Source organism: Marmota monax, unplaced genomic scaffold, assembly GCF_021218885.2.
Source record: "Marmota monax isolate L192 unplaced genomic scaffold, Marmota_monax_Labrador192_F-V1.1 WCK01_AAM20220418_F8-fsc00355, whole genome shotgun sequence".
Lineage (NCBI taxonomy): Eukaryota > Metazoa > Chordata > Mammalia > Rodentia > Sciuridae > Marmota > Marmota monax.
Genome location: NW_026694765.1, coordinates 116,887 through 258,148, shown reverse-complemented (window position 1 = coordinate 258,148; position 141,262 = coordinate 116,887). Strand labels below are relative to the sequence as shown.

At 34.9% G+C, this 141,262-nt stretch overlaps 5 protein-coding genes and 1 long non-coding RNA gene across 6 annotated transcripts in view; 2 read left to right on the top strand and 4 right to left on the bottom strand.

The window, feature by feature from the left end:
- The window catches only part of CUNH6orf141 (chromosome unknown C6orf141 homolog), a 9,091-nt gene extending 3,853 nt beyond the window's left edge, over nucleotides 1–5,238 (top strand). The window contains exon 2 of the mRNA XM_046425116.2: nucleotides 1–5,238. This exon is cut by the window's left edge and continues 123 nt beyond it. The gene's annotated coding sequence lies outside the window, so the exon portion shown is untranslated.
- Nucleotides 5,239–5,591: 353 nt separating this feature from the next.
- On the bottom strand, nucleotides 5,592–15,850 carry LOC124079525 (cytochrome P450 2K1-like). The gene is made up of 5 exons (XM_046425114.2): nucleotides 15,652–15,850; nucleotides 14,665–14,806; nucleotides 14,102–14,286; nucleotides 10,974–11,115; nucleotides 5,592–7,146 (listed from the first exon to the last, which is right to left on the bottom strand). Exons 1-5 carry the CDS (start codon nucleotides 15,814–15,816, stop codon nucleotides 6,959–6,961), a joined length of 822 nt encoding a protein of 273 aa, XP_046281070.2. The 5' UTR covers nucleotides 15,817–15,850; the 3' UTR covers nucleotides 5,592–6,958.
- Nucleotides 15,851–19,587: 3,737 nt separating this feature from the next.
- Nucleotides 19,588–24,847, bottom strand: LOC131423427 (cytochrome P450 2H2-like). Its single transcript, XM_058572816.1, has 3 exons — nucleotides 24,343–24,847; nucleotides 20,130–20,279; nucleotides 19,588–19,697 (listed from the first exon to the last, which is right to left on the bottom strand). Exons 1-3 carry the CDS (start codon nucleotides 24,467–24,469, stop codon nucleotides 19,588–19,590), a joined length of 387 nt encoding a protein of 128 aa, XP_058428799.1. The 5' UTR covers nucleotides 24,470–24,847.
- Nucleotides 24,848–25,594: 747 nt separating this feature from the next.
- LOC124079527 (uncharacterized) lies at nucleotides 25,595–44,054 on the top strand. Its single transcript, XR_006847388.2, has 4 exons — nucleotides 25,595–25,630; nucleotides 32,858–32,925; nucleotides 39,354–39,521; nucleotides 41,494–44,054. It is a non-coding gene; the product is annotated as an uncharacterized LOC124079527 (long non-coding RNA).
- Rhag (Rh associated glycoprotein) lies at nucleotides 41,720–68,766 on the bottom strand. The gene is made up of 10 exons (XM_046425115.2): nucleotides 68,573–68,766; nucleotides 54,985–55,168; nucleotides 53,703–53,853; nucleotides 51,535–51,682; nucleotides 51,110–51,276; nucleotides 48,398–48,535; nucleotides 47,394–47,515; nucleotides 43,670–43,743; nucleotides 43,387–43,460; nucleotides 41,720–42,445 (listed from the first exon to the last, which is right to left on the bottom strand). Exons 1-10 carry the CDS (start codon nucleotides 68,727–68,729, stop codon nucleotides 42,380–42,382), a joined length of 1,281 nt encoding a protein of 426 aa, XP_046281071.1. The 5' UTR covers nucleotides 68,730–68,766; the 3' UTR covers nucleotides 41,720–42,379.
- Nucleotides 68,767–121,094: 52,328 nt separating this feature from the next.
- LOC131423428 (cysteine-rich venom protein-like) lies at nucleotides 121,095–135,413 on the bottom strand. Its single transcript, XM_058572817.1, has 8 exons — nucleotides 135,382–135,413; nucleotides 133,748–133,806; nucleotides 128,334–128,453; nucleotides 126,378–126,468; nucleotides 124,583–124,728; nucleotides 123,606–123,700; nucleotides 122,782–122,870; nucleotides 121,095–121,522 (listed from the first exon to the last, which is right to left on the bottom strand). Exons 2-8 carry the CDS (start codon nucleotides 133,799–133,801, stop codon nucleotides 121,395–121,397), a joined length of 723 nt encoding a protein of 240 aa, XP_058428800.1. The 5' UTR covers nucleotides 133,802–133,806; nucleotides 135,382–135,413; the 3' UTR covers nucleotides 121,095–121,394.
- Between the last annotated feature and the right edge of the window lie 5,849 nt (nucleotides 135,414–141,262).

Below are 141,262 nucleotides of genomic sequence, written 5' to 3'. Positions count from 1 at the left end.
TCAGAATGGCTGGGTCTTAGCTCTTTGATCTTACCTCCACCTCAAAGAAAAATCTCCTCACTTAAAATTGTATTAGGTGGATGAATTGCATCAAAAACTTCCAGAAGCCACTTGGCCATTTGAGGGACTATAAGACAAATGTCACAGTCACATGATCACCATGGATCAGGCAAATGTCCACCTCTCAAAACCCTTATCTACAATCTTTGTCACTTTGGATAGTCATTACTGGACTGCAGCTTTTATTCTTGTTGGAGGACATCACCAGTGCTTGGTGCTTAAACTTGATGTTTAAGCTTAAGTTTTTTAAACTTAAAAAACAAGAAGGAAGAAAGAGCTTTCTATTAAAAGTTTACTCATGCCAAAAATTTGATGAGTACTATTTAATGAGGAAAAAGAAAAACAGAATAAAAAAGGCCTGGCACAATGGCACACGCCTGTAAACCCATTGGTTTAGGAGTCTGGGGCAGGATGATTGAGAGTTCAAAGCCAACCTCAGCAACTTAGAGATCCTAAGCAACTCAGTAAGATCCTGTCTCTAAATAAAATATAAAAACAAAAAGGGCTGGGGATGTGGCTAAGTGGTTAAGCACCCCTGGGTTCAATCAATCCCTGTTGCCAATCAGTAAATAAATAAGGAAAGAAAGAAAGAAAACAAAACAAAAACTGGGAGCAGTGGAGAAGGTCTGTAATCCCACCACCTGGAGGCTGTAGCAGAATGACGGTAAATTCGAGGCCAGACTCCCCCATTTAGCAAGGCCCTATCTAAAAATAAATAAAAAGAACTGGGGATGTAGCTCTGTGATAGAGTACCTCTGGATTTAATTTTAGGACTGAAAAAAAAAAACAAAAAGGAAAAGAAAACCAAAATTTTCCCATGATTCTAAAACTTTTGTAATATTTGGTATGTTTTCATTATGGTTTTATTTCAATCTATTTTTATTTGTATAGATATGTATGCTATTCTAGCATAAACTAAATAGTTTTACTTTTCTGGGTATGGTCTTCACATGAACTAACATACACAAGGTATGGTTTGTGAACCAACAACAATATGCAAAATCTCAGGCCCACTCCAGATCCACTGAGTCAGATTTAGTATTTTGAAAAGATCTCTGATGATTCAAGTTAAAATTTGACAAGATTTGACATATCCTTCATCCTTAGTTCTGAGTCTTAACTTTGTTACTTATCAAAACTAAGAAAACTTTATTATTTCTCTATTTCCTACTAATAATTAGCAGTGCCATGACAATAATAGTTTGTAGAATTATGGAAACATTTAAAGTTCATAGTAGAAGTGAAATATAGTATATAGGGACTTTTTAAATTGGCAAAAGGCTTTCTAAAAAGCATGTTATGTCTTTTTAAAGAGCCTTCTTATTCTAAAGTGTTCCTAATGAACCGTTGATTGATTACTGGGTTTTAAACTATTTCAGAAACGAAGTTCCTTCATTATCTAAGAATGTAAAATAATATGTTCTCCAAAACCCCCTAGGGGAGGAAGGGCAGGAAGTCTTAAAGACAGCTCAATTGCAACAGGTCTGCAGGCTGAGTCAGGACCTGTGAGCTACTCTTGATGCATTGTGAGGGGGTGGGGTAAAGGTGGAGACTGAATTTGAATCAACTAACAGGTAAGAAAACAAAGGGCTGTGACTCTTGAACACCCTGACATCTCCAAAACCACAGACAGGACTTCGCTCTTTAATTAGGGAGGGCAAATCTTTGTTAATTTACTTTTCTAGATGAAGATAAACAAACACAGTCCAGGTTACTTTGAGAGAGTTATGATCGGTTATTAGGTATTATGCAGTCAACAATTGCCAACAAAACATGAGACTTGATTGTATTCAAAGCAAGAGTTGAATTTAAAATCAAACTCCGATTTATAAATTTAAAATACAGTAACAATTATTTGAGGAGAGTACAGACTTCATAAAAACAGAACAGAAGCTGTGTGTCCTGAACTTGGTGTGGTATGGCTGGCTTGCCACCTATGCCTGTAGTCAGCAAGGAAGCAAACGCAGGGGTCACAGGACCCTAACCTTTCTTTTCTTAGAGCTTTAGAAAACTTGCTAATGTTTTTTTAAAAAATATATATCTATATATTTTTTTAGCTTTAGGTGGACACAGTATCTTTATTTTATTTTTATGTGGTGCTGAGGATCGAACCCAGTGCCTCATGCATGCCAGGCGAGCGTGCTACTACTTGAAGCATATCTCCAGCCCAAACTGGCCACTGTTAATGTTCTCTGCTGGCCCCAGCTGCCTGCCAGTTTTACAACTCAGGACTGTCTTTCTCTGGGGCTTAGGAGCCATCCTTTGAAATGTAATCATTAAGGAAGTTAGGGCCCCAAATCCCCAGTGTTTGTGGAAGAGAAAGAGTCCAACATTTATCTGTGAAGTGTCAATTAGCAAATACAGATGGCCTAACCACATTAGCCAACCTCCTACTTTCTCATTAATTTAACCCACTGCTTAAAAACTCTCCCATCATTTATTTCAAAGGAATTGAGTTCGGTTTCTCTTCCCTAACGGCATAGTCTTGAGTAAAGTCTCCCTTTGCTTACCTCTGTCCTGTGAAATTTTTTCTTCTACAATAGTGAAAAAAAGAAGCATTTTGAGTGTGGACTGATGGAATCCTATTGGCATGAGGAAGCTGGAGGCCAAATATCTAGAAGGGCAGATGGTAATGATATTGGGTTCAATCTCAGCTCCTTTTATGATTGATTTAGAGTTTTTTCTCAGACAAGTCTTGAGTTGGAAGGGTGCAAAACCACAGGAATGCTGACAGTCATTGACCAGGTTTTGCTCTTTTGGACTGATTCCTGCAAAGGCTGTCATTGGCTTCTTAGGCTAGTTGCCGAAAAAGTTGTAGGTTGGCATTTTGCAGTAAATAGTGTCAACCTCATAGGGTTTGTTTTCTAGGATTAAGTTAAATGAAAAATACTTTGAACAGTGCCTGGCATAAAATAAATACTCAAAATTAACCATTATTATTATTTATAATATTAATGTTGTTATTGTTTACTTCATTTTCCTCTAAACCAAACTTTAGTCTTTAATGACAAAGAGCAGAAGATTTATAACACAAGAATATCAAACTTAAGCCAGAATTTTTATTAAGTCTCTTTTCTTTATTTTTTCAAATGTTAACATGTCTGCTCTGGCCATTGTCCATTTATAGATTCAGCCTTTCTCTAACTTTGTGTGTATGTATGTGTGTGTTTGTGCATGTCTGAATGTACATTCACATGCACTAGATTTGGAACCCAGGGCCTTGCAAACGCATAGCACACTGTCTACTAAACAGCTACACTTTCATTTGCATTAATTTTAGAACAATCTTGAAGTTATCCTTAGAAACCAGAAGACTCAGTTACAGAATTCTGGGAGATTTAGTCACAGAATTCTTCTTTGACATGACCACGTTACACATAATTGCTTAGAAACATTCAGATCATCGCATTGCAAGTCATTTCTTTATGGAAGTGAAGTATGCCTTGATATCCTGTCTGTTAGCACCCAAAATACTGTCCAAAGGATTAGTGCCACCTTAGTGGACCTGATGTAAGGCCTGCATAGAGTCTACCTAGGCATGGAACATTATCCAGTGGCCACTGAAGTTATAGGGCAGTAAACCTAATCTTAAAACAGCATATCTTCCCTCTGGCTCAAAACTCTGAATGTTAAAGCTGCTTTGTATGCCCATTGGACAATCCTCAGGTATATGTTCTGCTTTATGACTTTGAACTTGTTTTGAGATTACTAGGCACCTATAAAAGTAGGTATGATTTAAAACCCTGAATTCAACTTACTTGGGAAAGGAGTAAGCAATATAGGGGGTATCAGAGAACTTCCCAGGGAGGGCTTCTGAATGCTGTCAACTTCTTTAAGGATTCTCCTACAACCTGTATCCTTGTCTCAGAAGCCCAGAGCATATCCATGGACTTCCCAGCCAGCCTCAGTGTTGACTCAGATCCTGGACCTTATAAGGATTCAGGATATAGTCTTACCATCCCAACAGACTGAAAAAATATACAAATTTATAATGAGATAATCTTGTAATAAAATCGGTCATAATTCTCCTCTTTGGGTGTTATGTTGGAGAGGAAGAAAGGGTATTCTGACTTATATTCAGTTGGATGCCAAGGTTTAGGCAATTGAAGGGGATGGAGATTCCCAAATAATAAACAGTAAGTACTGCATTGTCTTTAGACATTTTCAAACAATGATAAAGCCAGACTAAATATCTGCTTTTTATTATTACTATGTGTTTTATGATAACATACTTTTCTCCTGGTCAAAAAAAAAAAAAAAAAAACTATTGTTGATCTAAATTCTAAAAAACCTGCAATTGTTGTTTGAATTTTAATCACAAGGGTATAAGCTTCAAATCAGTATATTTTAATTTTCCTTTACTTTTTTTTTCTGTGTGAATGCTTGAAGAAGTCTTATTGTTGTCCCCCAGTACCTCTGTCTTACTGTCCATCTCTCTGCAACATAATTATACACACACAGACTCAGCTATCTGCGTTTAAGAGTAAATTCCTAAGAGTTTACAATCTTTCAAGCGGGCTTTGAATTCACTTTATGTCTCCAACCTTTCTCTATTTCTGCATTTCAAGAGTAGATTCAAAATAAACAACAACACAGCTATTGTATGACAGTCTATGTAACTATGGAATGCAAAATTTACAATACAGAAACAATTAAATATAATATTTTGTTTTATAAGTGCCAATTGAGTTCGCCAGTAAATTACTGATTTGATATATCTTTAACATAAAATTTATTCTTTTTTATTGTTAATTATTTTAAAATTAAAGTGTTAATTAAGTAAATAAAACATTACGTGAGTAGTAAAATTTAGTTGCTTCTTTTGCAGACGTTTCAGTTATATTAATGTTTACTTAGTCACTACTTCACAATTATGTACATTAAATGATGTTATATCAGATTCTCACCAAAGGTTCAAAGTTATTTGTTTTTCTTTATGATTGTGACTAAACATTATTTTCTCATCTGCTTCTGGTAACAGACACACCATGTGTGCCTCTGCCAATATTTAATCACAAAGTCATAAAAATGGAAGGCTGACAGGGCTGTAACTAAAACTTAGATTTTCTGATCTCTAATCAAAGCTGTTTCTATTATTCCCTATGGAAGAGAAAGAAGTTCATTAATTAATTTTAACTTTGGATTCAGAATTTATATAATTTTTAAATTAATTAATTAATCAATCTTTTTTTTTTTTTTTTTTTGCCACTAGGGACTAAACTCAGGGCCCTCTACCATGAAGTTTTGTCCCCAACTGTTATTTATTTATTTGTTTATTTATTTATTTATTTATTTATCTTGAGACAGGTTCTTGCTAAATTGTGTAGGTTGGTTTTGTACTTTCCATCCTCCAGCCTCGGCTTCCTGTCTCTGGGATTACAGGTGTGCACCACCACACCTGGCTAACTGAAATAATTTTGAACACAAATTATAAGTACAACTGAAAAAATGCAAGTGTATTCAGGCAAAAAATTAAGGTTAGTAGGTATAATTTCTTTATTATAAAAACATTTTATTTAGTTCATTGGAAAGTCAGGGCACCTAAGTATTACTCATTTGACTTACTAAAAAATGTTTTGTGGAAAATGATGGATTGGGGATGACTTATACGGCCTAACATTCCTCTCAACCTTACTCAACTGTAGGCAGTTTTCCTGCTGACTAGGCCCTGTTCTTGGAGTCTTTGAGAAATTTTTCATTAATTCTTTCCCTTTGAGATGTAAGATGGTCTGATCATAGAAATATTTGTAAAATCAGGAATAGCTCTGTGTGCTGAACACATCCCACTGATCAAACTCCCTCTTAACTTCTAGTACTTTTCCATTGCTGACCCTACTGCTAAATCGTCTTTCAACTCTTCAGTAGAGCTTAGCTAAGTTTTAGCCTATTATGATATCCTTTAAAAATGTCATCTTTGATTGTTTATCTTTCCCAGTATGGTTTTTTTATTAAAAAAAATTATTGGTATTGGAAATTGAACCCAGGGGAGCTTTGACACTGAGCTACATGCTCAGCCCTTTTTATTTTAAGAGTGGGTTTCACTAAATTGCCCAGATTGACCTCAAACTTTCGGTTCTCCAGCCTCAGCTTCCTAAGTGACCTAGCAGGTATGCACTGTGCCCTGCTTCCCAGTATGATTTTTAATTTGACAGAAATCAGATAGAAGCAGGGAATGCGTACTTGTGTTGTTGATGGGTAAGTACACTAGACTTTATAAAAGTTAAAAATATCTTGTGTTTCAGGGGAACCCACAATCTTTTCCTTCTCCTGCAGTCATGGCCTCTTGCCCATGATTCATTGGGACCTGAACAGTGAACATGAATGGGGCCTCTTCACATTCCAGTAATGCCAGGAGCAGCAAGCTGTCTGTACTCGTACAATTATCCATTACTAACTTCTGTTATTTTGTTGTTGTTGTTGTTGTTTATTTACAGAATGAAACCAAGCCTTATGTTTAGTGTGATCCTCAGTGGAACTGAATTTTCTTCATAGCAGTTTTGATAAAGTTATGGGTCTTCCGGGTCAAATTTTTATACATTCCCCTTCACACAAACACCAATTCTGACTTTTGATAGGCAATAACTAGAGTCACTTATGCCTTGGAGGATCAGGTCAGTGTCACCTTTAAAGGAAAAAACCCAAGAGCACTAAGTGGAGGTTGTTTTTTGTCAAATGTTCTGTTCATTTATTGTCTTGAACAATGGCATTAGGAAGGTTTCTTCTTCAGCAATTAGCATAGGCATCTTAATCTGATCTGACAAGATAAACCTATGTGAGGGTGTGGCAAATGGCTTAAGTAATTCTTAAGTGTTTGGCAGAATAACATGGCTGATAAAATGCAGGGAAGGGATGTCCATGCTAATGACCACAAGATAACACTAACTGAAGCTGAAAGAGCTTAGACCCTGAGCAGAGCACATATCTTATGAGGCATTGGTCTTGTCATGAAGCCAATATCCGGAGTGAGATCCAGGTCCAGATGGGAAACTCCATGGGGCGGCTGGAAAGTGAACTTCTGCATGAGGCTGGTGAAAAAAAGGAATAGCTCCATCCTGGCCAGCGACTCACCAACACACTTCCGGTTACCTGGAGAGATGGACATGTTGGAGGGTTACAAGACAGAAAAAAAACATCTGAAAAACAATCTAGACAGAGACAAGAACAGAACTGTGTAGAACTGTCATTTAACCTCTTCTGAGCCTCATCAGCCCTCTCTCCTCGTTTAAACCCTGGAGATACAAGGTTAAGTACAAATGCCAGATTTACCTTATAAGCTCCTTTAGAGAAAAAATGCTATTAAACATTAACATTTTGATCTGCAAATTTTTGTAAGGGTTTGGATATGAGGTGTCCCCCCACCAAACTCCTATGTTAATGCAGGAATGTTTGGAGTTGAAATGATTGGCTTGAGAGAACCATAACCTAATCATAATCAGTTCATGCTAGTTTGAATGGACTGACTGGGTGGTAATGGACTAACTGGGCTGTAGGAAGATGGGATATAGCTCAAGAAGGTAGGTCACTGGGGGCATGCCTTGGAAGGGATAATCTTCCCTGTGGCCCCTTACTCCCTTCTCTCTCTGCTTCCTGGCCACCATGAGCCCAGAAGTGCTTCTCAGACCTGCCTTTCTTCGATAATGTTCTGCCTTATCTTGGGCCCAGAGCCATGGAGTAGGCTGACCATGGACTGAACCTCTTAAACTCTGAGCCAGAAGAAACCTTTCCTCCATCAAGTTTTTCTTATTGGGTATTTTGGTCACAGCCATGAAAACCTGACAAACACAAATGTCATAGTGTCATGGAACACATTGTAATGGTACCTAATGAGGCTTGGAGGACCAAGGAGGGCTCATGCTTTGAATGAGAACTTTAGCAAAGTTAGCCAGACAAAGATGGAGGAAGATACGAAAGGGAATCTGATGCTTTTGAAGACTGGAAAAAAATTGACTTGGGCTAGAGAACAGAGTATGAGGTAGTTTATTTTGATTCTGATGCCAAAGGTATGAGTAGGGACTTGATTGTGATGATCTTGAAATCTGCTGATGATCTTGAAATCTGCTGATGATTTCAAGAAGAGAGACTTGGTTGCTATTATTCTAAAGCCTGAATTATTTGGAAAAAATGTCTAAAAACTGAAATAAAATTGGGACACAAATTTTTCTTGTTAGGTTTTTATGAGAATAAGTGGGATTTTAATGATGATATACATTTCATAACATATGTTGAGGATGGTATATCTTGTTCAGTGTAAGTTTAATGAGTTTTATGGTTGTCCTATACAACAAGAGCTGTATATTTGACTAAAATGTAGCATTATTAAAAGTTTCTGTTTACAATCCTTCAAAAGGTCCAAGTAGATCTCCTCATGTCTACTCTCAAGGTCTCTAAAGCCTACACCTGCTGCTTACTTTATGGCTCGTAAAATTTTGTAGGGTTGTTCAGTTATATTTTTTCTTTTTTTAATTGAATATAAATCACAAGTCCTATGAATCACAGAGGATTTCAAAGCTCCAGGAAAATATTAAAATGTAGATATTTTACCACAAAAGGAAAATATCCCATATTAGTGCTTTGGTTTATAGGGGATCTCTGGGATTTAGGCTTTACAGACAAACTTTGCCTGGTAACAAGCCAAGATTTTTCAAGGGTGAAAGACCATGAATATTATCTCTCTGCATCTATTAAGTAAAAGTTAACCATCCAACTCACAAACATATCATAAGATATAATTATTGAGCTTGCTCTGACACTACTATTGTTCTCAAGGGATTTTCTGTGTAGTGGGTAAATACAGAAAGTGAATAGGTAATGAAAAAACAGCATCATAAAGCATGGGGGAACCTGTGGAAAGAACATCTAATCTAGATTCTTGGGTTAGGTCTTCCCACCTGCTCCTAATGAATGCATGAATGAGTGGTGCTAACTGAATGAAAGATTAAAAACAACTTAGGGTGTCAATGATTTACCGCATGTTTAAGCATTATTGAGTTCCCTAATAAGAGCTTAGCTATCCAACATAATAAAGCATGTTTTATGATAGCTTATATAGACAAATAGGTGAAAAGATGGTATGGTTTTATGTATTTCAAGAAAAGTGCTATATACAAAACTGGGAGCCATCTTGGAAGGCAATTAAACATATTCTAATTAAATAAACCTTCCAGAGAAAAAGATTTACAACTTATTAAGGTACATAATAATTGGTAAGAAATGAATGGTAGAAGAGAGTGACTTCAACATAAGTAGAGGAATTTGGGTTTTGGGGAGATCTTACCATCTGAATGGAGGCAAAAAAGTGGTTTTATAATATTATTTTTTTCATATGGTGACTGTTTGATGATGATCATATTTTAAGAATATTTCCATTTGTTTATGATAAAAAATAATATTGTGTCAGATACAGTGGTGAACGCCTATAATACCTCAGATACTTGAAAGGCTGCTGCAGGAGGATCAGGTCAGTCTCAGCAATTTAGTGAGATCCTGTCTTCAAAAATAAAAAGGACTGGGGACATAACTCAGTAGTAAAGCGCCTCTGTGTTTAATCAACAGTAACAATAAAATAAATAAATAGTATTGCTACTTTTGGATTTTTTTTTTTGGTTAAAGCAGTAAATAAATGCTAATTCTTTAAGTAAATTGGGAAAAATCCTTTTAGAATAGGCCATATTACAAAAAAACTTCACTGCTAGCTTCTTGTCTTACAGTCTAAAGCAGCCTCCAGCCTCAGGTACATGAGAATCTAGAGAAGGCCCTGATTCAATGTTGATGGTAGCTCAAGAGAAGGAGTAAGTCATTCTTCACAGTGTAAGAAGGGTGTGGAGGTGAATATAATTCCTTCTTTCTAAATTTCAACAGCAGTAAGTTCAAGAGCTGATAAGAGAGTCTGAAAATAACTTTTATATGTGATACAATCATTCCTTTTCTATTTTCTTTGTAACATCAGGTTTAGAATTAGATGTAGTTAAAAGTACCTCCAGAGACCATCATTCATCTTTCCATAACTCTCCACAACTCTAAGTGAAAAGATGGTATGGTTTTATGTGTTTCAAGAAAAGAGAAACAAGGAAGTGTTCAGAGAAATTGAGCTTATAACACTGCAAACTATATGTAAAATGTTTTTCTTTCCTTTAACTCTTGGTCCAGATGTGCTATTGCCTTTGATTTGTCATCATTATATGCAACATTTTCTCCTATATCATTGTGTGTGTGTGTGTGTGTGTGTGTGTGTGTGTAAAAATCAGGAAAATGGATTGTGCTTCATATCTCCACACCACTTACTTTCCAGTGGGTGAAGAAAGCCTAGTACTGAGGTGGCTGCTGCTTGTGGCTTACTGAATGGTGTCTGGGGTGAACCTAAGATATGATTTATATGAGTAGAAAGACCAGGATTCACTAAGGACTCATGATGCAGTGTTGCCAAAACTCTGCTAGGAACATAGAAGAATTAATTCCAGGCTTTTGGGAATCCAGACAATTATGGGGGTAACTCCACTGAGTTCCTTGAATTTACACTAGTGGAAATTACACATTTACACTAGTGGAAATCTCCTCCCTCCCATACCCCAAAGAAATCCAAAGAGAAATGCTGGTATTTACCTGTTAATGCAAGGCTTTTCTGGTGGAATGAAGTGGGTTGCCCCTTGTTTCCCTGCTTAATTCTTTCCTCAAACTCCAGAAGTTATACCTGGTCCTAGTCACAAGGAATCTTCAAGGGTTCCCTAAGAAAATACCATTCTGATGCTTAAATACCCTGCAGCTAATTTAAAGTCAGGGAATGACAGAATATCTATTGTTTCCACTCTTCCATGTTTCTGGAATGTACTACCACATAGAAAAGCATGCAACCTTAGCATAGTCCTAAAACAAGGAGTGCAAATTTCAGACTACCATTTTTAAATAAGATGCCTTACCCACTGAAAAGGGCATGAATGCTTCTCTCTTGACAAACTTTCCCTTGGAGTTGAGGAAATGCTCAGGATTAAAAGTGTGTGGCTTTTCCCATTGTGTTGGATCCTGAAGTACTGAAGTCAGCAAAGTGATGACCTCTGTGCCCTAGAAATAAAAATGCTTTAATTGAAAGAAATTAAATTCCTTCCTGAAAAGTGACTCTCAAAAGGTGTATCAGGATCTCAGCTGGCAATTTCTCAGATGCAGTGTGCTCTGGAAGGAAATGGAAGAGGGAGAATTGGAGATGCTTCAGGCAGGGCCCATATGAAATGTTTATTTACTCACCAAAATTTTATTCACTACCTCCCTAAAAATGAAAGCTTTGGAAGAGAACTGGAAAGAAACTCTTATTTAGCATGTGGTTGCTATTTGATCACGCTGTGTGATGGGAATTATACAGTCCTCATTTAGGATTGTGAACCTTAGATGAAAGGATACATATATAAAAAAAAAAAAAAAAACAACTGAGTTCCTGGAAGGTTTGGGGTCTCAGTGATGGTTTGCTCTCTTATCCTCAGGGACTATGAGAGTGGATGCTAAATCAAACAAGCCCATCAAAACAGATTCTCAAAATTGAGCTTTCTGGCTTCCATAGCTTGGCACATGCTGTAAAACAACTTCCTACGAAAAAAAGGAAGCAATTTTAATTGTGACACAGGAAAGGATAATCTGAGAACTAAAATAAATAAAGTGAAATAATGATAAAAACAAAACCCTGGTCTGGTGATGTAGCTCAGTGGTACAATGTTTGCCTGTTACATAAGACCCTGGGCTCAGCTCCTCTCCCGACCCTGCCCCCAAGTCTTCCCCCAAGTTATGGATACTAATCACTACTTCATCTTGCCAGCTATATCAAAGGCTTTGTAATACCTATTTACTGTCTTCTGCTGTGTAATACCTACTTATCTTCTTCTAATTAGCTGTTTTATCATGTGATATCTGTATATTTGAATCACAAACAGCTAACAATTTCTTTAAAATATTTTTGTTTATAATTTTTCCTCCTCATCTTATTCATCCATCCATCCATTCATCCATTCATCTATCCATGCATTCATGTATGATTAGATATACTTGGGCATTGTACACTGACTTTCTCTTCCTATAATGGCTGTGTTATTTCCATTTCACCAAAGAGATGATTGAGACTTGTTGAGACTAAGTGACCTAACACCTGATGGCATGATAGGTCACTGTATAACTTCAAAACCCTTTTAAATACAATATTTTATCACTGAGATCTCTATATAACTGCAAAACCTTTTAAAATACAATATATTTTATATATATATATATAATATATTATACTGGGGATAAAATATATATATTTATATTCAATTTATATTGAATATATATATTTATATTCAATTATATATATATATATATTTGTACTGGGGATTGAACTCAGGGGTACTCAACCACTGAGCCACATCCTCAGCCCTATTTTGTATTTTATTAAGAGACAGTGTCTCACTGAGTTTCTTAGTGCCTCGCAGTTTCTGAGGCTGGCTTTGAAGTCACGATTCTCCTGTCTCAGTCTCCAAAGTCACTGGGATTACAGGCATGCACCAAGGTGCCTGGCTTAAATACAATATTTAATACAATATTTTATTTCTAGCCATCTACCTTGGCTTGCAGCAAATAAATAAGAAATAAGTTAATAAGTTCCCATCTCTATTAACTGAAACATAAACATGGCCTCTGTTTCCCGATGTGCAGACATCTATATGTATCCCTGACTTCCACTAGTAAGCTGAGGAAATATATATATATATATATATATATATATATATATATATATATACACACACACACACACACACACACACACATACACACACACACACATAGCCCTAGTTCTTTTCCTTGATACTTAATCTGTTCACTGCTTCTGGATACATCTCTACATGAATCAACAGGGTCACTCACTGGTTATAATTTTTTGTTCATATTTTGGGTCATGTTAACTTTTTTTTAAAAAAAAAACATTTGCTGTGGTTTGAATGTGGGTAATATCTCCCAAATGTTCACCTTCAGTGCTCGGTCCCCAAGGTGGTGCTATGGTGAAGTGGTGGAACATCTAGGAAGTGGAGCCTAGAGAGAGGTTGTTAGGTCTCTGGGGACATTCCCTCAAAGAGGATTTGGGGGACCCTGGTCTTTCTCTATTTCTGGCTTGAGGTGTAATTGCTTGCTCCAATAAGCACTGCTTTCAGTACCAGAGGTGCAAACCAATGGGACTGACTGATCTTGGACTTGAACTGCCAAAAGATAAACCATTTACCTTATAATTTAGTTTGTTGTCTCAGTGACTTTAGTGAGGTAAAAGGAGCTGACACCACATTGTGTTTGGTTTTCTATTTCATTGCTAATCTGGTTAATTCAGACCTACACTGTTTTTAATCTGTGCCAAGAAGTGAAGCTCCACAGATGAACATGTCTCCTGGTTCACAGGTGATTGAAGGATAGGAAATGATAATAATGTGGTCAGGGTTCACATACCCAATGACTCTGTGGATTCATGTAGAAATGGGCCCAGAAGCAGTGAACAGACTAGATATCAAGGAAAAGAGCTACGTGAATATACATATTTCCCCAGCTTACCATGGAAATTAGAGGGTTACATCTAGATGTTTTCACATTGGGAAGCAGAGGGCATATATGCATGGTTCTGTGTGAGGACAGAAGTGAAGCATGGAGGTGCTGCTGGAGAGAGGCCTGCATGGCAGAAGCACAGGGCTCTGAAGGTTATGGCTTACTTGGAATTCTGGCTGCCTTGCAGACAAACCTGTCATTCCTGAAACGGCTTAACTTCTCTGAGCCCTGTTTTTCTCAATTATAACCTAAAATATCTTATGAAGTTTCAGAGGATAATTGTCATCTATATTATTACACATACATGCATAGACCCATTTTGTTGAATGATGACAAAGGAAGGAGGCAGAGCCAGATGGAAAGGGGAAGAAAAGACACCAAGGAGTGAGGGAGGCAGGAAAGGCATGCTAGGATTGTCTTTGCCAGTTTATCTCAGCGCATTTGTGGTTGCAATCATCTGACACCTCTCTCCCTTCACCTTCCTTTCTCGAGCCCTTACCTTCGGGATATAGTAATTTTTAAATGTAACATTTGTGGTTGTCGCATGGGGTAAGCTTGTGGGCAGAATGTTAGCAAATCGCTGTACTTCATGAATGACAGCATCTGTGTACGGCATTTGAGTACGGTGTGCAATGCGGGGCTGGGCCAATCCCACAACTTTGGTGATCTCATCACAGACCTTTTCTGGATAAAATGAAATTACAGTGATTAATGTCTGGGCTGGGCATGGGTGTTGAAACACTCTTCCTTATTTTCTTTACTTGTGAAAGTCAAACCCAAGTGTTTTCCCAGTCTTGGCTCTTTTTCCTGCATTTCTCCCCACCTCCTCAGTCTCTATTCCTGGGGATCCTCTGAAAATTTTATATCATAGGGTCTTTAGATCATCTTAGGATGCTTAATAAGCAAAACCAACTTCCTCATACTGAAAGGAATCTGAAAATACAAACTAGCCTCAAGGGGACAAATTACATGTATCCAGCATGGCTATAGAATTCTGCATTGTCCTGTCCAAGACAATTTTGTTTTCTCTTTTTCAGGTGATGCTTAGTCTTGAAAACTTACTCTGAACCTCAGGGTATCGCATCATGAGCAGAATTCCCCAGCGCAGTGTGGAGACTGTGGTCTCTGTACCTGCTGCAAACAGATTACTAACAAGTGCCACCAAATTTTCATCACTGAAATAATCAGCAGATGCATCTTTCTCCTAAAAGTGTAAAAGGAATCATTAGCAATGAAATAATTTTGTAATGGGTGATTATAACAAATTACCAACTATGAATTCATAAAAACAATGCATTGCTTTCTTCCTTCAATTTAGAGGAATTTTCTTTATACAAATGTAGAGAATTTTAGGAGACAAAGTACATATATCACAGATGTTGATAATGGTAAATAATTCTAAAAATGAGAAAGAGTGTTTGCCATTGTAGGAAAGTTGCAGATAGTTCTTTATTGAGTGATTGGACTATTTCCAGAGCTGTTTCTTTTAAGAAATTTTTAAATAAAATCATCTTTCTTAGTCAATGTGGTGGCTCACACCCATAATCTCAGCAACTCAGGAGGCTGAGGCAGGAGGATTGCAAGTTTGAGGCCAGCTTCAGCAATTCAGTAAAACACTCAGCAACTTAGGGTGACCCTGTTTCAAAAATAAAGGACTGGGGATATAACTCAATGACAGAGTGCCACTGGGTTAAATCTCCAGTAATTACCCACCCCCCGCCACCGCACTCAAAAATTCTTGGGTTTGGCAATTAAAACACATTTCTCAAGATCATGGGGTGGTGTGGTGGGGGGGAGGAAGAATGACAATTCCAAAAACTAACATGTAAGAAATATATGTCTTTCTTTTCTTCAGAGAATGATATAAAAGTGTCAGAAAGTATTCAAGATTGTAAAATGGAATAAATGGCATTATTCTGAGAATATAAGTTTACCATTATTAAACTTTTATCTTTCTTCTTTGGATGGAGTGTTTCTCCTCCAGAAGCTATTAATTAAACTAAATAATAAATAAAAAGGTAAGGAAGCCTCTGAAGAAAACATCATTACCTCTTGCTGTCTGACCAAAAAAGCATCAATGAAACTTCTTGGATCATTTTTGTCGAATTTACGACGATGATGGAGGAAGGTCTTCCTTATAAAAGAAAATAATTCATCTCTATTCTTGAGTACTGTCTTATGACTTCTTAGGAGAAATCCCAAAACAGGAAACATATTAAAAAGCTAGAAGAATTTTTAAAAAAGTAAATTAAATATACCTATGAATTGGTTGTGGTAATGCAAATGGCAACATTATTTTTGAAAACATTATAGAAATAACACCTTGAATTTTGTCTCAACCAACAGTGACAGACTGAACTATAAAATGAAATTTCCACATTTATCAGAACTAAGTAATTTATAATGAATATCAATATAGCTTACAAGTCTCTGTGCCCAGAGTATTGGTATATCATTCCTATGGGAGTAGGTCTAGTTAGAGGTTGGGTGGGACATAAAAACGCTATTGGCTTTTTGGTCAGAGATATAAACCCAAGTGTTTTTCTCAAAAAATCCCATGTAATTCCAGGAAAACAATCAAACTCTTTTAGCTCTACATAAGGCAGTAAAGCTTCTCTGTGGGATCACAATAATTTTTACGTTTATAGCAGATTTAATGTCTGTAGGTCTTACAGAGTAGCACCATTTAATCTGTTATCCACTAACTCTTAAAAAATTCAGAAAGGACTTCACTGTTTGCTAAGTTTTATGTTTGTCAGTATGTTAATTTTGGTGGATATAAGGTCTATATACTTTGTCATATTCTCAAAGGGGTTTATGAGTCCCCACAAAAAACTTTCCTTATATAAGAGACAAAAGGTCCCATCTAAAATTAGAACAGTTGCTTGTTCTAAAAATCTGTATTTGAAGTAAATCTGGGTATATAATAACACAGCCTAAATTTTAGAGTGAAATAATAGGGTTGTCAGTGGTGTTATTCAAAATGATAACATTTTTTTTTTAAAGAGAGAGTGAGAGAGAATTTTTTAATATTTATTTTTTAGTTTTCGGTGGACACAACATCTTTATTTTATTTTTTATGTGGTGCTGAGGATTGAACCCAGCACCCCGCGCATGCCAGGCGAGTGCATTACCTCTTGAGCCACACCCCAGCCCGCAAAATGATAACTTTTGGACAAGCCTCTTTCCCCCCTGGATCCTAGAATGTAGAGGCTTTGTCACTCACAATGATAAGAAATTAGATTGTGGCACTATTGTGAATTTGTATGGATTAGAATAAGTATTAAGATTATATTCTGGGGGCTGGGATTGTGGCTCAGTGGTAGAGTGCTCATCTAGCACATGTGAGGTCCTGGGTTCAATCCTCATCACGGCATAAAAATAAATAAATAAAATTAAAGGTATTGCTAAAAAAAGATTATATTCTGCCTTTTGTGGTTTTTTTTTTTTTTGAGGGGGCTAGTTGGTAGTTCTCCTTTGTTAAAATTTATTCTTCAAATTGAGCATAACTGACTGTTTATTTACTCAATGCTTATTTCATTTTTCACATATAAGTACTGCTATACGTAAAATAAAAGTGGCTAAAATTAGAAGAAAGCATGCAATACTGGCCGAATTAACAATTCCTGCATCAAGGTATTTCATGCAGCATTTGGTGATAGGAGAATTATCATATGTATAAACAAACAAATTTGTCATATCACTGTACTCAGAACATTTCAGAAAATATCTACTTTTGAAATAACACTTCTCTAATGAATTCTTTTCATGGTCAATCAAATATTTCTCAGAGGAACTAAAAGTGAATGGGAAAGATACAGTTACCACAATTCTAGGACTTCCAGCAAGTTTCACATTTTCACCAATCAAGGTTAAGAGTCTCAGGAACTGGGGGTCTTGGTATTCAAACCGTTTTCCAAACAACACTGAGACAATGATGTTAGCAACAGAAGCGTTCATTAATGTTGTGATCTCAAATGGATTTCCTACAAGACAATTCATTAATCAGATTAGGAATATTCACAAAACCAGTGTTAGGCAAGTTCCTCACTGATTGGGACAGTCAATGAAGGAAAAAACATCATAGAGATTATTGGTGACCATAACTTCCAAGTCTTCCAATAAGACTTGAATGAGCTTTAACAAATGCCCAGAATTTGTCTAAACAGTGGCTACCTAGAAAACTATATGTAAAAGAAAATTTGCATTTGGCTCAATTGAAGAAAGAAAAATATGCCAGGTATGTTTAAATATTTGTCTGTCTCTGTGGGTGTGTACTGTGGGGTGTGTGTTAATGCAGTCTATCTAGGGAAAAAAATCATTCAACCTAAGGCTGCATTCAAGTTAAAAATAGAACATCTAGCCATGTTGGGGTGGTACACACCTCTAATTTCAGCAACTAGAAATTTGAGGTCAAACTTAGCAATTTAGCAAGGACCTGAAGCAACGTGGGGAGACCTTGTCTCAAAATATAAATTAAAAAGGGCTAGGAATGTAGCTCAGTGGCAAAGTGCCCCTGGGTTCAATCTGCAGTGCAAAAAAAAAAAGGAGAGAAAGAACATCTAGGTGAGTCTTGGGAGGCTGAGACACGAAATTGATTGCAAGTTCAAAGCCAGTCTCAGCAAAAAAGTAAGGTGAGACCTTTTCTTTAAATAAAGCACAAAATGAATTGGGGATGTGCCTCAGTGGTTAAGCACTCCTAGGTTCAATCTCTGACACCAAAAAAAAAAAAAAAAAAAAAGAACTTCATGGGGGCGGTTCCTTGTTTCCCTCCCTTCTGCTGCTGCATCCTGGTTTTCTCTGCATCGTTGAAAGTAGTTTAGTTATTAAACATTCACCAATAGATGGGCATTTATTTTGGGCTGAAGAGAATTCTAGTTCTAAAGTTTTACTCTTAAGTCAGCTACTATATTTAATGCAGAGACTGAAAGCCTAGGGAATCCAAATGAAAATGTCTTTTCCTTTACTTGAGAAATGGGAAGGTGGAAAGGGGAGTGAATGGGCCCTTTTTCGTTTACATTAAACAGCATGGCTGACACACCTAAACCAGGAGACAAGGTAACAAGAACTTCATAACTATGTTTGATCATAGCTTCATATGACACCGTAGCCTTCAGGTTGAAGACCCAGAGACATGGTGTGAACAATTCATTTTTATGCTTCAGTCTAATTAGGTGTGGACCATTATATAAGAATATGATTGGGTAAAAAACTGTATGATCTATTGCTAATAGATTTTGGGAAAACATCAGTTCAGATTCATCTTGACCCCTCTGTGGCTCATTCCTTCTTCTGGGTAGTGGGTAGAGCCCCTTCAGAAGTGAGGACCTTAGGAACTAGTATGGGACAGAGTAGGTCAGAGAATTTATTTATAGCTGACCAGTTCTATGACAGAAAGGTGGGGAAAGGTTAGAATATCATTACTAGGTTTTATGGTTTGCTTGAGCAAAACAAATTATTAAAGGAAGAGAAATTCTAGTTTCTATGACTTGCCTTCAGACAGAAGCAGAAAAGGGAGCAGGAGACAGGAGGACAGTTCAGAGAAAAACCTTGTTTCTGAGATCGTCACTTTGTGATGTTGTTTTCTGAGCCCTAAAAAGAGAATACCTTTTCTTCTTCCACACAAAATAAACACACTTGGAGGATGTATACACAAAACTCAGGGTAGTTAGTGTGTTTTAGGAGCTTAACACTGGGGAATCAATAGTCGCTTTTGTATGCATAATTTCCCCAAACTGCTAAGATAGTACTCTCTGACAAGTACTGCTAATTTAGCACATGGGTCCTTGAGCCCTCTGTTATCTACCTTTGATCATTTTTTTCATAAGTTCTTACATCAGTCAAATAATACCAACTTTCTCCTTTTAGTAAGGAATGAGTTCATTTTAATAAGGAAATGAGGAAAACTCTTGACACAAAAATGAGATTTTTTTGATTATTCTTCCCACATATTTACAAAAATTATGTGAAATCAATTCTAATTTATTATGTGAAGCGATCAGAAACAACTTCATTACTGAGAAGCTGTTCTGGATTAAAGGAGGCAGAAGAAACATGACATCTCAATGCAATTCCTGATCGAGGATTTTCCTTGGCTATAAAGGACATTGCTGGGATAATGACAAAATCTTTCTGAAGTCTGAAGATTAGATGATACTATCACATCATGTAAATTTCACGATTTTTGATGTTTACTGTGGTTAAGACAGTGTTACGGTTGAAAATTTAAAAATGAAGGGACAGCATGTCTGCAAAAACTCTCAGTCAAGAAAAAATATAATTTTATATTTTATGTATAAATAAATTTAAAATTATAATGTGCAGATACATGCACACAGAGCGAGAGGGCACAAGCAAATGTACAATGTTGACAATCTTCAAGAAGAGTTGAAGGTACTGGGAATGATTTGTATATTCTTTTAATTTTTCTAAGAGTCTGAAATTGTGTCAAAAATAAGAAATTAAAAGATAACTTTTGTTGACTTCTTTCTCGTTAAAAACAAAGAGATTTCATTTGTTCTACATACCTCTGTGAGCCTCTAAGTTCTGTATGAGATGCTGGCATTCCTCTATAATTATATCTTCTATGATCTGCTTGCCCATTCCAAAATTCCGTAAGGTGGTCAAGCTGAATCTTCTCATGATTTTCCAGGTTTCACCATGAGAGAAGGCAATTCCTTATAATGAAAAAAAAAAAATGTCTTCAGATTAAAGTTTTTTAATTTACTTTTTTTCGGTGGGTGGGGCACCAGGGTTGAACCCAGGGGCATTTTAACCACTGATCCACATTCTCAGCCCTTTTTGTTTTATATTTTATTTACAGACAGTGTCTCACTGAGTTGGTTGGGACCTCTCTAAGTTGCTGAGGCTGGCTTTGAGCTTCTGATCCTCCTGCATCAGCCTCCAGAGCTGCTGGGATTACAGGCATATATTACCATATCTGGCTTAAAATTGAAATCTTGAAGACAAATAAAAATTCAAAATAAAAGTCTTAATTATTCCTGTCAAAAATAATGGAAAAATGGATGTAGGATATAGCTCACTAGTAGAATGCTTGCCTAAGATAAGCCAGGTCTTGAGTTAAGTCCCTAGCATGTAAAGAGAGGAGAATAGAAAAGAAGAGAGGGCAGGGTGGTGGGAGGAGAAATGTCTAATTCCCTCTTTTTTTCTTAGAGTATTTACTGTATAAACCTTTTAACTACTTTCTCTGTACATAAAGTCTTTTTGAAAGCTAGATAGGCCATTTGTCAGCCTTGAGACCCAGGAATGTAAGAACCCAGGAGTCAACTCTTTGAAATGTAAACCTCAGGGGAGATTATGTCCTATCACTCAGTTTCTGGGTGAAGATAGGAGTCTAATTTCAGGGGGCACTTGCTCCACATTGCAAAACTGTCATAAATATTTGGGAAATTATTTTTTTTCCTTTGAAACTCAATTAATACAGATGGCCACTTGAATTACCAGGTGAATCAAGGATAAACTATGTGCAACAAATAATGCTGTTAAGTCTGCTTTCTTGAGGACTAGTTATTGTTTATCCTGAGAATGGGTATGTAATGAAGTTCCTTCTGCTGGACTATGCAAAAGGCTGAAGTTCCTTTCTATTTTTGTAGTTTCTTACCAGATTGTGATACACATTATTCCGGTTTAATGCTTGTTCAATAATAAAAGTGTTTTCTTTTCCTCAGCTTCATGGAAAGGATTTCTAGATTGGGAAAACATTTTGTTTTGTTTAAAATTATATTTCCTCAACATATTAAATAGGCAATTACTCAAATAAATTGAGTAACTAGTTTATACTTATATCACGCTGGATGTGGTTAAGGAGTTGATGAATAATCGTAAATAAAGTTTTTCCCCTTTTTTTCTTTGCCAGGGAGTAATAGAGTCTAGTACATACAACACCACCCAAGTAAAAATTTAGAAATAAATAATCACCAATGACTGTAATCAAGTTTCCACTTGATTATATAGTAATCAAGTAATTAAGTGTTATACCTAGTAATTATAGAGACACATATTTTAACACATAAATTATCAATAAATTTATTGATTGGATAAGCAAATTTGTATATAACTACACAAAATAATAATGATCAGTCAAGAAACGTTTTCTAAAGGATTTAGAGCATATGCTCATACTTCATAGAAAAATCAGGAAAAAGATGATTTCTAAGGTTGCCCACATCTTTCCAGTGGTGCTTTTTGGTGATAGTGGTATTTTTCATTCTGTTTCAATTCTTTACACCCAAACCTTCCTCCATTTGCATTTTTCCTCATATTATATAAAGGCAAAAGAGACTGGGGGAATTTCTATGTTTAATTGATAATCATAAATACAAACCTAGAATATACTAAGGCAGCCTGGGCATTGAAGATGGGGCAGTATCAGCCTTGCTAGTCTTAACATGAAATCTAAAATAAAGAATAGATATGTTCAGAGTTACTGTTGCCTCCTCCTTTCATGTTAGGTCTTCCTTTGGAAGGATACTAGTGAAGGATTAGATTCTCTTCTCACTAAATCCTCAGATTAATACAATGATATTCTGCCTGTGGTTCCTGTATTACATAAAACTCATTCATAAAATATGTGACTCTTCAGACTATCCCATTTTATATTTGAAATTTTACATTTCACATTTCAGAATACAGTATTTGACCCTTAAGGACTCACAGAAGTCAGTATATTTCAGAGAATAAAATATTTGTGTAATTGTAAATAATATCATTATTATTATTGTTGTTGTTATGTTGCTGTACTGGGGATCAAAACCAGGGCCTATCACATGCTATGCAAGCACTCTACCACAAAGTTATGTTTCTCAGCCCCTTAGCACATTAGTTTAGGACCATGAAAGATTGAAGTGCTATTAAATATATAAATATAAATTTTAAGTATAGGACACTCTGGCCCTAAATATATTTAAATTATACAACAAGTTGATGTAATAAATATCCCCAAATGGTCTAATGGGTATCAAACATAAAATTATCTTTTGGTTATGCAAAATTGGTCTATAACATGCTTATACTCATTTGAGTGATTTTAGATTGCGAGACACAGGAAGAGGAAATATAGTCATTATCTTTTGATTTTCTATGACCAGTTAAGACACTTAAAAAAACAAACAAACTGATTTTTGGCTGGGCATGATATCACATGCTTGTACCTCCAGCAACTCAGGAACCTGAGGCAGGAGAATTTAAAGTTTGAGCCCAAGCTAGGCTATTTAGCAAGACCCTGCCTCAAAATTAAAAAATAAGAATGGGGCTGGGGATGTAGCTCTGTGGCAGTGTGTCCCTCAAAAAAAAAATTCTTAAAATGAATTCTTGGCTCACTTGTTAGATTGCGAGAGATAAAAGTTAAGTCGAGCATGGTGGCACATGCCTATAATCCCATCAATTTGGGAGGCTGAGGCAGGAGGATAGCAAGTTCAAAGCCAGCCTCAGCAATTTCGGGAGTCCCTAAGCAATTCAGTGTGACTCTATCTCTAATAAATCATTAAAATGGGCTGGGAATGTGGCTCACTGGTTAATCACCCCTGGGTTCAATCCCTGGTACAAAAAAAAAAAAAAAAAATTCCTGTGTGATCATTACATTCATCAGCAAATTTGAGCTCTTGTGGAAAAAGATTAGCTGCAAGAAGTAAGAAATTGTACCAATTTTCTAAAAAAAAAAAAAAAAAAAATTATGATGATGACTCAGATGACTCCTGGAAATTCCAGACATGGGATCTTGAATGGAAAATACCTCCTCAATGCTGATTTCATGAAGTGTTAGTGGGGATTAGAAGGGAAAGAAATGTTCCAAGACTACTATGTGTGGAAAATTGAATAAAGTTAAATAGGATTTTGATGTTTCCTGAGGTTTTAATATGCTAATGGACACGTGAGAGACCAATTTACCTCAGGGAACATCCACTTACACCTTGCAAAACTACTGTTTTGTGAACAATATTACAGAAAACACTTTTTAGAAATGTTTTTGAAGCAATAAAATAACCTAGTGGTATTTATTAGGAGACAATATGAGTTTACTATAAATAATGTCAAAGTGAAATTATTTCCATTTTTAAAGAGTTATTAATTAGTAGCCAGGCACGGTGGACCACACCTGTAGTCCCAGCAACTCAGGAGGCTGAGGCAGGAGCATTGCAAGTTCGAGGCCAGCTCTGTCAACTAAACAAGGCCCTATCTCAAAAAATATAAAAAGGACTGGGGATGTAGCCCAGTGGTAAAGTACCCCTGGGTTCAATCTCTAGTACCAAAACAGTAATAATAGTAATAATAGCTATTAATTAGTGGAAAGCCACAAAAGCAGAGTATCTATGTTGCATCAGGGCATTTAGCAAAGACACAAGAATGATGCAACAATTTTATCCAGGTAAAAATAGGGCTCTGTATATTTATAACACTAAGTATGTTGTTTCAGGATCTATTTCTGCATTAGACCATTAATGATCTCTTTATATTGATGGCCTCTGCTTCCTTTTTGTTTTATTTTCCTGACATCTAACATCAGACTTTTCATTTAGTAGGTAATTATTTAACAGAAGTAGTTATCATGTAAAATAAGAATGAAGCCCACAAATTACTATTTTTTTTCATTAGAATCCTATTTGTGTAATATATATTGATGAAGCAAAATCAAACAATGGAAGGAATTATGTAAGAAAATAGAGGACAACTGATTTAATAATTTTAACCACAGGAATATATCTTAAATTTAGAGTTCATTACCTTTTCCATTAAAAATTCTTTCAAATATAGGCACTTGAGATCGTTCCCCAAATTGATTACCATAACCAACGAGAGCCTCTTTCACTGTCTCATAGCCAGAGAGGACCACCACCTTCTTGGGCCCCATTTGGATGCTGTAAATGGAGCCATATTTCTGGGAAAGCTTTGGTGTGAGAAAAAGAAAAATGATTAAAACATTGTAGTATGGTAAAAAGTGAACTGGATCTTGACCTTTGGGAAATTGGTGAAGTTCAAAAAACTAACCAGTTTTGTGATCAGATAAAGTCAGAATTTTAGATTGTTTTACTATGGATATTCCTGCAGTTATTTCACCATTCAGGGTCATTTTTATAATCATCGTTTGATTGTATACTCACTCTACTTTGTTTCAAATTTTGTACTAACGATGCTGATGCTCTGACATTATACTTTTGTTTGATATCAGAATATACCCAGCCAGGACTCTCAGGAGACAAAAATTTGCTTACTACCACACTTGACACCCGAAAACTATATTTACACCCTATTCCTATGGGGTGCTATGGTCTTAGTAGACCATGTTGTTACTCTCCATTTTCTTTGATAATTGGAAGTACTAAGAGCCAACATTTATTGCCTCCTGACTATATTCCAAGCACCATTATTTTCTTCAGTGTGCTTCATTGGTGAAGGCCTTCCTGTACTCACTGTCTGACAGGGTCACAGAGTAGGGGATTCTGTGGCAGGGCCAATCCATCTGGAAACCGGAACCACTGGGAATGTTAAGTGTTTTGTTTATGATACTCATGATATGAATAACAGGGCATACGTCAATCAGTAATAAAAGTACATATTGCCTGAGATTGCAGGAAAATTCCCAGAATGAGACTAAGGATATAATTGAGATATGCCATGAGGTGTGTTTCAATCTCTCTCAGGATACAAACAATAATCTTATTCCTCAAGCCTAAAAACAAGAAATATTTATCCCATGGTTAACAATTTATACTAACCCCCCAACCCCGTCCTGAAGCCACAACCTATACAACAGCCTAGCTATAGAAAAACAATTTCTGTGCCAACAGTACAAGGACCACTATTTGTAGCTTATGGTATCCCCATCAAGGACAAGAGGCTAATAAAAATACATTCCTCCCACCAACAGATCCTCCTTTGCCTTACACAGAAATTTATAATGAAAATGGTTAATATAAATGACAAATGGGTTGAGGTGTAAAGCCTGCCCTTTAGTTAAAGATTACAAAGACATAAGAATTGGTGTGCTTTGTCCAAGGATCAAGGAAACGCTGTAAGTAAGCAGTTAAATTGGTCCTATGAAAAAAAGAAATTACCTTGGAAATTAAAAATAAAATAATGTAAAATTAACATAGATATATTTTAGAGGCACTTCAGGGTAGTAGGCTTTTAAATAAGAGACTTTCACTACTTTAAGTGTGTTTTAATGGGATTTTAGTTTAGAAGTAAGAAAGCTTACCATTAATTATAAGTATGCTTTAAAGTTAAAGGTTAATGAAATAATTATAGGTGTGCTTTAAAGTTAGAAGTGAATAATAGGTCAGGAGACATGTAGTATAATTGCGTCGCCTAGCACCTAGTGTTTGACATGAAAACATAAAAGCTTAATCATGATTGATTAAGGTTACAGAAAAATATTTTGAACAATGTACTCAATATCTTAGGTAATCAATGTATCTCAGAAAAGGTTGTAACTCTTGGAAATTATATAAATCAAAGAAGTTTCGGGCTTTGAAGGTATCCATTAACTACCTGAAAAAACACCTGTAAAAAAGGTATAAAAATAAAGGTCCCTCTAGGGGAAGCAAGATTTCTTCTGGAGGCTGCTTGTAACTTGCAACCTGTGATCTCAACTCTTCTTCTTTTGTTGACGCCACTCCTCCTTAAGGACCCCTGGAATCCCCACTCCCCCCGCAACCCCCTGCTGGACCCCAGCACTTTATAAAACAGCAAAGTAGATTTTATCACCTGCATTGTATAGGCAAGGAATTGTAACTTTAAGAAATCACAGAGTAAATAGTGCTGCTCAGCTGTGGAGCTGGGGGCACATATTGTTGTAGTTTCTTGGCTATGGAACCTGTGGTATTAACCCAAGTAACATTGGCAGAGAATGAGATGACAACTTTAAATGCTCCTTTCCTCATAAAAATTGTCCTTAGAAAAAACATTAGATTCCTTCTGCCTCCTCTTTGAATTGACAGAAAAATGTGTAAAACCATTTCCCACCAGTGTCAGACAGAAAGGTCGGCCGATATCACTCTCACTTATATTTTGGGATGCCACAGTATACAAGGTCTCCATGTATTTTTTAAAAAAATAATAAACAAATAGCTGTACTTTGAGAAATGACAAATTAATTTTTGTAGAATATTTTGTGTCCTAGGAGTTAACCTCACTGACTCCAGAAGCCCTGGCTACATGACTATGATTCTTATAATCTTAAAATCAAGGGTAATCAAACCATTTTTTACATTTTTAAATACTTGAATATGACACTTCAAATTTGAAATTTCATTGTCCTTTTAGAACATAGTCACAAAACTAATCTGGTAAATCATTTTGCTGTGGTTCTTGTGTGTGCGTGTGTGAACAGAATGGTAATATTTAATTGCTTTATGAACCATTGAATTGTTGGACGATGAATTTTTTAATTGGCATGAGACAATTCCTACTTGTCAAAACAACTTACTTTAACCAATCCTTTGAAAAAGTCTCTCAAGTGTATGAACCTGCGCTAACTCCCCAGAGGGCCGTATTAAGCCAAAATAATGCCCCATTGAGTGAGATATCCTACAAAGTGTTTGCTATTTTCATGAACATAAATAAATGCTCATGTTCTTAATATCTGTTATTTTTGGACAAGTCATGTTTTGTGCTGTCATCTGAACTCTAGAGAAGCAGTGTAAGAGGGAACTTGGCGCCAAGTGCAAGTGCATTTTGGCCAAAGGGTGGCCTAAAAGAAGGTCATATGACCACAAGAAGCTCCAGAAAAGTGAGAGATTCTCTTTGACATGAGTGGAGGGTTGGAGATACAGGAAACACTCTGCTCTACAAGAGTGCTTAACAATGTCTGTGTAGGAAATTCCATTTTATCTTTAAACACCCAGGAAGACTCAGTGGCCAGCACAAGAAGAATTTTTTTTCAACCACAGAGTCCTGTGCCTCTCAAAGAAATGCCCTTTAGCTGGGCAAGTGGCACATGCCTGAAGGAGGCTAAGGGGGGGGGGGGTCTGAGGAGTCAGGAGGATTCAAGTTCAAAACCAGCTTCAGCAACTTAGAGAGGCCCTAAGCAACTTACTGAGACCCTATCTCAAAATAAAAATATAAAAATGACTGTGGGGATACGGCTCAGTGTTAAAGCACTGCTGAATTCAATCCCCAGTAACGGGGGGGGGGGGGGGGGAAAAAAAAAAAGAAATGCCCTCCAAGTTTGTTATCCTATTCCTGTAATTTGTGACATCAAAGCCATTTCCTGAAACTGTAAAAGTACTGCCAAAATAAATGAATATTTTCTCCCCTTCTAATAAATAACAAAAAGACAGTGTTTATATTTGACACTTGTGCATTGGATTCTTTTGAATGAAAGGGTTTGATGTGATCTTGATGGAATGTGTGCTGTTTTTTATGCCACAGTCTGAACTGTAATTATGGTCCCCAGTTCACTGTGGTAATTGGGAAGAATTTTTTAAAGAAAAATTTTCAATAAAGTACAGAAAAATGGTCAAGCAATGAAAAGACAATTAGAGAAGTTGGCACCGCAGTGCAAACTTCTAATCTCAGTGATTGAGGCTGAGGCAGGAAGACTGCAAGTTCCATGCTAGTCTCAGCAACTTAGGTAAAGTAAAAGATAAAACCAAAGTAAAACATTAAAGTAAAATCAAAAAAGAAAAAAATCATAAAAAATAAAAAGAACTTGGAGTGTAGCTTAATGATTAAGTGCCCCTAAGTTGAATCCCCAGTATCACAAAATTTAAAAGAAAACTTAAAAAAAAAGAAAAAGAAAAAATCCATTAGAATTTCGAAAGAAATTGCAGAAGGGCTCAGTGATGTAGGAAATTAATATAATTAAGATTAGTATTCTAGGGAGTGAAAATTGAAATGGGAATTTGATGTGATAATGACAGTCTCTTAGGAACCTTCGTATGTAAGGTGATGTAGCAGGAGTGAGGCAAAGAAAACAATTCTGAGAGGGAAATTTTATGAAAAAAAAAATTATAGAAGTTGGGAAAAGGGAAGAAAGGATATTTTACAGATGGAATTAATTCAGAGCAATGTAGAAGGTAAAAATGAAAGACTAAATCATAAATTAGGCTGGTGAATATGTAAGTGAAGGACAGGAATGGTGTGAGAATCAACAATTGAGGTTGGGGCACAGGGACTTAAAAGAAGGATTTATTGAAGGAAGGCTATGTTTTTCTGAAGAATGAACCTGTTTTGTGACCTTTGGATGTTGGAGAAAGAACCACACATATCTGTAAAATGAAGATGAAAACTTCACCCCCTTTTTCCTCTAGGATGATTGTGAGGATTAAGTGTAATTCTTACAGTGCTTTAATAAACAAAATGCAACACAAATATAGGTATTTTTATTATACCCACTGAGATAAAATAATGATTTTTCTTTCAGTAAATTCCCCTTAAGATTTTATACTGAAAAGTTATAGAATACAGCAGTTACATGCTGTTTGGAACTTAAAATTTATAACTAAATGCCAACTTCGAGTCTTTGTATTACCTACGTAGCTCCATAATCAATAGTTACAGAATCATAGTGGAAAATTAGAGAAATTGGTCTAGCACTTTGTCCAGCCCTGTAAATTTACAGATGAGAAAACAAAGACACTGGCTAATTCACACAGCAAATTAATGGCATATCCAGAACTAAATTTTGGGGGACACAATCTTGATTGTAATTTTTGTACAATGTTTTGAGTAGTTAAATTGAGACTCTAGAGTAAGACTATTACTACAAATTCTTTTGTAGCAGGTTATATGTGAAAATGCAAGTACAAGTTTAAAATATTTTAGTGTTAAAATACTGCTTTCAAAATAGAAGTATTTGTGCTAATTTTTAACATATGTTCAAATTTAAAGCAGATCTGTTAATTTCAAATACTACCTAAATTCCCTCCCAATACATATAGGAACTGTTGTTAATATGCATACTAATAAACATACTAGGGCAAGACTGATTTAGAAATTATAAATAAGAATCAAATTAACAATATATATTTTTTCTTTTTTACCTCTTGCATGGTTTGATATGGCCTCTTCAGATTGAGGATGTGCAGATTTCCAATAACTGGCCAAGGTTTGGGTCCTGGAGGAGAATGTTGCTTGGATGTTTTAGTCATAAATATTTTAATATTTAAAATAAAAATAAGAATTAGGCCAAGAATTGAAATTATGGCAAAAGAATCAAACCCACTCATGTTCAATTAGTTGAAATAATTATTTAAACAATAGAGATTTTGTCACAATTACAACCAGACAAAAACCAACAGCTTCCAAACAAATGAAAGTTTTGAAGATGTTGGTAATGTTTGCTCCACATTATGGTCTTTCATCTATTTTATAATAGAACTGAATTAAGCCCTACACTGTTTTGTTGCCTTTTTTGAACTCCTTCCGCCTTTCTCCTTTTTCACTTTTCAGTTCAATCTGCTTTATTAAATAAAATCTGGAAGGATTTTCTTTTCCTGTAAAACCAAGATTAGTCTTAAGTTTTCTGATAGATAGTACATGTTTAATCCTCAATATGAAACTATGGTTTTATAATACAATTGATTGTGTAGTTTGCTAAGGCGCACCACATTCTGTGTGTGGTTGGTTAAATAACAACAGCTCACCATCAAGAATTTCAAGTTCCTTTTTTTCTACATAATAGTTAGTTTATAAATAGATCTCATAGATAGTGACAATAAATATACTGGGAAAAGAGATTGAGATACAACTCCATTTGTCAAACCATCACTAAATTGCAACCATTATTTAACAAAAATCAACAAAAGCCTTTCTGAGAATCAATGAACAGTATGGGTCTTCACGAAGGACCACTGAGTAGCTTATTATCTGCCAATTGTATCACATATATTTATATTGGTAAATTTATAATATCCTCATGTATGTATATTCAGCTTGAGAGTCTCTTTCTGAAATGCTTGAGTGCAGAAGTGTTTTCAGATTTTAGATTCTTTGGATTTTGGAATATTTGCATATACTTATGAAGTATCTTGGGGAATGGGACCCAAGTCTAAACATAAAATTCATTTAGGTTTCATATGTTCCTTATGCACATAGGCTGAAGGTAATTGTGTTCAATATTTTTAATGCATCTGCATTTTGACTGTGACCCATCACATAAGATCCGGTGTGGAATTTTCCACTTGTGGCATCATGTCAGTGCTCAAAAAAATTCAGATTCTAGGGCATTTTGGATTTTGGACTTTCAGGTTGGGGGAGCTCAACTGTACATGCATTTTTTAAAAAAAAATTTTTTAAAAAAATTCTAATTAGTTATACATGACAGAAGAATGTATTTCACTTCATTGTACAAAAAGGAGCACAACTTTTCATTTCTCTGGTTGTACACAATGTAGAGTTGCACCATATGTATAGTCATACATTTACCTAGGGTAATGATGATCATCTTATTTCACAATCTTTCCCGCTCCCAACCCCCATCCTTTTCCCTCCTTCTTCCCCTTTGCCCAAAGTTCCTCCATTCTCCCTACACTGCCATCCCCCGTCCTCCCTAGTTATGGATCAAAATCCACTTATAAGAGAGAACATTTGGCCTTTGATTTTTTGGGATTAGCTAACTTCACTTAGCATGATATTCTCCAACTCCACCCATTTACCTGCAAATGCCATAATTTTATTCTCTTTTAATGCTGAGTAATATTCTATTGTGTATATATACCACACTTTCTTTATCCATTCATCTGTTGAAGGGCATCTAGGTTGGTTCCACAGTTTAGTTATTGTGAATTGAGCTTCTGTGAACATTGATGTGGCTGTGTCACTATAGTATGCTGATTTTAAGTCTTTGGGTATAAACTGAGGAGTGGGATAACTGGGTAAAATGGTGGTTTCATTCCAAGTTTTTTAAGGAATCTCCATACTGCTTTCCATAGTGGTTGTACCAATTTGCAGTGACACCAGCAATGTATGAGTATACCTTTCTCTCCACATCCTCAGCAACACTTATTATTGCTTGTATTCTTGATAATTGCCATTCTGACTGGAGTGAGATGAAATCTTAGAGTAGTTTTGATTTGTATTTCTCTAATTACTAGAGAGGTTGAACATTTTTTAAAATGTATTTGTTGATCAATTGTCTATCTTCTTCTGAGAAGTGTCTGTTTGGTTCCTTGGCCCATTTATGATTGGGTTTTTTATTTTTTTGGTGTTAAGTTTTTTGAGTACTTTATATATCCTGGAGATTAGTGCTCTATTTGATGTGCGGATAGTAAAGATGTTCTCCCATTCTGTGGGCACTCTGTTTACATTATTGATTATTTCCTTTGCTGAGAAGAAGCTTTTTAGTTTGAATACATTTCATTTATTAATTCTTGATTTTATTTCTTGCACTTTAGGAATCTGGTTAAATCCGACCTAATCCGACATGATAAAAATTTGGCCTGATTTCTCTTCTGTTAGGTATAGGGTCTCTGGTCTAATTCCTAAGTCCTTTATCCACTTTGGGTTGAGTTTTGTGCATGGTGAGAGAGAGTGGCTTAATTTCACTTTGCTCCTCAAGTTCCTTATAATGGTCAGCCTCTTCCACCCTCTTAAAGGAGTGGAAGAGAACTGATTTTAAACTTAGTGCTGTGCATAGATCCTGGCACAGTCTCACCAGATTACTTGACTTACTAAGTTTTAATTTCTTATGTTCACAATGAGAAAAATGATAATGATACTGTAGACAAAGGTTGGACTGATGAATACAGAGTTAACATGTACATTGCCCCTAGTGTGTATTAAAAGCTCAGTGCCTGGCGTTCCTCATTTATCTTTGGTCCACTGACAAACTCTCATCTATTATGTCTGAATTCTTTTCTGTAAAGGGAAGTTTTCTTTTTTTTTCCATCAAATTTGCCACTTTTTTGTGTACTTTTAATCATGTGTCTGAAAGACAGTTGCTCATTCTTCTCGACTTGCTCAAGAAAGAAAGGCAGTCTTCCCTTTTTGTGTCAGAATGACTGACCAGGAACTAGGTCAACAGATTGGACCAACTGATATATTGCCTTTTTAATAGCGTTTTTTCCTCAATTTTTTTCTAGTCATCATCATGTTATATATTTAATGTTTAGTTTATCATTTGTTTTCTGCAAGAAATCAGAAATTCTTGAAAGTGAGGACGACTTCTTTTTTTGCTTTACTGTGGAATTCCCAAAAACTTAGAACAGTGCCTGGCATTTAATAAATACTTATTCAATTAGTAGATAAATAAAAGAGTGAATGAATAACTGACATCTTTGAAACTTTATGTTTTCAGATAATCATTCCTGGTGACATAGGACTGGGAAGAACCAAGTGACCATAGATGTCAAATTCTGCCATTTTGTGAGTATGAAAATTGTAACTCAAAGAGGTCAGGGATTTGGTGAGGATCTGATAGCTCCATTTTTTAAAAGATTTTTTTTTTAAAGATGAATGCAATATATTTATTTTATTTATTTATTTTTATGTGGTGCTGAGAATTGAAACCAGTGCCTCACATGTGCAAGGCAAGCGTTGTACAGCTAAGCTGTAACCCCAGCCCCTCTGATAGCTACTTTTTAACAGAGGTGCAATTAAGTTCACTCCTCCTACAGTGCTCCTTGGACCACTTGTATTTACATAATACTAAAAGTTTTATAGTTTAAAGGCCCTGCTTGGGATGATCTTGGATTGGTTGAACATAATCTCAGATAAACTTCTCTAACAGACACTGATGATAATTTTCTTGAGCCAAGTCTTGAACATTTGAATAGTGTAAGAGAGGCAGCTACAGGGACAAAACAAAGAGCAGTGTTTCTTTGCATAGAAAATGACTCTTAGTCTCAAAGCCATCTTGTTAGTGACATTTACATTTAATAGTGTTACAGGGCAATAGGATCATTTTTTCAAGACAAAGAGCAGAGGAAGAAGCAAAGAGTTCAATCAGACAAATGGGAACGTGACAGGAGTTAAATTACTTGCAATCGATTCCTTCAAATTGTTATATAATAAGAGGTAATACTGTAATAACAGGTCCTAGTCATGCCATTATTATTCCAACATTACAAATGAAGAAGCTCAGACTTTAAGAAGTTAAGTAATATGGCCCAGATCACATAATTGGTAAGAACTCAAGTGTGCCTGACTCCAAAGCTTTTAATCTGTCATGTGTTGCTAGTTCCAGATGTTCGTGATTCACACATCTGGCTTTCATAACATAGCATCTAAAATTTGATTATAGCTGACTAACAGCCCCAAAATATAGTCATAAATGTTTCTTATGGATGTACTTCTTAATATTTAAGGATAATTGTTGATTATAGTCACCATTATTTTCTGACATATGAGTTAAGAAATTTAGGTCTTTTTATCTGCTGTTAATTATTGAGAGAGGAATAATGAAATCTTTGAGTTCTCTATCTGTCTTTGCATTTCTATATATTTTTACTTCATGATTTTGAGGTTTTGACATTAGAAGAGTATCTATTATTCTGTCCTTCTGAATAATTAACCATTTTATTATTTTGAGATTACATTTAATATTCCTGTTTTTTTATTTTTAATCTAATTTGCCTCTATTAATATAGCTTTCCCAACTTTTTGTGACTAATATAAACAGGGCACATATTTTCCCTACTAATTTACTTTTAACCTATTTTTGTCTTTATATAAAATGCTTCTTTGAAGGCAGCACATAGTTTGGTCTTGCAATTTTTTTTATCCCATCCAACAATCTCTGTCTTTTAATTCAAATGCTTAGACCATTTATATTTAATGTGACATGGTTAAGTCATTTGTTTCTTATTTAGCTCATCTGTTCTTTCCTTTCTCTCTCTTTCTTTCTCATTTCTACCTTCTTGAGTATCTCTTTTTGGCTTCTTAGCTATAACTCTGTTTTGTTATTTTAACAGTTGCCTTGGAGGTTTAGCACACAATATTAATTTATCATCTATCTTTTAGTGACATTATATGGGTTTTATATAGCAGAAGAACTTTAAAATAGCCTCCCTTCCTGGCCTTATGTTACCACAACTTGTTTATAAATCCTTTTTTTAAAGAATCGAATTATACTGTTAATAATAGCAACATCTGTTAGGAAGGACAGGGCATCTGGATAGTGTTTAAGGAAAGGGAAACTATCATTTGTTATTTAGAAAAAAATCAGTACTCTTAGACTTTTTTTTTTGCCAAATACTTGTCATTTATGTGAATTATTTTTACAATTTTAGAAAAAGTTAGAAATTTAAAAATCTTGTCATAGAGTTAAGAAAGCCAGAGAGAAAACTCATTAGTTTCCTCTGTAAATATCTGTAAATATATAAATATGTACCATTATTCATAGTAAATTAGGACTTTCCTTATATATCTGAGTGGGGATTATGTTGCAGGTCAGAGATGAGGTATTAATTCTGGACAAGTAATATATATGCTACCATGCCTGAAAATTGATGGGTATAGGTGGTCATTGCTCAAGGCAGATGATTGGGGTAATATGTGATATTATTGCTATGGTTACCATAATGATATTTACAGAGTTTATCATGTATTTACTGTATTATAACTATTGATGTGTATATACAGAATAAATAGAGTAAGTGCATGAGAACAGGTAATATTTTCACCATTCTTGGTAGAAAAACAAAAAATATATTACATAAGAACTGGGCATGTGTGGATGTGTGTCCAAATTCAGGCAGTCTGGCTCTAGAATTCACACTTTCTCATACTGAAGTACTATTGTCATAATCATACCATAATCGTACCATAATCATACAACCTTACCAGCCTCCATTTCATCTTAGCTCTTGGGTGCTAAGACTAGTCTTAGGTGCAGAGTTAGTTATATATTACGAGCAAAAACTGTCATTTGACCATGAGCTTTAGTGGCTGAAGATCCAACCCAACTAGCTGATTCTGCAAGACAAAATGAGTTCCCAGCCTATTCAAGGGTCTTATAACCAAGACACTGTTACAGAAAGTTCTGAGAGGGAAACATACAGTGAGAGACAACAGGATGAAAATACAGTAAACCTGGTAGCAGTAAGATGGAGAAAAGAAAGAGGCAGTGAGGAGAACCTGGAGCAATTCCCAAGTCAAAGAGGATACATGTTAATTTTCTAGGGCTGCTGTAAAAAAGTATGACAAAATGACAAAATGAGGAAATGAAACAACAGACATTTATTTTCTCACAATACTGCAGACAAGAAGGTCAAGATCAAGGTGTCCACAAAGTTGGTTTCTCTCCTTGACTTATAGATGGCTCTCTTTTCTATATGTCTCCACACAGGGTTTCCTTTGTATGTATCCATGTCCTAATCTCTTCTTATAAGAACACTAGTCCTATTATAATAGGGCCTATCCCAAGATTTCAGTTAATTTTAATTACCTGTCTAAAGTCTTATCTCTGAATATAAACATTGTGACACCCTGAGACAGTGGAAGTTAAGACTTCAGCTTATGAAATTTGGAAGACACAATTCAGACTATAACAGATGGTTATAGAAAATTTAGGCACAAACAAGTAGAGAGTAATGGGGGTGGGGGGAGTCATAGACTGGCCTGGACACAAACCACCAAGCTAAAAATTTCAGAGCAAAGTTGATGAATTATATGAAATGGCTCTAATTAGCTCTTTTCCTTTTCTTCATAAATAGGTATGTGAAAGTGATCTCAAATTTCTGTTTGAATTTCCTTATTTTCAAACAATGCAAGAACATTAATTATGCCATTCTGATTGTATAATATATATATATATATATATATATATATATATAATGTCCATATATCAGCTATATCACAAGCACTAGTACTTTTTAAAATTTAAATTATGTTAGTATAATAGTTAGATATTTGTAAAATTTAAATAGTATCTATTTTCTTCTTACATATTTAATATAGCTATGAAGTCAAAACAAATTTAAAAACTAGATTAAACAAAAAATCAGAAATATAAGCTGCTTGCCTTAATATAACTTAATGAAAGTTAGACTTTTGCTGAAAAATACAACTCCCTTTTGCAAACTTAAATTCTTGAATATCACCAAAAATCCTTCTCCCTTAATATTCACATATGATACTACAGTAATTAATTTCTGGACTTAAGGAGGGTCTGATATAGCACAATGATTAAAAGAGTTTGACCTTTGGCACCAAACAGATCTGAGTTTAAATTTAAGTTCTGCCTTTTATTAGTTTGCTTGTGGAAAGCTACTTAAATTCTCTGTGTCTCAGTATATAGTATTATTCATCTAGCATGTTTATTAAGGTTGAAATAAATATATGGAAATAATAGGATTCATTGATCAGATGTCTCTTTGTTAATGGTGGAGGGTGTTTTCTACCATTATAGAGAATCAGATTACCAAACTTCTAATTTTACAAAAGGACAATTTGACTCCCCAAATTTGATGTACTTTGGTGGGTTGTGGTAGAATTTATTATGTAAATAGTTAATTTTTTAATAAAATGTGCTATTATTATTAATCTGTGTGTCTCCCTCCCAAGATTGTTCCTCAAAACTAAAATATAATTAGAATTTGGATTATCCATTAATCTGTAAATAGAGAAATATGTACCATTATTCACAAAGAAGGCAACTTGGTCAATAAATTGGAATCCCAATTATATTTATTGAGTCTTAGAAATATAGAGAAAAGTAAACAGATTAGAAAGAGTTGGGTCTGTAGGATGAAAGATTGGCATAATTGGATAATAAATCAGGGAATATTTTAGCCCTGACCGGTCTATTGTCTGGAGAGTTTTCATGCTGGCTTGGGCTGAGGGTGGGCCAAAGTTCAGCAGCCTAGGGCAAGGAGAGAACATTAACTAATTTGGTTAAGATTAACCAGTGGGGAAAAGTAGCTCAGCTAATCATTTATGAAAGAATTTGAAACACCTGTGGTTGGCATTGTTATAGGTAAGCCAGGGGGCATCTGCGAATACAATTTAGGTCATGTTGGAAGGGTGTATTTTGCTGAAAGCCATTTTCTGGAACACAGCAGGGTTGGGTGGATTCTTTTCACCCCTCACTATTTTCACAAGGGGTCAGGTAAAATTCAACATTGTTAAATCTCTGCCATCTAAAGTCTGGCATTTTAATTGAAAAACTTATTTAAAATCAATGAGAAGGAGTTAGGGAATAAAGGTACACATGTATGCATTTATTTACCAACCTCGTTTCATAAAAACGAAGTGTGTTCCTTTGAGTCTACTGATTAAAATTTACTATCTTTTTTCTGGCATGAACTACATAAAATTGGCATTGGCTATAAGGTCCCATTCCAAGTTCTTAAAAGAAGATAAAGCAACTTGATAGTATGAGTGAAGATTCTTTCTGGAGTTGTGTGTTTACTTTCTAAACATCGCACTTTACCTTGAAAAGGACCTAAAGTTTGCTTGTGGAAGTGGACTTCAGAAAGATTGCAACTTGTGAGTTATTGTGAAGTGGTAGAAGGAGGGTTACTTGTAATCAGAAAGTTAGGCACCAGATAAAATGGATGTGGTCTTAATACATGAGATAAACTGACGGAGCTGGTTATAGGTTTGTGTGCATGTACATGCATAGGCACATTTGTGGACTGTCTTGTTCAGCAAGGTGCAGTTTTCTGTGTTCACTTTGTGTTTCTTGCAAATGAAATCATGCATATGTAACCATGAAATTTATGACATGATTAATATGTTCCTTAAGATATCAATTGTACTGGAACAAATTCACATTTTCAAAACAAGTATTATAACAACCCTCATTGTATATAGAAATATTTATGTCAATGAAGAAATTATAATAGATGCAAATCTATCTATTCAAACACACATTTACATTCCCTATCTCTTACAACAACAGAGAGGGCCAAAAAGAGGCAATGAGCACATCTACCTTGTAGAAAGGAAGCAGGACTCAAAGAAATGGCTGATGCCAGAGCTGGAGCAGGCAAAGCACAAGGTGAAGTACATGTCAAAAAGACATAGAAACCAGCTGGAATAGGCTTGCATGGGCCAAGTCTGGGACAATTTTCTCATCACAACAATCTTGTATTGTATTGTATATAATTTACTAAAATAAAAATCATGAGACTATAGTGATATAAATTAGTAAATGAATACATTTCAAGATTGAGGAGGAATAAGACATTGGCATAGGGATATAGAACACTTCACATTGCTTCCCACAAAATAATATTAATTACAAAGGTAGAAAGAAGACTTTTTAAAGAGAAAAAACATGCTACCTTAATCAGTGAGCTAAGTGAGCAATCATCAATAACACAACAAGTTCAAAAACTGCTCCAACTGATAGGATGTGGTCCAGCAATTACATTTCTTTTTGCAACACTGCTGGTAAATTCATATAAACTGAATCTAAGGAGGAAACATCAGACAAATCCAGACTGGAGACATTTTGCAAAATAACTGGCCTATAGTCTTCAAAAGGGTCAATGTTATGAAAAGTTAGAGAAAGATTGAGAACTTGATCATTTTTGTATTTACAGAGTCTGGAACAAAGAAGAACAAAAATTAAAAATATGTCCCTTTGCTTCTTTTTTTATTTAATTATTTATTCACTCACCTACTAAACAAGCATCTAATTTATGTGCTTTATTCCAAATGTAAAGGTTATGGAAAAAAATGAGTGTGTCAGTTCTTAAGAAATTTATTTTTTCACACTTAAATGCCATAAGAAACATTTTTAAATTGTAAAATACATGAAATCGTTATATTTTATTTAAGTGGGGAAGATGGGAGCTTGAATGTGTCTCTTTTGATCTCATTCCACAATTCTAATTGAACTATAGGATCTCTCCTGAGATAAGCAGCAACCATGCCTGGAAGATGTAAAAGTTTGGATTCTGTTGGCCATTTGTATGGATTCTGGGGAAACAAAAAACTATGTTGATAGAGAACTTTTCTCCTTTGTGTGGAGGAGAGTTTGGAGGCTGGAAGCTGTTGAAGGAGACCCACAGGTAAAGATCTGGGTATTATTAGTTCTCAGAGATTTGTGAATGCCAATGGGTTGTTGATTTATCTTCTCAATTGATGTTTCTGGGTTGTTAGTAAGTATTCCTGGTCCCCCAGGAGCTGCAGAAGGTCTTAAAAGAGACATTAAGTCACTTTCAGCCACAATTCTAGGAGAATGCTAAGCTTTGCTTGCTGAAAAGACTAGAAAACAGAAAGATTTTCTTGAGATGTCAATCCAGAGGAAGTGAATTTGCTGGGGATTGAACCTAGGAGCAAATGGAATGTGCCTTACCACTGAGCTAAGTCACCAACCTTTGAGCTGGGATCTCACTAAATTGGTTAGGCCTTGCTAAGTTACTGAGGCTAGCCTCAAACTTGCTATCTTCCTGCCTCAGCCTCCTGAGCCACTGAGATTAAAGGTGTGGGCCACTATACCTGGTTTACATTTTCAAGACTTTTGCCTCCCTCCCGCACCCATACTTCAGCGCAGGAACTTAACTTCTAGTGAATAGACAGAAGAAATGGACAATCTACCTAGTGGGTTCCAGCACTCAGAGTGAAAAGAATCAAGAGACCAGTAAGAGTTTGTTTTAAACGATAATGATTTCTAACAAAGTAGAACTTGTGGAGACTCCCTTTGACCCCATCAACAGAGCTTTCTTATCTTGTGCAATAAACAGCTTAAAGACTATGAAAACAAGGGCTGGAATAAGCCGGAAACTATCTCAGCTTTCACAAAACTTTCTGAAATTGCAGTTAATAATTATGGGCCAATCTTTCAGATTTAGACAAAGGAGCAAAGAAAAATGAAAGCTTCCTGAAACTGATCACCTAGGTAGAACTTGAGATTTTTAATCAAAGCAAACAGCTAACAAACTGGTATTACTTGACATCTTAATATTTGCAGGGAATAGATAAACAATAAATAAATTTAAGAGCAGGATTAGACTTTAAAAGTGAACAAAAATAAACCCCTCCCAATAAACAAAATTATGAAAGAAATTAAGGAAATTTAAGAACAGCACATATATACCTGTGCACATACACACAAAACTTTGTTGGATCTATAAAAATGGACAACAATTTTCAAATATGCAAACAAGCAAAAATGAATTAAAGCAGAAAATGAAGTGAACTAATGAAATAAAGTGAGAAAGATTTGGATAACAGATCCAACAGACTTTCCATGAGATTGATATAGTGCTAGCAGAACAAAAATGAATAGAGGAGAGGAATTTTATTAAGTAGTAAGATAATTTATCTAAGCAAAAGATTCAGCTCTTCAGATTAAAGTGATTCAGTAAATCCCAGGCAAGATAGAAAGAAAGAGGTGATATACTACTGTGAAAAAAGGCTGTTAACTCCAAATTTAAAAAATAAGGCTTTGTTGTTGGTAAAAACTGCATTGCAGGGAGGCAGATCTGAGTGTTCACAGCCCAGAACGTGATGGCCTTCATGACATAGTTCTTGAGCAAATAAAAATAATAGTTTTTTTTTTTTTTTCCTAGACCCAAGTATAGCCAAGACCCTCTGAGATCTGCCTTGTGATCAGCAGGGACTCAGGCAGTCTCAAAAGCCTTAGGCAGTCTCAAAAGCCTTGCGATTATTAGCAAGGGAGGGAATAGTGGACATACTTGTAAGACAGCACACTTAGAAGAGTTGTTAGAAGGAGGTCCTGGGTGAAAGAAGTCACCTGAATAGCCAGTGCAATATAAGTAAATGATAATATATTTTCCCTGAAATAAAATATTAAGCAATCTATTCCTAGCTGTAATTTTAAAGTCCTAGCAGTCAGAAACTAAAGTTCTGTTAATTATGGTGGCGCCCAATTCCTCATTGATACACATTCTGGCAAAATTTCAGGACTTCAGGGATACAAGATAAATCTTAAAACTTTCCAGACAGAAAAAAAAAAAAAGTTATGTGATTTTCCTGAAAGTTTTCTTTCTTCATTCCTTCTTTTCTTTTTTGTTTTAGATTGCTGGGAATCAAACCCCTGCCTCACATATACTGGGCATGTGCTGTATCACTGAGCCATATCCCAAGCCCTAAAACTGATTTTTTAAAAACTTATCATATAAGACAATTACTTGGTTTTTAAATACATTAGCAATACATTTAATTAAGTATGGATGAAATATGAGGGGGTGAGTGTGTGTGTTCGTGCATATTACTAAAATGAATTTTTAACCAACAAAAAAAGGAGATTTAAAGACTAATGCTTTATTTTATAATTTTTAATTCTTTGAAATTTTATACAAAATGGATGGTGATAATATAGCAGTTGAACTCTTTCTGAAAATACTAAATTTGCTAAAGGAATTAAAAATATTCAAGATATAATATTACTAATGTGATCTATTAAAATAACAAACACTACCCAAAACAATAATATCACTGCATATTTACAAGCACTTCTTTCATTTTTCTAATGTAGATTCCTTGTACTTATTGTTGTTTCATTGGCTTCCCTTTTAAAATCATAAGGATTGAAGGAATTATATCAATTGTATTTACATTAAAAGTCTGACATGACTAAGAAGCGTTGATTTCTATGTAACCTACTTCTTTGGGAAAAATTCAAGAACATACATCAATTGTCATTCTGAACCTACTTACTGGCAAAAGCATTCTAAGTTCTGGATAGAAAGCATTGACCATCTGTTTTATGAGCCATATCCCTTCAATTAAGCAAGCATTCTAAAATCAAGAGACAGCATCAGATATACAGACATTTTTACATTGGCTATTTGGGGATTAGCATCGATCCACTCTGGTCCATATTCTCTTCACATGCTGCCTTTTTCTTTATTTAACCTTGACTGTATGTGATAGAAAAGAAAGCTGGAGCACAGCAATGGTATTAGGCTTCAGGTTCCAGCAGGTTGTGGAGTTGGAAGTGTCTGTCATATTCTTTCTCTGGAGGGACCTTTAAAGAAAACAAGATTCTTTCACTGGGTCTGACAGACGTTGAGTATTGAAACAATGGTATTTTCTTAATTATTATCTGAAGTTAGAAAGATCTGGGAATAAGTTGGAGTTGAGGAAAAAATTTAAGAACAAAACTATTTATCTCATCCACTTTGATTACACTTCCTCCTTTCCCAAGCCTCTTCTCCCTGGAAGTCCTGCTGAAAAACGCAAACATCTATCTCACTTGAGTTTTACAAGAAACAGTAGAACAAAATGTCAATGGAGTAAATAGGCAGAAAGTGGAGAATAGGAAGAAGCTGATTTTGTTATTATAGAACCTGTTGATGTGTACTCACTCAAGGTCTTCAACTTTACACATTCCATTTGCTTCTGCCTACTTTTACCTTTGGAATAATGTCTCACACTCTTGCTCGGAACTTATTTCTTTTTATAAGTAGCTCTTTTTAATTGTTATCAGAGGAGTGACAAGACACTTGTCAACTAAATTTTGTCTTTTCTTCATAAGTTTCTGCTTTGGAAAAAACTCATAAATTCTGATTTTATCTGGTTGGATGTACAGTCTCTATTTTTGTCTAAACGGGGATATCATCCATTTTCATCTTATGGATGCCACACAGGCATGTATGCTTAAGATGAGCAAAACTTTTTACTAGTAGAGCTATCATTTACATTCTTTTTCTTTTAATTTTTATTTTTTGATACTGGGGATTGAACCCAGGGGCACTAACCACTGAGTTATATCCCCAGTCTTTTTTATTGTATTATTATTTTTTTTTTTAATTTTGAGACATGGTTTTACTAAGTTGCTGATGGTCTTGCTAAATTGCTGAGGCTGGTCTTGAATTTGCAATGCTCCTGCCTCAACCTCCTGAGTTGCTGGAATTAAGGTTGTGTACCACATTTCCCAACTACATTGTTTAGGATTCTGTACAGTACCTCCCAATAAACAGAATCATCATAGCAATTCTGGTCAGATGGCTGTTCCCAGAAAGGTATCTTTAGAATTAAACCTGTGAAGGTAAAGGGAAAATAAATCATATTGTGAGGCTGAAGAGGAAATAGTAATTAAAACACTGTTACAAAATCACCTCCTTAAACTGACATAATTATTTTACAGCCAGAAGCTTAGAATACTCTGAATTTACCATTTGACTTGCTTATTAACCAGCTATTATCCAGAGACCATAGGGTACAGGGAAGTACTGACTTTTTTACTCACCTGTAAGAATACCTCCAACAATTGCTGTTCCAATGGAAGAACCCAAGGCAGCTGCTTGCATGGCTATGGTAGACCTAAGAAGACAAACAAAAGAATTTTGTTTTTCCTGGATACCAGCCAAGGAATCTCACCTGCTGACAGTGGGGGATCCTGCCATCTTCAGGACAGAGTCCAGAATTACACGCCAGCAAACAGACCAATATTTTTCTTTTGTACCTTTAATTTCTTTGAGACTTTTGAGTAGTGGTAGAAAATTCTTAAATAAACTTAAGAATCATCTTTTGATGCATCTTCAGGAATGATAAGAAGGTCTTCCCTAGAAAGAGTTTAGCACTCTCAAAAATTGATCCCTGTTTTAATTTATTCAATAAATATTTATTAAGTACTAGCCCTGTGTCAGCTTCTCTTCTAGACAGCAATTAACATATAAAAAAGCAACTATTTCTTCATCACACTCTAAAGAAACTTATAACAGAATTAGAAAATCTATTAAAAGGCTAAAGAATGCTAATTTTAGCATATGTGAGAGAACTCATTGAAGATACTTAAATAAATATCTGTGATCTTATAAGTAGTTACCTCAAAATAAAATTAGTGAAAAAATACCTTATAATTTTGGGAACAGAGAATGTGATAAAAGGTGACTGAAATGCTTCAGGCTGTTAAATGAGTGACAAAGGAATTAGGAATGTGGGCGTCTCCTGGGCCTCTCTCATAGAAGGCAATTAATAGAGTTGTTGAAAGATGATATGAGTAATTGCAGGAAAACAAACAACTGGAAAATGAGAGTTTATTGGTGTTTCAGCTTCATGATCCAAGGAAAAGAAAACACTAAACTCATTTTTTTCCTCTTTATTTGAAAGTTTAAAAAATTTTCTTCTACATAAAAAATTGTACAAGTAACAATATATCAATCTAAATATTAGAAACCACAAATGAATAAAAAGGAAAAGAAGACATTTAATATTCCTCAAACCTTATCAGAATAAAAATATAACGAATTAAAAAAAATATATCAGTCCTGGTGCAGCGGCACATGCCTGTATTTTCAATGGCTTGGGAAGCTGAGGCAGGAGGATCACAAATTCAAAGCCAGCCTCAGGAACTTAGCAAGGCCCTAAAAAACTTAGTGAGATCCTGTATAAAAATAAAAAATTGGGGGATGGGGCTCAGTGGTTAAGTGCCCCTGGCTTCAATCTTCAGTGCCAAAAACAAATAAATTAAATAATAAAATAAAAATGTATATAGCACTGATTTTCCCATTAAATGTCTGAAATATCCTTTCATGTTATCAAATATAGAGCAGGATCATAATTTGAATTGCTACAGCATATTACTGCATATAGTTCCATAGGCTGATATTTAGTTTCCTCCCAGTGTTTCATATTTTCAAAATGTTGTAAGAACATATCCTCCTCTGAATGTGATCTCAAACTTGTCCAAATATTTTCATAAAATAAAATCTATTTTAAAAATGATATTATATTTTAAAAATGATATTATATATATTTATATTTAATGGATTTTTCCAAACAGATAAGTGTATAGTTTATATCTCCATTTCTCTTCTTTGACCACCTTTCAATATTATTATTCATGTATTCTCTATCAACTTGATTTGTGAAAAAACTGGTAACTTGTTTTAATTTGCATCTGTCTGATCACTAGTGAAGTTGAATATTTAATACATATTATTTATTTGATTTCCTTCTTTCTAATTTATGTGCTAATTTTACAGGAATTTGCTAAGATCATATACAGAGCTAAAAGGTATTTTTGATGAAAATTATTCTTTTATCAAATAGGTATGGAAAACAATTAATTAAACAAAATTAATAACATCATTGGAGTTAGGCTGCCATCATCTGCAAAAATGTCTCTTAAGAATCTTAACTTCCCTTTGTTCTTCACACACCAAAGCCTGATTTGAATTTTAATATTCCAAATGGACACTTGTGATTGTCTTGTCTCTCAGGAAAGTTTTTATTTTAAATGTGAATTTTAGCCAGGTACATGAGCCTTCAAGGCTTGCTCCTTTCAATTCCTTTGCCATTGTCCCCACTCCTCCATAAATAAATGAAGAAGATATTACTAAACCTGTATAAGCAAAGTCTAAACCCTTAACCACGAGACTAACCCAATGTTTGGCCACCCAGTGAGGCCCAGCTCTCAAAAGCCGGTAGACTTGTTTTATTACATCTGTGTTACAGGTCTGGGCATGATGATCAAGAATTCCCAATCAGAAGGCAGCTTCTAATGTTTTTACACCGTGTGTACACATTATAACACTTAGGAGTTGAGCTCATTGGCACATGCTTTTATCATGCTTGATTTGCAAGAAAATATTTTCATGTTCATTCTCAATAGCTTGTTAGGTATTGGAGAGAAATGAAGCGAAAGAGTGAATATTTTGGGGGTTGTCTTTCAAATTTCAGAAGGGATTAAAAAATAGCATGTAGATGAAAAGGGTCAACCATATGTGTAAATTTGGAAGCACAGTTTTTACTCAGAAAAAAATATGATTAAATTTTAAAACACTTATTGCTCGTCTCAATAGGGTTAAATTTTAATTTGCTAAAATCGAAGAAATTTTTTTTTCTTTTCCAATTATGCAACTCTAGTCAGTAGTTATCCTGAGACATTTCTAGATACATGTTCACTTTTTCTTCATGCTTCAACTGGCTTTTATATTTTTATTTTATTTTATTTATTTTTTGGTACTGGGGATTGAACCCAGGGGTGCTTAACCACTGAACCACATCCGCTGCCCTTTTTTATATTTTATATAGAGAAAAAGTCTCACTGAGTTGTTTAGGGTCATTCTAAGTTGCTGAGACTGGACTTGAATTTGTGACTCTCCTGCCTCAGCTTCCTGAGCCACTGGGATTACAGGCATGGGCTACCATACCTGGCAAAACTGGCTTTTAAAACTGAGAATTCTGCTTCTTTACTTACTTTCTGAGTGATCATATCAAATTATTCCAGTCTTGTTGCCTAAAAGTGGCAATGATAGCCTTTAGTATCACTTCCATTCTGGGCTTGACTGCTATTTTCCCTCTGGCCATTTAAATAAACATTTATGTCCCCTTTGGGGTGAATCTAAGTCTGTTAGAGCTAGAAGGGATTTTAGAGATGAAATAGTCCTGTCTTCTTATTTTATAGAGGAGGAAATGGGGAACCAGAGAGGTTGAGCAACATGTTAAAAGTCACATAACTTGTTGGTAGCAGTGTTGGGGCCACACATTGCCTTCCAGATTTGCTAGATCCAAAATTAGGCTAACTCATCCTTGGTTGTGTAAATTTCCTGGAAGTGACTGTTTCAACTCACCACATGTGCCTCTCCTCCATTTTGGTGGGACCCCCCCAAAAGAGTAAGCCTACTGCGATCCAATTGTGCTTATCATATTGCCTAATCTGTCTGATGACAGTTTTCTATGGTAGAGAAATTTAAATGAACATTATTAATTTTTTAAAAAGGGCATTAATAATTTGTTAAGTTGCATCTTTCAATACAATTTTGTTCTCTCATTTGTGTCTCTTTGAATGCGGTAGAAACAATACAGATTTGGGGCTGAAATACTAGAAAAACAAAAGCCAACCATTCAACCAAACCCAACCTAAACAAAATCCCCCAAACAACCTTGTTCTCCCATTAAAGGATATCTCAAAGAAGGAGAGAAAACAAGATAGTACCAGGAAGAGAACAAGCCATTCTTTGACTCACTTTTTAGATTTTCCCATGACTATGGCCACAATGCTTGCGAGGCCTCCTATCACGCCAGGTAAGCCGTGCAGGTTGTGCACCCCGCAGGTATCATGGATCCTCAATTTAGCAGCAAAACAAGGCTATAATTATAAAAGGAGAAAGGCTTATTATTTTGCTAGATATGTTACATATGAAATAACCATGCAGAAAAAAGATTTTATAAATTAATTTTTATTGTGTATCTTTAAAATGCACGGCATAATGTTATGGAATACATATGAACAGTAAAAAAGTTACTATTGTGAAGTGAATTAACATCTCTATAGTTATCCCCCTTTTTTTGTGGCATGAGAACTAAAAACCACTCATTTACCACGAATTTTGCATACAGTAGATTTTAAATTCTGTATCACTCGTGCTGTACATTAGATTTCTAAAGTTCTTTTTCCTACATATCTGCTACTTTCTCTGATCTACATCTTTCCCATTTCCTCCCCTGCCTCAGAAAAAGAAATCTTCTCTATAATTTGGTTCTCTATCCATGTCTGAAATCCACCAATGTCAAATAATTTGAGGATATTGGTGGCAAAACCACCATTTCCATCTTTAGTGGATGGGTTGAAATGGGAGTGATTTTAGATCCTACTCCTTCTCACTTTCTGATGACACCCTAAAGGAGTCTAGAATCCTTAGTTATACAAAATCAACAACAACAACAATAACAACAATAACACAGTGGAAATTCTGTGGAGGAAAATCACACACAAGCACCTGACATTAAATTCATACTAAATTATAAGTAACTGATGTCAGACTTTCTCCAGCTGCCACAGAGAGGTCAGGAAAGAGTAGAACCACTGGACACCTGAAATGTGGGTGGTATTTCTGAAAGGATGGCAAACACCCTCCAGGCAAGGAAAGGTACTTATGAAAGGAAACTTTGTGCCTTTTCTCTGCTGATGGGATAAGAGAAGATAACAACACAGATTCCAGATTTGGCTTAGAATATCTGCCATACTTACAGTCAGGAACTTGTATCCAAGCACGGAGACAACTCCTGCAATGCTTCCAATGATCATAGCCACATATGGGCTAATATCCATGTCTGCACAAGTGCCCACAGCAACTCCTCCTGCGAGGGTAGCATTCTGAATGTGCACCTGTGTGGAGAATCGTGAGTGAGCGTTATGAGGGAGGGTTCAGAAGGACTACAGAAATGTGGAGTTCAGTGCTCACAGACACAGTCTTCAGCTGCAAGGGATACTGATACATACATACATATATATGCGTGTGTATGTGTGTGTGTATATATATATACATATGTATATATATATTAATATTAATTGAGAGAATCATATGTGTAAAAGATTAAAACAGAAACCACAAAAATAACATGATTCATGTTAAAAATAAAAGAGGTAACTACAGACTTTTTCTTAAGTCTTCTACATTTGATCTTTCCAGGGTCCTTTGGTAGCAGAGGGGACCAGAGGTGGGAGGGATGTGAGAAAACCAAAATAATTTGTAGAGGGAGATAGGGTACATAGAGTGTAAAGCAAATATTCTAGCAGTGTTTTGCCTATTTATGCAGATTTTGGAAAACATCTGTGTTTATCTCAATCCAAAAGAGTACTGTGGCTGCAATGTGCCAATATTCAAACATTCAATATTCATTGTAGAAACATGGAAATGTACACATTACATTGGAAAGACAACAGCATTTGCAAGTAACACTGTACTGAGAACATTTGGGGATGCAGAGAGGGGAATCAGTTTCTCCTTATTAGGATTCCTCCTAAACCACAATCTAGTCATTTGCCTGAGGAAAAGAGATTATCCGGATATTTATTTATTTATTTATTTATTTATTTATTTGGTACTGGGAATTGATTTAGGAATGCCTAACCACAGAACCACATCCCCAGGCATTTTTATTTATTTATTTTACAATTTTGAGACAGGGCTCACTAAGTTGCTTAGGATTTCTCTTAGTTGCTGAGGATGTCCTTGAACTTGTGATACTCCTGCCTCAGCCTCTCAAGTTAGGGGTATTCTTTTGTTTGTTTGTTTTGGTGGTACTGGGGATTGAATGCTAGGATTTGTGCACACGAGGGCGCTCTGTCACTGATCTATATCCCCAAGATTATCTGTATGTTTTACAGTGAGCTGTAAATGTGTGATGTTTTTTCTTCTCATGGTTTCTAATTGCTTAGGGTTTGTAAAGAATTGAACTACATGACTTAATTCATGCTTTAAAAAATAAATTCTAATACCCTTTTCCTCCCCAGGCTAATGAGGAAGGAAGGTAGACCATCCATAGGCAGATAGGATAAGGGCCTTGGAGAAGGGAAAGAGGGAATGAGACCTTGACATCCTGAAAGTGACATTGGGTCTGGGGAACACCCTGTCACTGCTGCTGACAACTTCAATTGCAACAGCTCTTCCTTAGTTACTCCTACTCCCAACCCTAGCAATGGCCAGCTACACAATCTCTAAAGCACTACCTCTTTTGCCAACGAAACCTCACCCCCATCCTTATGTTAATAAAGGCTTGAAAAACTACACTCCTCAGATTTGTTGAGGAAGACAAAATAGAGAGAGTTGATCCTTTCTGAGTCCTCTATCCCACCAACCATAGGGACAGATGAAGCCCACAAAAACTCCTAGACAGTGGATGCCCATTATCATCTCTATCAGGATTCCTCCTGTTTTGGAGGGCTCTGCTTTCTATTATACTAATAAATCCTATTACTTTGCTTTAATCCTTGTGTCTGTGGATTTTATTCTTCAAATGCGTAAGACAAAGAACCCACCTGCCATCATGTTCCATGTTATACTACTTTTTCTTTAGCTTCACTAGCAAGAAGCTCAAAATACCAGATAGGGTGCATTTTAAACTATATATATATGGGAGAGAGAAGAGAGAGAGAGAGGGAAAGGAGGGAAAGAGAGAGAATTTTAAAAAATATTTGTTTTTCAGTTTTCAGCTGACACAACATATTTATTTTATGTGGTGCTGAGGATTGAACCCAGCGCCTCAAGCATGCCAGGCGAGCACATTACCACTTGAGTCACATCCCCAGCCCAACAGTATATTCTTTTGAACTAGTTCTATACACGTTAAAGTTGCAAAAATACTGTAGGCATTTTCCTTACATACCTCACTCATCTCCCTTGTGTTAACATCTTACATGACTATAGAAAAATGAAATTAGCACTGAGTTAATAATTAAAGATCCTATTTGATTTTCACTATTATTCGTACTAAGGTCCTTTTCTTTTCCAGAATCCTATTCAGGATCCCACAATGCATTTAGTAGTTATTTCTTTGAGAGGAATATTTAGTCAGGAATATCCAATAAACATATGCCATTGTTATTCTTTTTTTTTTTTTTTTTTTTCTCTTTGACAGGTCTTGTATTTAAAGAAGTTTTTTTTAAGAACTTTGGAACAGTTAGGTCTATTATGAAAGAAGTATACTTTAAAGCTTTGATTTTTATCAAGTACCTTTCCTATAGACTGTAAATCTCTTGAGAACACCTGAATTTGTCAGAGTACACATTTGATGAATGAATGAATAAACGTTATTACTTTTCTTTAAAACATTCTCCAAGGTGTGTGTGGTTTTGTGGTTTGTCCTGGTAGCTCAGCAGTAAGGCAGGAATGACTGACTTATTGGAGCAACTGCGAGCTTCACTGAGTGAAATTTGCACGGGGGTTGACAGGGCACTCACCATATTGAGCTTGCCTCCATGTGTGACAAGGCTGGATAAGGCAAAGGCTGTGAGCACACAGGCAGCAAGAGAGAAGTAAGTGTTGACGATGGCCCTATTCTGTTCCTCTCCAGGTTCTGCAATGGCTGAATTAAAGCTGGGCCAAAATATCCATAGAAAAATAGTCCCTGCAAATCATACGAGGGACTATTAGTTCTGAATGGGGAAGACCATACAAAGGAGGCAGTTTGCTGAGGTCACTGACATTGTTTCTAATTTTAGGCTTAGTTATCTAGATTTAGGAGAAAAGAGGAGCATTGAGGCAGCATAAACAGAGTCGTCTTCAAAGGAGGTTCCTTTTTAAGCATCTTTGCAACCATATTGAAGTAACTTTCCTGCATGCCTGACCAAAAAGACAAAAATCAGCCAAATTCATCCCCACTCACCAATCATTGCAAACATGTCTGAGTAGTACGTGGACTCTTCATTCCTATGCCCCTTTCTCAGGCCAGATCGATATAAGATGCCTGCTACAGCCAAGCCAAAGTAGGCCCCAAAGGCGTGGATGGTCATTGATGCCCCAATATCAGTGGCCTAAGGGGGAAAAATGGCATGCACATAAATAGAGGTGAAATCAAACTCACTACAGATGTCAACGAAAGGACTGTCACACTAGTTATATAATAAACTAATAGTAGGGGGAGAGAGACAGACTGACTTGAAAGAACATGTTTTAGTTTCCTCTTGAGACGTGACATCAGTGTGACCCAGTTTTCTGCATTTCCTGCCTCTAGAGCAAAGCAGAGTGCCACGCCGACTTGGTTGCTCCAGCATTTATTCAGTCAGGAGAAAAATACAAATTAAAGATTTTCAAATTGGGTTGAGGGGAAGTAAAAAGATTATTCTGGATGTGTCCATCTTTGACTGGACATGGATGGATCTCGTTCCCCTGAAGAGCCATACGTGGCTGGAATGATTCCAGGTGTCCTCATAGCACCTCTGACCTTTCTGTCAACCTCCAGCCTCCAGACAACACTGGGTCCCCTCCCAGTTGGGAAACCTTCCTAAGCTTCACCTGGTGGTTTCAGGAGAGTAGGAGGCCGCAATTAATCCTACTTGGACTTTACAAATATCACATGAGTCTGTGTCTCTCTTTAAAAGCCCACGTTACTTTGGGCAAAAGAAACTGTTCTGTTTCTCCTGCTGGAGCCACCAAACGTCTGCAGGGTCTTTGATTAATCTGATTTTCTTAACTTGGAGGCTTCATTTGTACCAGCCAAACCTTTCCCCTTGCTTTATCTTTATTTTTTAGGGTACCGGGGGTGTTGAACTCAGGGGCACTCAACCACTGAGTCACATCCCCAGCCCTATTTTGTATTTTATTTAGAGATAGGATCTCACTAAGTTGCTTAATGCTTCACCATTGCTGAGACTGGCTTTGAAATCGAGATCCTTCTGTCTCAGCCTCCTGAGCCACTGGGATAATAGGTGTGTGCCACTGAGCCCTGCTCCCTTTGCTTTAACTAGAGGTTTCCCTTGGATTCCTCAATACCAGTTTGAGGCTCTGTACTTACTGTTACCTTGGCTTATAGTACATTTCTCCCTACTAGTTACTTGAGAAACTCTCACCTCCCCTTCAGGTCCAGCTTAACTGTCACTTCCTCAGAGAAGCCCCTCCTTGACTCTACAATCTAAATTAAGTACTTTCTTATGTCCCCTCACCCTACTCCTTATTTCTTGTGCCTATGGCAGGTGGGATGGATGTGTAATTATTTGTTTGATTTTTGTCTCCTTCACTAGATTTTAAGTTCTATTAAGAGAGGAGCCTCAACTATTTTGTTTCTCAGTGAATCACCAATACCTGGGAAATTCAAATATTTAAAATTGCATGAAATGTTCAATAGATGTACAAACAAAATAAGAAAATAATCTGTTTCTAAACCTTGGGGAAATCAATGAAATTTTCATGGAGAGAAAGAAATTTGATCAAGACCTTAACAATAGCTTGTATAAGGCTTTTTATAGGCTATTCTCTTATGTTTGAAATATGAATAGGAGTTAATCATTTGATAAGCAACAAAGTGTAATAAAAAGAGTCACGGAGTTAGAAAACAGTGAGTTTCAATCCCAGAAAGGTGGGATTTAGCATCTGTGGTCATCATTTTATTTTATTTTTGGGTACTAGAGGTTGAACTCAGGAGCACTTGGCCACTGAGCCACATCCTAGGCCTATTTTGTATTTTATTTAGACAGGGTCTCACTAAGCGAGTTTAGTGCCTTGCTTTTGCAGAGGCTTTGAACTTGTGATCCTCCTTCCTCAGCCTCCTGAGCTCCTGGGATTACAGGCGTGTGCCCCTGTGCCTGGCTTGGTCATCAGTTTTATTGTGTGTAAATGGTCACAACAGCTATATTGCCTTACGCTGTTGTGAGGATGGGGTGAGATGGTGTATAGAAACCCTCGTTTACAACATCACTCAGTAAGCCATGGCTATCGTCACTGCTGTGCTATCACCTGTCATTGAGGTTTGCCCCAGCAATAGAGAGGCTACCCAATACTTGCAGAGGTCAGAGCTCTTGGCTAGAGCTAGCCAAGTATAAACACTTTAATCCTTACCTGAAATATCTCACCAACCAGATATTCATTGCCAGCAAAGGCAGCAATTTCTAAAATTGTCATGATGAGCATTTGGATGGGACTTGTTTTTCCTAGGACAGCTCCAAAAGAAATCAGAACAGTGGCTGTACTGAAGTCTGCATTTATTATGCTGAGGGAAAGAAAGAATCAATTGAAAAGTAGTCCATACAAAATGTATGTGAGTCCTAAGGTGGAGCTACAGCACCACCCTTGCTGGGCACAAGCCCCTCTCCATTCATCCTGCATTCCTCCCAGGACCACTCTTACTGCCACTTCCTCCCCCACCTCCTTTCGCCCATGTACTCTTCAGTTGCCCTCACTTTTCTTTGTTTTAACTCACTTTTTCCTTTATCTCATTTAGAGTACTTTAGTTTTGTTGATCTGAAAACAGAATTATTTCCTCGAGCAATTACTGATAGTCTCACAACAAGAATACATAATTGCATCTAAAAAAAATCTTCAAAAAAAAATCTAATGACAGATTTTTGTTACTCATAGCTGAGATGAAAGGGACAATTATTTTTATGAATGGGGATTTCTCATTTTAAACCAGAGATGTTATAGACATGAATGGATGACTCAGCTCAGTAGAGCAAGACACTGATTTGGACCCTCAGATTTCAATACTCTTCTGTTGCCTAAAGAGACAATTTGCCAGATAATTTAGAGACAGAGTGACAATGAACCAGAGAAACAACTGATCTGAAAACACAGTGGTTGAAAAATAAAGGATTGTCTTACTATTCTTTGGTTGCTAGAATGAAATACCATAAATTGGGTAACTTATAAGCAACAGAAATTCATTTCTCATAATTCTGGAGGCTTAGAAGAACAAGATCAAGATGCTGACAGATTCAGTGTCTGGTGAGGGCTTGCTTTCTGGTTCATAGATGTTACTTCCACCTGTGTCCTGACATTATGGAAAGGGAGAAGATTTTCTCTTGGGCTTCTTTTTTTAAAAAAATATATTTATTATACTTTTAGGTGTAGATGGACACAACACAATGCCCTTATTTTTATGTGGTGCTGAGGATCAAACCCGGGTCCCGCCTGTGCTAGGCGAGCGCTCTACTACTGAGCCACAATCCCAGCCCCTGGGCTTCTTTTTTAAAGGCATCTACCTTTATGGAAATTCTACCCTCCTGAACCAATCACCTCCCACAGAACCCACCTCCTACTATCACTTTAGGGGTTAAGATTTCATCAGATGAATTTGGTGGGGAGGAGGCAAAAACATTCAGACCATAGCCAAGATACTCACTTTTTGATTCCAATCTGAATTTTCTCTCCATGGCTGTGCAGGATCCCTTGTATAATAATGCCCCATTGGAGGCCCAGAGCAGCGACAAATAGGTTGATACCCACACCGCTGAAGCCATATTTTTTCAGAAAGGTCATGAGGAAGCCAAACCCAACAAATATCATTACATGCACATCTTGGAATACTGAAAAAGAACAGAGGACAGTCTTCATGAGGGGAGTACAAAGAACATGTTGTATCGTAGTACATAGCACTTATTAAATCAACCTTTACATAAAACCTTACAAGAGGAGAGCATCAACTGGGAGGCAAAAGGCTGGTTCCAAAGCCAACTTGGCTACTTACCAGCCACAAGACTTTGACAAGTTATGCACAATTTGAATTTTTTCTTAGAAAACTACAAACTATAATACCAATGTGATTTTCATTCTCTCCCTAAAGATTTTCCAAGATTTTTTTTTTTGTGTGTGTGAGATTTTGTACCCAAGAAAAGCTTTCCAAAGCACACTATAAATATTACACCCTCTAGAAAGACTTTCCCAATACTCCAGAAAAAATTAATATTTCTTCTTGTTATTTACACAGTTTCTTTCTACACCTCAGTTTTTTTGTTTGCCAAGTTGCATTAGCATTTATCTTGCATACATTATACTGTAATGGTTAACTAGTCCATGAGGTATTTATCTCCTACACTGGATTATAATCTTATTTAAAAATATTTTAATGGGTATATTATAATTATATATAATACCACCATTGTGTATAATTATAGTGAAACACTAAAAATATGGAAAAATAAAAAGTGGGATTTATTATACCTTATTTTTATGTTCACATAATAATAATTTGATCGATCTCATTTCCCAATACCTTCCCTTTCCCTCCCTTTCTCCCTCTTTTTTTCCCGATCCACTTGCTATACTTATCTTCCTTCTATTATAATTATTTTATTACTCCAATTAGTGCATTATAGTTATGTATGTAAATGAGATTCATTGTGGTATATTCATACACAGATAGCGTAATTTGTTAGATTTCGTTCCCCAGCATTTACCCATGTCCTTTCTTTCCTCTTCCCTCTTTCAGTTCCCTTCCTCTACTGATCTCTTTTGTATTTTTGTGAGATTCCTTTATGTTTTCTTTCTCTCTCTAGCTTCTGCACATGAGAGAAAACAATCAATCCTTGACTTTCTGAGGTTCACTTATTTCACTTAGTATGATGTTCTTAAAAAAAAATTTTTTTTTGGAGTACTAAAGTTTGAACACAGGAGCATTCTCTGCCACTAAACTAGAGCCCCAGCCCTTTTTAATTTTTATTATGAGACAGCATCTTGGTAAGTCTCCCAGGCTGACCTTGAACCTGTGTTCCTCCTGCATTACCCTCCTGAGTCGCTGGGATTACAGACGTGGGATTACATATGTGACTTAAACTGTGAGTTTCTTGGTTGAAGGGATTAGGACATATTTATCTTTTTCTCCTTGAATTTGGGAAGATACCTTGCATATAACAGAAGTAGTAATTAATGTCTGATGGATGAACGAATAAATAAGGAGTATCCATTTACCAAATGGGTATAATAGTACCAGCCCTGGAAGTGTTACCGGATCATTATTTGAGTCTATTTGGAAAATGTTGTTATAGACATTTATAAACCACTTTACAAAACCATGAGGCTGTAAACAAACATAAAAGCTCTGCCCTGTTAAAGAAAGAGCACTTGACTTAGTTTCTGGAAACATGGGCTTAGGCTCCCCTATTCTATCTCAGGATTATGTGACCTTGAGTAGTCACCTATTGTCTATGAGTTTCAGTGTTTCAGCTACAAACCTTATAACACAGGGCTACTCTAAGTGGTATAACCTATGTAGAAGTATTTGCATACAGTAAATATTATGCAAATGAAACACATGGTCAAATGTGATATAGTGAAACAGGCTATTCCCTCAAGGAAACTAGAGTTTAGTTGACTGAAACATGTGTTTGGATAGGTAAAATTGATATATATATATATATATATTTTTTTTTTGCCAGGCGCATAGCACATGTCTGTAATCCCAGCAGCTGTGGAGGATAAGGCAGGAGGATTGTGAATTCAATCAGTGAGATTGTGAAATCAATTCGGCGAGATCCTGTCTCTAAGTAAAATACAAAATAGGGCTGGGGGAGTGGCTCAGTGTTCAAGTGCCCCTGAGTTTAATCCCTGGTACCTTCTCCTCTGACCCAATCGATATTTTTGCACCAAACTTGCCACTGAAAATTGTTGACTATTGACAATTCCTTTAGTTCAGTATAGTAGGTGAACAAAAAATAATTAAATTGGAAGCAAATGTGAAACCAGAGGGAGAAAATTTTAGGTGTTGAATTAGTGTAATTATTGTACATGGAGGTGTAAGTGGAAATGATAGCAGGAAAGACATGTATAGAAAATATGTCCTAGAGGAAGCTGAGATAAGAAGTCAATCAGTTTCATAAAAGGTGGTTTCAGGATTGGAATTCGGGTCTGATTCCATGCATTTTTCCCTTAATCAAGCATGGTGGGAGTATTAAGATGACCAAGGTCTGCTTGGTCTCCCAAGGCATGTAGGGGTGTCCGTTTGGCTCCTCTTCTGCTCCATCACAGGCTCAGGAAGCAGTGTTTCTGAGGGTGGGAGACCAGGGTACCCCACTCAGGCTAGCCTTCTGTATTAGATAGACAATGAGATGTCCTCTCAGAATCAAAGCTCTTATACGTCCAATTTGCATCAGCTATTCAGAGTGCTGCCAGATGACAGCACTAAACTCTGAATTCTTTCTGGAAAATGCTCTTGTTTTGCTCATGGTCACAGCTCTTCCCCAGGGTGGTCTGTATCCCATGACTGATTCACACAAGCATTCCCTTGTCTCAGGAGAAGACCACCGGAAGATAGACAATCCCAGCCTCAGAGTCTCCTGTGGAAGAGCTGAGCCCTTCTCCTGCCCAAACCTTTCTCCCACAGGGCTGATCATTATGGCATTGACCCTCATCCCATACTTACCCAGGGAACCCCAAAGCTGGGATTGCACCTGAGCCACTGACGGTCATCTGTCAACTAAAACCAACCTGTGAAATATAGTTGACCATATATATTCATTTCTCTTTATATATAGCCGCCATTTAACTTTTACATGTAAATATGTGCTTTATATAATAGACTAAGTTGGAGGGCAATTTAGAGAATAAGCATGACTCTTATTAACCATGATTTTATTAAACTTTTCTGGGACTCCATTTCTCCTTTTCTACAGAAGATTTGGATTATATGATGTCTAAAGTGTCATCTAATATTTATTTAATTTGATTTTCATGTTAGGAACCTAAGGCCCAGAGAAGTTAGGTGAGTTACTTGTAAAAGACTGGAATAAAAATAAGGATCCTATAAAAATACAGATTTAGTTTTATGTTTCAAGGTTCTGCTACTACCCATTTACTTCGCTGTTACTGTCATTACACAAAGTTGCTTTCCTAAACATTCTTTTCTTATTTCTTAGAGTATTCTTGTTCTCTCTATAATCTACTGATTTTAAAGTTTGCAGTAACCAACTCATTTTAAAAATTGTTTTTATATAATTTTGTACTGTGTTACATCAGGAGAAGTTACTCTTCAGGTTTGTCCCCTTCTCCCTGTGATGGAAAACCCGACATTTTCCATAAGGGGAGGGAGTTTTCTGTATTAACTGTGCAAATGTTTTGTTTTTGTCCACCGGCCCCCATCTAATGCTTGTTACTGAATTACACCACAAGAGGGCACACAAACCTCATCTATTATTTGTATTATAATTTACTCCTGTTTTAAGAATTTGTGCGCCAACAAGGAAGAGACCACAAATTTAGTTTTGTTCTAGTTTCTGTAGAGGAAAGAAGGATTTAGTTAGGGATCTTCACATTGGTAAGATTTTCCAAAAAGTTTTGAAGATTTTCAAGACTTTTCTAAATTATTTATTCTTAACAGAGGACAGTTTTAGCACTTTGGATATACTTGGCAGAATCTGGAGATGTCTGTGGTTCTCACAATGTGAGGGGGTGGATGGGATGGGGAAGCTGAAGTCCTGAGGCTGGAGACTAGGGATGCTGCTACATATCCTATAATGCCCAGGACAGTCCCTCACAACAAGGAGCTATTAGGTTCAAAATGCTAGCAGTGCTGCTGTTGAGAAACCTTCATCTAAGTCATATCATGCTTTTATAAGGATTCAGAATGGTATACAACTTTGCTTTTCTTTAAACATTTTACACTGAAGGAGAAAAGTCTGCCTCAATGTACCTGAGATTCTCTGCCTGGTACATGGCAAGTTTCACAGTTTTGAATGAGGATAACAGGGGTATGGAACCAGGGGTCTAGTTTTCTCTTGCTCCCTTCTCACATTGCTTACTGCTTCCTGAGTCCACACCCCCTAGTGCTTTTATTCTAAATGTTTTCCTGAAAATCGCAAATAGAAAGTGGAGATACTGCAACATATAAAAGTGGAAAAATCTTAGTGGAGAATCCTACATTGTCCTTAGACTTCTCATGTCCCTGGTTGGGATGATTGTGTCTTCACATTTTAAGGAAGTATCACCCTCCTTAATTAAGTGCAACCCATGTTAGTGCTATAAAAAATAACAATTCAATTCTCTATTTGAATTTTAAATGCTGTATGTGACCTTGGATAATCAATGGATCTCCCCGAATCTTGGTTTCCTCATTTGTAAAATGAATCTTGCTTTATATGTCTCCAAGAGGGCTTGGAATTTATTTTATCTCCTCGAGTCTGCAGTGCTGGGGACAGAGTGCATTCTAAATACAGAATAAGCATGTAAAACTCAGGTGCATACAGTATACTTGGTAAAGTTTTATGTTTAGTATTGTTACATATTAAGTAGACTGTCACATTCAGGATCAGTCTTAAGGAAGGCCACAATAATTTAGCCATTTTAAAATAGTCAAACCTGGGCTGAGGATGTGGCTCAAGCGGTAGCGCTCGCCTGGCATGCGCGGGGCTCTGGGTTCGATCCTTAGCACCACATAAAAATAAAAAAATAAAGATGTTGTGTCCACCAAAAACTAAAAAATGAATATTAAAAAACTCTCTCTCTCTCTCTTAAAAAAAATAAAATAATCAAACCTTTTTTTGCCTGTGTAGAAAATTCACACACAACACACACACATACACACGCGCGTGCGATGCTTTAAGCTCACAGTGGTTTATTATGGGTATCCTTAGCAATTGATTAGAACAGTATAATTTGTTCAAAATAAGGAAAATGAAATCATTCATATTGTTTTATTGAGTAAATTCATTATCCCACAAAGAATATCTTCTTGCCCTTTGAAAGTCTATGGATGTTTGTGAAGTTCAGAAAATACTTTAAAAATCTACTGGGGACAATACATCTATAGACAGATGTTGCCTAAATTCCAACCTGGTAAACAACACTGCCCATATAATGTAGTGGAGTGGTTAAAGCACAAAGTTTAGAGGTAAACAACCAGGGTTGGAATTCAACTAGGCTTTTTCTTTTACTAACTATCTGACCTTGGGCAAATTGCTTAAACTCTTTAAACCCAAACTTCATCATAGGTGTTTCTTTGTAACATGTATACTAGTGGTTCTTCTGAGGACTAGAAAAAATGCAATTAAGTTTCATTATAATTAAGCTTCATTTTAATTACTGGTTTTATCATTAATTAAAATGTATGATCCTTTGCTACTACAAAGGATTTGGATTTAAGTTTGGACACCAAACCGGCCAGGACTCAACTATCATCATCATCATCACCACCACCACTCTCACCAGCACCATCCCTTTCATTGTATTAGTAAAGTTTAATTCACTTTGCTAATTTTTCTATTTTACTTCCACATATACCTTGCACTAGGATGCATGGCAAGCCCCAATAACTCCACATGCTTAAAACATAACATTGTTCTAATCCCCTACCACCCCAAAGAAACACAATGAAATGAAGCTCTCTTTTCCTTCTGCTTCAGATACATGTCTGCTGCACAAATTGTCTCTATCCACCCACACACAGCATCTTCACAACTGGAAGACTTCTAGGCACCTTTCTGCATATCCCTCTTCTTGCATTTAATTTGCTTATATGTCTGCTTTGTTGCTCTGTGTTCTCATTTATCATTTATTCAAACAAACCACAGAAGTAGCATATTCAGTGAGACATTTTCAGGAGAAAGTGAATGGAAGTCTGCAGGTAGGAATCATCAGATAGCTTGTGCAAAAATCCTGGCACTTGCAGCTTTTCAGGAAATGCCTTAGCTATCCCTGAATAAAGGGGTCACAGGTGAGGACCACTGGAAATTTCTCTAATTGAGACCATAAGGCTTTTATTCATAAAATGTGTTTGTAGGTCTTCTGGTGAAAATGTCAAAGCTTCTTTCCAATTAGAGGCTCATTGACTTTATTTTTTCTTATTTTAGTGGCTTGGGGGCTGGCAAAAGTAAGTTTGCTGTACATGCAGGATTTTGGCCTTGTGAGTCTCAGTCATTTGAGTCAGTAGGGTTGTATTCTGATGCTGCAGTCTGGCTGGGCACAAATCACGAGCCACTGAAGCAGGAACAAACTTTATTTCTGAACTCCACCAGCACACTCCACACACGCTCCCGGGAACTCCTCCCAAATGCCACGCGGCTCGTCCAGGAACCAGCAGCCGGAAATATCCCTCCTCTGGCACTTCCCCAACCAATGGGAACTCTCTGGGAATCCCCCCAAGAGCTCAACTGGAACTCAACAGGAACTCCGCGAGAACTCACTGGCATCACCTCTCAACTACTACTTCTGGCAAAAATGCCATGTGTCATCCTGACTTGACTGTGGCCCTCAACATTCTGAGGTCATCTTTTCCTTTGTAAAAAAAGTTTCTATTGGTATATTATAATTGTACACAATAGTGGGCTTCATGATGACATATGCATGCACATAATTTGATTAATTTTGTTCCTCAGTACTTTATTTTTTTCTCTTCTCTTTCTCCTCCCCATCTCCTTCCTTTATTCTACTATTCTCATATATATATGCATATATATATGTGTGTGTGTATATATATATATATATATATATATATATATATATATATATATATATATAATTTTGTAGTTATAGGTAGACACAATGTCTTTATTTTACTTAATGTGGTGTCAGTGCCTCACACATGCTAAGTGAGCACTCTACCTCTTAGCCAAAACCCCAGCCCTTCTATGTATTTTTTAGTTAGTGTGCTATAATTATACATAACAGTGGGATTCAATGTGATTATATTTGTACATGACATAACATAACTTGGTTGATTTCACTCCCAAGCATTTCCTCTTTCCCTTTCCTCCCTTCTTTTTGATCCCCTTCCTCTTTTCTGCTGTTTTATTTTCTAATGTAATGAGATCCTTTCCTCTTATTTCCTAAATTCCACACTTGAGAGGAAACAAGACCCTTGATTTTCTGAGTCTGGCTTATTTCGTATAATATATCATATATTCTTTATCCATTCATCTTTTAATGGACACCTAGGCTTGTTTTATAATTTGTCTATTGTGAACTGGGCTACTATAACTACTATAAACATGGGTATGTTTGTATTATATAGTATGCTAACATTAATTCTTTGGAAAAATACCAAGAAGTGGTATAACAGGGTCATATGGTACCATTCCTACTTTTTTGAGGAGCATTCATACTGATTTCTGTAGTGTCTGTACTAAGTTGCAGTTCTACAAATAATGTACAAGTTGAACTCTTGTTTATTATGAGAAGAGTGTCTTTATGTAATATCTTCCCTCCCCCCTCATATTTCAAATATTTAGAAAAGACAGTACAATGCACACTGAATGTTTCACCTATTCACCTACACTTTTTCAGTTATTAATATTTCCTATATTTGCTTTCTCTCTCCTTTCTGTACACACACACACACACACACACACACACACACACACACTTCTTCTTCTAAACCATTTAAAAGTAAGGTGATATTTTGTCCCAAACCACTTAAGCACTTCTCTCCTAAGTGAAAGTACATCATTCCAAAAAACCACAATATTACCACAACATCCAAAGAAATGCAAGACTAATTGATACAATATTATACAGATATATACAATATTCTTATAAATAATCATTTTGAATTAATTACTGCCCCTATAACGAAATTGCCCTTCTACTGAATATTTTGACTTGTTATCCATTTAAATTCTCTGTGTTGTGTCTGTGTGTCATGTATCTTTCGACTCCCATGTTCCTGATAGTTCTGAGATGTTGTTTGCCTTATTCACTGTGTTGATATTTCCACATGGTGAAAAACAATGGTGTGTAAAACTGCTTTGGCTTTGGCAGATATGAAAAGAGCTGCACCAAACTGAAATAGCAGTCATGCTAGTCTCCACCACACACTTGCAGGGAAAATAAAAGCAAGTTTTACTTAAGAATTTTCTTGATGAAGAAGTAAAAAAAAATCAACAATTGTATTCATTCTAATCCTCCCACAAATGTCTTCTTACTGTTTTGTGTGAATCAGCATAATGAAATGAAAATACACAGATAGCCCTTCTGAAATGCAATGGTATCACAGAAAAAAAAGTCCTTTTATGCTTATTTGAGTTGTTCACTGAATGAGCATTTTTTATTGGTTGTTTTAAGTTATACATAACATTAGGATTCATTTTGACATAAGTGTAAAAGCATGGAATATAATTTGCTCTAATTTAGTCCCTGATTCTTCCCCTTTCCCTCCCTTCTTCTCCCCCCTCCCACCCTGTTACCTTTCTTTTTTATTCTATGGATCTTTCAGGTATTTATTATTAGTTTTTTTTAAGTTAGTGTCTTTAGTGCCTTGTGGATATATATTCCATGACTGTGCAATTTACTGTGACATATTCATATATGTACATAGGAACATTAAAAGTAGAAAAAGGAAAAAGGAAAGTCAGGTCAGATCCATTTCACTGTTCTTTTCTTATCTTGTCCCTCTTCCCTCCCCTCAACCCTCAATCCCCTTCCTCTATGCCATTGATCTTGCTTCTATTTTGATGGAATCCCCCCTCCCCTTTTCCCTTTCTCTCTTGCTCTTTTCATTCTCATTTTGGACTAGTTTTCCCATATCAGGGAATACATTTGACCTTTGACATTCTGAGTCTGACTCAGGATGATAGTCTCCAGTTCCATCCATTTACTGGCAAATGCCATAATGTGATTTTTTTTAAATGACTGAGTAATACTCCACTGTGTATATATACACCATATTTTCTTTATCCATTCTTTTGTTGAAGGGCACCTAGGTTGGTTCCATAGCTTGACTATTGTGAATTGTGTTGCTGATTGAGAATCTTTTCTAAGGAATTCCATTGTTACTTGAAAGAAAGATTGACATATAAATTAAATAAGCCAAACTCAGAAAGATAAGAGTTGTGTGTTTTTCTCATATGTGGAAGCTAGAGAGGAAAAAGGAAATAAAGATGGGGGATCTCATGAGAATTGAAGGGAGATCTGTACAGTAGAGAAAAGGAACCAGGGGAAGGAGGAGAGGAGGAGAAGGAGAAATACTGGGGGCCAATACTGACCAAATTTCACTTTTATGTTATCTTTATTTATGAATATGTAACAACAAATTTCACTATTATGTATTATTATAATATACCAATAAAAATGTGGAAAAATGATTTCAGATTTGGGTATTTGTCAGATACTTTTTACAAAATGGATGAAATGAAATTGCCAATCATTTAAAATAATTGACAGTATTTGTTGCCATGAAATCTTCTGAGTTTTTAAAAAATTTGAATTTCAAAAAAATTTGTCACTACAAGCTTATCAAGTTTCTGTTATTTACTTCTTAATACTTTTCTGGTGAGATTGTTGGTGGTATTAACAAATACTTTTTTTTGACATTTTGTAATGCAATGTGTTAACACATGGAAGATCTGTATAACTCAGTGAGTCAATAGGTTTCAAATCAACAATGAACAATATTACAAAATTACACATAGGTACATGATCCACTGAAAGTGAATGAATATACCAAGGGATTTTAGCGTAACAAGAGTATGAATAGATCACTGACATGGTTTTAATGTCCCTTACATACTAATGACCCAACATTTGTGCAGTTTCTAATAGGATGTAAAGGATCTTCAAAGGGCCTTCTCTTTCAGGTCTAGTTTTCTCTGATTTGTTTATGTGTTAGTAAAGATTAACTCAGGCTTCAGTTCTTGTCAAATTCTTTGACTCAACAGAATGATCAACACTTTTGCAGGTACACAGAAGCCAAAGGACATAGCTAGCTTCTCAAGTGAGTATCTCAGAGGTCATTCATAACATGAAGCATGATATTCAGATTATATCACACTTCCACAGTTGTGCATAGGAATGTGTGCAAATCAAGGGTCACATAACACTGTTTCTTTTCTTCTATTCAAAGAAGCATAGCAGAATATAAGTTGGCAGGGTTAGGGAGAACAAATTGGTATCCACTTTAAAGCAAGTAAAATATAAGTAATTATACATATTTGCAAAAAAAAAAAAAAAAAAACCAACCCAAACTTTCACCAACCTGCAACTGAGAACTATTGTAATACATTGGATTTCTTAAGACATAAAAGGAGCTTTCTCACTATGCTTGAATCCCTGCACTTGGAACACTTGCATGGCACTAGGTAGTCACCTGAAATGTTTGCTGATTTGAATTGAACATTGTTTTCTAATAATGAATATTAACAATTTGTTCTCCAATGACTTATGCTGTTACATAAACTTTGTATAATTGTTTCAAATGTAGGAAAAATATATGTTGAACCACAATCATGTAGTTTCTCAGACTATTCTACAAGATATGTTAAACAAGGTTAGTGCATGTAGCTGAGCTAAAATATTAGAATGATCTAGGATTTTAGGTCTTGGGAGTCACTCTTACAGCAGAGTGATGTGTATAGATGAGAAAATGAGCAGCATTTTGAATGGATGAAGGCTGCCTTGTGAAAATTTTACTTTGTGGCATCTTACTACCATCTAAATGTGTACATCTACATATATAAATGTGCATGCAAATTCATTTTTTCTCATATGAGTATCATTCCAGATGCACAGGAGACAATTTAATTAATTGCATTCAAGAATATTAGGACTTAGATCTCTCATATTACCCTGGATGAGAAAGGTTGAAAAGACATCCCTGTCCTGCTGCATTAGTTTTCCTAATCCTGTTTCATTTATAGCCAAGGCATTTTATGACCCTTCAATTGTGTGTGCATGCGTGCATGCGCGTACACACACACACGCACACACACACACACCTTTGCCCCATGGGAACTATATTTCATAACAGTATGGGTTTTGCCCATTTTGCCTGTTTTAGTCACTGCCTAGGACCTAAAGCCTTAAAAATTCTTGACAAGAAGTAAGAACTTAATAACTATTTTCTTAACAAATTATAAAATGAAGGAATTTATATATTCCCTACAAGTAATAGAGTTGTGACTGTTAGAATATATGTGTAAAACAACTGTTTTAAGATATAATTGATATATAAACATTATTATAAACATTACATATATTTAAAGTGTACCTTGTACATTTTGATGTGTATGTACATTGTGAAATGATCATCATAATAAAGCTAATCAACATGTCCATGACATCTACATAGTTACCACTGCAAGTATGTGTAAGTGTATATAGTCAGAAGATTACAGATTTATTCTCCTAGTAAATTATAAGCTTGCAATATAGTATCCATTATCATAAACATGCTGAACGACAGATCTTGAGATCTTTAGTAACTTCCCTTTAATTTGGTAACTTTTTTTTAATCATTGGTCTTTTTAAAATTAATATATTACAGTGAAATGCATTACAATTCATATTACACATATAGAGCACAATTTTTCATATCTCTGGTTGTATACAAAGTATATTCACACCAATTCCTGTCTTCATACATGTACTTTGGATAATAATGACAATCACATTCCACCATCATTTATAACCCCATACTGGCTCCTTTTCCCTCCCACCCCTCTGCCCTATCTAGAGTTCATCTATTCCTCCCATGCTCCCTTTCCCTATCCCACAATGAATCAGCCTCCTTATATCAGAGAAAATATTTGGCATTTGTTTTTTTGGGATTGTCTAGCTTCACTTAGCATTATCTTTTATTTCAAATTCTGAATTAAAATGTCACTTAGGAGATTAGACTTGGGACTTAGAAAGTTTAGTTTGTGTGACAAAAATTATTAAGGTTTCAATATAATTTTATTTGAATAACAATCTTAGATCATATTTTTGGCATTTTGCTTATTATATTTTATTTCATGTTTTTGCTATCTGTTCTAGCCAGTGGGATTTTACAATTAAGGTACTGTATTTCTTTTCTCTTTTAATAAATTTGCTAGAGCACATATTTGATACTTAATATATTTATCTAATGAATAAATGAATGAATAAATAAAATATACCTAAGCATACAGAGTTGAGCATGATTCTGATTTTTTTCTATTGCTCTTTAACCTGAAAATTATAAAGTTTATTTAGTCAAGAGCCCTCTTAGTTATCTACACAGTGTAAGGGGAACTAGATTTACAGTCTGAGTCTCTGACCTATGGTCCTAACATACTCTTAACTTTCAATTTTGTATTTTTTCTAAGTCACTCTAGGTCCTGATTTCTACACGGGACTCCCCATGTTATTAATTCCTTCAGAAAACATAGGAATGAAAACACAGGTATTGTTTTTAAACAGCTTAAACACACTATAAATTATAATAAGCTTTGCTACCAATTTAAATAATTAAAATTTAAATTACTTGAACCTTATTTAAAAAATAAACCATCTGTGTAATAATGACTATAATTTCCCTTTCTGGTCAGCAAGCTAATGAGTATGTATGGCTCATAATAAGCACTGAGTGAAGTGTAGCTACCATTGTTAACTGTTTCATAGCCTGCCCCTTCATGCTTGAAACCCAATTTCTCCTCAGTCACTATTACCAGAGAAGGATTCTGCTTTTATCATGTGTCAGGTGTTCACAATTTCCTTTTCATCTCAAAGGAACAAAATGCCTTTCTTTCAAATATTATAAAACCTTGTGTATCCCCTTCAATTGAATTTCAGAAATTTCCTCTGTCATCTTAAATACCCTTTCTCACACCTTAGGACTCTACCTGGGGCCCAGAATCCCTTTCTTATCACTCCATTTTGTTTCCATTCTCTCTCCTACAAAGTTATCTTCAACTCTTTGTGGTCATAGTGAGGGGGTTTAATATTTTTATTATTTATGGAAAGAGTAGCCAATTCAAGGGACAAAGACAGTCATCTGGCAGTGGTAAGCAACACAAAAATTGACCAATTATTTTAATTTTCAGCTTCTTGTTCTGACACTTGAATAGACACAGATTCTAACAAACATCATAATCATGGAGAGAAGAAGATCAAGTGCCCCAGGAGATAGGCACAATACTCTCAGCACTTGCAACTGTCCCATATTCTACAAGGAGCTCAAGAGCTTACAGTATTATAGTATTCAAAGATTTCACATTCTGAGAACTCAAAGAACCCCAAAACAAATAATATGAAGTAAATTGCCTACTCACGAGGATATAACTGGAAGAATCTCTCCGATTCTGTTATCTGGGTGGTATTGGGTTGGTATATCATACCATGATCCGTCTCATACTCTGCAAATAATCCAAATAAAACAATCATAGCCACCTCCAGGCCTAAGGCCATGAGAGGAAAACTGAACCTCATGTTTGTGGCAAAGGACAGAGACACACTGAGGCTTTCATAGACTGCAAGAGGTTGATAAGAAAAGAGGGCTGAGCTCTGTGTGAAATTAGGCTGCATGTTCAAGGCACCCTGATGACATCACAAGAAAGAAAAAGGGCAATGCTGATTAAAATGCCCCGTGCATTAGAAAATTATGCTCTGTAATCTAATTATTATTTTGAATGTTGGTTTGAAGAACATACATTATAGATTGGAAGAAGTCAGGACTATTCTATGTTAATGTAGATTGGGACACATCAAAAGGTCTACTGTTATGTTCTTATGTGAATATATTACCTTGAATTTCACCTTATGTATAGCTATAAAGCACCACCTTAAAAAAACTATAAATAAATAAAAGGAGATTCAGTAAGTAAAGGAAGGTGAACAGGGGGAGGGAGTAAGAGAGGGAAAGAGAACTAAAATGGAGCAAATTACATTTCATGCATGTTTAATCATGTCAAAATTAACTTGAATATTGTGTATAACTATATGGCACTAATAAAAATGGTCTATTGCACAAATGCCTAGAATTCTATTTAACCTAATGCAATAGAACTTTCCTAAGTGCTTATAACATACCAGACACTACACATGGATGTATAAGAGACTCAAATTTAAGCAAAATATAGAACAGAACCATGAAGAAGAAATTTGAAATTAGGAAGGCAGAAATATAAGGAAATGGTGGTAGAAAAACAAATAATAAAAGGTCTACTGTTATGTACATATGTGAATAAATTACTGTGAATGGTGGTTATAAAAGTACTAGAGAACATAAATATAGCAGATGGTAATCTTACCTGTAACATATGTAAGATAATGTAAAAGTACTAGAGAGCATAAATTATTATAGAGACTAACAACTTTAATACACTTTGCTTTGGGCCAAAACTACTAACATGTGAGGTGATATTGATATGGAAAATAAAAAAGTAATGAATCTTTGGTAGCAGGAACAGCACAGGTCTTCGAAGAACATGGCATGCTTGAGGAATATCAATGAGTTAAACAAAGCTGGAGCACAGGTGAGAAGTGGAGGAATGAATATAAAGCTGTACTCTCAGCTGGGCTCAATTGTTAAGGGTCTTATATTCAATTTGCAGGATGCCAGTTGTTGAATAGTATCTCACTGGCAATGGGGAATAGATAGCACTGTAAAAAGCAGTTTTGTTTATTTAACACAATATTTTTTGACTTCTTACTCTGATTTACACAAATGTATTTACAAATAAACAAATATATACACACATACACGAATGCATTGGGATATACATTTTAGTCTTAAAAAAGGAGAGAAGGAATATGAGCAAGTACATAGTGGATCTATTATCCTGATGGTGTAAATAAGATCATAAGCAATTCAAAACTACTAAATGGATGGAGAGATTCCAGTCTCTAATCTGAAATTGCCCTCATAGCATAATAGGCTGTGTTTGAGAACTTAGAGCTAGCAGTGAAATAAAATTCCTTTCACTAATGCCTATTTCCAAAAGATTCTATACAAAATATGTAGAAGAGAGATACAAATGACTGGTAGGCTAGATACTACAACATAATAAATGTTTATTAAAAAAAAATAAAACAAATGTGTGTTTGTGTGTCTTTCTGGTACATTTTCCCACAATGGAACAGAAGATATTAGGATTAAATGATCCCTAAAATTTCATAAATGTACAATCCAAAGACTTGAAAAAAATGGCTGTTTCCATTGTTCTTTATAATAGGCACAGCACGGGTGGACTCAAAACCCTAACTCTGAAACTTCCATGGATATTGATACTTGATTTCTTCTTTTGTAGTGGTCTAAAGAGTCTTCATGAGAACACCAGCAAGTCATATATTTTACGTATTTATATTAATAAACTATACAAGTATTTGTGAAAACCAAGTAAAAAATAATACAGAGCAAGAACATTCTAAACAAAATCAATGTGGTTCAAATAAATTGAAGTGGTAAAGTAACACAAGATCAATTACATCACAGTTTCTATGTGACACTTTCATCATCTCAGTAATCACTCAGCACACGGAGGACAGAAGTTTCTATCTGGTCAGGTGATAGGGTTGTTGAGGGATTTGACAACCCTATTGGAGTTCAGGTTTGTTGCCTTTATTCCGAATGTAGACTTTCATATGTTTTATCATGTATGACCTGGAAAAGAGTTGTTTAATTTAGATCCTTGTGCATGATTTTTCTCTCTAATTGAAACACTCTTTCCACAAGTTCTGTTCTCCTAACCCACACAAATATCACTCTGTATTAGCTTGCCATCACAATAATGAAATACCAGAGACAATTAACTTATAAGAAAGAAAGTTTATTTTGGTTCACAGTTTGGGAGGCTTTAGTCAAAGACTGAGCAGATCTATTGCCTTGGTCTCTAGTGAGTATGTGGATTGGAGTGGGGAGTAAGTATATGGTGGAATAAACTGGTGGTCATTCTATGGAGAAGAAAAAAGGAGAAAAAACTACCTTGCTGGACTGTTCAAAGGATTATTATAGTTAGCACATGTAAAGAGCTTGGTAAGTATCAGGTGCCTGTGAATGTTAAAAATGCTATTAAATGCTTACTCGGAAGACTTATTAATGCCTAAGCTCATCAAGCTGAGGTATACTGATAAAATGTGGTAAGGAATGAGACCAAGTTCTAGAAAGGAAAAAAAAAAGTAAAGATCTGTCATGTTTTCCAGGAAGCCCTTCAGTTCCCACCTTATCTTTGAAAAGCAGCTTGCTCATGGCCACACCTAGTTTCGGTGACTTCTCTTTCATTTCAGCTGCATACTCCTAAGAGGCCAACTGCCTGGTAATTAATCTCTGGAAACCAGATGCAAATTTCTGCAGCCTGCCCTCCTTCAATGCCACCTTCTGATTCTCTAGCTCCTCCTTCTTACCTCCTTCCATCTTGGCATTTAAAGACTGTGAGTTTGACTTTTGTCAATTGAATTTTTTTTTTTTAAAATCAGGAATTTAAAAAATCATGGGAGAGTTATGCAAAATGATTCACTGACATCAGGTGACATGGTGGGATGTGTATCCTGACCTTTGGGTTTCTAATCTTTGATTTTGTGAGCTTCCTGGTTTCTTTCTCATTTTTTTTTTTTTTTTTTTGCTTTCGAGAGGATTTGGTTCCTGCAGATTGTAACTAAGGAACTTATTTTGGTGAGTCAGTGTGTTCTCTATATCCTCCTTTAACTCACTATTCACTGAAAATATTTATTGAGAACTTTCTGTGGACTAACAGAAAGAAGCAATATGTAATATTATTGAACAAAATCAAGAGGTGCTCAGGAAAAACACCTTCATATAGGGAGACTGGGCTTATGGGATCTGCCACTGAATTTATGGTGTTTATGAAAGTCAGAATCATGAGTCTGTTTTTTAGAAATAACTAGGTGCAGTAAGAAATCAAATGCGTGCTGGAAAGCTGGTGGGCAAGGCAAAACTTCTGCCAAAGGCTGTATTTCAGGAACCTGGCTAGCAAACACACCTGGCCAAGCAGTCTGCCATGTTTAGTCTGACCTAATGGCAGCGATGCCCTTCACTCTGATTGGGGAGTTTGGAGTTACAATCCACGTGATTGGCTAATGTTTAGAATTAGGTCAGGCAAAAGGGAAGGGCTACAATTGGATCCAATTAAGGCTGAATACTGTATTCTGAAAATGGACCACCAGACTTGGTATTTCTCACACTATTTATCTACAGACACATCTGTGAAAAAGAGTCACTTTAAACGAGAAATTAAGTGTCTATTGTTTCATGTTTTAAAAAAGATTTTTTGAATGCAGTAAGCTTGTATTCTGGAACCACTGTACATGTAGGAAAAGCAAATCAGCAGGCATTCTCTAGTGCGATCTCTACTTAGGTTTGCATTTATATGGAGACTCTTCATCAAGTGGGCACTGGATTATTTTTATGGCCAGAGCTATTTTTTATTTACAGTAGTGTCTTCTTGACACAATGCATCAACCTCAGATCTTTCCTCTCACAAATACATTTCCAACTACCAAAAACAAACGAAAAACCCCAAGAAAAACCTGAGGGTAAATCTGCTTACTTGACATTGTTTGTTCTTAGCTCCCAGCATTAAAGATTAGTTCACTTAGGACTTACCCTGACATGGAATAATGGACACATTTATTAGGATATTTTGTGGCCTTAAATTAACTGTTCAAGGCTTCTTGGTTCTTTGCCGGCTCTTTATTTTGCTTTTCTTTCACTTCAGAGAATCCATAAACTCTGCTCCTATGGAGACAACACCACTCTGTGACCAACACCTAAACAGTCCTACTTCTGAGAGCATCTGCTACCACTTTCTAGATTTGGATCCTAAACTACTTTCATGAATTACCTAGCTAGTTCAATAAAATGTCCTTTTAAGCAGTATTTCCTGATGCTGAATGTACATTATAAACAGTATCTAAAGGATATTGTGGCTTGTGATGGCCACTTTAGGTAGTTTTCTTGTTCATTTAGGGATTCCTTGTATTTTTAATATAAACCACATTTCATCCATATTTAAATTTTGAAAGAAAGCCAATATACTCAATTATCAGCTCTGGTTCTCATAATGTCTAGGACTGGTTCTGATCACAGGGTGAAAATTATATGAGTGATTAATTTGTTATCATTTCTGTGTGGTAGGATTATCAATACATGTAAATTTGACTCATATTTTTATGTAAATCTTTAAAATTTTATATGCATTATTTTTTTTCAGTAAAAGAGATTTTAAATGTTTAAAAACATCTATGGGCTATACAGACCAATAGAAATATAAAGGATTTTGTCAATTTTAGTTCAAAAGGACTTTTTATTTCTCACTGGTGGTAAAAACCAAAGGCCTTAGAATTTAAAAATTGAAGAAAATAAACAGACAAAAAACAATAACTAAAGACATTGATGTTCATTTATAGTTCAGGGATACTCTAAACTTCTGAATAATTCCTTGGCTTGAAGTATACCTTTTTCATTGTCCATTTCCAGTTCTGTAACACAGTGTACCAGTTATACATATAAGTAAACATATCAATCTATTCTTTAGTATTTAGTTTTGTAGGTACTTAAAATATTATATTTTGTGAACTAAGAGAAGACAAATTTTTATGTTGATGAACACATGTATAATAGGCTTTTTTAGTTTCAATTTTCAATGTGATGGGTTTATCATTAATAAAAGATGAATAAGAGCATCTTAGAAAATATATTTATATTATCTTATTTACTATCATTGCTTAGCATCTGGATGGCCATCTTAAGTGACAGCTTCCATTTAAAGAAAAACCTCTCTTTCATGCCCAAGGACATTTCTGAGAAAGGCTTACCACTCCTTCATACCAACCCTACCCTTAACCAACAGTATTAGGACCCACCTGGCTCTAATCCCTGAGCCTGCCCCATAAAAGTCCCTAACCCCAAGCCTGTCTTCTCTCTAGGTCTATGGAGAGATATGCCTTTATTTGTCAGCTCTGACAAATAAACTCTGGTGTGTATCTCTGCTTGGTCTCGTCTTTCATTTCTCACTCACCCATTTCTCTGTATCTCGCTTTCCTTTTTTTCAGTCATCTACACAAATGCAATATTGGCAAAATGCAATGCTTTTTTTGAGGGAAGGGAGTAAATTTGGAAAAGAAATAGAAAGGGTCATGTGAAAAGCAGAAATGTTCCTGATCAATTTATATCAGGTATAAATCAAACATCACAGATTTGATAAATAAAGAAGAGACTGTTCTAGCTTGAATATACCATGAATTAATATTTTAAAAGTCCATTTGGTAGATCTGTAACTAGAAAGGGTTATACAAAATGAGTTGATCCTTTCTCAATCAAGAAAGAGCTCTAGTTATCTTTAATTTAAACTGAGCCTAAGTAACTAAATATATTTTTTTCCTAAACAACAAACAAACAAAAAATTAACATTGTGAAGGCATTCATTTTGAAGTAAATGTCAGCTATTATTTATTTGGTATGACTAGTAATTTTTAATAGTTAGAGGCAAGTGGATACGTAAATTCCTATCCTTAAGTCAAATGAAACTCAGACAAATCTGAGAAGTTAGCAAGATACTTTTTACTTGCAATGTTCGCAAGGGAGTCTAGCCTTCAGAATGAGGCCCTGTAGACAAAGGATATGATATTATATAAGGGCAAAAAGCAAACAAAAAGTACCAAGTTAGCTGTTTGTTGATTATTCTTATTGGTAGAAAAACTACATAAAATGACCAATGTTTATTTAAACATTAAAAGAGGGGTGTGTGTTTGAAAAATTATTTTTGATAATTATTTCTAAAAGCCAATGAAATCAATATAAAATCATAAATGAGAAAATAAATTCAATTTTGTAGCCTATGCCTAATATTACTGATGTTAAATATTATATAAATTTTGGTTAACAACTTAAAGCATAATTTTCCCAAAAGATGCTTCCATTCCATTATAGTTGTGCCTGAAGATGCTTTCATTTCAGCATAATTGTAAATCTAAATCTTGGAATACACGGAAAAGTGTATTTTATAATTACACAAACCATTCTGACTAAAAAATGATTATTACTTTATACACAAATGCCAAGGACCAAATATATACTATTTCATTGTGTTTACACTATCATATGTCCTTACAAGTGGTTTGCAATTCTTTGTCACTGCATTGATCTTGCAAAATATCATGGTTGTCGCCTTTATTGTGACAGCTCCACGGGTTAGCTGAAACAAAGCAGAATGAAAAGTTATTATTCATTAATAACAGATAAATTGTCCTTGTTTCAGCAAGAGTTCAAGGAGAGGCAACAGGTTGAAAATTGATCTAAAAGGCAGTTTAAACTGTATGTTTAACACACACGTGTGTTACATAGGCTGGCATATCGACATAGATGAAATTAATGTTCACTAAGTCATCTGACATTCGAGCAACAAACATAGTCAATAATATTTTAGGTTATTTATTATTTTTAATAAAAAGAGGCAAGTGATATATGTTTAAATATGTTGCTATCACAATTAGTAATAAACATCTTTCAGAGCATGCCCTGAAGTGATTCTAAAAACATATCAAGCATCTACAACGTCTACACAATATCTAAAATTGATGTTAACTGCAGAAATAATTAAAAATATTTACCATGCTTCTTTTGTATGCTAAGAAGTACTCTAAGTGTCTACTGTGTATAAATTAACTAATCATATCAACATCCCTACGCTGAGTACCTGTGTACAGTTTACTATTATGATGTCACTGTGAACACTGCAGTGGGCAGTAAAATTAGATGCCTAAGATCACACAGCTAGACAGGTGAAGTCAGGGCTCAAAGTGGTTGGTTTATAACTGGCACTCTAGAGTTCCACTAATGCTGAGATATCATGGAATCTTTTAAATTCTTCATATAATTGTTACGTATCATTAGTTTCTGTTATGCATATTCAATTGAAAAGTTGAATTTTGTGGAAAAAAATCAAATTCTTTGAAAAATAAAATTTTGTGTATGGCTCATGCTATATGGACTATTTGATTAATCAGAATACTCTTTAGTGATGCTGGAGCAGTCAAAGTCACCTCCCTCTATGATTTCTTCTATATTATTGTATGGTATTCACAGATGGGTAGAGGATCATCCCTACTTCTGGGAAAACAAGACACCAGAGCTCCAGTGCTGTACTGACAAGCCATCAGGCACTGTGCTACACATTTCACCCTAATTTATCTGCAAGCCCTCACCTCTAAAGAGAGGAGACTGGTTTTGTTGATGTATTAGGTCCTTTTATGCACCAAGGTTTTTGATTACTATAGAATGAACTTCATTATATTGTATGGAATCCAATGTATAGGTCAGTTGCAAAAAACAGATTATAGTACAATTAAATTCTTCATGTAATTATAAGATGTTCAATATACATGCCACTTACACCATTTATGTACCATATAGTATACTTCAATTCATAATATTCTCATGTTCATTCAACTATACAAATTATTTTTTTTCTCTTTGCTAAGCTAGCATAATATATGTGTTGCTATCTTTATTCTTCCTATCCTAGTGACAGCTATAAAGCTTCAGTGGATGTTTTTTTTACTGCAGTATGCTTCTTTTTAAAATTAAAAAATTGAACTAATTTATACTTCTGATGGTTGTTAATACTTCTGGGCAGAATTATTTGTATAAATTGAAAACTCATAGAAATAATAACACACAAGAACTTTTTTGTAGGCTTTCAAACATGCCATTACACAAGTGGGGCAAGACTGGGGACCATGATGTATACTAAGTAAGTACTCACAGAATTAGAATTAGGAGTGGATTCAAGGGTTCAACATATGGAAGCAAAGTGAAAAAAAAAAAAAGAAGAGTGTGGAGTGCATCTTCTCCCTAATCCTAGTTTTATGCTTTATAAAGTGAACATTAATATTAGTTATCTCATAATAGATTGAATGAATTTTAAAGATAATGCTGCTTGCTCATTAAAGGATGATACAAATATTCAGAATGAGATGATGTAACAAGCCATGAGTGTTAGCATGGAGTCATCTTCACCTAAGTCCTATATAACCAGCCTAACAGATGTCTTCTCATTCAGAAGACTCATAAGGGAGGAGGTACCCCATTAAGACCTTCTGGAATTCTATATGCAAGTGAGAAGCTAGTCAGATGTGACCAAGTCTACTAAGGAATGCAGATTATGGTAAAATCAATGCCACTTCATTTTGGTCACATTATAAAATCTCTCTGGAATTAAACTACAATTTATTGTATTTGGTTACATAATACTTACTGAAGATTTAATAGCATATTTAGGAAGAAGTTAGCAAGGATTAGTTCACCTGATTTTATTGTATTAAGGATGAGCATACGGCCCTGAGGGGATGGAATACTGGACAAAAGGATGGTGAAGAAGTCAGGAGTGTGGAGAAATCAGACAGATTGACAGAGAAGATAACCATATAAAGATGAGAGCAGTCCTCTAGGCCTGTGATCTTGGCAAATAGGCACCAACAAGTAGGAAAACATGACTAATATAGATATTAATGTTGACTAATGGGAGGTAACAAAGGTATGTGTGTGTGTGTGTGTGTGTGAGTGTGAGCACGCACGTGCTCGCACATTCTCCTGTGCTGGGGATTGGCCCAGGGCCTCATGCATGCTAAATACGTGCTCTACCACTGAACTATGCCTCTTGCCCCAGCCTTTCCTTTTGTTAAATGAAAGTATTTTAACCTTAAAAAGTATACCAAGAGTCTGCTGCAGATGCTGGTGCCATGCCTGGAGGTCTCTTCTCTGGGAAAGACCTTGGGCCTTGGTTACCTTCTCCCTACCTCTGAGGTCACTGACCCTGAACCGGAAGTCTCCTGTCAATCAACCACTACTGCACTGCTACCGCCATTGCTGCTGCCTTTGATTCCGCTACTGCCAGCCTGAGGTCATCTGGAGGCCTTCTTTCTGGGTGCTGCTGCCACAGAAGAAACCGCTGCCCTAAATTCAACTGAAGCCGACACTGCTGCTGATCCTGGAGATTGCCTGGTGTCGCTGTCCCCACAGGTGCCTATGCAGCCGCTGCAACTGCTGACTTGCTGCTTGCTGCCAACAATCACCACCACTACTGCTGCTACCGTGGCCTAGAGGACTGCTTTGGGAGAGATTCCAGGTTTGGTTGCTTGTGGCTGCACCCATTTTGGGACACCAGCCAGGGCCTGGGGTCTGGATGCCAGTAGGTTTACCATCACAGAAGCCTCTGACTGGGAACTCCAGTTGGGACCTGTGGTCCAATGTGGGGGTGACTGTGGGTTTGGAGGAGCCTGAGGTTTTCCAGCTGAGAGTGCTGATGGCCCTTGTCTTGCTGCTGTATCTCGGGGTTGCTCCTTTGCATGAGTGTATCCCTAGTGGTTTTTCTGCAAGTAGGAGCAGCATTGAGATGTTGAGACTGCAACATGGCCAAGCCTGAGGTATCTGAAGCCCAGATTGGTGGGATAGAGACTGGGTTTGTGAGGGCTGATCTGGGTTTGGTGATCCTGAGTGACATTAGAGACAGGGCTGAGAAACTGACAGAGACAGTTTGACTTTCCAGCAAGATTTATTTTATTTTATTATATTTTCTGATTCACTAATCTCCCTACCATATTTGGAATACGATGTTTTTTATGCATCAGTATGTGAAGGACAATGATATATGAATGGTGTTTTGCATTTTTATTGTATTATTATGTGAAATATGAGAAAACAGTAGATGCCTTAGTGGGAGCTATCAGATTTAAGGGTATATATTGTGTATACTGGGTGCTGTTGATATTGGTCTCACCAGTAGAGGAGAAGCACTAGAAACCTTAAGGGACACTATAGGTCTACAGGGTAGAATTTATCCTGCCTTAGATCCATAGTTTCAGATGGAAAAACAATAACAACATGAAAAAACAAGGAAATAAAATGTTCCAAACAAACCAATATGCTTCAACAACAGAAGCTACTGATAACACAGTAGAAGAAATGTCCAAGGAGTTCAGACTGTATACAGTTAAATTGATATGTGAAGGAAAGGATAGTAAAAGAAGTAAAATCAAAGAAAAATATAGGAAATGAAAAACCACTTCAATAAAGAGTTAGAGATCACGAAAAACAAACAAACAAACAAAACAGGAAGAAATTCTTGAAATGAAGGAATCAGTAAAGCAAATTATAAATTCAATAGAAAGTATCACCAACAGACTAAACCACTTGGAAGCAAAACATCAGACAATGAAGACAAAATATATAGTCTTTAAAGTAGAAATGAGCATGTGGAGAAGATGGTAAGAAACCATGAAAAGGACATCCAAGAATTATGGGATAACATAAAAAGACCAAATTTAAGAGTTATCAGAACAAATGAAGGAGCAGAGGTACAAACAAAAGGAATGCACAGTATTTTCAATGATATGATAGCAGAAAATTTCCCAAATGTAAAGAATGAAATGGAATTTGAAATACAAGAGTCTTGCAGGACTCCAAATATACAAAATTACAGCAGACCCACACAAAGATACATTATAATGAGAATGAATAACACACAGAATAAAGATAAAATCTTAAAGGCTGTGAGAGAAAAAAATCAAATTACGTATAGGGGGAAATCAATTCAATCTCAACTGATTTCTCAACCCAGACCCCCAAAGCTAAGAGGTCCAGGAATAATGTATTTCAAGTTCTGAAAGAAAATGGATGCCAAACAAGAATTTTATATCCAGAAAAATTAAGTTTCAGATTTGAAGATGAAATTAAAAAATTAAGTTTCAGATTTGAAGATGAAATTAAAACATTCCATTATAAGCAGAAATTAAAAGAATTCACAATTAGAAAGCCTACACTACAGAGTGGGAAAAAAAGTGAAAACCAGTAAAGGGAGGATCTACACTAAAGGGACATTCAACCAAATGAGAAACTAAGACAAATCAAAAACCAGAAATAAATCAAAATGACAGGGAATACAAGTCATATCTCAATAATAACCTTGAATGTTATCGGCTTAAACTCATCAATCAAAAGACAGACTGGCAGATTGAATTTAAAAGCAAGATCCAATAATATGCTGTCTTTAAGAGACTCACCCATAGCAAAGACATCCACAGGTTGAAGGTGAAAAGATGGGAAAAAAACTTATCACTCATATGGATTGCATAAATAAGTAGGGGTTTCTATTCTCATTTCAGATAAAGTAGATTTAAAATAAAGTTAATCAGAAGAGATAAAGTAGGACATTTCATACTTTTTAAGGGAAGTTTATACAAGCAGGACATAAGAATTATAAATATTTATTCCAAATAATGGAGCATCTATGTACATCAAATAAACCCTTCTCAATTTCAAGAGTCAAATAGACCACAATACAATAATACTGGGTGACTTTAACACACCTCTCTCACTACTGGACAGATCTTCTAAACAAAAACGAAATAAGGATACAAATACAATCAATAATTTAGACTTAACAGATATATATAAAATATTTCATCCATCCATGAGCAAGGATACTTTCTTCTTAGGAGTACATGGCTTGTTTTCTAAAGTAGACCATATCTTATGCTGTAAAGCAACTCTTAGTACATACCAAAAACAAACAAACAAAACAAGACAAAACAAAACAAAAAATCCAGAGATAATACCCTGCATTCTATCAGACCACAATGGAATGAAATTAGAAATCAACGATAAAATAAAAAATAGGAGCTACTGTAACAAGTGGAGATTAAATAATAAACAGTTGGATTATTAATGGATAGTAGAAGAAATCAAGGATGAAATAAAATAAATTCTTAGAGGTAAATGAGAACACTGATACAACATATCAAAATCTCTGGGATGCTATGAAAGCAGTTCTAAGAGGAAAGTTTGTTTCATTGAGTGCATTCATTAAAAGAATAAAAAGTCAACAAATAAATGGCATAACATTACACCTCAAAGCTTTAGAAAAAGAAGACGAAATCAACATCAAAGAAGTAGAAGACAAGAAATAATTAAAATCAGAGCTGAAATAAGTGAAATTGAAACAAATAAACAAAAAATAATTGAAAAAAATTGTCAAAACAAAAAGTTGGTTCTTTGAAAAAATAAATACAATAAATAAATCCCTAGTCATGCTAATGGAGAGAAAAAGAGAGAAAACTCAAATTACTAAAATACAAGATGAAGAAGGAAATATCACAACAGACATGTCTGAAATACAGAAGATAATTAGAAGCTATTTTGAAAATCTACACTCTAATAAAATAGGAAGTATCAAAGACATCAACAAATTTCTAGAGATATATGACCCACCCAAACTGAATGAGGAGGTCATGCATAATTTAAACAGATCAATTTCAAGTATTAAAATAGAAAATGCTATCAAAATCATACTAACCAAGAAAAGCCCAGGACCAGATGGATTCTTAGCTGAGTTTTATAAGACTTTCAAAGAAGAATTAACACCAATACTCCTCAAAGTATTCCATGAAATAGAATAGGAGAGAATCCTTCCAAATTCATTCTATGAGCCTAAAAACATTCTGATTCCAAAACCAGACAAAGACACACCAAGGAAAGAAAACTTCAGACTAATATTCCTGATGAACATAGATGTAAAAATTCTCAATAAAATTCTGGAAAATCACATACAAAAACATATTAAAAAAAAGTGCACCATGATCAAGTGGGATTCATCCTAGGGATGCAGGGTTGGTTCAACATATGGAAATCAATAAATGTAATTCATCATATTAATAGACTTAAAAACAAGAATCACATGATTATTTCAATAGGTGCAGAAAAACATTTGACAAAGTACAGCACACCTTCATGTTGAAAACACTAGAGAAACTAGGAATAGTAGGAACATACCTCAACATTGTAAAAGCTATATATGTTAAACCCAAGGCCAGCATCATTCTAAATTAAAAAAAAAAAATTGAAAGAATTCCCACTAAAAACTTGAACAAGACAAGGATGTCCTCTTTTATCATCTCTATTCAACATCATCCTTGAAACTCTAGCCAGAGCAATTAGACAAAAGAAAAAAAATTAAAGGGTAAAGAAGAACTCAAATATTACTATAAAATGAACACCCATAAATCAAATGAATTCCTGTACACATGCAATGAATCCACTGAAAGATAAATTAGGAAAACTACTCCATTCACAATAGCCTCAAACAAACAAACAAAAAACAAAACAAAATAAAACAAAACAAAAAACCTGGGAATCAATCTAACAAAAGAGGTGAGAGACCTCCACAATGAAAACTACAGAACACTAAGGAAAGAAATTGAGGAAAACCTCAGAAGATGGAAAGATCTCTAATGCTTCTAGATAGGAAGAATTAATATTGTCAAAATAGCCATACTTCCAAAAGTGTTATACATATTTAATGCAATTTCTATTAAAATCTCAATGACATTCTTCATAGAAATAGAAAAAGCAATCATGAAATTTATTTGGAAAAATGAGAGACACAGAATAGCTAAAGCAATCTTTAGCAAGAAAAGTAAAGCAGAGGCATCACAATACTACAGAGCTATAGTAACAAAACCAGCATGGTATTGGCACCAAAATAGCCTTATAGACCATTGTTACAGAATAGAGGACACAGAGACAAACCCACATAAATACAGTTATCTCATACTAGACAAGGGTGCCAGAATCACTCACTGGAGAAAAGATAGCCTATTCAACAAATGGTGCTGGTAAAACTGGAAATCCATATGTAGCAAAATGAATTTAAACCTCTATCAACCTCCACAAAAATAAACTCAAAGTGGATCAAAGACTTAGGCACTAAAACAGAGACCCTCTGCCTAATAGGAGAAAAAAATAGACCCAAATCTTCACCATGTTGATCTAGGACCTGACTTCCTTAAAACGACTTCTAAAGTGCAAGAAGTAAAATCAAGAATCAGTAATTGTGATGGATTCAAATTAAAAAGCTTTTTCTCAGCAAATGAAACAATTAATAACGTGAGGAGAGAGCCTACAGATTGGGAGAAAATCTTTACCACGTGCACCTCTGATAAAGCATTAATCTCTAGGATATATAAAGAACCAAAAAACTTAATACCAAAAAACCAAATAACCTAATCAGTAAGTCAGCTGAGGAACTGAACAGACATTTCACAGATAAGAAATACAACTGGTCAACAAATATATAAAAATGTGTTCAACATCTCTATCAATTAGAGAAATGCAAATTAAAACTACTCTAAGATTTCATCTCACTCCTGTCAGAATGGCAATCATCAAGAATACAGGCAACAATAAATGTTGGCGAGATGTGGTGACAAAGGTACACTCATAATACGTTGTTGGTGGGACTGCAAGTTGGTGCAACCACTATGGAAAGCAGTATGGAGATTCCTCAGAAAACTGGGAGTGGAACCACCATTTGACCCAGCTATCCCACTCCTTGGTTTATACTCAAAGGACCTAAAATCAGCATAGTATAATGATACAAACACATCAATGTTCAATTCACAGTAGGTAGACTATAGAACCAACCTAAGTGTCCTTCAATAGAGGAATGAATAAAAGAAATATGGTAAATATACTCAATGGAAAATTACTCAGCTTTAAAGAAGAATGAAATTATGTCATTTGCCAGTAAAGGGATGGAGTTAGAGAATAACATGCTAAGCAAATTAAGCCAACCCCACAAAAACCAAAGGCTGAATGTTTTCTCTAACATGTGGATGCTAATTCACAATAAGGCAGGGGACACTAGGGAAGAATAACATTACCTTAGATTAGGTAGAAGGAAGTGATGGGAGGGGATGTGGGGATAGGAAAGATAATATAATGAAACAGACATTCTTACTGTATGTATATATGCGACTACATGACCAATATGATTCTACAACATGTATACTCAGTACAGGGACATAGCCACATCAAAATTTATAGCAGCACAACTCACAATAGCTAAACTATAGATGCCCTTAATAGATGAATGGATAAAAAAGTGGCATATATATATGCAATGAAATATTACTTAGCAAGAGAACAATATCATGGGATTTGTAGGTAAATGGATGGAGTTAGAGAAGATAATGCTAGAAGTTAGCCAATCCTGAAAAGCCAAATGCCAAATGTTTTCTCTGATATAAGGAGGCTGATTCATAGTAGGATTGGGAGGGGGAGCATGGGAGGAATAGAGAAACTCTAGATAGGGTAGAGAGGTGGGGGGCATGGGGTTAGAAATGATGGTGGAATGTGATGGACCTTATTATCCAAAGTACGTGTATGAAGACACGAATTGGTGTGAATATATTTTGTATACAACTAGAGATACGAAAAATTGTGCTCTATATGTGTAATAAGAATTGTAATGCATTCTGCTGTCACATATAAATAAAAAAAATTAATTAAAACTTTCTCTAAAGGAAAAGTTCAGGCCATTAATATTCACTTCAATAGCTGAATCTCTTTTTTTCTGATGTAGGAGATCCAAATTAGGCTATTAATTCTAATTAAACAAGTTTTTTAAAATTTAAAAAAGTATACTCAGAAAAATGAGAAATTATATCCCATCTATGTATAATATAACCAAGTTCATAAATGCATTCTATTGTCATGTATAACAAATTAAAATAAATAAAAAATTAAAAACATATATATGTATACATATGTATATGGGTGTGTGTGTATATATATATATATATATATATATATATATATGAAATAACTGCTCACCTACATTATCACAGCATTTTAGATGAGGGTAAAACAAATCAAACCCATAAACAACAATTAAAAAAATCGTTAAAAATTTCTAGATGATGTGAAGTTACACAATCCATTGAGAAAATTTTTCTAATTCTCCTGATATTTTGTTGGTAAGATTTAAATATTTATTCAACATAGTGATCTGTTTATTTCTGTTCTATTAATTTACTTATCCATATAGACATCTAGGGGGCATGATGCCCTTGAAATTATCAGTATGTGTGTGTATGTGTGTGAATATGCACATATACATATGTATATATAACACATGTATAGATAATAACACATATTGATAAGCATACCTCATCTCTATCTTCCAGTTTTCTTGATAGTATTTATTTGTTTATATTTATTTATACTGGAGATTAAATCTAGGAGTGCACTACCACTGAGCTATATCCTCAGTCCTTTTTATTTTTTTTTTTATTTTGAGACAGGATCTTGCTAAATTGCCCATGCTGGCCTTGAACTTGCTGTTCCTCTGCCTCAGCCTCCCGAGTAGCTAGGATTACAGCTATGCACCACTGCATCCAGTTTAATTGTGTTTAGTTATATGTAATATGTAGGGAACGAAAGGTGACTTTTCATCCCAAACTTACAGCACAAACCATGGCTGTCATCAGTCAGGAAAGGACCACTCTCAGAGTCTTCATCATAGAGTACAGAGATAGAATCTGGCTTGTTTCCTCTGTGCAGTAATAAAATAAATAAATTAAAATAACAATTTTCATAGATATTAAATGATCTTATAATACAAAAGTATCATGGAGATTCATGGAGATTAAATTCTTACATTAAAATAAACATTTTATATTAACCTTGATTCCAGTTTTTCATGGGATTTAAGATCTGAGCAGTAATAAGAAAAGAAATACATAGCATTCGAAAAAAGTTCTGATTGAAGGGTAGAAGAGTTTTAAACATATGCCCTCATAGAACCCTTACAGTTGGTACAAAAATATTCCCAAATTAACTATACTCATGTGAAACTAAAAGCCTAGAGAACTCCAATTCTTATTCCTTATGTACCTCTCCTGCAAAAGTGGGCAACTTGTCCTAGGCTTTCTCAAAATTCTCTTCTTGAATTCATTTGTTTCTCTGCATCTTTCATGTTTAAAGAATAGATGAGAAACAGGGAAGTCGGAGGACTATAAAACTGAGGCCAGTGCTTCATGAACTGTGTGTAACACCAATGAGAGCTGAGAGGATTTTAGGTGGCACATGAATGATGTGAATGTGGTTATGTAGCCTTGGATCATATAGACAAAGAAATTATGTTTTTTTAAATTAATTTATTTATTTTTATTTTTCTTTTTTCTTAGGTTTTCTTTCTTTTTTTTTGTTCTTTTAAAATATACATTACAGTAGTGTAGTTTGACTTATTATACATACATGGCATATAACTTATTCTAATTATAATACCATTTTTGTGGTTGCACATGATGTGGAATTTCACTGGTTATGTATTCATATATGAATACAGGTGAGTTATGTCTGATTCATTCTACTGTCTTTCCTATTCCCATCTACCACGCCCTTCTGTTCATTCCCCTTTGTCTAATCCATGAATTTCTATTCTTTTCACCTCCACCTTGTTGTGTGTTAGCATCTTCATATCAGAAGAGAACATTCAACTTTTGGTTTTTGGGATTGGCTTATTTCACTTAGCATGATAGTCTCCAGATATTTTCAAGTACTTAACAAAGTTTTAAGACTATATTCATGTTGTACTACAGTTTTTCTTTTACACTTTTTACAACTGTCTGGTCTCTCTGTGTGTGTGTGTGTGTGTGTGTGTATTACTGAGGATTGAACCCATGTGTTGTGCATTTGAGACAAGCGCTCTACCAACTGAGCTATGTCCCCAGCCACTGGGCTGTCTTTTTAAAAGTGAACAAATGTCTCCTGGCAAGAATTAGCAATATACTACTTTCATTAAATTTAATATTTTAATTTGTTTTGTATTCTTAAAGTATTTATTATTCTGACTTTCCTTTATGGTATTAGCATAGAATTTTGTTTTAAGTAAATATATTTTTAAAATAGTGTAAGTGGCTATAAAAGTAATAGTTTTATCTAATGAAAAGTATTGATAAAGATTTGAAACTGGCACAATAATGATTAAATTGGTAAATATGGAAAAACAGTAGTTTCTTGAGGACTACCATTTCTGGATTCTCTGACTAATGTGAGCATTGCTTGATAAACTCCTCGAAAGTACCAATTTCACATTGAGGAATTGGCAATTAATATAAAATTATTTCATGAGGTAATGAAATTTTATTCTTGTCTCTAGCTCCTTTTCTCTTTTATAGGTTTCATATTTTCAATGTCTTTCTGCTGTTCCAAGGTTTTATTCTTCCTTTGATTATGCAACATTTTAATTCTAAACTTGTACTTTTGTTCAAAAATACTTTTATATGTTTAAGGGTCCATGGCAAAATAATTATCCAGTTTATGTTTTACTATCCCTATACCTCGGCCTTACCTGCCCTTGATTTTAGTTTTTTTGCTGATGCTTTTTTTTTTCTTTTTTTGGTACTGGGATTGTATCCATGGCCTTGTGAATGCTAGGCAAATGCTATGCCATTGAGCAATAGCCCCTGCCCTTGCTACGGTTTTAATCAGCATCATTACAATGCTCATGAGGCAAGACATTCCTTTGATCTACTTTAAACATAGAATCAGAAAGAGTTTTCAAAAGGCTTCTTAGGTTTCATGACTTCTCTCTGTTAGTGGTTGTGGTTATTTTGTATACATTCATTCAAGGTTATGGGGAATATTTCAAAGATAGATGTGATATTGGCATGAACACTGAAATAAATCAGACTTTGGAAGGTATTCCAGACCCAAGGAACTGTTCTATAATTATTTGCTCTTTTGTAGACCCTGTGATTTGGTGTTTTGATGATTCTAATAATATCAAGGACTCCAAAAGGCTGGGTTGTTCCAGAATTTCTTGGGGTCCTACCAGGTCCTAACTTAGGAGAAAGTGAGTGGAACCCAGCCCTTGACAAGGAATGAGTCTGAAAGGAAGCTCTTTTTTATTTCTAGAATATATTGACACGTATTCTTTAGAAGAGAACCTATTTACAGAGCCTATTTACTAATTAAAATTAGTAGTTTAAAGATTGTATCCTAGAAGTTAGAATTCCATAATTATGAAATTTTAATTTTGCTTCTGTGTAGGGCTTGGATTTTGATTCAGAATCCTTTCTCATCTTCCTCTTGCTCTTCTGTTTCAAAATTTGCCTTTACATCATGAAATAAAATCTCCTCACCTGCCATAGCAAAGAGTGCAAATGAAGAAGAATCAATCATTGCCTTTGTAGTAAAGAGATATGAAGAGTTGATATGAAATAAATCATAAGTACAATGAGTAGTAATGACAGGCATGGAAGTATTCATCACTTGGGCTGTGAGCAATACCATATCCAATCTCATGACTGCCATATGGTATCACCTAAAGATAAATGCATTAGGTTATACATATTGGCTACATTGTCTTGAAGCCTTCCTCTATTTTGACCTCACTAAATTTTCACCATTATATTTTCTTTGTTTCTTGTGAGTGCATCCCTGCCTGCAGAAAGCCTAATGGTTAATATCCTTCCTATCACTTTCCTCTCTGCAAGATTTTCCTTCTGTTTTGCTTTTCTCCTACTCTCTCATTTCTGCTGGACAGTTTAAGATAGGAAGCTATCAAAAATTAAATGGAGGAAATTGCTAGAACTGACATTATAGCTTCTTGCTCCTTTCCTTCCATTTTCTTCCTTGGTCTTTACATACAAAACTCCCAGTGCAGTAAGAAAAGGGCCATATTCCTTGATTGGTAACATTAATTCAGTTTCATTCTCATAGAGTTGCCTGTACAAGCACATCACATCATTTGTTATGCAAATAGGCACTGTTTAGGGGCACTTGTAAAATGTCAGTAAAAATATCTTCTCTTTCTTCCCCCTCCATTTTTTTTTCATTTGCCATTCTTCCAATCCAGATATTTGTATATTGACATTTTACATTTTTTTGTATTTAAGATTTTGAAAGCAACTTCTATGAAGCAAGCATTGTTTGGCAATTTGATACTTAATAACTTTGATCAAATTATTTTTATTAATCTAGCAATAGAATTCCTTACCCTCACTTTCATGAATAAGATTGCAGTTGTAGGAAGAGGTTAAAAATGTACCAAAATTTAGGTATTCAATCAGCAAAAAGTTCTATAGTGAAGAGGCATAGGAGGGAAATCTGTAGGTTACAGAGGTGATAATTGGGATAGTGGGCTCATAAAAGAGATAATTGTGCAAAAAGTATAATCCTATATTTAAATCTCTCTGCTGTATACTGTTTCTGTGACCTTAATGAAATTACTTAAGTTTCTGTGAACCTCAGTTTCCTTATCTAGAATGCAGGAATTCTAATTTCCACACAGGGTAATATGCTAGAACATACACAGTACATGGCATATACAGCAGAGGCTCAGGAAGTGTGTGCCTAGCAAAACATTTCAATATATGGGGTAAAGAGATGATATAGACGGAAAGGCTGTCAACTAGATGGAGAAGTTTACAAGGTTTATACAAGCAAGACAAATGTAACCTTTTTCTCAGTGTCTAATTATAGTCATTACTGATGTCTAGAACTATTATGTTATCAAAAGTGATAAGCTTCCTTCAGAATGAAGTAATGATGATTACAGATGTTGTTCCTAGACATTCCAAAGATCTTTTAGATGTAAAGACAAAACTTGTTCAAAGGAGTGATATTCTCTAGTGTGTGAATATATGTGTGCATTCGTGTGTGTTGAAGAGAAAGCAAAGATGATTTTGTTGTTAAGGCTGGAGAATTCAATGGTGACTGAACTCCTGAATTCCTCCCTTCATACCTGGGCGCAAGACTGGAATAAGCCTTCTGCTGAAATGGCTTCAATATCATAAAGGAACATAGCATCCTGTATGATCCAATCAAAGATGACAGATCCCCAGGAGATAGCATCAGGTGATTGAAATATGTTTTCAATGTATGGTTCATCTGAATAAAAGATGAGGTCCATTTAGTTCTTAAGCAATTATTCTACTGATAATGATGTGGACAGTCGTTCCCTGGCCTTGCTATGAGTTGTTGTCTGTCTTTCATTTCACATTCCCACATTTTACACTAATAGGAAAATAATTCTTTCCAATTATTAAAATAATTCCCAAGGGCTAATTAGAATTCTTAAGTAGGTTGTTTTCATTTTTGGATCACAAAGCATTATAATAAAATGGATACATTGATGGAATTTATCCCTTTGAAGGCAATTTGCAGTAAATAATGGGAATTATATATCTATATCTATATCTATATCTATCTATCTATATAAAATAAAGGGCTATATATAATAAAGGGCTGCAAGAACTTTTAGGTTTGAAAATTGAGAACATTCTTGTTTAAAATCAAGAAAAAAATTGAGGCATACACATGGATTTTTTTTTTTCAGAAAAGATAGTCTTTGGGAAAGCATAAATAAATTAGAAAATATCCAACCGTAGAAAAGTTGTAGATAAATATCCAATGCTTGACCCAGATTGTATGAGAAATCTCCCTATCTTTTTCATTTTTCCTTCCTTTTTAATTTACATGCCATACTCCCATAAGAAGAACTATTGTGTTTCTTTTATCCAAAAAATTGTAAACATTAATATTAAGATAGTAATAGAGGTGAGAATGCAGAAAGAGATGTGAATGAGCAATAAGGAGGCAGACACAAGTTCACACTCTTATGTGGCAATGAAAATAACATAAGGTTGATTTAGTAGGAACTTTTTGTCTATTTGTAGATGGAGGAGGAGAAATTTGCAAAAGGGGAAATGTTGAAGGTAGGACAGTCTGGAGTGCTTATTGATGGCATAAGGTTCAAATGTGATCAAGCATAAAGATGGAGAAAAATGTTTTGGAAGGTGTAACAACAACTGAGTATTACTTTAAAGAATGTGAAGCTTTTGAAAAAAAGGGGGAAAAAACACTTCAAATCCCATGGTTATTATTGCTTTTTCCTTTTTGAATAGATGGTGATTTAATTCTTTGAAAGCTGATTCTTACAAGGGAGTGAACCCCAGAGGAAAGGCAAAGTGGCTTGAGGAAAACACTATAATGTCCACAGAGAAACAGACAGTGTCTGCCACTGTTCTGAAAATGACTCTCAGTGATGGAACCAGCCTCTCTGGGTATCAGCCTACTTCTGGATGTGTGCAGAAATGACAGGGAGCCACTGATTCCCTTCCAGGAGGGTTTTTTCCCCCTCAAGGCATGGCTAATGATCTGGGAAAGTTTTATGTCTTACCATCCACTTCTCTTTCATTTAGCAAACAGTTTTCCATCTTATCTGTATCTGCTGTGCTTTGAACAGTGGTAACATCTTCACAACTCCATTCCTCAGTAAAATACAGAAATGGTTTTCATTACACATTATTTACCAAAAAAGTACACTATTGACAAATGACTCCATCCTTTTCATATCTCAAGAATTAAATAAACTAATTTTTTATTCTTCACATGCCAGCCATGTTTTATTCTCTGGTGTACTGTCTTGCCCCTGCTCCCCCTTAAAGTTCTGGATTCATAAAATTCTGCTACTTACTTTTTAAACTTTCCAAGATCTGGATCTTGTTTACCTTATCAAGTCTTTCCATGCAACTATCTCTTAGGCATGTTCTCCACAGTCAAGTTGAGCTAGAGTCTCTTCTTTTTCTCAGTGACTTTTGGTTTTGATCCACCTTTTTGCTAAAAGCTAAATCCCATCCACTCATCATTAGCTACTGCAATTTTCATCTCCTGGAATGGCTTTCCTAACTCTTTCATCTCCCCTTTCCTGCTGTAGCCCCCTTTTCAGTATCCTTCAATTTTAATATTTAATCATTATCCCTTGTATTGTTGACTATTTTATGTATATATTCAATGCCGTAACTCTGTTTAAAGCCTTTAAGTAGCAGAATAAGTAAATGTTTTGGATCTATTCTGGTCACCCGGGACTAGAGAGTAAGTATGGTGTTCCAAAGAATGCTAAAACATTTTTATGTTTCTGGTGCTGTTGAAACCACTGGGCTCACACTGATTCGGTGAGGTGGGGCAATTTGTAGGATGAGGCTAGGCCAGAGACTCCTAACCTCTTTTAGGGCATAAGGACTTTGGAGAATCTGATGAAAGATACATATCTTTTCATGAGAAAATATGAAGCATTTCTATCTGCAATATTTTACATGTACTATCAAAAAATCATGAACTTACACATTAATCTTTCTATGGACTCCAGCATAAAAGCCTGTGGGACAGATCAGAAAGTAAAAAATTCTTGCCTTTATAATCATTAGGCATAGAGTGAAATTTTTCTATGTATTGTGAGTCTATATAGATATTATCGTGCTTTGATTCAGCACTGTCTCCAGATTCTCTCTTTTTTCTTGGCGATGTTGGAGATCAAACCCAGGGCCTTGCACATGCTAGGCAAGCACTCTGACATTGAGTTGCATCCCAGCCCATCTGGATACTCTTTAATATCAAAGGTTTTATTTATTTATTTATTTAAATATTGACTGTAGAAGCAACTTCTCTGATTAGGGCCATTCCCAGTCATAAATGCCACAGAACACTGCTCATCCATATAAGGTAACTTTTGTATTTTTTAAAAAAGTTTTTACTCAAGATGAAATGACAACCAGTAACATGTGAGATTAAACTGTAAGAATAGTGTGACATTTTGTTGAGTGCTTTTAACTCTGTTGTCTAATAAATACTTTCCCTGTATTCTCTTGCTTAATCTGCCCAACCACTTAATAAGATAGGCACTACTTTACTATTTTTTTTAAAGTAAGGAAACTAATGCCAAAAAACCCCAAGAAACTTGCCCTATAACACATAGTTAGTGAATGTTGGAATTAGAATTTGAACTCATCCGATTCATCTCTGTGCCTCCTCTCCTGAGCATGAGGCTGCTTGCATTATCCTCCACACTCAGAGAACTTGTGTTTGCACAGGAAGTGGGCAGTTCATTGTGCACGATCTCTTGACAATTTTTATTCTGGAACTAAATATTTAGGAATTTGGCATAACCAGTGTATCTTGGGCACTATGAAGTACAATTCTATTTGTATGGTTGGAAATCACTTTTTTCCTAATCCATCTCTAGTGACAATCATTTATAGCCCTTTATTTAATATTTACAAAACAGTGCTGTTATTTTTATTTCCAAACTGGCCTCTGCCAGAGTGAGAATAGGAAAAAGATCAGAACTTGACTCCTGAAAGCATGTCAGTGCCCTTTAATGCTAAGAACACCTCTACTTAACAAACGTATTATATTTTTCCTTTCTCTCATACAAAACTGTGCAGGAAATATTACCAACTTTTAGTTAAAAGAGAAAAACATGCAATAGATAATTGAGAGCCCTAAGATTGAGCCAGGACACCTGCCTTTAAACAACTTTTATATTCACCAAATTTTATTCGATATTACTGTTTTTGGAAGCTCTGAAGAATACAGAATATTTCCAAACTTTGATACAGAAATCAAGAGTTAAATGGCTATTCTTGAATGTGTTACAGATTTTGGGATATTCAATGGTTTGCATTTTATGAATCCAGCTCCGGGTTATAAATTATAGTCATTGTGTCTTCTAAGACATAATCCTTGAGGGTCAAAGGTATTCAGTAAATTTTTAGAGAATACATGATATATATATATATATATATATATATATATATATATATATATACACACTACTATGTTTGATACAACAAGAATAATATGAGTAATTTGCTGTCTCATAGTAGGCCCACATCAAATTCAAAAACCGCCACAACAAAAGGGAATAAGTTAGGTGTCATTAGAAAATTTAAAGTTTTAAAAGGAGAATTCAGAGAGCAATCACGTTAACCATCCTGCTGCCTGCCCCCCCCAAATCAGCTGAGATATGTTATGAGAGCATTCATGTAAAAGAGAACATTTTAGATTGGCTTCCAAAGACCAGTAAGATTTCCTTCAAGCAAGATGAGGTGAGGTAGAAAAAAGTGGGATATTTCAAAAGGACAGAATGGTGTATGGAAGTCTTAAGAGTTTTTTAGGTAAGTAAAGTTATAGAATGTAGCTGAAGTTTGTGGGGAATCTCATGCAGTAGTTAACAACAAGCTGAAAACAATTCTTTTTGGTTTGAGGAGAAGCTGTGGTGAAATATTTTAACGCTTTTCCTTGTGTGTGTTGATCTTACCCTTTTCAGCACATTACTTACTGACAGTATCACTGATGACCTTGATTCATTGTGAAGATCAAGGATTATATTTTGTATCACTTCATTTTCAGGGATTAAGTCAGACAATGAAGCATCAACCTAAGCAAGAGATATATAAGGATGAACACAAGTGCTCCAGTCTTGTGATGTAGTACTGTGCTCTGAGCTCACTCATGAGGCTTCTACAGTGATCTCTCAAAGATATGCACTTTCTTTTGTTCTTTCTCTTCTGGACTTATTGAGATATAGTTGACAATAGAAATTGTATACATTTGAGGTGTATAATTTGATGGTTTTTGTTTGTGTTTTTATTGTAAAACAATTATCACAAATTAACTAAGATATCCATCACATCACATAATAATGGTGCTTTCCTCTTTCCTTCTTCTTTTCTTTCTCTTTCTCTCTCTCTCTCTCTCTGAAACAAACACCTATGATCTACCCTCTTGACAAATGTCCAGCATACAATGCAATATTGTTGATGACAGTCCCATGTTAAAATTAGTTTCTAGGACTGTTTCCCTTTGTTTATTGAAACTTTGTAATCTTCAACCAGAACCTCCCAATTCACCCTCCTCTGGAAACCATCATTTTGCTGCTCCTATGAGTTTGATTATTTTAGATTTCACAGATAAGTGAAATAGTTTTTTTTTTTTAGGTCTGGCTTATTTCACTTAGATAATGTCCTCCAAGTTTGTCCATGTTATCATAAAAGGCAGGGTTTCCTACTTTAAGGTTTAATAATATTACACTGTGTATGTATAACATTTTTAAATTGATATCTTTAAATTATCAAGCTAACCAAATAGGAATGTGCTTGGTAAAGTTGAAATATAAACGAAAAAATAATATTATTCATTTCAGTAAGAATTTCTGAATACCTGATTTAAAATCTAGTACTACTTTGTATTCTATTTATTAATTTGCTGTGTAATTTTCCTTGTCGCTTTTAAGTACAAACACTATATCCACAATAGATAAATAAATAATAACTATGCATAAACAGCAAAAAAGATCAGTAAAGGAGACGGAGGAGGGAGAAGGAAGGAGAAGAAAAAAATAAGTATAAATATGTACATTTTTATTCTACTTTCACTCCTTATGGTCTTTTTCTTGTTTTCCTTCACAGATTAATAAAAGATTCATCAGGATTAGGATAGGGCAGAACATTTGCAGGGACTTCTTATGGTTCAGGGAACTATGTGCAGAGACAGTTTCAGTCTGCTTTTCTGTGCCATGTTTATGGCTCCTACCTGTTGCATGGAGTGATGAAGAACAGAGTCCAGACATAATAGCAAATGGAGCAGATACATCCTTAAAAGAGTAAAAATCTGTTTCATTAAATGTACATCTTCAAGAGTAATGCTGAACTGTCATCTTCCAGGAACAAGCTCTGACAATATCCTTCCTTCAGGCAATGCCATTAGTCACTCACTTTAAACTTTTAACCCCCTACAATCAACTCACCTTATTATTCTTTACTGAGGAGTAGGTTGACTTATTATTTTTAATGCCATCCTGGTATTCATAGCTTAACTGTGGGTTTTTTTTTTTTTTAGCATTTGATTCACATGATCTTAATAAACTCTGACCTGACTTGCACCTTGTAGAGTGCAGTGTTTCTCAAAACATGATCTATAGAGAACCTACATCAGCCACATCCAGGATGCTAGCTAAAATTCAGATTCCTAGATCCCACATAATCAGAGTCCTTGAAGGTGACAGTTGAAGCCCTGAATTTTAAGCAAATCCCTCATGAATCTCTACATCTTCTGAAATCTGATAGCTCTAGACCAGTACCTTCAGATTTCAGCATGCTTACCTCCCTTCATGTATCTCTCTCAATCGTAAAGCCAATTATATTAACATGGAATTTGCAGTGACTAATCTACATTCCACATGGGTTATGTTTTGGATTAATAGGAGAACTGAATCTTACCATTTTTCTCACAGGTTTTGTTTTCCTTATTTAATTTATTTTCCAAGTTAATGCATTTTTTCTTGAACATATTTCTTGGAACTAGGCATGTGCTAAGGATTAGTGACATAAAAATAAACAACTACAGTTTACTTGGGAATGTTTTTAAAATAAATCCTATTCCCTTTTCCAGCAAACAATGCTGTTGTTTTCTGTGTTTCTAAAAGAATATGGGAAATAACTTGAGTGACTACTTTTTCTGTTATCCTATTTGGAAGCCTAAATGTGAAATTTCTTGATTATATACAATGAATTTATATGTATAGCAGCAGCTTTCAAACCATAGTTTCAGAACCCCTTAATTAATGAAGAACACAAGAAACTTAAGTTTATGTGGGTTACAGCTATGACTACTGAACCATATTCGAACTTAAAACTATTCTATTAACTATTTACATCTCTGAAATTTATAAAATTCATATTGTTCTAAGAACAGATTGAAGAGAATGGTGATACCATATATATGATATCAGCTATTATATTCTAATCTATTTTTTAAATTCTTTTTTAACCTCCCATATAAACTTCTTTTTAATTTTATTTTTGCAATGTGTGTGTGTGTGTGTGTGTGTGTGTTGGGTTTGGTAACCAGCACACAATGATATCAGTATTCATGGATTGGAAGACAATATTATTAAGATGTCAAGAAGACCAAGGTGAACTATAGAATTCATGCAATCTCTTTCAAAATACAAAAGATGATTTATTTTTGTAGAATTAGAAAAATTCATCCTAAAATTTTTGTAAAATACCAAGGGACTCCAAATAGTGAAAACAATGTAAAAGAAAGAAAAGAGTTGGAGAGCTTATATTTTCTGATCTCAAAACTTACTACAAAGTTACAGCAAACAACACAGTATGATATGGACAAAAGAAAACATATGTAGATCAATGTCAAAGAAAAGAGAGCGCAGAATAAACTCATTTATGGTCAAAAGATTTTCAACAAGAGTAACAATACCATATGATAGAATAGGGCAATCTATTCAATGAATGGTTTTGAAAAAACAGGATTTTTATATATGAAAGAATGAAGTTGAGCCCTTACATATAAAATTAATTTAAAACATACCATCATGTGCCAAACTTAAAAAAAAAAAACACAGAGTTAAAACTACAAAAGTCTTAAGGAAAACATAGAGGACACTGAATTTAGCTATGATGTCTTAGATGATATCACAAACAGGCAACAAAAGAAAAAGTAGTTAAATTGGGTTTTATCAAAATTAAAAACTTTTGTCTGTCAAAAGACACTATCAACTGAGGGAATAACTACCCCCATCATGGAAGAAAGATATTTGCAACTCATGTATGTAATACAGAATTAATACCTAAAATAAATAAAGAATATCTATAAATCAACAAAAAACCCCAAACTCACTCTCTCTCTCTCTCTCTCTCTCTCTCTCTATATATATATATATATATATATATATATATATATACACACACACACACACACACACACACATTTATATCAGAAAAACACATTTTCACCAGAAAAAAATCTAAACAGAAATAAGTGAGTTGAGATAATGGGCAAAATATTTGAATTTCTTCCCAAGAAAACTACTTAAGATTGTATCCTCTAGTGAAGCAGGAGGCATCACAATACCAGACCATAAACTGTACTTCAGAGCAATTAAAAAAAAAACACAGTGTGGTATTGGTACCAAAATAGATATGTAGACCAGTGGAACAGAATAGAAGACACAGAGACAAACTGACATAAATATGGTTATCTCATACTAGCAAAAGGTGCCAAAAATATACATTGGAGAAAAGATAGCCTCTTCAACAAATGGTGCAGGGAAAACTGGAAATCCATATGTAGCAAAATGAAATTAAACCACTATTTCTCACCATGTACAAAACTCAAATCAAAGTGGATCAAGTACTGAGTCATTAGAACAGAGACCTTGAGCCTAATAGAAGAAAAAGTATGCCTAAATCTTCATTATGTCAGCTAACAACCTGATTTCCTTAATAAGACTCCTAAAGCACAAGAAGTAAAATCAAGAATCAATAAATGGGATGGGATCAAACTAAAAAGCTTCTTCACAGCAAAGGAAACAATAACATGAAGAGAGAGGCTACAGAATGGGAGAAAATATTTACCACTTGCACCTCAGATAAAGCACTAATCTCCAGGATATATAAAGAACTCAAAAAAAAAACCCCACCAAAAAAGCAAATAAAACAATCAATAAACAGGTGCATTAACTGAATAGACACTTCACAGAAGAAGAAATATAATCGATCAACAAATATATGAAAAAATGTTCAACACCTATGGCAATTAGAGAAATGCAAATCAGAACTATACTGTGATTTCATCTCACCCCAGTCAAAATGGCAATTATAGAATACAAGCAACAATAAGTGTTGGTGAGGATTTGGAGAAAAAGGTCCACTCATCATTGCTGGTAGGACTGCAAATTGATGCAAGCACTCTGGAAAGCAGTATGAAGATTCCTTAGAAAACTTGGAATTGGAATCACCATTTGACCCAGCTATCCCACTCCTTGGTTTATACACAAAGGACTTAAAATCAACATACTACAGAGACACAGCCTCATCAATGTTAATAGCAGCTCCATTCACAATAGCTAAACTGTGGTACCAACTAGATACCCTTCAACAGATGAGTGGATAAAGAAAATGTGGTATATTTGCACAATGGAATATTATCAGCCTTAAAGAAGAATGAAATTATGGCATTTTTCAGGTAAGCTGCTGGAGCTGGAGAATATCATGCTAAGAGAAATAAGCCAATCCCCCCAGACCAAAGGCTGAATGCTTTCTTTTATATGCTGATACTGATCTATAATGGGGAGTGAGTAGGGAAGAACAAGGAACTTTGGATTGGGTAGAGGGGACTGAAGGGAGGGGAGGGGTGTGGGGTGGGAAGGATGGTGGAATGAGACAGACATTATTACCCTATGTACATGTATTATTACAGGATTAGTGTGACTTTGCATCACATACAGAGGAATGAGAAATAGTGCTCCATTTGTATAAAATGTGTCAGAATGCATTCTGCTGTCCTGTATAACTAATTAGAACAAATATAAAAATAAAATTAAAAAGAGAAAATGCAAAATTATAAAAAAGAACCATATTGATAATCAAGAAAAGCATATAGACCTTTTCTCACATTCATAAAGTAAAACATAAAAGTATAAAGAAAGCCAGTATTATTTCAAAAAATAATACTGATTTGCTCCATATAAACTTAGCACTTCTGAAGATTATATCTTTTGATCACAAATATAGGTTTAAATACTTCTGTAACTCAGCATTTTGCTAATGCCTCATTTAGCACATTTTCCTCCTAATAGGAGTGCTATTTTTAGGCTTCAAAATAAAGCATCTCATCTCCCGTGACCTTCTAGACTTAATTCTTTTTCACCATTACTCTCTTCCTCTACCTCTCAGAGCTTCCTCTAGCAGCACCTTCACTTCACAAGCCAAGGTAAAGGCATGGGAGTAGGCTGTCAGTCTCACTCACTTGTTTTTGTTTAGAATTTTTCTGGTAAATAAAAATAAATAAAATTTTTAAATGAAAAACTGTCTCACATTAGGAAAAACTATCACTGGTATTGGAGCAAGGGATTATAAAACTAAAAAAAAAATTGAATTTTGCAACAAGATTGCTTCTACAATTACATTAAAAACAATTCCACTAACGATTTAAAATTTGCTGATTTTAAGAATTCTTTTGGGATAATTTTATCATTTGCCACTCAACTGTGTCACATCATTATGACAACTCATTTACAAACATGTTTCTATTCCAATAAAAGTATCTACTTTGGCTATTTTCTGCCTGTGTTTTTCATCTTCCTATCAGCTTCTCCCTCCCCCTTTCCCTCCCTCCCTCACTCCCTTCCTTCCTTCATTCTTCTTTCCTTTTCTGCAACTGGCTGTCTTAAAAAATATTAGGAAATAGTTTACATAGTCAAAATTACATTTAACTCAATAGAATACTATGTTTTGGGCCATTTTAATGTTGAAATTTTGGAGTAGATTATCATTATTAAAAGTTGTTTTATTAGCATAATTACTAGATTATGCATTTTACTCTACATATATAAAAATATTCACTAAGCTGTTTAGAGAGAAGTGATATTGCCACAGTACTGAAAACACTTATGAAATTAGTTAAAAAATCTTTCCATTTCATTGTTAAGTCTGTACAAGTTCCATGAAAGTAAATTTGCCATTACAATTAGTAATGAAACATTATAATTAATCCTTTAAAATATATAAGCCTCTGTAAATATTTTTGTTTTGCTGTTGTCTTTAAAAAGTCATCCCCCCCTTCCCAAGACTGTTGGGTTAACAGAACTATATTTGGCTGTAATAATTTAAATTTTGATATATACTCTGAAGTAGTATTTTAACTATGTATGAATTTTAATAGTCTATTAATGACCTTAATGTTATCCTTTAAGATGTATCTTTAAATAAATGATCTTCCTAGGAGAAAAAGAAATGTAATTTAAAATTTAATACACAAGTTAAGCAAATATATGTATGTTCATTCTTATACTTTCATGTGTTAACAGCAGAATTATTAAATAATAATTTGAAGACCTATTCGACTAATATCAACCTTTCTTTAACTCCAGTATTAGCCTCTGTCATCTATAGAAATGCTACTCATGTTACCTTTATGTCTGATATAAAATTCCTTTGAATCTTCTGGACAGTTATCATGAGTTGCTCATTTTCTGTTTCTGAAACTGTATTTATATAGCACACAGGGATTCCTTGTTTGAAACTACATATAAAATAAAAGCAGCATCAAAAGTAATATTGAATCCTTTCTAAAATATTTATTAGTTTTTAAAATTATAGATGATTGCATTGGCTCAACTCTGTTTGCATCCTTTTTATTTCTTTTTTTTTTAAATTTTTTATTTTATTTATTTTTTTTAAGAGAGAGTGAGAGAGATAGAGGTAGAGAGAGAGAGAATTTTTCAATATTTATTTTTTAGTATTTGGCGGACACAACATCTTTGTTTGTATGTGGTGCTGAGGATCGAACCCGGGCCACACGCATGCCAGGCGAGCGCGCTACCGCTTGAGCCACATCCCAGCCCCAATCCTTTTTATTTCTATGTGCAGAACCTTCTCTTCCCCTACTATTTACTGTGATTCTGACATAGGAGCAAAGGGTCTAGTGACATCTTGTATTGTTCCTGCCTGTTTGGTGAGGGGGTAGGGAGGTGGTTGATGATAGAAACCTCACAGATGTGGCTCTGCTCATCCTGGAACAGGAGAGAGTCTGATTTTTTCCCTGATTGCTTCCATTTTAGATGGTTTTGGGGGTTAGGTTTAGCTTTAATTATAAATAATTGGGAAGAATCACCTGGCAAAGGGAGACAGTTAAGAACATCCAAGTAAGAGAGAATAATCCTTGCCCTTGCTGGACCATCCAGTAAAAAAAAATCCTTGCCCTACAGGTTTAACTTTTTTCTTTTCTGGAATCTCTGAGGATGGTGTGCAATGCTTTGTGATGAGGCTACTGGACTCTAGTTAGAGAATGATGTTCAGATGAAGCTGTGGTCTCTTTTGTGGTTGTTTTTCCTGTGACACAGAATATATGTTCAACCTAGGTGTCTTATCAATGTGGGTTATTGTATTACTGGAATGATTATTAGAACAAATATTAAAAGTTTATGTCCTGTATAAGAAGGTGAATGTGACATTTTTGTACACATACACACAAAGGGTTAAACTCCATAGGGGTAGAGTCAATGTTAATTTTATTACTGTCCCTGCCTGCCTGTCATTCAAGGTAACCCAGTTCTCTAATTTGTATCTTGGTTTTCCCTCCTGAGAAATCATGTTGTTTGTATGAAGGGAAAAGACCTCTGGAATTAAAACTCTTCTGAAATATTAATTTTGGAATTGACTAGTTTTGAAAAACTTGGTCAATTAAAAAATGAATTTTAATTCATTTTTTAGAAATTGAAAGTACTTGCATTGTAAAAATAAAATGGGAAAGATTTTACAGGGTTTGGCTTAAAAGTAGGTTGTCAGCCAATGTTAGTTTTCATTATTTTTTTCTACTATACATTTATAGTGGTCTCAAGAAAATACTTGAAGCAGTTTGTAATATATTTATTATTCTACTTTGAAAAACCAAAATTACAATTAGATCAATATGACCATAGATGGTGGAAACTGAGATGTAGTTACATTAATTAATTCATTCATGAATGTGAGGACTCCTTTTACTTGAAACAAACAAGTGAACCAAAAATTGGCCAATATAGCACTTTTAGTTATATTAATGTTAAAACAAAGCACAAACAAAATCATGTGAAAGGATGATTAAGCTGAAAAAATAATTGAATAACTGATTGTTTATTGATAGAACTTCAGTATTTGGGACCTAAAAATCCTAGTTTTACACACTATTTTGATTATAAGGATCCCACTTTAAATACTGAAAATAATCGGGGCTGTGGCTGTGGCTCAGCAGTGGAGCAGTCACCTAGCATGTGTGAGGTGCTAAGTTTGATCTTCAGTACCACATAAAAATAAATAAATAAAATAAAGATATTGTATCCGACTACAACTAGAAAATCCTTAAAAAATATTGAAAATATTCATCAGCCCATATATAGTATTACAGTTTGGGTTTGTTGATTAAGAATATACATAGTCACAAAAAACTTAGTGAGAGTTTCATTCCAGTTTTCTGCAACTCTTTTAATTATATCATCTTAAGAGTATATGCACAAGTCCTATACCCCTGTCCATATTATCTGAGGCTGGAGCTCATTATTGAGCATTTCTGCTGGGAGCCATTAGCCAAGTAGGTATGACAATTTCCTTGCCAGCGTACCCCATGTTGCAGTGACATTGAATGTACGTGACCTTGCTCAAGGACCAAGGCAGATTAGGGTGTTCCCGGTTTTAAGATAATCGTGTTTAGGGCGTTCCCAGTTTAGGTTCCAGGTTTAAGGTTTAAGATTATTCCTGCTGGGAATAGGGTGTATCCTGCTGCCTGTGTTCCCCTTGAGTTCTCACGGGATTCAGACAGTATATTTTGGAGATAGAAGCCCAGTGGAGGTGGATTTGGGCAGAGAACGTGGATTTCCCCAGAACGTGATTGTAGACGGCTGGTGTGAGTTCGGGAATAAAGAGTTGCTGTTTGAATCTACAAGCTGTGTGGTGGCTCGTGATTGTGTGCCCAGCCAGACTGCGGCATTTGTGCCCAGCCAGACTGCGGCACATTTCTAGTCCTACAATTTAAAGGCAAAATCAGGAGACAACAGTTTTCATTAGTTTCATTTCATTTTTGTGTGAACATCAACCTATTTTTTCCACAATGCATAGAAAGTCATGGAGGAATATTTGAGATTTGAAGTGCAATAAATCAATTTCTTTATTCATTCTGTCAAAAAACTTCTCAGTGAGCCCCAGCTGTGGTTCTGGACATACAATAGTAAATATAAGAGAAGTGCCAGCCTCCTGGCTGCTTATAGATTTGTGGGTGAGAAAGATAAACAATAAATTTTTTTTTATAATATAACCTTAACAATAATCGTGGGATAAGGGTAAGAGGTGAGATAGTGAGAGCTATGTGATTGATTATCTGTGAGTATGTGTGAGATAATTTCTCTGAGAAGATGATTAGCTTCTGAACAAGGTCCTAAATGAAATGAAGCTGCCTGGAGACATGTACATATCTGGGAGAACGTCCTCTTGGTAGTTGGAGTAGCATGTCCTGCAACAGTAAAGGAACTGTCATGTTATAAAAGTACAGTAAAGTCAATCTAAGCGATGACAGCTTGCCAAGGAGGGGTAGCAGGAGCAGAGAGTCAGAGGTAGGTGGATTTCATCATCTGGGCCTTGTGGGCCACATTGTTCATCAGACAGTTTCAAATGGAAAACTAAGCTTTTTGTTGTCTAATGGTTTTCTAGAAGTTTAGTAAAGAATAACAGCCTTCTAATGCCTGAATTTACATCTGTATCCCGGAAGCTATACTTTATTCTTTTTTTCTTTTTTTGTCACGTATCTGGCTGTATCTCAGAATTTCTTATCTCTGCAAGGGTGGTAAGCAGGGGGCAATGGCTTTCTGTTTTATAGAACTATTTCTTAACCAGTATAGAGTCTTTTATTCTACAATGGAAAGAAAATCATTAAATGGGAATGTTGAATGATGGTTGGTTTTTAAAGAATTATAGGAGGAAGAAACAGAAAGGCAGATTTGGTTTTGATTATGAGTTTTGAATAGTTTAAATTTCACAAAAAGCCTGAAATATTTTCCATGTTGAATAAGAATAACTTCTTGCTTGCCATTTTAATATTTTCCTTTCTCTTCTACACACTCTCCTTCTATCACTTCATCTACTTCTTAGGTTTCAATGTGAAAACTATGTTTGCAGTTATATTATTTACTTTGAGGCCCAGAGTCTTGTGTTCAATAAATTATTGCATTTTCTGCAGACATTAAACTTTGGAGTGTCTAAAATTAGACTCACCACTTTCTGACTCAAAAACAACGTCTACTCCCATGTTTCCAGTTACAGTGGCATCCTCTTCCACTTTTTCTCCTAGCCTAGAGATTTGAGTCATCTTTGCTTTGTCTTTCTCTTCTTCCTTAAGCCTAAGGTCACAGCACGTTAACCTACCACAGGATTTTTCAAATCACACCTGGCATTCTTATTTACTATGGTCTTTTACATTATCTCCTGTGATGGCTCCTCTTGTTCTCCCTAAATCTGTTCATCTTCCATTCCATTTCTAGGTGTGTTTATAAAAGTACAGTATGCAAAAGACTTTCACTTGCTCCCCATTGGCTATGATGACAGCCCCAGATTTTTTTGCAGTCGTTTACACTTGGTCTCTGGTATCATACTCTAAGGTCGAGTCACACAAATTTGTCGTTAGTCTTTGAACATTTACCTATGATTTCCCTCCAGTGGTAATGTTCCTCCTCACCATGGAACATGCACATTTGTCTTAAAGCATGGGTTCAATTAAACTTTGTATAGTGTTTAGGATTTCTCTCCAATTGCTTTTGTGTGAGCCCATTTTCCTCTTTGTACCATAGCTATTGAGTTTCCCAAACACACCAGGTAGTTTGGTTCTTCTCTTTTGTACATTTATCCCTCCTGTCTGCAAGATACTTTATCAACCTAGCAAATTTGAGTCCATTCTTGAACACCTAACACAAGCATTTCTTTAAAGAAGTCTTTGCCATTCAGGCAAGGGAATTTAATTGCACTAACTTTTTCACTTTTGGATATTGAACCCTGGGACTTTCTTTCCCATGCTGAGCAGGTGCTGTACTACTCAAAAATAACATTGGTCTTAAAACTTACACATTTCCTGACAAAAAAACGTATTGGACAAACTTGTGAGTATTTGTTTTTGATTATGATTATGATTTGATTTGTTTTTGATTACATAGATTTTCCTGTATGTGTTTCTGGAATGTAAGAACTGTGTCTGATTCATTTTTGTGTTCCTCAGCACCTAGCAAAGGGACATAGTATCTCCCTCAGAAAACATTGACAGAGTGATCAAATTATTTATGAATGAATGGAGGAAAACATAATGTTTCTTTTATGCATGTCATCATTCAAAAGCCCACTTACAGAGCCTGTGCGAATTGAGGTATTCTGTGTGCGTAGAAGAACGTGGGGCAAAAAGCAAGTATGCCCTAAGTATCAGAGTTATTGAATTTGAACATAAACCTTAAAACTCTATTGTCAATAACAGTGTCATTAAGTAATTAAGGAAAAACTGAAGTGAAAAAGAAGGTAAAAATAAGCCAAATATACACTTTAAAAAATCCTAGCAGAGTATAATGTTCTCTCTTGAGCATATAGTCCCAGTACTATTCACTGGGGAACTACTACCCCTGTTCAACTAATAATCCAATTACTCTAAGTTATTTTTGTTCAGTTAGTGGATAATTTTTACAAGCTTTTAAAAACATTCTTTGATTCTTGCTATCATGAAACTTTATTGTTTCAATCTTCAGAACATTGAAAAAAATGATCATTTATGAGATGGTTTGGATTGCTATAAAGTTGTTTAGTTGTGGTCTTAGATCATTGTGATCAAATACCAATTAAAGCAAAAGAGAATGGTAAATGAGGAAGAGAAGAAAGAGGGCTTTGGATTTAGGTTACAAACCAGAAGCTGTTGAAAGTGGAATTGCATGATACAAATTATTTTAAATTATGACTTCCATGAGAATGAATCAGGTCATAGGAAAAAGAACAAAAGTTGAGAGAACAGGTAAAGGTTTTTTTCAGGGTCCATTATTAAAAAATGGTGGTTTGAACAAATTTTTTTTAAAAAAAAATTTCTTCTTTTCCTTTCTTGGTGCATTATAGTTGTACATATTGATGGTATTGATTATTACATATTTGTATAGGCACCCAATATAACAATATAATTTGTCCAGTATCACTTCCTAGCACTTCCTCCTTCGTTCTCCTCTTGTCACCCCTTAGTTTCTTTCCTCTACTGATCTTCTTTTGATTTTTAGGAGATTCACTCAAACTTTGATTTAGTTTTTTTCCTCCTTAGCTTCCACATATAGACAAAACACAAGACCCTTGACCTTCTGAGTTTGACTTCTTTTGCTTAAAATGATGGTCTTTAGTTCCATCCATTTTCCTGCAACTGATATACTTTCATTTTTCTTTATGGCTGAATAAAACTTCATTATGTACACATACTGCATTTTCTTTTCTTTTATTGGCTCTTTTTAGTTACACATGACAGTAGAATCCTTTTTGATATAATCACACAAGCACGGAATATATCTTATTCTAATTCAGGCCCCAGTACCTCTTCTTCCCCTTCCCTTTCCCTACCCCCTGCTCCCTTCCCTCTATTGATCTTTCTGCCATTTCCCAATAGTTTTTTTTAAATTAATTTCTTATATATGTATATGATAATAAGATTCACCATGGTGTATTCTTGTATGTACATAAGTTTCTTTATACATTCATCCATTGATGAACACCTAGACTGGTTCCATAGTTTGGCTATTGTGAATTGTGTCGTTATAAACATTGACATGAATGTATCACTGTAGTAAGATGACTTTAATTCTTCAGGGTAAATACCAAGAAGTGGTATAGCTGGGTCATAGGGTGATTTTATGCCTTGTCTTTTAAGGAAACTCCATACTGATTTCCATAGTATTGCACTAATTTACTGTCCCACCGACAGTGTAAAACTGCTCCTTTTCCTCCATATCCTCTCCAGCATTTATTATTATTTTTATTCTTGGTTATGATTTGCATTTCCCCAATTGCTAATGATGTTGAATATTTTCTATGTATTTGTTGGCCATTTGTATCTTCTTTTGAGAAATGGCTGTTTATTGATTGGGTTTATAGCAGTGAAAATGGAAAAAAAATTGAGCTTTTGGGAAACATGTCTAAACCATAACACCAACCTATATGAGCTCTTCTCTGTCTTTTCATTTGCCTATTAGTTCACTCTTCAGTTGAAGATTGTCTCATGTGTGAGACAATGTAAGAATGTTCAGCGGTGAGATCATTGGGTTAGGGGAGGCTTAACCTAATCGGTGGATTAATGCACTGATATGGATTAATGGGTGGTAACAGTATGCAGGTAGAGTGTGGCTGTTGGATGTATGTCACTGGGAGTTTGCCTTTGAGCTTTAATTTTCCTGAGGGTAAGAGCAGCTCCCACTCCCTCTCCCATACTTTTTAGTTGTAGATGGACACAATACCTTTATTTATTTATCTTTATGTGGTGCTGAGGATAGAACCCAGGGTCTTACACATGCTAGGTGAGCACTCTACCACAGAACCACAACCCTAGCCCCTCTCTGCTTCTTGATTGCCATTTCCTGAGCTGCTTTTCTCTGCCACATCCTTCTGCAGTGGTGTTTTGCCTCACTTGGGCCCAGAGCAATGGAGTGGGCTCTCTGTGGTCTGATACCTCTGAAACTGTGAGCACCAAATAAACTTTTCCTCCTCTAAAATTGTTCTTGTCAGATCTTTTGACCACAGCAATGGACAAGCTGATTAAAAGAGTTTGGAAACTTATGTTCCTCGTTCCACTGCAAAGGTGTTAACTGCATTATGGTCTACTGCATGGTATTTCCCCTGTGGATTCTATTTAAGATTGTTAGTTCAGATTATTTGGAAAACAAAGCTTGAGAAGAGAACTTAAGTGCTAAATTTATTGAAGAATGCAATTCCAGGGAAGCAGGAGTGAGGGAGAAAGGAGAGCGGGATAAAGGAGGAGGGAGAGCACACATGGAAGTGTACATCACTAAGCTAGTAACAGCTTTCACAAGTGCAGTTGACAGATCTTGGCTGAAATCTGCAAAAAGTTTACATGAATCCACATATCTCAGAAAAGTGCATCTAAGGGAAAGATGATGAAAGTTGTATACGCCAGCTTCCTTCTTTCTTCTTCTATGATTTAAATCTTACCCTAGTATTATTTGAATTTTAACAGCCAGACTTTCTGTAGTTTAAGACAAAGGATTGAGCATTGGTAAAATCTGAGTTGTGGTACAGTAATATTTGAGCATGGATGACCTTTCCTTATGACCATTACGTTACAACCTGTAGATGATAGTGCTCTTCTTTTTGTACTTTCCATTGAAGATAAATCCCTAAATGTCAGTGAATCTTTACAATTTGTGGATGATGAAAATAAAAATGATAGAATAGCAATAACAACAGCAATCATATGCCAGTCTCTTTACTTAAGCTATTATTAACTTTTACAACCATGCTTTATGAACAGTATTATTATTGTTGTCCATCTCTTTTTAAAGTTAAAGCTTATAGAAATTAATTTGTCCCAAATCCCATAGCTTATAAACTAAAGTATAAGGTTTCAAGCCCTATCTGGTTTTATGATTCATACTCTTGGCACAGTCTTCTATTACTTTAAGTACATCATTTGATCCTGATTCTTACAGTTTATTTTTAAATTTCCATCTTTTATTTATTATTAATTTGTTATATATAAATGGTAGTATTTATGAAACTGTTATGAGATGACTTAAATAATTTTAAAGGGTCATATGATATATTTAGTGTATATGTGTATGTTTATAAAAATATATAATAAATATGTTTATATGTGTGTGTGTGTGGTAAAATTTGTTGATATATCTAAAAATAGAAAAGAATACATTCTGTAATCCTAGGACATCTACTGAACATAAAGGTAGAAATGGTATCCAAACACATCCTTTACAAACAGCTGGTGGATATCCTGTAAACTCAGTAGAAGTAAGAAGAAAATAAGCAAAACTGAAATTTATTTTCACAACTCAGGACGGGAAATGGTTACAACTTGGGTAATGCAGCTGAGATGTAAACTTTGATATTTTTAAAAACAAACTGTCCTTTACATGTGTGTATCATAGCATGTTTGAAAAATTTTCATTGTGCCCAGGTAAATATTATCTTCAGCCATGTATACAGAAAGTGCAAATGGCTTCCAGATGGAGATTATCTAAATCAACATTTGTGTTCCTATCTGAGAACTTTAGGAGTCCATCTTGATGGTTCAAAAATATAGTATTTTACTACATACATTAGATACTTGTTTCGATATCTGGATTGATTCATTATACATAGCGATTGAAGTAATGATTCATGTGTATCACAGTTTCAAAATGTTTATACAGTTCATTTTAAATCATTTATATATGTCAATAAAATAGTCACAGGAATGGCTATATATTTCATTATATATATGATATATATATCATTTAATATAATTTAATTTTATATATATATGAATAAAGTACTGTTAGTACTTTTATGTATATATATATATATATATATATATATATATATATATCATTTAACTTTGATTAAATGCACATTTTTTCTTCCATGCGTGAGTTTCTTCACTGAGAAGTAGTAGCTTGGGAGTGAAGAAGAGCCTGTCCTGCAGTGATGTGAGGGCAGTAATCTTGGTTGTGATGGTGGTGTGTCCTTGACAGAGTAAGTCTGAGATGTTTGAGATGAAGAACCTTTGTATGTACTCACGGCAGCAGTCTCTTCTGTTTGATTATTAGTAGGTCACTGAAAATATTTTTGCTATATTTTTACTATTTAATCTAATTGTATTTCTCTTCTTTTGCATTATAGCAAGGTATTGTTACATTTATGAAATGTCCAAGGATATTGCTTAAATATTTGAGTACTAGGTTTTCTGAAAGATATGAGAGTTAAATTAATATTAATATAAGAAAAATGGAAAAAACCTAGGTCTGATTCTGAGACAGTCAGATGCATTAAAGGTGCTTGAAAAACATATTTAGTAATGTTTCAAAAATATATTTGCCTCTCGTGTCCTTCTTTACCCATACATTTCACAGTTACCTTCTTTTGCTTAGACAAGGAGCTAGGTGGTAATGTCAACTAATAATTTTTGCCTAGTCTACATTAACATTGGAAATCATTGAAGCTATACAGAATGTACAATATATATGACTTTTTGTATACAGTATATTCATATAAATGATTCATCTTTCATTTTTTTCAATATTTAATTGAGAAAATAAATCCCTCAGTTTCTTCAAGGATGTGGGAAATGCACCATAGTACAAACGCCTGGCCCTCTGAATGAATTTAATTTCAAAGTTAGGAAAAACATTACTGTCACCAGCAGTATTTAAACGTTCTCACACTTGGGAAAATTGCAGTATAGTTTAATTTTCATGTGTTATTTTTCTTGATACTAGTAAAACTCAGCCCCCAGGACAGCTAAAGTAAAATAGGGATTAAAAATAATCAAAATTGCTAACCCCTGTTATTTTGGTTTCTATGAATGATCCATATTAAAATGACAAATAGGAACATTTGAATTAGGAGGGATCTTAAAGTTTAATACTTCAACTCTTATTTTTGTGAAAGTTGAAACTATAGTTGTTTTACTTAATTTTGGCCAGTCCCTTGTTTTCAGAAACATAATTTCATTCAACCCTTTGAATAACCATCTGAGGTGTTAATTAGTGTCTCCAATTAACTATGAGGAATAGGGTCAGGTTGTTCAAGGCCATATAACTAGTAAATAAGAAATTAAGATTCAAATCAAATATTTTCATCCCTAAGTCCAGTACTATCTCATTAAGGTGAGATAGTACCTTGCCATCCTCAGACATTTTCTGGATATGTTTTCTTGAAAACCATGATTTAGGTATTAGAATTTCTCAATTTGTATTTAATATCAATTATAATCTAAAAAATGACGCATCTGCTGGATCATCTTATATCTACCATAAAATTAATCCTTACTTAATATTTTAACACCTTTATTCACCTTTGAGTTTATGATACAATGCTACTCAACAGTCCAACTTAAGTTTTCATATGTTAATGACAAAAGCAGTGAGTTTGATTATAAAATTATGAATTTTGAATATAGAGTTGGTCCAAAAACACTAATGTGCCAAATTTTGTTTTTCTAAGATTAATTTAAATTTTATTTTGTTGTGGTATAATTGTGTATTTATTTTATCTATGACCAGTACTATATTCTCATGTTTCTCTCTGAGTGTGTGTATGTGTGTGTGTGTGATGCTGGGAACTGAAAACAGGGCCTTGACATGGTAGGCAAACACTCTACAAACTGAACTATATCCATAGCCCTATTTGTATGTTTCTTAAAAGAAAATGGTATGCATATAAGCAATCCTATTTTTACCATAACCCCCCTGCACTGTTAGTACTTTTATGTTTCTGGCATTAGTACAACTTTCCAGAGCATCTTCATGCAATCATGAATAAAGAAAAAAGCTACCACACTGTACTGTATTTTTTCCCCACTGAATTATATATCATGGGGATCTTTCTAAATATAAAAACTTTATTCATCATTTTTTAAGGTAAATGGTGTCCCATAATAAGAGTCTGCCAAAATATATTTAATGAGTCTCCTATTAATAAATATTTCATTGTTTATAATTTTGTGATATTAAAAACAATGCTTCAGTAAAGATATTTGAACATACATATGTGTGTGTATACGTGTGTGTATATATGTGTGTGTATACGTGTGTGTGTATATATATGTGTGTGTGTGTGTGTGTGTATATATATATATATATATATATATATATATATATATATATATATATTTTTTTTTTTTTTTTTTTTTTGTACCGAGGATTGAACTCAGGGGTACACAAACACTGAACCACATCCCCATAATTAGAGAAGGATCTTACTGAGTTGCTTAGTGCCTAACTTTTGCTGAGTATGGCTTTGAACTCAAGATCCTCCTTCCTCTTGAGCTGCTGGGATTACAGGCGTGTGCCACTGCACCCATCTGAACATACATAATTTTGTATGTTTAAACATGCATGTATTTATGGAAAGGTGTAAGCTTCAGAAATGGAATTGCTAGGTTAAAGAGTAAGTGAATTGTAATTTTAATAGCTAACAACAAGTTTCTTTCTACAGGATTATATCAATTTTGAATTTCTCTCAGCAATCTCACAAGATGTTTCCCCAGAGCTTTTTCACATTCTCCAACTAAAATGAAGAGGAGAAAAACAACAACAACAGATTACCTGGGAAAAGTCACTGTGTTCAGCACTAAAATTAGAGGAAAATTTCTTCTGTGAATTCATATGAAAAAGACATTGAGTAATTGAGGACAAAAGCTTCTTAACCACATCCTCACAATTAATATTATTAAACATTTAGTGGAAAGTTTCTCAGTGAAGTTAGTGGAATAATGTATAAGAACAACTTGTCCAAAGCAATTTAATAGAGAAAAGAATGTGGGCCCATGTACAATTTTCTTTCATGGCCTTGTTTAACCAAAATAAAACTTAGCATTAGTCAGCGCAATTATTATTATTATTTTTCAATTCTCAGATCCTTATAAAAAGATGATCAAAACAATGTGTTCTCGGATATAAATCCACCAACACACAGAAACACAAAATTTCATTCACAATTATAAAGGCTTAGACTCCCAAAGCCTCTAGCATAGATTGATTAGAGGGCAGTACACATACTTCTTTTTATCCCACCCAGATATTATATCTTCAAAACAAGATTTGGAGCATTGTTCAAAAACTGAGTAGTGTACTTAAAAGTACTTTGACAGGGTTGGAGGTATATCTCAGAGGTAGAGTCCATGTTAAGCCTGCAGTGGGCCCTGGGTTCCATCCTCAGCACCAAAGAAAACAGAAAAGGGGGAAAAAGATTCTGACAGAGATATGGGCATGAGGTTATTCTGTGTTTACTTGTAAGAAAAGAAATATGCATTTTATTAATCATATGAATTGGGGAAAATATCAACACATGCTAACATTTTTTTTGGTCCCCAATTTTCATATGCCTGTGTCTAACTTTGGCTGCATAGAAATCCACTCCATGGCTATATATGAGCTTATATAATAATCTATTGTTGGATATTTGGTGTGTTCCAAGATTAGTGATTCTTATAAATAAATATTTACATGCATTTCTTGAAGCAGATTCCTCCAGAACAAATTTCTAGAAGTGAAGTTATGAGATGAGTTGGTAAAGGAAGAAGCAACATCAAATGCTGAGTAAGGAGAGTGTAAGTAAGACAATGGGAATTGAACACCACAAGAAGGAGATTGCTGACTTTTATAAGAAAAATTGTAGAGGAGTAAAGGAGATAAAAGTTTCAATGGGTAGGTTGAAGAGAACATGGAGAAGAGGAAGAGAAGGAATTAATGGGTAAACAATTTGGAGCTTTCTCATGAAGGGATAAAAAACTTTGCTGTGAGTTTTGTGTAAGCAAGAGGAATTGTGTTGCAAAACATGATGGTTAGCCTTGGATTGACCAAGGAGTTTTTTCCATTGAATAGGAATGAAGTAAGATAGGTATATAGTATACCTGTCTGATCCACACCGTTTGTTCATTAGAATAAGAAAGAACATTAATACTATGAAAAAAAAATCTCATATTATTTTTTGTTCTACCAAACATTGTTAATGGAAAATTTCCACCTTTGCACATTAAAGATTTTTATTGGTTATAGTGGTCCTCTCTTTAGATAGGGGATGTATGGCAATATTATATTTCTAAAAAGAAGGATATAACAGAAATTTCATGTGACTCATAAATCTTAAAACTTTTACATAATAACCTTTATAGAAAAAGTTTGATGATTCCTATTGTAGATGTACTCTAATGTCCTTAATCAATTCTTTTGTTGATTTAAATTTAAGTATTTGGATTATTTCATTTTTTTTTTTTTTTTGCTTTTGACAATTCCACACTCTATTGCAATCACCATGCTGAGACATCTTCCATACATAAGAAAATATATCTACTGAACAATTTCCTAGAGCTCATGTTGCCAAAGAATATGTGCATTAAAATATCAATTTGTTGTCTTCACATCTATATTAATTTATATCCCCATAAAAAAGAGTGACTATTTTTTATCAGTTCTCGATATTTTAAAGCTTTAATTCCACATCTATAAGATATATAGAAAATGGCAACTTCTTTTTCTCTGTATTTGTAATTAGCTTTAAAAGTGGGCCTGCATTTCATATTTATTGATAATTTAGTTATTTTAAAAATTGTGTTATAACATCTTTTGTGCATATTTTTGTTGCATTTTCTTGCTTATGTTGCTTTGCAATGTCTGCATTTTGCCAAATTTATCTCTTTGATAATCACATAATTTTATTTCGTTTCCCTTATCTTTTATTTGTATCTTTTTAAAATTGCTGGATTATATGATTAGGATTTATGTAGCTAAACTTATTATTCAGCTCCTGTAAGATTCTTGATTGTACTTTAGAATAAAAAAAAGTTTTATAATTTAATGGGTTTCTTATTTAATTAGAAGAGGAATAAGAGGTTGAGGGAAAAGGAGTTAAACAAATTTTAAATTTCTACAGGAGAAAATAAGAATTTTTTTCTTATTATGTATATGCATAAGGTATGTTAAATCCCAAAACTCGACTAAACTTTACAATAACCCAGTGAACACTAATGGTGGAAAAGTTCAAAAGTGGAGGATTCATGATATAGAACCCAAGGAAATCTCAGGAAATGGTAACACCAAGTATTTCTGAAATTGAAAGTGTGGATAGGATTTTTCAAAAGAAGAATTGGTTGAAAATGTATATTGGGAGCATTTAGAATTATATCCCTGATTTTCTGAGCATCCAGAAAACTATCTTTTCCTCCTCCCAACAGAAAACTGAAGGTTTATCTTTGGACTGGTTAAACCAAGCCTTATCCAGGACAGGTCAAGCATGGCTGAAAAAAAAGGCATCAAACTGAAAACAGGAGACCTAAGTGAACATTTGCACTTCTCTTTATCTTCCTCCAGTTCCCAGAATTCTGAAATGTGATTTGTACTTTAAGTTTTTTTTTTTTTTAAAGATTTTTCTCTGCATAAACTGAACAGCAAAAAACAACATATCTATATAAATTATCAGATAACATTTGTCTTATTATATACCTGAGATTTTTGCAAAACCACCCTGGTATTTTGCTTTCCTGCCAAGCAGCTGTGTCTGTGCATGCCAAGTTTCTGCCCTACATTTTAGTGTTCCACTCTCATACAGGAAAAAACAATCATAGTCACCATGAATTTGATGAAATTTAACACCATTTGAAATCAAAACAAAAAGAAAGGAAACTCAGAGGACATAGGGACAAGGCAAAATACTGAAAACAAATTTAAAACTGATTTAAAACTCATTTCTGAGTTTTTCTTCTATCATTTGAGAGATGAGGCAACATATAATGAGAAGATTAAGGTGCTAAAAAAAACATGGAGAGCAGGTGTGGTGGCGCATGTCTGTAATTCTGGCGGTTCTGGAGGCTGAGGCAGGGGGATCATGAGTTCAAAGCCAGCTTCAGCAAAAATGGGGTGCTAAGCAACTCAGTGAGAACCTTTCTCTAAATAAAATACAAAAAAAAAAAAAAAGGCTGGGGATGTGGCTCAGTGGTTGAGTGCCCCTGAGTTCAATTTCCAGAACCACTTCCCCCTGCAAAAAAAAAGAATATGGAGAGAACCAAAAGCTTTTAGAAATTTAAAAATTGTTAGCAGGCATTTAAAAAATCTGTTGGAGGTTTAGAAGATGAAGGTGAAGTAAGCTTTCTATAAGCATTTCTATAAGCAGAACACTCACAAAGAAATGTAAGATGAGAGACAAAATAAAAACAAACAACAAGAGGATCAATCAAGGAGTCCAACATCTGAATATTCAGAAAAAAAACAAGGAAAATAAAAGGAAGGGAAATTTCAAAGAAACGGTTTAAACTATTTCCCAGAGCTAACAGGTTTGAGGTCCAGAAGCCCTATTGAACAGTGGCTCAGTGATTGAAAACCCAGCACTGTCAGGCATCTTGGCATTTGAGAAACTACCATTTTTCTGTGAAAAGTAAAAGTTTTAATATGTTTAAAAAGAAGTAAAAGATTATCTCACCAAATTAAGGTAAAGAAGATTTCTTAAAACATAAAAGGCAAAATGGTTTTTAAAAAGGAATAAAGGTCAATAAATTTATTACATCAAAATTTTAAATTATGTATAATAAAAGATGAAAACATTTAAAAGAATAAAATAAAAAAATTTAAAAGCCTTAGAACTGTAAGCCATAAACAGGGATAAAATAGTTTCAAAGAACATAACTTATAAATAATTATTATCTAGAATTTATAAAGAACTATAAATTATTTAGAAAAAAAACAAACACTTTCACATATACATATACAGTGCCAATTGAAGGGTTATGGAAAATAATGTTCCTATAAGACAGCCCCTAGAAAATATGGAAAGATGCTGTGTCTCCAGAGGAGAGAGGAACTTAGCCAAACATTAAACCCCCTTAGTAAATTCTTTACTGGTAAAAATGGGCTGCGAGGGGAAAAAAGCAAGCTTTCATCCTTTCCCAGGTTCATCCCTAGCATCTGCACCAAAGGCAAACATTCATCCCTTCCCAATCCCAGTGGGTCCTGAAGGGAGGAGGTGGATACTGAAATGCTGGGCCCTTGACTTGGACCCTTTCCATTGCCAGTGAGTCCTGGAAGGAGAAAAGCAAACAGTGAAGCTCTGGGAAAAATGGATTCTAGAGGAAGAAGATAAGCAGTGAACACTGGGTTCTCAGCTTCTCCCAGTGACAATGAGTTTCAGATTTTTTATAACTTATTTCCTGAATGCTCAAACCAACACATTCTGCCTCAGTGTCCAATAATTAAACCACCCTCATTGTGAACTATAAAACTTAGAACCCTCTGTAACCGGGGAGCCATTACAATGCCTGATTGATTGACTTCGCTGGGGAATAAAGGAAAGCATGTTGATCTGTTTGAGGTCTGCTTCCATCTAGGTTATTTGTGTTTTCATAATGGTGCCAAAACTGTGTTGGTTATTTTTGCTTACACAATATCAATAGATATCAATATATATATATATATCAATAGATATCAATAACGAGGATAGTAGAAGAATTACTAAAGTAGAATTGCCAAAAGGTGAAGTAAGAGGAAAATATTTGCCACCTAACAAATGATTAAAGGAATTAAAAAATTAAACCATAAAGGGTATCATATTCGCAAATTTTAAAAAAGTAATAAAACTAGTATTCAAGGATATGAAAAACTAGAAATCCTAATCTAGTAGAGAGTACTAATTTATTCTGTTAGCTTTTGGAGAATAATTAGGAACTTTCCATTAAATATGAAAATGCAAATTCTCTTTGGCCCAACAATTTTAGTCTCAGAGAGTGCTGGGGCATGTTTCCAAGAATATGTACAAAAATATTTATTGTAAAACGACTTGTGATGTTGAAAAACTGATCACAATACAATGACCACAGATAGAAGATAGAAGAATTAATAATTGTGTTGGGGAATATAATCCAATGTTTATATAAAAGAGAAAATGAGAAGAGCCCATCATGCCAGAATAAATACTCTCTAAACATACGATTTGTAGGGAAAATAAAAAGAGACACAGAGAAAATACGCAGAAGCAAGAAAGATGGCAGAATGGCAGAATGGCCAAGCTACCAGCTTTATTTATATCATAAAGGTTACATGAGGTTACTGGTATCAGTAGTACATTATTGTTCATTATGTCATTAGGCAGGTTATAGAGTTAGTAACATTATGCAGCTTATTCCCCAGTTACATGCTATAATTGCAATGTGCAATGTTAGGAGCTTTGTGTAGCTCTCAAGAAAGTCTATTTTTCAAAAGTTACTGTTATGTGGATAGGTTCAGGTGCAGTGAAGCTTGGTGAAACACTGTGGTTGTTTAACAAGAGAGTTTCATGATTTCCAGGAGCTGTGTGCCTGAGATCAAGGTCAAGGCTGATAAAACTCTAGCACAGAACCTCCTCAAATTAGGGCATTGCTACAGCAGCTAGGCATCCTGTGTCTTTGCACAGAAATTTTCCAAGCAGCCAGACATTCTGTGTCTTTGCATTGAAACTTCCTAGCAGCTAGGTATTCTGTGTCTTTGCACAGAAACTTCCTAGCCAACAAGTATGCCACAGTCATGAAGCCATCAGAGACTCCAATCCCAAATACAGAACCCCTACAACTATTAAGATAAAATTCAAGTTGATGGTATGTATAGTGATGCTAGAATGTATATCATGTATGAAAATATGAAAAATAATGCTAAGTATGTGCAAGAATACATGTGGAAAAACTATATTGATGCTCATGGGTATGATATGCAATAAGTTCAAGACAGAGGTAAGAGGAATAAGCAAGTTTTATAGGTAGTTTCAATAATATTTTATTTAAGTTGCAGGTGAATATATGGGTGTTTATTATATTAATTTGCATATCATGTCTATTGTGCACAAAATATTATTCTTTTCATTAAAGCCATTAAAAATTATGTGGCATACCATGTGCATAAATAAGGTATCGTGAATCCAGGAAAGGTGATACTAGTAGAAGCACTGAGGGGAGAGTAGGCTTCTGATAATCTTGCTTATAATAATTTTAAGTCAATAGATACATTCATATTCCTGGTGCTAGGGAATATATTGGTTTACTCTAGTGAACATATGATATCAAAAATTACAGTTGTAGGTGGCACCATCACATGATAAAGTTTGTGAGAGTATTTAATTATTTTCTGTAAACCATCTTGATGTTTCACTAGTGAAATGGACACATGAAACTGTGATGGGTCACAATTATCACCTGGAAGTTTTATGTCTTGATTACAACACAAATTCCTGTAACACCTAAGACGTGAATTTTTCTTTTTTTCTGTAGTAAGGATTGAACACAGGAATACTCTATCATTGAACTCCATCAGCCATTTTACAATTTTTTTTTTATTTTGAGATATAGAGTCTTCCTAAGTTGTCAGGTTGCCTAAGACTTTTGATTCTTTTGATTTACCCTTCTGGGTGCCTGGGATTACAGGCTGTACCACTGCATCCAGTGTGAATTTAGTTTTGATTTGCTATCTTGGTAGAAATAAATGGGTAGTTTCAGTGGCTTGCACTTGGCCCTTTATACCATGGAACTCTTAATTTTCAGGTCAGAGATCTAGTGTGGGGATTCTGATAATTTCTATGTATATTTATTTCTACTGTATAGTATGAAGGGGGATGAAGATCAGCATCTCATTAAGGGGTTCTTCTTCCTGCCCAGGATAATCCAAGCCACCCTAAAATTTATAATCTCAAATAATTAGTAAATAATAAAGCACAAATACTCTGAAATATATTTACAGAAAGCAAAGCCCCTGATAGATCTAGTCTCCATGGGTCCTGGAACTAGGTAAATGAAAGATGCCTCGGATGGTTTATTTAAGGGGGTACAACAAAGGCAGGGGTAAGGTTTCAAGGGCAGAGACTTGATCATGATTTCTTGCAGTCAGCAGATTGGTTGACATCTTGGCAGGTCACACCCATCTCAGGTGCTGGGTGGGATCTTTGGCAGGGCCTGAGGGGGAAGTTCACCTGCATCAGCAGTCAATCCCTGTGAGGATGCCACAGGGAGTTCCTAATGCCAGACTTATTCCCTCAGGAGGCTACTATGCTCAACAGTCCACACACAGCCCATGCTCGGCTTGTGACTGTATACTTTGGGATCAGGCTGCATTCCCTTTGGGAGGTGATCTGGGATGGGATGCACTAGGTAAAAATTCATTGTCTTGACCATCATCAGTTCCACTCTGACCCATGTACTTGTTGGTAGTTCAGGTCTTTGAAGAACAATATCAGTTTTAAATGAATATCCAATAAGAAAAACCAAATGTTTTCCCCATATTCCATTGCCAGTCACATTTGCAAGTGGCCCTGGGTTCCTCTGAGGAGAGCTTGAAGAAATATATCCATGAGTATATTGTTGGAGCTTTTTCTCAGGACATGGACTTCCCCTCAATTGTTGATTCCAAATATATAAATGGATTTAGGTCTTGTAACTGGGTGTTTGTGAATCATCCTTTTAGTAACTTCTTCCACATTTCTGCTCAAAGTCATAGATATGTATGTATTTTTGATTTCCATTCAGATCAAGGAAACCCAACTTTATTGCAGTATCTCTGTGTCATCTTTGAATTATTCATTCCAGTCAGAAAAGAGCTATCCAGGTGCATACCATTACCAATGCAATTTCCCTCCCTTCCTTCCTTCCTTCCTTCCTTCCTTCCTTTCTTTCTTTTCTATTAGAGATTGAACCCAGAGGTGCTTAACCACTGAGCAACATCCACAAACTTTTTTTATTTTTTTTAATTTAAAGACAGGGAATCACTAAGTTGCTTAGGGCTTCGCTATGTTGCTGAGGCTGGCTTTGAACTTGCTATCCTCCTGCCTTAGCCTCCAGACCTGCTGGGATTACAGGTGTGCACCACCATACCTGGTCCAATGCAGTTTTTAATGCTTTAGAATAAGGAAAAGATTTCTGAGCCCTAGGTTTTAAATGTTTTGAACACATTTATTTGTGAATTACACAAAGCTGTAAACATGTCTTACCAATTATAATAAAGATTATTAGATTCAGCATTATATTTTTATCTGTTATTCAGTTTTTGAATTTATTGTTCTCATCACCGATTTTTCCTTATTCTTGTATTAACAAATACAGTGGGTGAAAGTATTAGGATGTATTGTATAAAACACAGCTTCAAAACTATACTCATTAAGAAAAAGACAATGGAATTTTGCAGGGATTTAAATGGAGTCACTTTACTCTTGAGAAGAAATGTTGCCATGTTATTATTTTATCTCAGAAGAGCATCTGCAGGTAGCTTTGCAGTTTTCTTTTGTGATGTTTATATCACACCCGAATTCTTTGACTAAATCTGCACAATTGAAGAACCTATCAATATACTTGCAGGGATTGGCTAAAATGAAACAAAAGACAAAATGGTGTTTCTTAGTCTATAGTATTACTTTCCCCAAACTGTATCATCTCAAGAAAAACCCACTTTCTCTGTAATTGTTCATTTCTTTAATTCTCCTTATATAAATAAGGGAAAACAGGCTTAAATTATTTTAATAGACATACCTGATGTAGCAGATATAGAATTCTCAAAATATAGAGCTTTAAGAAAACAAAGAAATTTTCTATACTGTTTGAATAAAGTGTACAGTAACAGAAATAAATTTATTTCTCAATATATTAGCCCAGCACATGCATGTGTGAGGGTATGTGTGTTGTTATATAAGTTTGTACAACAGAGAAATGATAGAAAAGAGCAAGGGTTGTAAGTAGAAGCATAAAAGCAGTTCATGTTTCACGCAACAACACACAGGTATGGAGTAGCAACCAAACAAAAAGAAAAGTAGCCCAGACTAGCAGTGATTCTGCTGTGTGTGTGTGTGTGTGTGTATGTGTAGTTTATGGGGAGTAGTAGAAAACTTGCTGGAACCTTCAACATATGTGTTTAAAATAGTCCAGTATTCTTTTTCAGGTGCCTGCTTCCCATGATGTATGGTTGCTAGAGAGGAACCATTTTTTTCTTTTCCTATATTTCCTGATTTTTATTAAGGGTAGGAGCAAATTGAGCCTGACCCTACCTAACTTTTTATAGTCAGTTAGTTTCTAGACATCTGTTTTTCCCTTCCTTAACTAAAGACAAGTTGAAGATTCTAAAGGGAGCTAAATGGAAAATTCAACTCCACTTTGGCATGGCTTAAATTTGTTTTGCATTACTATTTTTTTTTTTTTTTTGGTACAGGGATTGAACCTGGGGCTCTTAAACACTAAGTCACATCCACAGACCTTTTTTATATTTTATTTAGAGACAGGGTCTCACTGAGTTGCTTAGGGCTTAGTTACTGAGGCTGGCTCTGAATTCACCATCCTCCTGTTTCAGCCTCCCCAACCACTGGGATCAGAGGTGTGCACCACTATGCCAGGCCTGCATGACTATTTTTATCTTACTTCAGTTAGTGTCATCCTGAAATAGCAGCTGCACTTACCACCAGAACTTTTAATTCTGTGTTTGTTATAAAGAGCAGAAGGACTGAAGTAGGAAAAGGAGGGCCCAGAAGCAGGATGGGGACATGCTTGTATCAGGGTGAAATCTCAGCCTGTCTTCCATATAAGATCAGAGTACGTGGAAACATCATCATTTGATAAAGAACATAAATGACTTACTGCAAAGCCCATTATCACAGTTATTAGGGCAGTCCCCACATGGTTTTCCTTTTTTATATGGGGTCTTCTTTGTATTTCTATTGTTTCCCCTGGCAAAGAAATATTTGGAGGAATGGATTAGTGACAACATTAAGGAATTCGAGATTTTACCATGTGTGTGGACTACAGTCACAGGAACTCACAAAAGGAAAGATTTCTGAAGGCGGGAGCCATAAAAATAAATTGAAGGTAAATTATGCAGGATTTAAATATATGCAGAAGAAAAGAGTCAGAATTGGACCACCTTTCCAATAGACAAAGGGCATACAAACAGAGGACAAATTTACAGTGAAGTTAGTTCCTAAGAATCAGAGCAAATATGTCTTGCTTCTTTATTAGATGATTTTTCTTTCATTGCAAATTTATTAATGTCAACTATGCCAGGCACTTATTATGACTTATCATATTTAATCCTGATAAAAATCCCTGGATACATTGCCACTGCCTCTTTACAGGTAAGTGGAAAGGAGCTCCAGGTTATTAAGTTTTTGGTGAACTGAAGCCCACATAGCTAGCAAATAACCATGCCAATGTTTGTCCTTGAGTCTGATGGTCCACAGAGCCCATGCTGTATGCATGATGCCATCAGCTTCCTAGTTTTATCATCCCTTAGTTCTAACTGCTTGTTTCTTGTCTTTTCCAATGCTCCCCTTTCTTCCAAATCCATGCTCAATGTCTATGCAGCTACCTTATAAGCTCAGATTGACAAAAGGAGTTGGTTCATAGCCCAAGTGCAAACCATTGACCTACCATAGGCCAAAAAAGATCCTCTGTGCAATACTTACTCTGGGCAATAATGACAAACGTAGAAATAGGAGAGGTGCTTGTGAGGACAGTGGGCTAAGGCACAACCAATCTGGTGGGAAGTGGCCCAAACAAGCTGCAGGAGAAAAGTTTAAAATAAAATTATTTAGATTAAGTTGATAGTGTTCACAGTATATGACATTTTGTTTCTTAATTGCTGATTAAAAGTTATTAATGAAGAGAATTTTAAAAGCTGAAAAATATTGTCTTCCAATTTCCAACATTTCCATCTAAAACTGGATGATTACTCTTTTAAAAAATTCCTTTCAATTATAGAGCCTCATTTAAAGTTACAGGAAGCTTTATACATCCATGATACATTTGTTAAAACAGTTGATCCACCCTGTGGTTAGTAAAGAAGTGGGCAAGTGGGTATCAGGCCACCAGGAAAAGTAGCAAACTGCAATTCAAGTTTTGCAGGGAAAAACAATAAGAAATCATGTCAACCTTGTGCCTTTCTGCAGATATATCAATTTTCACAAGATAACTTCAATTTTGTGTCACAAAAATACAAAAATTACTTATTCAATACTATTAAAAATACTTTGTATGCATACAAGTACATACTTCATGATTATTATTTTCTCTTTAGCATTTCAAGCTGTGACTGGCTCAGTGAAAATAGCTCAAAGCTTTTGTTTCTTTGCTTCAAGATAATTTAATGTTGCCTAAATATAACTGAGATAATTTTATTACTTTATTCCTATGGCCATTATTTGAAAGACTCTATTGTGGTAAATCCAAAATCACAAAAAGCACATAGGTGTTTGAAAATATCCTAGAAATAGTGGCTATTGATGGGTAATGTATGCTTCATAAAGCAGGGTAGTTTTCATACACAAACTCAGATAACCATAGTTCAGATGTATGTGGCATCTCCAGGAAAAACTGAGGAAAAAGATTAGTTTGGGATGATAGAAGAAAGAGAAGCATTAAGGTTTTGGCATTATGTTTTTACCTGGGTATAATGACCAGTTTTAGAATTTGCTCGAATATCTCCAACTCCATATTTAAAATTTTTAACTTCATCATAAAAAACTTGGATTATATGTGACCATGGTAAGGGAGCGCTGGACATGAATAAATTCTCTCCACAATTAGCAACTAAAAATTAGAAAAGATAATGAACCAGTAGTTAAATCAGTACTTGTAAAGATTTCTCATTGAAAATTATTAAAATTTTTTAGTTTCTGAGATCAATATTGCTTCTCATTCATGTACAGTTATCTTCAACTGACTGATTTGTGGAAGAAATCCAGTATCAACTTCAAAAGCATTGCTCTGTGACTTGGAATCACTTCCTTTTCCTTCTCCCCATGAATGAATAGATCTTTTAAAAATGTAATTAATGCTTTGTTTTCAAACTGATTATGTAGCTTTCTTTCTGGAAAAAAAACTCAGCAGAAAAATTCCTTCCTATAAACTAGATTTAGCACCAACTTTCACAGAGTCTCAGAATTGGAAGGAACAAGAGAGATAAGATAACAGATATGATTTTGGCAATATCGATAAACTCAATGTTTTGTCAATTATTGAGTATTTTCTCTCATGCCTTTATAACATACATGTAGGGGATATTGAGGAAATTACAAACATGACTTTTGTACTTTGGCTCTTAAGGTGGGGAAATAAGGTGCACACATGAAGCAAACAGCAAACTGATCAGAGCTCAGATGTAGTGTCTAGTGGGTAAATGATGAATTTAAAGTCATGGACACAGGAGTGACAAGGCCATGTTTGGAGTAATCAGTAGGCTGAACAGATTTTAGTAAAAGATATAAGGTAAATTTTAGAGTTGTCAGGTAGAATGGAACAGGGTGAAGACCTTGGAACACAGGTAGAGAATTAATTCACTATTAAACTGATTTTCACTTATGCTCTGGAAAATTATCCTAAGTGGTAATAATAAAATATTCCTTATAAAAATAAAGTAATAATTTTCGCCAGGAGCTCATGGTCTGATGGGTTTGGCCATAATATTCTCAGTGGGAGATTTTTAGATTTTGAAGAATAAAACTTGGCATATGGCTACCATGGACGATTAATATCTAAGTGGACTTAAGTTCCAAAAAATATTTAAAACAATCTATTTTTGTTCTCTTTTGTCCTAACTTTTGCTTTTCACTGCTTCTCAGACAAAAATATAAATATCTGGTGTGAAGCAGCAGGAATAAAGTCATTTTAGGATGAGTCTTGAAAAAGAAAAGACTGGAAGTAAATAAATGAGTGTGAGGGTGGATGAGAAGACCAAAACTGATATATAAAAGCAAGTCCTTCATTTCCAAACTTATTCTCTTCCTCATTCATAGTTAATCTTTTTTTGGGGGGGGCAGGCAGGGTGGGGGTGGGAGAGAGAGTCCTGGGAATTGAACTCAAGGACACTGGACCTCTGAGCTACATCCCCAGCCCTATTTTGTATTTCATTTAGACAAGGTCTCACTGAGTTGCTTAGTGCTTGGCCATTGCTGAGGCTGGCTTTGAACTCTGGATTGTCCTGCTTTAGACTCTGGAGCTCTGGGATTAGAGGCGTACACTACCATGCTGGTTCATAGTTAATTAATCTTTAGCTTTTAAAAATGCCACCACATGGAGCTGGTGTTGTGACTCAGAAGTAGAGAGCTCACCTAATATGCGTGAGGCACTGGGTTTGATCCTCAGCACCACATAAAAATAAAATAAAGATATTGCATCCACCTATAACTAAAAAATTAAAAAAAAATGCCACCACATTAGTCATTAGAGGTTTGACTTACAACTAACTTTTCGTTGACTTCTTGAGCTGTGAGACAAGGTGCACCTGTTTGCCCACTTTTCAGCATTCTTGGCAACTTCAGCATTCCAGTTCTCAAAGCACATGACAAACATTTACAAGTTAAAATAGGATGGTTTCACAATATAATGGTTAAGTATATGACTATGTTGAAAACAAATACCTGTCTGAAGAATCATTTTCTATCATTTCTCATTTCCCCCCGATTCTAATAAAAGACACATTTCTTGCTTCCTAAATTATTGAGTTACCACAATATATACATCTGGGGGTCATAGAATAAAATATTTTGGGAAAAATAGTCATCTAGTGTTCCAGAAGCACAATAAACATTTTAAAACTGTGGGCATAATCTTTTAGAAGGACAAAACATTTTTTTAATGATTATATCTAACTAATAAGAACTGAGATCTAAGCATGTGCTGTTTGGCCCCTGTAATTGGTACTATAAATGTAATAGTTTTCATAGACTAATATACTCTCAGAAACTAGACTTTTCTAATTCAACATTAGAAAAGTCTGTGTTATACTTCACAGTTGTGAAGGAAAAGATAAATGCCCACTCTATCCCATATCTCAAAATTTCAAAAAATCTAGGAAAATCAATATAAATAAATATTTTATTATTATAATTCTGACAAGTTAAGCAAAGATTCCTAGAGATTGCTTTTGAAGAAGAAAGAATTTTTCAGAGTAGGATGAGAAAAGATGTTTACAATAGAGCAAAATTATCTTATATCTTTGAGAAGGCAACATTAGTTACTTATTAGAGTCATGAGGTATTTATTCCCTGCACCCGGCACAAAAGAACTACTTAGAAAAGAAAGACTCAGTAGAAAAATTCCTTCCTGAAATCTAGATTGAGCACCAACTTTCATAGCATCTCAGAATTGAAATGAATTAGAGAGAGAACAGATTTTATTTCTTATTTGTCATTGAAAACTCCTCTAGGGCTGGGGTTGTGGCTTAGTGGTAGAGCGCTTGCCTAGTGTGAGGCACTAGATTAGATCCTCAGCACCACATAAAAAATAAATAAATAAAATAAAGATATTGTGTTCATTTACAACTAAAAAATATTTAAAAAGGGAAAACTCCTGTAAAGGATAGTATTTAGCCTCTAAATGAAATATATGCCTTCTAAGACAGATTATTGTAGCAAATTGCTAGTTTTGGTTTTAAAAACTTACCTAGCTATATATACTTCCAAAGATATTTGATCTGTCCCAACAAATCTATTTTTCATATGATAACACTTTAAATACTTGAATTTAGAAGAGAAAGAAAAAAACTGATTTTTATTAAGTACTCATACATACGTGGCTTTTTATTTACATTAATATCATCTCTATTTATTCCCACAAAGGTACAGCAAATTTTGAGTTAATTCCACTACTAGAAAGAAATTTGAGGAACTTACAGATTACATAACTAGCCCGAAACCAACCATCATATCCTCCTGATATTTTTTATGTGTATAAATATCTCCTGCTTTGTTGTATTTTGGTATAGCATTCTATCATGCTAATAAATATCTGCATATGACCCTTTGATCAGTGTACTGTCTAAATACATTATATTATATAACTTAAGAACTAATCATAGCAGAAAAGAGCAAGACTTTTAATTTACAAACCTATTCACCATATTTTATTATAGATCCTAAGATTTCATTTGCAGATTGGTGTCTATTCAATTTATTTAATCTGTAAGGTTTCTTGCATATCATCTACCCATTAACTATACCCCCATCCTTGCTTATAGAATTAACTTTTGTTTTTCAGTTCAAAATTGTATATTTAATGGCCAGTTCCAGACACTGAGATGACAACTATCCAGTAATATAAACAGATTATTTTTAAATCTATAGGTCCTGGTTTAATGTCCATTGTTTAATGGCTAAATGCTGATTGTAATGATTCATTGACAAGATAGGGCTTACCATTTTAAGCATATTGCTTGCTCTAGGATTTGTCATCCTCCTAAGATCATTGTGCTTATTAGTAATCTCCATTTGAACTGATGGATGATGGGTCAATAAAGAGAAAAATGAGACATTCGCCTTTAAAAAGAAGCAAGAAGTTAACAAAGTTACAACATTGACTATCAAAGTAACAGAATTACAATTTACTCTATCAATATAGTAATTGATAAAATGTTTAGTTTTATGATCTCAAACTTTAATAATGACAGCAGTTACCCAGGACTTTTTAACCTGCAGAATGCTAGCCTCCATCTCCTAGTTTCTGATTCAGGAAGCCAGGGTGGGACCAGATAATTTGCATTTCTAATAAGTACTCAGGGCCTGTGCTTTGAGAATTACATGTCTAATTTACAGAATTGTTCTGGGAAACATGGGCTTGTCTTTTTGAATTACTCATTTTTTCCATTAGTAATAGATTAATATGATCTGTAACTTGTCTACACATGATCCTATCTCTCAACAATGCAAGAATTTAAAATCCTCATCAGTGGCCTAATTGTACCAGAAAATTCCAATAAGAAATACTTTCTGGAGCTCTGCAAAAATAGACTGTGACCCACATGGTAGCCAGCAAGACAGATTTATTCAAAATGCAGATAATACCATTTTTTAAATATAGTGAAACAGAGAAAGGCTATATTATATAAGATATTAATCAAATTAAAAATATGAGTAGCATTCCAGGGTTCACTTGCCAACAATGTTCAGTATATCTTATAAGAATATGTTTTCTGTGCATATGTATGTTTAAATTAACCTCAAGAAATTGTCATTTTCTATCTTTATAAGAGTATAAACAGAGGAACATTTTTAATGTTTAGTTTTTATTAGTGCATATTAATTATACAGAATGATGTATTTTACTCTGGCATATTTATGCATATATAAAATCACAATTCGATTAATTTTAGTAACCAATATCTCCTCTGCCCTTTATCTGCTCCCACATCCTCTTCCTCTACTCTGTTAATCTCTCTTCTAATTTCATAGTCTTTTTTTTAAACCCTTCTAGCTTGCACATAAGGGAAAAAACATATGATACTTTTGTCTATGAGTTTGACTTATTTTGCTCAACATAATGGTCTCTAGTTCCACCAATTTTCTTGCAAATCACATCATTGCACTCTTCTTTATGGCAGAATAAAACTCCATTGTATAGGTATAGCAAATTTTCTTTATCCATCCATCTGAGGACAGACACTTAGGCTGATTCCATAACTTGGTTACTGTGAATTGTGCTGAAATAAACATGGACATGCATGCATCTCTAAAATATGTTGCTTTTAATTCTAGATAAATATGGAGTGGTAAAATATAATTACATGATAGACTTAATTTTGGCTCTTTGGAGAACCCCCATAATGATTAGTGGCTTTTCTAATTTATATAATTAGCCTTAGTGTGTAAGAATTCTTTTTTTACCCTGAATCCTCACAAGCATTTATTGCTATTTGCATCCCTAATACTTGTCATTCTAGCTGGAATGAGATGGAATTTCAGTGTAGTTTTGATTTGCATTTCCCTGATCACCAAAATTGTTGAATATTTTTTATATAGTTATTCGCCATTTGTACTTCTTCTTTTGAGAAGTGTCTGTTCAATTCATTTGCCAATTTATTGATTGTTTTTTTTTAATTTGAGGTTTTTGAGTTTTTCATATATTCTGGATTTTAGTCCTCTGTCAGAGGAGTAGCTGACAAGGATTTTCTCTCATTCTATTGTTGTTTCTTCACTCAGTTTATTGTTTTCTTTGCTGTGCAGAGTTTTTCAATTTGATGCCATCCCATTTATTGATTCTTTTTCTTATTTACTGAACTATAGGTGATCTTATTCAGGAAGATTTGCCTGCACATACACATTAAAATGTTTCCCCCATTTTTTCTTTTAACAGAAAAAAAATTCTTATAGTTAACTCTTTGATCCATTTGAGTTGACTTTTGTACCAGTCAAAAGATAAGAAATGTGTCTCCTTAGCATGGTGCAGTGGCACACACCTTTGGCTAGGGAAGTTGAGGCAGGAGAATCATAGTTCAGAGCCAGCCTCAGCAAAAGTGAGGCGCTAAGCAACTCAGTGAGAACCTGTCTCTCAATAAAATATAAAATAGGGCTGGAGATGTGGCTCAGTGGTTAATTGTCTGGAAAAAATTATTTGCCCATTTATTAATTGTTATGGATATCAGTCTTCTACATATGGATATATACTTTCTCAGAATCATTTGTTAAAGAGGGTGTCTTTTCACCAATGCATGTTTTTGGCACTTTCATCAATAGTCAGATGACTGTAGCTATGGGGTTTGTTTCTGTCCTCTATTCTGGCCCACTGATCTATGTGTTTGTTTTTATGCCAGTGCTAAAATATTTTACAGAAGAGCATATGTTTAAAAACTGAAAAAAATATCCATTTAAAAATTAAGGAAAGGGCTGGGGATGTGGCTCAAGCGGTAACGCTCTCGCCTGACATTCACGGGGCACTGGGTTCAATCTTCGGCACCACATAAAAAAATAAAGATGTTGTGTCCACCGAAAACTGAAAAATAAATACTAAAAAAAAAATTCTCTCTCTCTCTCTCTCTCTAAAAAAAATAAGGACAATGAAAGCACAATGAATCCTTGGAAACTATCTAGTACAAGACTGTGATGATTCTTTTCTAATTGCTGTCTCGCTCAATCCAGTTATTATCCACCCTTTTCTGCCCTGACTTGTGCCAGGAAGCTGGTCCTTCCAGCTTGCACTACCTGGGCTTTCTTCCAGTTTTCTGGGTCAAAGGGAGAAATTGGAGGAACTGAGGGTGAGGAGAGAGGTGGGGCACCTCTTGTTTACTCCCTTGACTTCTGCACTTCATTTCTGGGAATAGCTCCCTGCATTATAAATCCACTTTGGTGGCTTCACACTTTCTTTCATTTCCTCCTTGCATCCCTCAGGCCTAGGAGTAGAAAGACTTCCTGCTGTTGTCATTCTCCATTCATGTTCCTTCCAATCCTATTCTGCCTGTACATAAACATCCCTCACTGAAGATCTTCTTTCAAACCACCTGTGGAAATCTGTTCCCTGTCTAGACTCTAAGTGAAAGATTCTTCTTTGTTTTGCAAGAAACAGATTCAGAAAGGTTGACTGAGTTATGTGAGCATCTCTTTTTTTTTTTCTTTATAACCAGGAACTGATTACTTAAACTTAGGAGGGCAAATTAATAAATGACAACAGATCTCTCACAGGATCTCTCGTACCTCAGGGCTCTATTTCAATAATGAGGGTAGTATACTGGAGCTACTACTACATTTTTAGAAAACAGTTTACTATAATAGACATTTTGCAATAAGTGAACTCACTTACTTTTTTATTCCTTTATTAGTAATCACTTTTTTAACCAGTGGTCAAAATTAAATGAAGTAGTTGGCAAAATACTATAGGCTTCTAGGAAATATAATTTCAGAAGACACACAAGTATATGAGTATGCTAAATCCATCCCTTCTTCTGCATAAGGTTGTTTCAGTAGCCTAATATCTAATTTCTTTTCTTACTATACACAGACCTTACCTCAAATTCACCTTATATACACTACTAGTTTTGCTTTTCCAGTTATATCATTATAGAGCACAAGGCAGCAAAAATAGTGATTTATAACTTAAAGCAGTACGTGGATAATAAGTGGGAAGAATGCTAAATATGTTTTCAAAGATACAGATCACATCATTCAGGAAAGAGTCCAAAAGCAAATGACAGAAATTCTTGAGGTACAGCAGATCCCCTGGAAGGTAGCAGGGAGTACTAAGTAGGCACATGCCATGTGATCAACCTTAGCAACACTCGTCAATATGTTGTGTTTTCTTTACATCTTAAAAAAATGGTGAAATAATTTTAATATCTGCTATTTATGGAACTACTGTTATATAATTTAATTCTCAAAGCAAGCCATTGTGGTAGTTATTTTTCTCATTGTAAAAACGCAATATTCTAGATCAGATAAATAGTTCTTTAATGGGCAATGTTCAGACAATTAGTCAATGTTAATAGACACTGGCTAATGCTGTATGCTCATTTTATAGATGAGGACCCTAGAAATTGGAATATGTGAAAAATATCCTTAATCTCCTTTGGAAAATGAACAATATTAGGCCAAGATTTAAACCAAATTCTCTCTCATTCTCTCTGCTTGGGATATATATATATATAAATATATATGTATATATATATCACATATGTATATCACAATATGTATATCCATAGATATAAAACATATAATCATATGTGTATGTATACATATGTACATAATACACACACACACACACACATATATATATATATATTTTTTTTTTTTAATTTTTTTTTAGATGGGGTCTTGCTATGTTTATCATGCTGGTCTTCAACTTCTGGCCTCAAGTGATTCTCTTGCCTCAGCCTTCCCAGTAGCTGAAACTGCAGAGAAAGGCCACTACACTTGGCTGAACCAAACTCTTTTGATACTAAATAGAGTCCTTCCAAATCAACACACTGGCACCTGGAATACAGCTACCACCTAGGAAATAGTGTAAATAAACTTCATCTAAAATTCTTCCTCTCCTGTATTGACACCCATCTATTTATGTGGTTGGCAAAGATACTAAGAAAAACTCTGCAGATACCTAACTATGGGATAACTTGATTTTACTTATCTTCCTTTGAGGTATGTAAAATTTATTTTACCTTTTTGGTTTCTTTAAGCACATTTTAGACTAAAAAAAGCTTTAGTTCTTTAGAAGTCAGACTAAAACACTATTCCTTTAAATAAAGACAGAAGCTGAATTACAATAATTATTCTAGTTTGAGGTATGAAATCAGTTTCCATTCTCCTGGTACACAGTGTAATTTCAGTGTCCTACTTATCCTTATGTCCACCTAAGAGCTGACTCTCCCAATGAGGGTGAGAGGAAGTGGAAACTTATATGCCGATCTCTTATTACTTGACTGAATTTCCTGTTTTAGAAAGGAGAGGGATGTGTTTCACTTCTAGAATAAAAATTCACATATTTCTCTAATGGCTCATTGTCCCCTTGCTTCTCAATCTACTATACTCAATACCACACTATACATATCATTATGATCATATCTGGTGTTTGTATTGCTGATCTACTGTTTTATTGCTTACCCTATAGTATTAATAAGTTCACGAGAGTTACTCTTTCCTTTTGTCTGATAATTTAGTCATTAAACATACACAGTGATGAGAACAAGATGAAGTAAAAGGTGTATTATGTGGCCAGATAATATGTCCTTCCATTCTCTGTCTCAGAACATTTGACACTATCATAATTTCCTACATAACAGCCACTGGAGCTATGGTTGAGGCAATCCTACTAATAGGGCTCAAAATTTATTATTAGATTAAATCCATACCATGCCTGCAGCGTGTTGCAGAAGTACCACGAAACATATGCCTGCTAACACCATTGTCTCTGGAAGAAATGAGGTATTTATGAGACTTACATGTTATAAAATTATCTTACTCTCTGAAAAAATTACATTTTTAAGGAATAAAATTTGTGGCTTTTTGTAGAGTTCAAAAACTTTTGTGGGAACAGATATCCTTGGTCAGATGGACAGTTTTTATTAATAAATATCTGTCTTACTCTTTACTACAAATGTAGACTTTCTTTCTTTCTTATTCATTCTCAGGCTGGAATCCCAGAATATAGCAGCAAATTTTTCCTATTTCCTTTAGAAGGAAAAAATATTTGAGAACTAATCAATACATAATAGTAAAACTTGGACTATGATAATCCATATCACTAACAAACATCTCCAATTGCAAGGAAGTTAATGTAAAACCTTGTTTTAAAATTTTTCTCTGTTGGTCATGGTAATCTTTAAGATACTACTGAGAAAGACATTAATTTTCAAGTAAGCACACCAAAGTGATAGAACTCTGAATATGCATTCATCTGAAGAGAAACCCCTGGAGAAAGTGATGAGTTTATAGATACATTACACTTCTACCTTAGGTTCATATAATTGTCTATTATTATTATTATTATTATTATTATTACTGAAACATTGTTAAATATTTTTTGCCACAGTCCCTTTTTTAATTTTAGAAGTTACTTCTTTTTTCTCCAACATTAGTTCATTTATATATTGTTTGAGCTGAGTAGTTGTAATAGAGACCCTGTGGCCTGCAAAACCTGAAGTATGTAATATCCAGCTCTTTATAGAAAAAGTTTGCTGACTTCTGGGAAGAATATTGACAGCAGGTTAAAAAAAAAAAGGAAGAAAGCCCCTTTTTCTCATCTACATCCTCCATTGTGTTTTATTGACTCTTTAAAAAAACCCATACATACTAATTATACAGAATAATGGCTTTCATTGTGGTATATTCATACACACATGTAACATACTTTGATTCTATCCACCTCCCACTATCCTTCCCTGCCCCTCCCCCATCCTTTTATTCTTTATTAGTCTCTCTTCTATAAAAGTAACTTCTTAAAACACCTTTTCCCTATTAAGTTTCACTCTAGTCCTTCTCCTTCTTCTTCTTCTTTTCCTCCTCCTTCTCTTCTTCTTCTTCCTCCTCCTCCTCCTCCTCCTCCTCCTCCTCCTCCTCCTCCTCCTCCTTCTTCTTCCTCTCTTCTTCTTCTTTTTAACGATCACTAAATATTGAAGCTGGCTATTACAGGACTCCTATTGAATAGTTGGACAAATTGCCTCCTTCAATCAATTCAAGTATGATATGTCTTGAATATCCTCTGTACTATAGTAGCTTTATCCTAAAGGTACTTCAGTTTATCTACAATCCCATTTATAAGTGTTATGTCAAATATGAATATAATATTCCTTACATGATCCATTTTTCTTGATTCTCTGCTATATTAGACCATGGCAATGCTGAGAAAAATATTGGAAGCAAGTCCTGATGATTACTAGACTCTTAGCTACTAGAAGTAATGTTGGGGATAAAATTTAAGGCTACAAAAGTTTTTCCTTCAACTGTGGATAACTCTTATTTCAAAATAATGCAGTAAATACTATACCTGAGTTAGGAAGATGGGAAGGGTAAGTCGTTCCTGTGACCAAAGGAAGATGAACATATTTTGACCTTCAGTACAGCAATATATATATATATATATATATATATATATATATATATATACATGTAACACAAGTCACTTACTTTTCTTGTTTGGTTACCTTGAATTATGCAAGATAATGTGCCTTGGTGAAAACCCCCTATGGATCTTATCACATGTTTCAGTTCTAAATAAGTCATTATTTAATTCTAAAGAGAAACTCAGTTAATGTTGGCAATTCTTTTATAATTGGGGTTTACAGTATTATTAATAATGGATTACAGAAGGCTTAAACTTTTATAATAGTTCAGAGAGTATAATACTAGGTTAGTAGGTGGAGCTTTGTGTACTTATTTCTCAATAGTCCTCCACAGCATCACCTAATAATTAGCTTTTGGTAAACTACCTTTATGATGTCTAAGGATTATATAATACATATTACAAAATCCCACATCATATTATATTATTAAAATTATTAATGTAATTAGTGAAAAGTTTAATAAACAGTGAAATTTATTTTGATTTTCATTATTGAATTCCCCTATAATGAAATAAGATGTTAAAATAATTTTCCAGAAACATAAGATAATAGCACAAATTACTTAAAGTAAAAGTGTCACTGAAATGTATCAAAAGATGCAAAACAAATTATAGGTATGCATTCTCTACCCCCATGCCCCCTCCTTATCCTCCCTCCCCTTTGCCATATCTAAAGTTTGTCCATTCTTCCCATGCTCCCTCCCCATCCCCACTATGGATCAGCATCCTCATATCAGAGAAAATATTCTGCATTTAGTTTTTTGGGATTGGCTTACTTCACTTAGCATGATATTCTCCAACTCTATCCATTTACCTGCAAATGCCATGATTTTATTATGCTGAGTAATATTCCATTGTTGTATATTACCATAGTTTCTTTATCATTCATCTCTTGAAGGGCAGTTTTGCTATTGTGACTTGTGCTGCTATAAACATTGATGAGGCTGAGTCACTATAGTATGCTGATTTTAAGTCCTTTGTGTATAAACCAAGGAGTGGGATAGCTGGGTCAAATGGTGATTCCGTTCCAAGTTTTCTAAGGAATCTTCATACTGTTTTCCAGAGTGCTTGCATCAATCTGTAGTCCCACCAGCAATGTATGAATTGCCTTTTCCCCCACATCCTTGCCAACACTTTGTTGTTATATTCTTAATAGCTGCCATTCTGACTGGAGTGGGATGAAACCTTAAAGTAGTTTTGATTTGCATTTCTCTAATTGCTTGCTTTCCAGGATGGGGAGAGGCTAGGACTTGTGGTTAGAAGCTTTTTTCAAAAACACACTTCCTCCACCTCCCCAGCTCATTACCTACTGTACACACACCTTAAGCAAACGTAAGGGGAAAATTCCAGAGAAATAACTATAAAAATATTGATTGGATTGCAGGTGCTATTGGACATTGTCTAGCCAATAGTCATGCTGATATGCCCACAAGTTTATCTGAAAGTGAAGGAAATATTGGCAAAGAGGTCTGGATGCATAAAAATAGTCTGCATTGGAGCCACTGGATATCACAGTAATGCAGGATTTTCTTATGTAGTCAAGTGGGTCTATAAAGTTAGTTAGAGATTGAGATATTTTATGGGAACTATAAACAAAAGATGTGCTTTTCAGGCCAGGATGCACTGGAAGAAATAGGCTGTGTTTACCTGAAAGGTTTGTCATTAAAGAAAATGTTGTATAAAAAACATACATTGTTATTGGCACATAATGTGTGCTCAATAAATGATAGCTATTTTTATAATGATTATTAATCTGATTCCAACTTACTTTTCATTATATCCCACTGTTCTACTTGTGAAACCAAGTTTCCAATCATCAAACAAGTTACAACTTGCTATTCCCTGATTGTGACTAGTCCTTTTCAAGTACATTTTTTAAAAATATCAAATTTCCCTTCCCATACTTCCACATGACAAAAACTAACTACATCTTTAGGCTCATCAAGCATATGTGTAATCCCAGCTACTAGGAGACTGAGGCAAGTGGATCACAAGTTCAAGGACAGCCTAGGGGCAATTTGGTGAGGCAAGTATCATTATAATGAGAATTAAAAAGGGGCTGGGGGGCTGGGGTTGTGGCTCAGTGGTAAAATGCTTGCCTAGCACGCATGAGGCACTGGGTTCGATCCCCAGCACCACATAAAAAAAACTAAATAAACAAAAAAATAAAGGTAGTGTCCATCTAAAACTAAAAATACAAATAATAATAATAATAATAATTGTTAGAGTCTGTAAACAAGTCAAGATGGCGCCTGGCATTTTCCCAGGGGGAGTGGTTTGTGAGGTGGCGCCAGCGAACCATTAAAGTGTGGAGATTTCTTATTGGTTGACTGCTGTATCTAGTTTATGTTAATTAGATAAGCTGTGTGGAATGTATAAATACCCCTCCGGTCCTACAATAAACAGCTCCCACTCCTGCTGTATCAATGTACACAAGTTGCTCATCATCCCCCCCCCCCCCTGCTACTTTGCTGCAGCCAGCTGGGCCGTGGCAAATAATAATAATAATAATAAAGAAAGAAAAAAACGAGGGGGGACTGGGTTTGTAGCTCTGAGGTAGAGTTTCTGGATTCCATCCCTAGTACCACAAAACAAAGCACAATAAAACAACAATACAAAGCCACTGGACATTTGTATAGAATGAGCTTGAAATTGTCAGACATCTTATAAAGATAATTTGGAAGTTTCTATGGATGGTAGTAAAATAGGAGAATTGATCACTCACTGTTATCAATAAATGATGATTACCAGTTTTATTAATGCTAAGTGTGGGACACTGGGGTGGAATTGAAAATGACTTAAAGTCTTTTAATTATGCAATGCATGCCTTAAATTCTTTCAGTGTTGTGGAATGTATAAAAGCCTTAATAATTTCCATGTACTTAAAACTGACCAGAATTTTAAAACTGAATAGATAATTGGCTTTCATCACATAGAGTGATTCTAGCCAAGAAATCATTCAGATAGAGAATTTTTAGAGTGACTGGGAAATAGCTGATTTATCCTAAGGCTTGAGGGTTATTTTTTTGTTGTTGTTCTTCTTATATACTTTTTTTAACTAAATTTCATTTTCTTTCAAAATTAATTATTTTACCTGGCAAATCATATTGAATATGACACACTGAAGATGACACTGGGGGATGAAAAGACATCCTGTGTTTTGAATTGGGAGAGTCAATATTATTCGATTTGTACTACACAAAGTGAACTATAGATTCAATGCAGTTTGCATTAAAATACTAAAATACTAATGTCATTGTTCACAGACCTAGAAAAAAATGTCCTAAAATTCATTTCGAAGCATAAAGGATCCTGAGTATCCAACAATGAAAACAAGACAGTCTCTTCAACAAATGTTTCAGGGAAAATGAAATATCTACACACAGGAGACAGAAACTAAATTTCTATCTTTTAAACTCATACAATTATCAACTCAAAATGAATCAAAGGCCACACTCTAAGACCTGAAAGTCTGAAATTTCTAGAAGAAAACACAAGGAGAACACTTCAACATATCAGCACAGATAATGATTTCCTGAATTAGAATCCAATAGCTCAGGAAATAGAAGCAAAAATTGACAATTAGGTTAACATCTGTTGAAAAACTTCAGCACAGCAAAGGAACCAATCAAGAGTGAAGAGATAACCTACAGAATGGTAGAATATGTCTTCCAGCTTTTCATCTGACATAGAATTAATATCTGTAATATGTTAAGAAATTCAAAAGGTTGACAAGAGGACAAGTAATCCAATAAAAATGGATAAATGATCTGAACAATTTTCCAAAGAAGTACAAATGGCCAACAAGTACATAAAAAAATGTTCAATCTTTAGCCATCAGGGAAATGCAAATCAAAGCTACATTGAGATTCTATCTCCCCTGGTCAGAATGGTTATCATCAAGAAAACAAAAAAGAGCAAATGCTGGACAGGATATGGAATAAAACAATCTTTATATACTATTGATGGGAATGTAAATTAGTATAGCCACAATGGAAAACAGTATATAGGTTTATCAAAAAACTAAAATTACAGCTACCATAAAATCCAGCTATACCCCACCTGGGCATATAAACCAAGTAAATGAAGTTGACATAAAAAGGAAATAACTTACATACCTATGTTTTCTGTGGCACTACTTACGGTAGCCATGATATGAAATCAGCTCTGGTGCCCATCAACATATGAAATAAAAAATATGGTATATATAAACAATACAGCATTATTTAGCCAAAGGAGAATGAAATAATATCATTTTCTGGAAAACTGATGAAACTGGAGGACAATACTTTAAGCAAAATAAGACAGACACAGAAAGACAAGCATTGCACTTTTTTTTTTCATATGTGGAAACAAAAAACTAACTTGAGGGTAGAAGAAGGATTCTCAAGGGTAGAGGGTTGGAGGAGAAGAGGCAAAAGAGGGTAATAGGAAGTGTGGATTCTGTTAAAGTACAACATGTGTATGTATGAAAGTGTCACACTGAAACCCATTAATTTATATAAGTAATATGTATGAATAATAATAATAGTAATAATAATAAAGTTCCCTTTCTCTTTAAAAATGTTACTTCTCTCACCAGCTCTCATAATGTTAATTTCCAAGTCTTTAAATTTATCAGATATAAAATTAAAATTTATATTGATATTATTCTATTACACTTGAAGTAAGAAGTGATATGTAAAAAACAGGTAAATGCAATGATTTCACTTTCAAAGTCTGTAACCATTTATAATCTTGAAAACAGTATTTCCTAAATAAAAGAAGTGCACTCCAGATCTTTAGGCAAGAATTTAAAAACTCTGATGACCCAACTTCAACTTCTCCATTAATATATATTTGTTTACATATATATATATTTCATTTCCTTTAATACTTATTTATTACTATTACTATATATAGATATTATTCTGGATGTTGGATAAAAATAAAACACAATTTGATTTTGAAGGACTTTTAATTCTGGATCATAAGTACTGAGACCACCTACATCAACACTATCCACATATTGGGTCTCAGAATTGAGATTATTCGAATAAAGATCATTTATTTTTTCCATTCTAGGAAATTCTTCTCCCGGAAGAAAACACTGAACACCAATAAATAAACTCATGGTTTGCCTGAAAAAAATTGTGATAGGCCTAGTTTTATCATGGCTTACTTGGTCAGGACTTGCTTATAAGACATTTGTTTGCTTATACATTGTGTTTATCTCTGCATTTGCCAATCCTAAAGTATTGTTCCAAAAGGTCTGCACCACTCAGTAAAATCTCAACCTTATTTATTTTCTTGTAACACCCTTCTTGCATTTATATTTTTAGGGTTCTAAAAATCCTATAAGTATTCAACTATGCTTCCTCTTTTGAAATACTAGTACAATTCTATTAACGTGGTTTTCCATCTCTGAAGTAAATTTAGTGAAACAAGTTTTGCTTGATAAAGAGGCAAATTCAATATAGTATGTTCACTTTCATGATAGAGATAAGTACAAACTTTTTGGAAAATAAGTGTCATAGGAGATTGTTTAAAAAGTTACACACATATAAATATATTTGTATACATGTTGATATTTTTAGAAATTCCTCTATATTTATTATTAAAATTTGAGTACAACTTTTCAGGATAGTTTGTATCTAGAATGACCTGGCTGTAGGTAAAATTGTGTAGCTAAAGATACAAAATTTAGTTATCGAACATTTTCATTTATTATTTATCCCATTCACAAGCGTATACCTGGACCTGTTTATTTTTTTTTACTATATGCTAACGTAGAAACACTGATAAGTAGGATCATATTGGGTATATT

Coding starts and splice junctions, on each gene's coding strand:
- Rhag (XM_046425115.2), bottom strand. CDS start 68,729: ATGAGGTTCAGTTTTCCTCTCATGGCCTTAGGCCTGGAGGTGGCTATG. Junction 55,169..68,572: donor ATTCTTCCAGTTATATCCTC/GTGAGTAGGCAA, acceptor GTTCTTTTTCAG/TATTCCAAGATGTGCATGTA. Junction 43,461..43,669: donor TGTTGGAGGTATTCTTACAG/GTGAGTAAAAAA, acceptor TTACCTTCACAG/GTTTAATTCTAAAGATACCT.
- LOC124079525 (XM_046425114.2), bottom strand. CDS start 15,816: ATGTTTCCTGTTTTGGGATTTCTCCTAAGAAGTCATAAGACAGTACTC. Junction 14,807..15,651: donor TTTTGGTCAGACAGCAAGAG/GTAATGATGTTT, acceptor TTACACTTTTAG/GAGAAAGATGCATCTGCTGA. Junction 14,287..14,664: donor GCGATACCCTGAGGTTCAGA/GTAAGTTTTCAA, acceptor CATTTTATCCAG/AAAAGGTCTGTGATGAGATC.
- LOC131423427 (XM_058572816.1), bottom strand. CDS start 24,469: ATGGGGCCCAAGAAGGTGGTGGTCCTCTCTGGCTATGAGACAGTGAAA. Junction 20,280..24,342: donor AAGAATTTTTAATGGAAAAG/GTAATGAACTCT, acceptor TTTCATTATAAG/GAATTGCCTTCTCTCATGGT. Junction 19,698..20,129: donor GAACTTAGAGGCTCACAGAG/GTATGTAGAACA, acceptor TGTCCTTTATAG/CCAAGGAAAATCCTCGATCA.
- LOC131423428 (XM_058572817.1), bottom strand. CDS start 133,801: ATGGTGTTAGCAGGCATATGTTTCGTGGTACTTCTGCAACACGCTGCA. Junction 123,701..124,582: donor AAACTGGTCATTATACCCAG/GTAAAAACATAA, acceptor TTTCTCCTGCAG/CTTGTTTGGGCCACTTCCCA. Junction 121,523..122,781: donor CTGTGATAATGGGCTTTGCA/GTAAGTCATTTA, acceptor GTTTCATTTTAG/CCAATCCCTGCAAGTATATT.